A 109,026-nucleotide genomic window follows, 5' to 3' on the forward strand; every position below is an offset into this window, starting at 1 on the left:
CAAAGTGAGGCAAAACAAGTGAACTTGTATGGATAAATTAATACTTTTATATAAAATGACCTGCAAAGTTTAGTGAAATGAATTGAAAATCTCATTTCTCATCTCAGTTTCAATGTCATCAGAGTGATGTGGTTCATGCTGTTCAGTGAAGCCAGGACTGCACAGATTTATACACTGGGGAGGCAAAACAACCTCTCCATAAACGAAAGGCACAATGCGGGAGGGCCAGCTCCTCAGGTCAAGACTCTGCTGTCCACTTACATCTGAAGGAGGACAACAATGTTAACATCTTAGCCAGAGAATCCATCCATGTCAAATTGGAATGACCATCTTTGAACAGAGGAGGTGGCCGACAACATCACTTAACACACATCTTCTCCCCAGACAGCTTATCAGCCATTCACACCTGGGCTCAATTAGCCTTAGAAACCCACATGCAGGCTGACACGGAAACTCAGTGCAAACATGTAACCTCAACCACTCTGTAAGGACACAAAGCCTGCAACTCCCTTCCAGTTACTGAGAACTAAAGGAGTCTCTTGGATGAGAGCGAAACTTCTTCAAGGAACTTAAAAAACGTCCAGATGCCTATGATAGAGCACCTAGATATACCATGACCTGGATGACTGCGAACCTTCATCATTCATTGTTTCAATACAAATTTCCATGAGAGTCAAAATCAGAGTCCTTCAAAGAAAACGCCCATTTTGAATGAATGTAAAGAGTGAAAGAAATGATGGAGAAATGCATAAACAAATTTATGTCCAAATAACTTTTATGGGATGAGATAATAAAAAAAGATCCAATAAAGTTTTAATGCTCTCTAGAAACAGAGAAAAGATTTGTTTTGATGTGATATTAATAGAAAAGTGCCATTCTCAGAATTTAAAGAGAACAACAAATTTATATTGGCATTCAATTCACATTGTCACTCAACAAAACTCATCGTGTGACTCCTTGAGGTGCAGGGAATGTGTTACCTGCATTCATTTCCTCATAGCACATTTGAAAGCCTGTTTTTAAGCTACAACAAGGAACTTTTGTTTTTTTGTTGATTCTGGCTGCCCCTGTGAACAAACATCTATTCTTGGCTTCACCCTCAGCATTCATTGAAAAGGGAAGTCTGTCAGTCTGAAATTTATAACTTAACCCTGTAATGGTCATGTGGTGATGGTCAAATTAACAAGACAGAGGCTGGAGCACTGTACAGATTCAGCTAATTGGGTAGTGCAAACATGACAATCCTGAGACCTTTCTGTGAGGTTGTCAAATCTGTGTCCTAATGTGTTTACTTATATCTGTTATTATTCACCTGTGTCTTTTGTTTTCTCTAGGTTATATGGTCTTTGTATGTAACAATTGCTTGCATTGTGTATTTCCTACTCTGCATACTAAAAACTCCAAACTGCATACCAAAACTCACTTATGAAATAACGTCAGTGGCAGCACATTGATTAAAACTGGACTCAAATTCTGACAGAAGAAGAAGTTATGAACACATATGGTCAATTTTGACTTAAATTCATTAACTTATTTAAACTTATATCTATGTCCAAAAGATCTGATTAGTGTGAATTACACTTTATATAATAACTATCGTTAATTAATGGAAAATTTGTAGTTAATTAGATTTAGTTCTGTATTTTATGGATTTTAGGATATGATCCCATTGTCGGCTCTGCTCACCTTCTACAACTCTAATTTAGCCTATTGTCTCTTCTATTTGTGATTTAACAGATAATTTAAATGATTTATTTTGCCTGAGTAAAAATAGTAAAAGGATATTGGACACATTGTTGATGAACGTGATTGGACCTGTAAAAACCAAAGCTACTGCAAATTAACTAATAGTTATTAATGCGATGTCTCATCTGTCCTGTGGGGGGCAGTATCACACTGAGAAGTGCTGAAACGCTTCGAAGAAGAAGACACGGAAACCAATGGAATCGACCCTCATTGCATTGGTTTGTTGTGTCAGTCAGCTCCCCTGAAAACTGTTTTTTTTTTTTAAATCGCGAATATTGACGTGTATGTGCGACACGAGTAGTGTAAAATGTCTAGCCGGGCTCTGCGAAGGCTCAAGGGGAAGCGGCGGGGTCAGGAGGCCTTGGACTGCGGGGATTTAACTTTGGGTGACAGCCCGGTGGAGGAGGAGCAGGCTGCGGCTGAAGAGGAGCAGCTGGACACGGCTAATGTTTCTCCCCAGACTACAGGGAAAGGCAGCGGCCGAAAGGCAAAGAAAAACAAGGCTCAGAAAAACTTCAGCAACATTTATGAGTTGGTAAGGTGACGGTGTGACTCCCCAACTTTCGTGTCACGTTTAAAAAAAAGTCGTCAATGTTTCCTCCTCGGTACTGTTAGCTCCCTGTGGGTGAACCTTGCTCACACAGGCTAACCTGGTGACGTTAGCTCATTTCTCTGTTTATTAAACTAAACATCATACTGCAGGTTACAGTTAGCTAGACAACAACGTGTCTAGCTGTCAACGTGTCAATATGTATAAAGTCAAGTTGATTGTGGATTTGTTCAGCCCTCGTCCTTGAAGATGTCAAACACTAGTAACACTTGAAATATAAAGGCGTGTTGAATCATCTAATGTTAAAAAATAAATGAACGTAAATGTACAGTTATAATAAGAAACTTTACCAGTTATTTTCAACAGCCATTGAATTAGATTTACATTGTGTTCTGAAACAAATGATCACTAAATCAAGACAATCAAGACATCACCCATTTTATGTCAAGTTGATATATACTTTCCATCAACTTTATTTGTAAATGAAGATAAGATACATAAATAATCATAAATCCTAATATTAGAAGTTATAGTTGTGCCAGATTGCCAGCAGCATCTTAGACTGTATTATAATTAACAGTAACCTCATTTGATGTAGAGGCTGTTTATGTCAACCAGTTAAAATAAATATTTATTCAGACTTCAGATTTATAACAACCTTAAATATGAACTCTTGTCATCTTTAACACACACCTGTTCTCCATGAGTAGTAATTGGAATTCAATTATTTTAACCATGGTGACATTATCTCAGGAAAAGGTGTTGTTGTTTTAATGTTGGACAGTTTTTTTCTTAAGTCACGCTTAGTACTGCTTTACCTGACAAGCTTTCATGACAATTTCAAATTGTTACTAGATATGTGATGCAGACAACGATGCACCTGATGAAGAGGCTGAGAAGCCAGATGAAAATAAAACAAGTGGCGTGGAGAAGACTGATAACAGGGACAAAGAGAAATCAGATCAGAAGCAAGAGGAAGCCTCTAAAAAGGTAAATATAAAGCAATATGAGAAGACTGTCTTTCTCCTATCCTCCTTTATTTGACTTTATTATTCCCCTGATCTACATATTTGCAATAATTTAATTGTCATCTCTTTTTTATTTAACAGTCTTTGTCAGGAGGAGACAGAGTTAAAAAGAAGAAGAAAAAGAAGAAGTCTAAAGCGACATCAGAAGATGGACAGGTACAGTAAATGTGTAGAGAATTGGTTCAATATCCGCTCTGGTAAGACAGTTGTGAAACTATAGTATGATAAACACTAAACCATGATATGGTCTAATAATTAACAGTCACTATATTAAAGATTGATATTTTGTTTACATTTGTAACATATGATAAATGTCATTGAGCTGATAACAACATAGTCTTTCAAGTTTTCATAATAGCCACAAACTGCACACGCAACATATAAAAAAAGAAAATTCTTAATTCGCTGTTTTTGAATGACCTACAGGAGGCTTTACCAGATGATAACATTGATTTATTGCTCGAGAACCTGAAGCAGTCCAATGGTCTGAGTTTGCAAAATGAGGATTGTGGAGGCTCCGACAGAAGAGCGGTGTTGCATGTGGAGCACAGGTGAAGAGACCGACATCTCTCATGCAGCCAGATAGACTCACAGCACAAGTCCTTATTTGTTTAGTGTTTTACCTCACAGAGTCGAGGTGGGATATGATGGAAATATTCATATTTTTACATGCAACTGACTCTCTGCTTTCTAACGTACTGTATTATTTCTTATAAACACAGTTGTACATTAATATGTAGTAATGTAGTAAGTAGTAATGTAGAAATAGCTCTTGACCTGGACAATGGCTGACCATAGAGAGTGAGTGGTTTTCTTTACTTATATACATTCTTGTGATTCCTAATTCCCACCATGTGGTGGCACCTTGCTCACATAAGAAAACTATTCAGAGGGTGTTTATCTCAGGGGATGCACTGCAGTGGTCAAACAATCACTTAAACTTACTGAAACATAAAAGGGGAACATTTTAATGTGTGTCATACTTAACCTTGCCATCCACATGTTTACTTTTTGTTCAGCATGGTTACTAGTCAATTAAAGTACGAAAATAACAGAAAAATTATGCTTGATATATGTTTATTTATTTATTTATTTTGCATTTGTGTTGTAAGTCTAAAGCAGACATAGGGTTAGGGTTAGGGATCAAACAGCCCGTGTGTTTCCCTCTGAAAGTATTTCCTCAGCTCCCCCACGCTGTCCTGTAACCAGTGAAAGAGCTGAATGTTATTTTTTGTGTCGATCCATTAGGAATCTCAACCCAGAGACGGAGCTGAAAAGGTACTTTGGGGCTCGAGCTGTGCAAGGAGATCAAAGGTAAAAGGAAAAGGAAGACATTTGTGACATTTCTTGGTTTTAATGGGCCCATGTCCTCTGTGTGGATGTTTTTTATTCTTGTTCTCACTGTTTTTGTTTTCTGATGACAGACCTCGTCAGAGAAACCGACACTTTCACCGTAGCACCTGGATGACCAGTCCTAAAGACAGCTGGCCTCGCTTTAGCCGCCCAGGTAGGATTTTCCTCACAGTCATCTGAATTGTGCTTGTGCACAGTGGTGGAAAGTGACTAAGAACTTTTACTCAAGTATTGTAAAATAAAGTACAAATTCAAAGTACTTTACTTGAATATTTCCATTAAATGCAGCTTTGTACTTCCACATATCGACAGAGATTTTTTAAATTTTGTTTTTATGAGCTCATGAAAAGCTAAGTTATAGGGATATTAGAGACAGAGATTCTCACAAGACAGGTCTACAGTACACTCACTGTTTTTTTATGTCTACCCCTGATACTGATGAGACTTATCCTAATTGGTGTCAGCAAATAAAAACAAAATATGACCATCAATAACTGCATCGCAATTAAACGATAAACTGCGATTAAACTGCTGCCCCTAAAGTCATCTAGGCTCACTGTTTCTGCTGGTAACATTTATTCATGTGAGATTCACACCAGTCTGTGGTGAGGGTGGCTGATGAAACCGTAACATAACATAACACGGTAACATTGCATAAACAGTGACTTTTTAAAACACAACCTTTAAGTAGTTGTTATGCTTATCTAGCCACATTACAGAAGACTTTACATAATAACTTGACTTATTATAATATGAAGCACTTTTCAGTTAAGAACAGCCCTTTTTCTAAAACTATGCTGGTACTCCGCCCCACACCGGGAGAGTCTTACTTCCCACAGCAAACCTGTTGTCACCTATACAGGTTAACAGACTAATAGGTTACTGGTAGGTTATTATTTTTATTATTATTCGTTCATTGATGTAAAAGCAGCCTTTCACAGTTGGAGCTGGTTAAGATGGAGCTCATTTTTATCTATTTTAATAGGGATACTAGTGCAACTAATGAATGTTTTCTTTAGTGATTCATCTTCATTCAATTGTTTGGTGTTTGAAAATCCTAACCATAGTGAGAAATGCCCTCACAATAACCAAGAGTTCACTGCACTGCCCATTTTAGTGCAAACCTCAATGTATTTAAGAAAAGATTTGAATTACTAAAGTTAGGAAAATCAGTAAATCCTTTCCGTTCAGTTTACCAGCTACTGGCAGAAAGACTAAGAAGTTAATTTTGAACCCTGGTTATGATTCACTGCTGTCCATTGAATTACCCAACAGTATAGGTAGCACAACCATAAACATGTGGAGCAGTAAATGTAATGTACAGAATATTGCACCATTACTGTTATTACCAAAACATCAGATACAATAGTAAAACAGTTAATGGATTTTTTTTTTGGCAGAACAAGTACTTTTAAAACTGAATTTAGTTAATTAAATACATTTTTATTATCAATTTTATTTTTACAGCCCATAATCACAATCACATTGTGTCTGTGGGCTCTCCTGCCTAGAGTCGAGCCTCTCTCCAAGCAAATGGCAGCAATTTAAGTCTCTGTATGGTCTGTTTTTTGGTTATGTAATACAAACTTCAGAAAGCACCTTGTTGTCCAAGGCACAAGCAACGATCTCAGGGGCAACGTTTAGTCTTATATTTAGGCACCATGAAATCGCCTTAAAGTTGCATTTGTTATATGGATGTCATCAGAAAGACTGGCTGATTGTGTTCATACTGAAAGTCACCATTGAAGTATTTGGTAATTTTTCCATTCATACCATGTTAGATGAGAACTTTTTCAACACATGCAAGTGTAGCTATTGAAATGATGAACCCAGCTTTTTTGAGAAGCGAGTGTGATGTAATTTATCAGACTTCTGTGTGTGTCACATTTTTCAGTATGATATAGGTGCATCCTATCTTGTATTCCTGTTTATTTAGATATACTTATGTGAATGATATAGATTCTCACCTTGTGTCAGCCTTTTGTGTAGTTGTCTATAAATCTTATGTGTTCTTGTTTTTAACTCTGCTTGACATCTCCACAGGAATCTCAATGACCTTGCTGCAGTCAAAGGATGGCATTCAGTTCTTCACCTTTGAGCACAATCGGGACTATCAACAAGTACAGTTCAAGTTCTTGGATGCTGTCGAGTCCATGGATCCCAACAACATTGTGGTAAAAAAATGTGCCGTGCATTTTGTTGTCAGTCAGTTTTAAGATGATGTAGTGACATTTTAAGTCAGGTTGGACGATACAACAGAGTTTAAAAACATAATTCGTAATGTTAATATTCAAATTCATTTTTTTATTTTATTGCAGATAGATATAAGGCTACACTAATATTGTTATGATTATGAATTTGTAATAACTCGGGTTTCGTATTGTCCAAATGTCAATATTTATAGAAAAAGACAGATGAAATTATTACATTAATCAGTAGGACAGCCCTAAAATCGTGTATCCTCGGTATTGATGCTGATTCATGAAATCAGTCATCTGGGTGGCAAGAATGTTTACAATATATTGCCCAGACAATGTTATCCATTCTAGCCTATTCTTCCCTTGAATAATGTAAATTAAAGATAATCAACAACTGCAATTAAAATGTCCTCGTTCAAAGCAAAGGAAGTGTAATTACACTTTAAGAGAGAAGTCAGAGTGTGTTCAGGATTAAACAATAGAAAAAACATCCACTCACTGAGTTCAATGTTCTGTTGCCACCACGGTGTGAAGTTAGATGTTGAACGTTTGTTGTTATTTTATACTCTCAGGAACACAAATCAGTCCATGTTTGGATTATGTTATGAAGCAGTGTTTTTTTACTAAATGGCTGTGAGGCTGCATTTCTATTTGTTTTTGACCTTGGGGTCACATTCCAATCAGACTTCTTCCAAAGAAATACATTTTCTCAGTCCTGACTTCAAGTCTTTGTCCATCTTCTCTTCAGGCCCTGCTACAGCTGAACCCGTACCACATCGATTCCTTGCTGCAGCTCTCTGATGTCTGCCGCATACAGGAGGATCAGGAGATGGCCAGGGACCTCATAGGTGAGGAACAGCGTTTTCTTCCATGAATTAAATAAATTATAAACCAAAGAAACGACTACACATGTGTGAATTATAAGCAGTGTTTTAAGAATCATACAAGGATTCAGTATGTTTGACAAGAATTAGTTCAATATCAGAGCAACTGGTTAATGTAGCTTATGTTGTGTAATGTCCGTAATGTTGTTTTCTTCTCATAATCTTAAGCTAAAAAAAAGTCATAAACCTAAAAGTTAATTGTTTGCGAGTTTTTCCTATCTCAAAAAAGACCTCTTCATACCCAAGCTCCCTCTGTTCCAGTGTTGTTCCTTTATAGACATCAGATTTTGCACAGTTCCTCTTCAGACATTATTGAGCCTTTTATGTCCGATCTGGCTTTCTTCATGGCTAAGTGGTCCATTCACATACTGTTCATTTAATCTTTATTCATCACTTAATTTGCTTCCAGCAGGGGTATGGCTTTGATCTCTTTTGTTGAGCACATGAAAAGTAATTTGCTTTGGCCTTACAAGTTGGCCTTGTTAGTATGTGAGCAATACTGCGTTAGGAACCAAATTCATTCATTCATTTATTCACTTCCTGGAGTGACCTGGAAGAGGGCGGACCATACAAGATGATTAGCAGTAACATCAGAGTGAAGACAAATTAAATCTTACAGAAGTGCAGATATACGGAGATAGCAAAACAAGGGAGAGCAATGATCCAGTGTAACCCAGGATATGATGATCCATAGGCGTCAATGTGTGAGGCAGCGGGAGCCAGTAGAGGGAGATGTTCCAAGGGACCCGTGGTCCATTAGAAGGAAGCCTGAACGGAATGAGAGGAGGAGGAGAAGGAGCAGAAAGCTATAGAGATCACAGTGAGAGAGTGACACAGTTTGCAGCTCAAGGGGACAAAAAACAAAAGTTAAGTTTGTTGTTAAGTTAGAGATATGTAACGTTTATCAGAATGAACAGATCGTGTCTCGTTGGCAGGACAATGTGAATTCTAATATTACAGGTGAGACACCGACCCACTGAAGAAGCTAGCAGTCGAAGTGAAGGACTAATGAAAGGTTTAGTCAAAGAAATGCGTTTTCAGTTTAGATTTAAAGGCTTCAGTCAGCTGACTTCTCTTTAAACCTGGGGAAGGGCTGGTCATGAGGACACATTGATTTTTATTTTGGGTTGATTATACACTAATGGAAATAATTATGTTTATATATCCTTTTTAATGATTATGTCTATTTCTGCAATTGACAGTTGCTGAACTTACGAAGTTTACACTACAGGGGCCGGATTCATAAAGTGTCCTAGTACAAAGAGGGATGTAATTCTAAGAAAATTATGACAACGTTGATCCTTCTTAAGAAGTCTTCCTTAAGGTTAAGACTGGCTCCTAGAAAAGATCAAAGTTATTCACAAGAGCCTTGAGTTTTTCTTAAACGGAGGAGAACATTTGGACATTATAAAGATGAAAGAGAAATATTGTCCAAACACTGAATGACAGTGAGACCACAAAACGCTACAGTTTCAATCTTGCAGGGATAACATGCGTTTTTGTTTCATCTCGTAACAGTTAAGTTCACATCTGCCACCCACCACAGCAAGGCTCCAGCAGCAGAAATTAAAAGTGATCACAACCCTGAGATATTTATTAACTCTAAAAATAGCTATAAAACAGCCTGTACTTCCCATTAATAAAGTGACCTCGTGAACAGTTACCCGTTATTTCCCAGCTCCCTCTTCTTTCATAAAACTGCTTGCTGGTGCGCTCCCCCTAGAATAGTTTTACACTTGTTATCAAATAGATTAAGTAGACCTCTTAAAATCATCTGCATGGTAAATTCATGTAGGCAAACTATAGGCTGCTCTGAAAGTAGGCTTGTGTTAAAGCTTCTTTGGAGTATGTCTTAAGTTATTCAACAGAGCTATTAAATACATAAAGTACTGTTTATTATTAGACCATGTCAATAGAGAAATTCTATGATTAGGCGTATCAATTTCACTGTCTATTTGAAATCAAGATTGCATTTAGTTTCTTTTTGTGATCAACCAATCACTGCTTTTGGAGTGAAAGAGAGAAAGGTTTCTGTTCTTTCCTTGCTCAGATTTGCTCCAAGACGTTTCCTAAATCACATTTCCATCAACAATTTCTTGCTAGATTTTTTTAAGGCTCAGTTAGGAGCTCTCTCCGACAGAATATTGTAAAAACGAGCTTAAGATTTTATCTCCTCCAATCCCCACCAATGTTTTTTGGAGATCACCAACAAAAAAAGAAAACACAGGTCAGAGGCAGATCGCTGCACGCATCAGTGAACGATGGTCAGTATGTGTGATCTGCTCAACCAAAAAGGAGCTCAGGGGCAGCTGGTCAGCATGTAGCCAACGACAGCTGGATATCTAGCAGGGTGGATCCCTGGGGAGGCAAGAAGAAGCTTCGCTCAGTGAGAGATAACATCCGTCTCCTTTCTCCCTCTCTCCTCTGCTACCATCCACAGTAGCTCTCTGAACTAGTCCTATTGTGCATCTACGTATATTGAGTGGGCACGATTGTAACTTTGAGTTTCTTCTGTTAGAGTACATACACACAAACTGTTTAGTATTTGTCAACCGGTCCTCACAAGACAGCAGTTTCACTGCAAAACAAACCTTGCTTCCTGTATATCCTCTTAATCAATACTTGTGCGACCTTGTAATGTGTGACCCCCTGTCGCTGATCAGTCAGGTACAACAAACAATTGCAAAACTCCTAACTGCGAGGCAGAAAGTTGTTTACGTGCTCGGTGTCAGTTTGCTTTTGTCAGTGTTAATGCAACAAAACAGGCATTGTTAAAAAAGTCCAAGACCAAAGTCCATGCTCCATGCAAAGCACAATACTTGGTTTATTATCACACCCCCCTCTTCAACCTCGAGGGATAATTTAACAAAGCCCATTTGTCTTATCCCCCAGCTGATTGAATAAGATGCCATTAGTTGAACTTGAACATAAGACAGTATTTTTTCAGTTTTGGTCTTTTTTTATACGAAACACTGCTTGGGACGTGATTATCTCTGAGATTAACATTAATTGACACAACCCAGCAACTGCAACGTTGTACAGCTGTGCTTTGTGCAGCTCTCTGTTCATTGTTTAACACCCAGTTTTCTTGCTTCCTCAGTGAAACTGTTTGTTTCTTCTTTTTTTTGTTCCAGAGAGGGCCCTATACAGCTTTGAGTGCGCGTTTCACCCTTTATTCAGTCTGACCTCAGGTACCTGCAGACTTGATTATCTGAGACCAGAAAACAGGTTGGTTATTCTTTATTGCATTTGTTAGACACTTTTTTGAGGACTTGGAAGTTCAATGATTCAATAATCTCTGTTTACAGGGCATTTTATCTGGCTCTTTATAAGCACATGATGTTTCTGGAGAAGAGAGGATGCCCACGGACTGCTTTGGAGTACTGCAAACTGATTCTAAGGTATATGTGGAAAAGCTTGTGCCATAGAGTTCAAGGGAAACAGTCAAATGTATAAAGAGAGAGATGTATGGAGACACACGCTCCTCCAATTCAAGATTAACCAATAAACATAACTTTTACATAAAGTTACAGCCTTTACATCTCCAGTCTCTTTATGATGAATTTATCTAATCTCTTCCCATTATTCTTGACCATCACTCTATCTCAGAGAGAAGGAATGTGGCAGTTTAGATGCTGTCTTGTGTTTGACATCACACTGAAAAGTATTGTTGGGCTTCTGAGAGAAACAAACAGAACTATTATCTCTCTGTAAAAAATAGCCACCGGTCAGCAGACTTGGAAATAATCTTCACAGAATTTTATCTCAACTATCAGGTTAGTGTTCTGCCAGTTTTAATCCTGACCAGGCACATGGGGAAGTTTGAAAATGTGCTTTTTATTCGTGGAATGACACGGTTATATAACCTGTATGGTGTTGTGGCAAATCAATTGACTTAACCCCCCAAATTATTTATTAAAGGGACAACAATTGAACACATGTTTATTATAAATTACTCCAAATTCCTATTATATGCTGTATTATCGACAATGTCATTTTGATCTGTATATCAGTGACATACAGTCTTATGTAATATGTTTGACCAAGATCTTACATATGATAGAATAATTTGATTATAATAAAATCAGTCAGTGTCATTATTCAGACCTTATTGCATAACTTAAAACCTCCCGTATCATGTTGGTATTTACATAATGCACACTAAAAGGACTGTTCCCACGCACTGCGGCCATCAGTTGTCCATATCTTCCAATATGATGGACGATGCTTATCTGTGATTTTCCATCAAACTCTGGAAAATCTATCTGTCCAGCCAGCAGTGATTAATCAGTGTTGGCTCGCAGTGCCAACATGATTGACAACAAAATCTTTTAAAAAAAAAACAGCACTCTTTTAACTCTGTCAATCCAACATTTAAGAGACAGAAAACAATCGTGATATTTGTTTTTGGTATTATCATAAGGCTCAGATAATTTTTTTTTTTTGCCTTTTGAAGTAAACCAGAAAAAAATACTTATTTCATTTATCTTATTGTCATAAGTATTTTTTATAACAAACTTGTCTGTTCTGAGCAAAGCCACTGCATGGTTACTTAATTTTGCCGTCTGCTCAAGTTCTTCAATTTCAATTTCTTCAAACAGCGGAAATGTGGTGCTTTTGATTGTATCTGGTTTGTTTGTTTGGTCTGGCTTTTTGGTTAAGTGCTTGTTGTGATCATTTGCTTCCTGTCTTTTTTACAAATCTTCTGCCAGCTTGGACCCAGACTCCGACCCACTTTGCATGCTCCTGCTCATCGATTTACTGATGCTGCGTTCCAGAGAATACCAGTCTCTCCTCCAGTTGTACCAGGACTGGGAGGTAAAGTGTGCCATCATGTGCAGATGTGTTCAGATGTGTGCCTACATCATGCTTGCCCACCTTGAGACCTAAAAAACAGGGAGTTGTCTGTGTTTGTCAGCCTCTCAGGGGGGATTGATTCGGTGGGACCCCAGTGATTGACAGAAAAAAAGATTTTACAGGCCCTTTCATTGAAAACTTAATGTAAGAAATGAGAATTCTTCTCTCTAGAGTGTCTGAAATTTGAAAGATATTCTTTCTCCTCTCCATTTATCCATTTCACTCAAGGACGAGGATGAGGCACAACGGAACAGCACACAGCATGCTCTACTGTGCCAGAAACAGATATGATAATTAGAAGGGGAAAGTGTGTAAAGGAGTGTGTAATTTTGCCATAAAGTGGGGGAAGTATAGTAGATTTGGGCCCCAGGAGGAAACTGGAGTCTCCAAGGAAAATCGTGAGGTTTTGCTAGAATGAACAGCGTCAGCTTTTCACACTGATACAGAAACCCTATTTGTTTTGTGTTCAGGAGCACAGAAACCTGTCCCAGCTGCCAAACTTTGCGTTCTCCACTGCACTTTGCCATTTCCACCTCAGCCAGCAGGAAGATCTGCATCCCGAAGATACTGACAAACAAAGACGCAAAGCTGACCAGATGCTGCAGGATGCTCTCATAATGTTCCCTGGAGGTTAATGAACCACTACCAGTATATGAATATTTAGACATTATTGCCTCTTATTCACTGCTTTACACCTAAAACGTTGTAAATGTGTATGTTCATCTTATTGTGTTTCTGTGAATATATTTTCTGCAGTGTTGATGCCTCTGCTGGACCTGTGTACTGTGCAGCCAGATGCAACAGTCACCTCACATGCTTTCTTTGGCCCAAAGAGTCAGATAGGGTAATGTTGACTCCCTTTGTTATCTGAAGTGTTACAAACGGAGGAATTAATACCATGAAAACTCCATGACATCAATATTGCATGGTACACTTCATCATCCAGTGTTGTATAACCATCAACATCACAAAGGAGCAACGTTTTCGCTGCAACATTTTTCACAGCCTTTATTTTTATCCTCACTTCGCTCCTACCCTTACTTAAAGAACTCAACCTACCTTCTGTCTCCAGACAGCCACCAGCCCTGACTGAACTGACTGCGCTGTATGTGGGAAGGACCTGCAACCTGTGGAGGGAAGCAGCAGTAATGCTGTGGTTGGAGGAGTCCGTGAAAGAGGTGCTGCGTCGAGTCGATGCAGAAGACCCTTTTGTTGAGGACTGCCAAAACAAGTAAGATTTCAATAAGCTGCTCGGCTGCCTGCATCTCTGTGCAATAGGTGCGTCATAGATTAGCATTTAACCCTCCCTACTGTGTTTCAGGAGAAAGCAGAGGTACCAGAGTGCACCAAGGAACATCCATCGCCACGTCCTCTTATCCGAGATCAAGGAAGCCGTTGCAAGTCTGCCTCTGGTGAGAAACAATCAGGAACCACGCTATCATTCACTGAACTTACACTGTCCTCAATTCAGCAGTAGACACAGGAGGTGGGATGAGCATCAGTAGGATCAAATATTGACTTGTGAGTTCCAGATATCTTCACAAGACAGGGGAGTTAAATTGATTTATAATCACACTACAAAATAAATGTGACCTCTCATGCCCTGAGGTCCTAATCTGATATTGTCTTAATACAGTGTATTTGAGTATAATAAGTCATATTTTGCTTTAGTTTAGATCAAACTGTCAAATCCAGTAGAGCGTGACCGATATACAGTTTTTGGGTCTGAGGATGACACTGATTTTAGGGAGTGGAATAAATGTTCAATAAATGAACAAATGACAATGGAAGAGTTGTTTTTCACCGGCATAGTTGCTTTTTCACATGCACAACCCTGCCGCTATATACTGTAACATACTCTGCTGTGCTTTGCCTCACATATGTCACTTACCCCCCCCCCCCCCCCAAAAAAAAAACAAAAAAACAAAACACAAAATCAATATTGAGTCATAGACCTTCGAAGAATCATATAATCTGTGCCCTACAGAGGATCCACACAAAGCCTCCAGTGCGGGTCTTGCATGTAATTCATTTGCTGTCTTTTAACTCATGCACGTCTAAGGAAGTGACTCTAATACAGCCATTTGTTTAATACCTTCAGGACGTGACTAGTCAGCCTATGATGGGTTTTGACCCTCTGCCTCCACTGGACTCAGTCATGTCGTATACCAGACCTGAGAGGTAATGGACAACTGTGCACATTAAATTCCACTGTACAATCAAAAGAGGATGCAAATATTGTTGTTTACGAGCACAAGACATTATATCATTCAATTTCACGCTCAAGTGAGATTTCTCTGTGTGTTTGTGTCTGCAAACAGGCAGCATGTTGGTGCCACCAATGAGAGTACATTGTCGCTGTTTTTTCGGTCTTTGCTTCCAAACTTCAACCTTCAGGTGAGTTGCACGGATCAGGCAAGATAGGTCTGGTAGGAAATGGATATGGATACTGAATTGATTGGAATTTGGGGCAAAAAAAAGAGTTGTTACCTAATTATATGTAGAGACACAGTACTATTGTCTCTGTAATTAAAAATAAAAAAATGGGCAGATACTAGTAGAGAACTTCCTAGGACTCTAGCAAAGACCCATTTTGTGGATGGGAAATCATATGATGAATAGCTCTGAGTCCCACATGCAAACTGATTGGCTCCAGAGAAAATCATGAATCATCTTTCTGTGAGATGTCCCAACTCGTCTGTTTTTATTTAGCTTCCTGGCCAGAATCATTGAAAGAGCTCAAAGTAAACTGTGTTTAAGGGTTGGTTTTCTGTTTAACGATCAGTAAGATGATTTACAGATACACCCATTTAGTCGCCGGACCCTCCAGTGCTGGAGGAAACTGAGCTGGTAAAAAAGATCTGAACATCCATTCTAGCAAGATGGAACACTTCCTCCAAAGACTCATGGTTACCCTGAGGATATGAAAACTGCACAATATGAAAGAAAGCATATGACATTGTTAACAGCCTGTCCACCGTTTCCCAGTGTGTCACTGAAGGACAAAACAAAAACAATATTCATGAAGTTGTTTGTGGCTTTTGCTTTGCATTCTCTTTCCTTATAATCGCATTTGATGCTTATGTTTATGTATTTTTATGTAGTATAAAGCCAAGTGAGTTTATTCTGTTTACTTTGAAAAGGAAGGTTGAAAAGGAAAAAATCATGAAAGCTTGCTGGAGAGAAAAAAGATATTACAGTTTCATTCATTTAACACCTGCACAGAAAATTTGACCCACTTGATCAAGAATTTAATGGATATTCTTTCTTAAGATGGATAGAAAAGTAATCCTTTAAATAACATACATATGATTGACTTTAACTATCCACGTTTGTGTGGGGGGTTCAGAAAGCAAGCTGAGAGTTAACTGCCTCTAAAAATCGATTCAAGTTGTGGATGGCATTTCATGTAATACATTTTCAACTCATCCTTAGTTTACATTGTCCTCAGCAACAAATGAGTGTTTGCTCTTTCCGCTCAGTTACTCCACGATGTTTGTGTACCTCTTGTTCCCTGAGAGTGGACTTTAGTTTTGCTGAGATTGTGTGAAAGATGACTCTTTAAAGAAAAACCATATGGTGACAACACAAAGAGGGGGACTGTGAGATGTATGACACAACAATAACAATATATTATATTATATATTATATATGTTATAATATTATATTATTATATATAAAAATATATTATGATGTATTATTTGCTGTGTATAATAGAAATGATCTTGGTGTAATGTACCGTAGTCAACTGAAGAATCTTTTACGTCATCGGCAGGTGACTTTCTGTAACCCATTTCTGCTGGGTTTAACCATCATGCTGATGAAAACTCAGGTGAAGTTATGTAATCCACAAAACGTTAAAAACGTTAAAAAGAATTTTTACATCGTCGATGCATGGATTTATTTCCAACTCAGTTTGGGGTCTCAGGGCTTTGGGAGACTTAGATTAAGCAGGACAAATTGTATAGAGCCGTTTTATTTATTTATTTATTTATTTATTTATTTACATTTAGAAAATAAGTCCCTATCTACTTCAGTTGTTTTGGAGAATGCTACAGCGGTCTTGTAGTGGTGCCCCAAATATATTTAGTCGGCATGGTGTGAAGACGATAATGACTGAATCGTCATATTTGGTTGAACGTATCCTTTCCCTTTTCACTGGTTAATGTGCAATCAAGGTTAAACAAGAAGGCGATGTTAATCATTTTATGATGGTTGAGGTGCTTAGCCTGGAACAGTGTGCACCCAGGTGATTGTAAATGTTATGCAAAGACTATATTTGGATATTTCTTAGTTTTTATATACAGATAATTTAATGTTGAAGTTACAAAGTTTAGTGATCTTATTGATGGTCCATATTTAGTCCATTGTGAAAAAGAATCCAACTGCCTCCACCGAAAGATACAAACATCAGGCACACCCATACGTTAAACATCTTGTGGGTCATACATGCTTTATGTTGCCAGACAGGCCTGAGGCATGTTTCCATCAGGACAGTTCCATCTCTTCTGATCACGTTATCCATTTATGGAGAGGAAGAGATGAAATTTAGATAAAACAAATGTAGTTAAGACAAAGTAATATACAGTATATTCAGAACTGAAAACAGAATAATATTATGTTTACATAACATGTGCATAGAATACCCTGGTTGAGGATGCATTGTGTTAAAAAGAATAAAGGTAGTTTTTTGTTGATTATCTGCATTTCTGTAGCCATTAAAAAGGGATTGTTTATGATAATTATCAAAATAGGCGTCAGGGCTTCAGTGAGGCAAATAGAATCCAGCAAATTAAAAATAATCCAAAATAGAATGGAATGAAATACCAAACAATGAGAGCATGTAGAGAAAATGAGAGAAAAACAATAGATATGAAACACATAGCAAATGTTGGAAATTAAACTTTGTATCAACGTCAATTAAAAACTGTTTCTCAAATCTTTTGTTAAGCGCTTGAAGGATTAAAAATTCTGCAAGCCTTTATAAAGCAAACAGTAGGACACATTCTTCTGGTCTGACAGCTTCGAGCCATCCAGTTCTTCCAGTGAGATGACACCGTTGAACTCTGAGTAACCATAGGCTGAAAACATCAGTTCATCAGTAGACTGACAGAAAGTGATATGATTTCCTGACCACTCTTGTCTTGTTAAGGGGGACCTGAGGCAGGAGGACGACATGGAAGTGGCTCGAGCTGGTCAGGAGCTGAACCAGGAAGTGAATCGCCTAATGGTGGCGATGAGGGACATGCTGGCAAACATCAGGTTTCAAGAGCCGCCGAGAGACGACAACCCGTACAGAGACGAGGAGGAATGGGACTGAGAGAGGAGGGAGACAGAGTGTGAGGATGAAGAGGAATTAATAGACAATAATAAACTCAATGAAGTGTAATGACAACAAGTAAAATGATAATATTTAATGTTGTTTATAATTAAAAAAGACATGGCCCGGGACAAATGAATAGTATTTGTTTGATTGTCACAATTTCAGTGGACTAAAGTAAAAGGAGGCAACGTAGTTACGGCTCTCCTCGGCTTTAGTGGCATTGATCAAAAACACAGTTTCCAGACATTTGTCAACGTGGGACATGCATATCTGCAACATGTCTAGTATGTTAGTGCTGCAAAATGAATCATTTTTGTAAAAAAAAAACAAAAAAAACACACAGTACATTCACATATACTAGGTGTTACTCTTTGTTCTTCATCTTCTGGCTTCTGAGAGTTTTTCATGCCCACAAACAATGGACCGCTTTATGAAACAAGAAAAATATGTAACCAGTTTTTTTTTTTTGTATTGACTGGAAGTTCTTTATCGCTAATTCAAAAATTGAGGTTGAGCAGTTTAATACAGGATGTAACAGAAACAGAACATTTTATTCTCATCGACAAAAGCGCTTATCATGAAAGATCGAGGTGAAAACAGAAGGCTCTTTTATCGTCTTTTAAACACTCTGCTTTCTTCGACATGTTTAACCAGATCAGCCTGTTTTGTTCGTCAAATCAACTTTATTTAGATGAAACATATCCGGGACCTGCTGCTGAAACGCACTCGCCCAACCAGAAATTATGTTGAGAACCCAAAGAAGCATTTCTGAGGCAATGTTGTCACCACAATCATCTTGTACAGAGTTTATTCTGATTAAAGCAAAAAGAAAATCAAGTGAAAACATCAATTAAAATAAAAATATATGACTTTTCTGATTTTTTGAAAAATAAAGCAAGGGTGCGACTACTTTGGTCACACATGCATAACTAAACATTCTCATTGGTCTTACCGGTGTGCCTGATTTCAGCAGGTGAGGTTAAGAAAGTTTTTTTTTTTTTTTTTTTAAAACACATTTTCTTTGGGAATCTGCAGTCATATAATCTAATTCAGTTTCCTTGGGTTTTTAGGGTTTTTTTTTTTTATTCTTGTGTAAATCTTATAACTGCTGGGTCGTTAACCAACTATCATGTTTCAGTTTGAGTTGGCTTGCTAATATTTCATCATTTGGCTAAGTCCACCCAACCACATTGCCCAGGTAACTGGGCTGAATGTTTCCCATCAGTCATCTACCATCCGTGAAGTCACAGTGTGTTCAGTGCTCAGTTATGGCAGATAGTTCGTAGGTTTTGCCTGAATTGAGTTGAGTTCCTTTGCGCTCTCACTCAGACCTGCATGACCTCACTCTGTGATGCTGATTCACTGCACTGCAAAGCATCAAAGAAATATTCATCACTTACGTAAATTATTTTTCAAGTTTCTCATGTTTTTTCTCTCTTGTGTTACTATACTTAGATGCTGAGATGTCTCAGCCAGACAGTCTGCACAGCCCTTCTGTGGTTTTTATCTGGCAGAAGAAAGAATTTGTCCCATGATGTGCTTATTTTGTCTTCCTGTCAAATCTCTTCTTTTTTTTTTCATTTTTACATGAATCTATTTTCAGTCTCTTTTTCTTTTATAGTCAAGATTAGCTCACCGGATTCCCATTAAATGTAATTAAACAAAATCAAATTAGAAACGTTCGACCCGAAGGCTTTTTGGTCACATTTGGTTAAACTGTGAAGACACTGAACAAATCGCCCTCTATACATACAGTAACAAACTCCGTAAGCGGTATGCTAACACAGTGTGACACAGTGTGACTGCCGGATAGTCCAATGATGTCATTGTTCCCTAGTTCACCTGGAGCAATGAGGCTTGCTGGAGCTTTTCATGTGATCCAGTAAAGACAGGCTTTCATATGAGAGCTTTATGAGGGAGCACTGTGTGAGAGTCGGAGGCTGCCTCATTCAACCCCACAGTTATACAGATATTCATTATTGTGTAATGAATGAATACGACAGTAACCTCACTTTTACCCCGAATAACTTAATCCCTCGGCGTGGGTGGTAGCCTTGGCTGGAAGAATCATGATTTCAGGGCTGTCTTTCGGTCCCATTTTAGCAAGGGTCAAGGCTCAAAACGCCTTAAGGTAATTTCTTACCCTAAAATTTGGCACAAACATCCACTACGACTCAAGAAGGAAGTGGTTAGATCTCAGCTGCCGAATGTCAAATGGCAAGGTCTCTGTGATCTTACAAAAAAAAATAAACTCCACAATTCATGTTGTAATTATGTCACAATTTTACACAAATGTCTAAAAGGATACAATTATGAAGTGATGACATTTTATATCCAAAAGGACAAAGGTCAGCCTCACCGTGACTTCATAATATTAAGCAAAAAATGTTTGAGGAATAGCAACTTGACTGGCATCTGGAGCCATACAGGCACCTATGTTGAGTATACATTGAAATGAAAAAGAGTAAAACAGCAAATCTTCAAATCTGAGGCCAGAGAGTGTTTGGCATGTATTTCAAGATAATGATATAATACCTTAAAGTTAATTGAGCAGCAAACTATCTGTAGATTAATCGTCAGTAAACCAAGTGGGTGGGCAGTGCGAGATGACAGGAATGAGCCTGGTTTGAGGAGCAGAACAGCTGTGTTGATTACATGCCCTGTAACTTGTGATCTATGGCTGACATGCTGACATTTCTGATGATGTAGCATGCTTTGAACATTGAAGGAAAAACAAACTGAGTGAACTACACACAATGTTTTTTCTAAAGTGTCATTAATTTCATAGGACAATACTTACGTTGTTTTATAAGGCATCGCTTGGACTGTAACTCATGGTAGGATGTCTGTGGGTTGTCCAGTAGATCAGTGTGGGATATTATCTCACACTGTTTACCCAAACAACTTGTATTTCTTCAAATTTCCAGGGTCCGCTTTGAGTTGGTCAGAGGTCACTGTTTTGGTGTGTACCTCGAGAATTAATGTGCTAATTTTGACAACATTTCCCCCAAAGTCTAACAGGATAATATTTACATTTTAGGGCATTTATCAAATGATTTTGTCCAAAGCAACTTACAGTAATTCATACATCCATGCACTGATGGCCATGCAAGGTGCTGACACGTATGTTAGTTTGGGGTTCAGTATCTTGCCCAAGGGCACTTTGACATGCAGACCAGGGGAATTAAAACCAGCGACCTTCCAATAACAAGACGCTGGCTCTACCCCACGCACCCCTGAGCCACAGTGATGACTTTTTATAACCAAAAGATCAGCGAAGGTCAGCCTCACTGTGACACTCTACAAAAACACTTTTCCATCCATTCTTTAACGCCTTCACTTGGGAGAGGAAGGGAGACTGTAAACAAATTTCACATTTCACAAAAGCGTCTGCTAAATGCCCTTAATGTAAATGGAACACATACAAGGAACTGGACTGTTTTCTCAATTAGCTTACACACCAGTAGACACAGAGCAGTAGCACACTCCTGCTTTTGCTGATATTGGGCTTCAGATTGTTGTTGCTGCAGCATGTGATGACGCTCTTCATCAATCCTCTGTTCTCTGTAAAAATAGTCTCAGAGAGAAGACAACATGTTTCTCACTGGAAATGATTCACCGTAACTTCCATTTTGCCAAGACGTAGCAATCTTTACGTCTTGGCATAAAAGTCTTGGCCCTCCAAGCAGCCTTATTATTACTACACATAGGTGTATTTTCCATGTGAGTCAATAACAACACATATGTCCCACATTTTTGATGTTTCGTGTATTATTAACTTGCTTTCTTCAGCTGAGACCTTCAGGAACAACAGCAGAGTTGAACCCAGTGACTTCTCAGCTGTGTCCTTAAGAAGTCGGGGTCAAGAACCAAAGGAGTGAAATTCAATTCTGGTCTGACACTAAAGGATGGCTTCTTTATTTGTTTGTTTGTTTGTATTCAAACGAGATGGAAGCTGAGCGCACCCGCGCCTTCTTATTATGTTTATGTCATTATCTTGAGATCATGAGTTAATTACTCTTGAGATCTCAAACCTGGTTGACTTGTGATAACTGGTTAGTTGATCTTATTTGGAGAAACCAAAATGCCCCTTTCTCAAGATAACAAGATCATGTAATATAAGAAAGCAACAAGCTTCGTAGGAGTGGAACATGATATACACACGCTGTCAGCTTGTTATGAACTTTTGAACCTTGACGCAAGCGAGGAGAGCTGACGCAACAATAAGGCTACAGGGCCCTTACTGTACATACAATAGAAATACAATTAAAATAGAAATGTTCGTGATCTCAAACTCAAAGTCGTGTTTTAAGCTTTAAAATCTGTTAGCTGATGTTAAAATGCAGCAACCACCTAGCAAACATTACTGTTTGATTACATCCTGTGTTTCACTTCCAGATTAAGACAATCCACATGATGTGCGTTGATATTCCTAAATTAATTTACACCTTTCCCAATTGTACTCATTAAACCAGTATTATATCAAACAGCAACCTTTGCTAGAATGCGGTGGAATGCTAACATCAGCCGCTGTTTTACCAAAAATGTGGTCTGATGTGCCCCCTGATGAAACTATCCATTGTCTTTATAGTTGCTAATCAATCAGGTCAGGGTAAAATGACAACGATTTGTCAGATTGCCTGTGTTTGTATGACTCGTGCCCTAGAACACAGCAGTACACCCTTTAAGCTTCACGCCCTGAGTGTGATGTGTGAGGAAAAATGGCCACCGTGGGAATGATCTATTGGTGCTCCCTGATCGGACATTTTATCTTAAATCATTCGCCGCAGTTGGCAAGACACCATCTACACATGCAGGCACTGCACTCATGATCTCTGTTAATGCTATAATTGTGTTGTGAAAAAATTCCAAGCGTCGCCGTCCTCGGCTTCCATGGACACGCCCTGGTGCACAGTGAAAACGATTGTTTCTCCTGTTCAGACTGGCCACTGAGAGGCCATTTCACTATAAGGAGCAAACATGCACAGCCCTCGATCTCTGCAAAAATGTAAAGCCAGAGTTGATATGAGCCTTCGACAGAAAGAGCTTGACAACTCTTCCAAAGTTTCTGCTGCTAAAACAGATAGACGGACCTCTGTGCTGAAAGCTGCATGACTTTGAAAGAAAGATGCTTGATGAATTGAGATTTAACTTTTTCAGACTGTTGAAGCTTCACATAAGCTTCAGGCAGTAACAGGAGTAAGGAGCTAAATGTAATTTTTGAACGTGAATGGGACATTTTTTAGTCATGGTGAGGGCTGGAATCAGATTCGATCATTTGGAGTCAGTAAGGTCAAAAAGATGTCAACAGTTCTTTTTTATAACAACCTTTCTTTGTTTGTTCAGCTCCAGATCCATACATTTACTGGGTTTGTACAAGGTCTATGTAGGCGTGTGAAGAATAAAATGGAATAGAATAGAATAGAAAAGCTTTATTGTCTGTGCCAATAGTGACAGAAATTCTCCATTGACAAGCCTCAACTATGCACACGGTTCACATTTTAAGCACATTCAAAACATTTATTTCTTGTATGTGTGACATACATATTTGTACGTATGTGCTGGCTCATGTATGGAGTTATCAACATGTGTATATGTGGATAATGTGAATTTGTCTACATTAACTTATACCTGTAATACACTAACTGATTGTATATGTGTTGCTCTGTTTGTCTTATGTTTTTTTTTTTTTTTTTATTTCTCTGTTTGTTTTATGTTTTTTATTTTGCTTTTTATTTCTCTGTTTGTTTTATGTTTTTTTTTGTTTGCGTTGTTTTGTTTATTTGTTTTTTCTCTCTCTGTCTTATGTTTTTTTATTTTGTTTGCGTTTTTTGTTTGTTTGTTTTGTTTCTCTGTCTTGTGTTCTGTTTTTTTTTTAATTTTGTTTTTGTTTGTCTTGTGTTGTTCTTTTTGTTGCTTCTTCCTTTTCTTCGTTCCTAAAATATACTGTTTTGAGTTTCTGCGGATGTCCTTCGACTTGAGGTAATAATAATAATAATAAAGGCTGGATTTTGTGTCCCATCACTTACATTAAAATGTCTTTACGGCCTCTCTCTGCAGACGGCATGAGCAGGGTTAACGTTTATATAAAAATAACAAAGTGCCTCACATAAAATGAATAAAAACCAGCAGATATGAAACACCAGTGACAGAGCAACTAATAACCTTTTCTAACTGACAGATGTGCACATGACCATCCTCTCCTTGGAGGGGGCCGCAACCCAGCTGACGTCTGTGCGGGAGGAGGAGCAGCCTGAAGTCCTCCACAATCCGGCATCACTTTGAGAAATGTTCCAGCAAGTCAGTCTCCCCAACTGTCTTTGTCGGCACTCTGCTCACTGTCATCATGTTAGTAAGATCCGACACGGGGAGGTCTGCAGCTCGAGAGCCGCGTGACAATGGAAAACCATGAGGTGTATATCCTGAAGGACGTTTCATGGATCTCCATGCGGGACGAGTCGCATCCATAGGACAGAAGAGGCGAGGAGACGCGCCAACTCACCGGACTGCCGCGGCGCGTCAGCGCGACTGCTCCAAGTTTAACCTCTGAGCTATAAAGTGATAACAGTTCATGGAGGTGTTGTCAGATATCGAACAGTCTTTGGATGCGTTGATGGGTTGAATGACTGAGCATCTTCTCATGCGACTCGCTTGATTTTCATTGGGTCGTTTTTTGTTTTTTTGTTGTTTTTTTGTTTGGTTTGTTTTTATTTTTTCTTTTCATCGTCAGTCATCCATCTCATAAAATAAATAAGACATGGCGCTGAGCAACACGTCCCTGTCCAACCCCTCCGTCCTCCACGTGGACTTCACCTTGAATGACTTCATGGACGAGAACGAGACGAACCTCACCACCGGAGAGCAGAACTCGCTGGGCTGCGTGCAGATCCGCGTCCCCCAGGAGCTCTTCCTGACCCTGGGGCTCATCAGCCTGGTGGAGAACATCCTGGTGGTCCTCGCCATCATCAAGAACCGCAACCTGCACTCGCCCATGTACTACTTCATCTGCTGCCTGGCCGTCTCCGACATCCTGGTCAGCGTCAGCAACGTGGTGGAGACCATATTCATGCTCCTCAACGACCACGGCCTGATGGACGTGCACCCCGGCATGCTGCGCTTCCTGGACAACGTCATCGACGTGATGATCTGCAGCTCCGTGGTGTCCTCGCTCTCCTTTCTGTGCACCATCGCCGCGGATCGCTACATCACCATCTTTTACGCGCTGCGCTACCACAGCATCATGACCACGCAGCGCGCCGTCACCATCATCGTGGTGGTGTGGCTGGCCAGCATCACCTCCAGCATCCTCTTCATCGTGTACCACACCGACAACGCCGTCATCGTGTGCCTCGTGACCTTCTTCTGCACCACCCTGGTGTTCAACGCCGTGCTCTACCTGCACATGTTCCTCCTGGCGCACGTGCACTCCCGGCGCATCATGGCTTTCCACAAGGCCAGGCGCCAGTCCACGAGCATGAAGGGCGCGATCACCCTCACCATCCTGCTCGGAGTGTTCATTTTATGCTGGGGCCCCTTCTTCCTCCACCTCATCCTCATCCTCACCTGCCCCGCCAGCCCCTTCTGCAACTGCTTCTTCAGAAACTTTAACCTTTTCCTCATCCTCATCATCTGCAACTCGCTCATCGACCCGCTCATCTACGCCTACCGGAGCCAGGAGCTGCGTAAAACCCTGCAGGAGCTGGTGCTGTGCTGCTGGTGCTTCGGGGTGTGACACCAGGGGTCTCCAACAGCGTCAGCTCCCGAAGGGTGACAGACTGAACTGGCAGATGATGACAATGCCCGACACTGCACGGGAGAAAGACTGTAACCCTGGAAAGTAATAATAATAACTATGATAATAATAATAATTGTGTGCATCTCATTGTGGATTTTATAATCATGTGCAAGCATCAGGTTAACTGCGGGACATTTGGACGTTTAATCCGGTACTGACTCATTCGATTGTAAACTCACACATAAGAGAGTTTGCAGGTCGCTGGACTAAACTGAAATAACTGAGTAGCATTTTATTTTGTATTAAATCAGTTTCAAATCTTTAAAAAAAAAAAAAGAAGAAAAAGGAAAAAAAAAACATGGAAAAAAAGCCATTTCCTGTGCAGATCAGTTGTGTTTCTTGTATATAAAGTGCCTTTTTCGTGTTGTTGATCCTTCTCATCTCTGCTTTTAAAAGCTGCATTTGAAGAAAACAAGGAGAACGAACTCAGACTCTGCCCTGGAGATACGTTTTATAAAATGATATAACCAAACTCATGACTCACGACAAAAACAAGCCTTGGCATTCAATGCGTAAAGGATATTTTCACGTGTTGGAGATGAGAAAATGAGTGTTTTTCACGGCCTTTCCCTTCTCGTCTGAACCCAGTCCACCTCACACTGTTACTGAAATAATTCCCATTTGGGCAGAGAAGCACCACCTAAGACAATAACTCTGGCTTATACCTTTTTCTTCTTCTTTTAAAATGCAGCAGTTAATGTGATAATTCAATGAATCGAAATCTGAAGAGAAGAATGTGGTAAAGGAAGGATAAAAAACAAACAAACAAACAAACAAACAAAACACTCATGTCTGTTGCGTGTGAAGTACTCCACCGAGACTAAATGTCCGGATGTCTGAGGAGGAGAGGAAAGGGGTGAGCTTAATCACATGAACGCTTGGTGGCAGGCCCGACGCCAGAGGCATGATGGGATTTATCACAGAAAGCAAGTCCAAATTTTATTTCTGTGTATTTCCCAGAAATGCGCCTGCGGGTTTGTTGAAATGCGTCCTGATTAACTTATGTAGGTCAAATGAGCGAGACATTGGCCTGATGGCCTGTGGGGAATGTCATTTAAAGTGTAAGCATTTAAGATCACTAAGCCTGATGCTTGTTGTCTATAGGGCCCAGACCTGAGCGTCACTGACGAGCAAAAACACAGACAAACTTTTCCAACTATGTCCTCAAATGTTCTCTCAGATCCAACTCACGGCTTCTGTCATCTTATTTATTGACGTGCCCTGTGATATATCATATTCTTTATTGATCCTAAGGATTTGTTGTTAATGGACCCACATTTTAGACTCTGAAACTGAAATTCAGGCATATAACCTGTCTTTAATTTCAGATCTCCATCCTCAGTGCTTCCTCGCAGCAGTTTCCAAATTAAGCATGGGGGAAGACACAGATCCCATCGTGAGCAGGAATCAAGTGGCCTAACTTTATTGGTTAGTCGATGTCGACCCTGTCATGTGAAATGTGCGTGCTGAGGATGAAGACTGCTGTACACAATAACTTGAAGACTGCCAGCCAGAGGATTTGCTGCTGAGAAATGAAACTGTACTTAAACAGGGTCCCTACTCTTATTACTCATCATTTTCTGTGTCCTCTTTTGATTGTCAATTATTTCTTTATTCCCTTCTTTTTGTAGTATTTGTAATGGTAATTACCCTCTTTATCCTTTTTTGCCGTTGGAGTTGTTAGAGAGGATTGTTAATGTACAGTGTACATGTTGTAAATCTTACTATTAAAGGTCATTACACTGTTGCACTATGGACTTCGTTACACCCCCTGAGCTAAAGCTGGTTCAACACAGGCTGTAAATACAGTCGGCCTAAAAAGAACTGCAGCATGCCTCCCATGTTTACCTGAATCTGTGTTAAGCAGGACCACGTTGAGCATTTATTCACTAGAAAGAATATATGTTAAGTGTAGTTGCTCTGTAGTAACTCTGCAATATGTGCAGAAGATGCTGTAAGAGGACAGAGGACATAAACTAAATAACAGTCTTCAACTTTAACATCGACGTGCAGTACTAACAGTTTTTTTTTTTTCTCGCTTTTTTAAAAAAAAGTGTGAAAGTCAAAATGTGCTCTCGGCAGAGACAGAGGGCTCATTGATATGTAACACAACGGAGCTGTTTCTGAAATGCTCAGTTTTTGAAACCCATGATCAAGTTCAGTTAGGATGCTGCACTGTAAGTAAAAACAATCATTGAAGGGGGAAGGGGGATTTCCAACAGGCCCAAAATTAAAACTGCATCCTGCACTGAGGGGAGGAATTGATCTTAATTGTTTAAAATAATATTTAAAGATCTATGTTTATTATAGTTCAACCACATGAGCATGATTTTTTTTTAAAAAGAATAATAAATAAATATATAAATAAATAAAATGTGATCTGACTGTTTTAAGGAATGTAACCCAGAGAGAGCAAGAGAGCAAAGATTAGATAAATGTGTCACAAATGTGAATGTTCCCCAGTAGATTTTTTTGTTTTTGTTGTTTTAAATTGTTTAATAGCTTAAATTTATACCTTATATTTAAAACTGTTTTTGGCCTGACTCTTGTTGTTTCAAAGGACCATGAAGAACATTTAAAAATGAAACAACCAAAAAAATAATAAAAATAAAAATTAATCATAAATTAGTGTGATCATTTGTTGATCTGTGTCTTAAACTAATTTGTCACTTTGATTTCACGATGGCAGTTGCTGCAGGGAGTTTGTCCCTTGGCTTTGTGTTGTTTGTTTAAAGTCTGAAGGGTGAAAAATATTCTATTCATGCTTTTGGCTGACAGTGTGCAAGGATGACTTTATTCCTCATGAATCTTACTTGTCTCTTACTTCTTATGTTCACATGTCACTGACAAATCATTTTATTCATATTTATTATTAATCGTCTTATCATTGCATTGCACAATGATAAGACGATTCACGATTCACGGCCAGAGTCAGTGAGACAGGCGGAGCAGACTGATGCAGTTAGTAAATACTGCTTTCTTTCTCTGCATCTAGGGGACGGAGAAGGGAAATGGCAGTTCTGTAAAACATGTTTTAAAAAAGGAAAAGATGATATCGGTGAACTTGAGAGCTGAGCTGTGCTGATTTGTTTAACACCACAAAGGACCGAACCAGACAAATGAATGATAACATAGGTACCCAGAGAGAACCAGCAGGCAGGAGGAGAACATGCAAACTCTGCACAGACAAGCTCTGCTCTAGGCAGGTCCCAAACCCAGGAATCGGCATTTTAAATACTGCATTTATATTTCATATTTCATTAAAATATTTAATCTAAAAAGTCAGAGTTGGTTCTCCACGCTGGAAATGAAGTAGAACAATTAGCCCGTTGGCTAACACACATGATGTCCTCGATGAATATCAGGAATAGGCAGAAATGTCTTGTGCTTGACTTTCCATTATTGTCAAGGATGTAAATACCCCAAGGATGACCCAAGTGTGACTGCATTAAGTCTGGGAAGCAGGATGTTTACAGTTATGACTTCTTCCTTCATTAAGCTGCACAAAGCGGCTCTGTTTACTGTTTAGCTGAGAAAAATCTCCACAGCTGCCATCGTGACAACAAACACACAGTCAAGCCCTAATTAGGTGGAACACTGTTAATTAAGTTCTGACTGATGAAGACTGTCAGCTGCTAATTAGCATATCTACATATTTAACTTAAAGGTCCTCATCAAATACTGATGGTTTCCCAACTCATCAAGAATTACCGTTCTCAGTATCTGAGTATTTGACAAGTTGGCAGTAAGACTCAAAAATAAAATTTTCTTACAGATGGGACCTTTGATATGAAGTCCTCCAGGTATCTGACAATGACAGTTGAGTAGAGAGTAGGCTACAATGTATTCATTTAAGGATTCTTCTCACACTGAAGTAACTCCATAACTCTTGGGCAAGATAGTGAACCCCAATCTGCTCCTGATGTGCTGGTCGGCCCCTTGCATGGCAGCCACCTCCATCACTGCATGTATGAATAAATTACTGCTAGTCGACAAGTGTCTGCTAAATGCCCCAAATGTAAATGTAAGAGTGACCCTGCCATGTCAATTACTCATGAAGCAATATATGATTTTGAATATATACATACATCCTTGGATATATGGAAATACAGGTTTAAAACACACATGAAATAGTAAACCCCCTGTGTGCCCATGTATGAAAAACCCATACTAAACTCCCCATATGCACATATATGACAAAATGTTTATATGGTATTGTATGCTGCAGCCATACATGTTGACACTACATATGTAAAATACCCATATTAAAATGTGTATGTACATTTATCAAAAGATTTTATTTAAGGAAAGAGTGCCTCCCCTCCATCACTGTGAAGGTGATATCTTCTCATCTCGGAGGAAGTTATGGTCCCACATTTCATCAATCATACGGGATACTTATTTTCAATGTAAAAGCCCCCCAAAATACATCCATATAAGATAATAACCTTTAATATGAACTATTTGGATAAGAGACATCGATGTTACCTATTTCGTATTTAAGTTTTTGGTTTAGTACAGAAAACTAACCCGATGATTCATAATTATCTCATATTAATTAAGCAACAGCTACTGACATACAGTCTTATTTTGAAAATACGTACCGGAACTTACCCATTTAAAACACTGAAAACTTGACGCTGTTTGCCTGGTGATGTAGCTGATGACAGGGACAAAACAACACGGGGAAAACTGTACGTTCTACGGCAAGCGTCGACCAAAATATATATTTTACAATTGTCGGTTCCTTGTTGATAAATAGGGTCAACAACGGGGTAAGCGTCAGACCAGACCGAACAGTTAAATTAGCAAACATTAGCATCAAACCGACGCTTGGTTTCTTTCGAAGCTAGTTAGCTAGCTAACGTTAGCTGACTGTTGACATTTGAGTGTTGATGTTGTTGAGCCCTGTTTGTGCTGTTAGCATATTACCTGTGACCAGTATTATTCAATACCCTACATGTCAAGTTGTATTGCTCGAGACATAATGGAGGTTATCGATGTGTAGAGGAGGACAGTAAACACCAGCTGTGATTGGTTGTAATTGGTGAGGCGAGGCTTCAATTTGTGTTTACAAAGTCTCTCAGGGTTTGCACAGTTTTCTCTGTTGATGGTAAAACATGTAGGATAACAGTTTGAAAAACAGTTGACCAAATGTCTGTATTTGAACCATTATTTAGAGGTGATTTCCTGTCAACCAGCGTCGCAGACTGCCCAGTGACAGCGTTGTTTCTCTGCACATTGATTTTTAATAGGATTTTTATAGGATGGCTGTGGTTTCAGTTTCAGGTCATTTTGATATGGAACATCCTCACAACACTTGCATGATTCAAACCACACGATTCCAGTTTAATTGAGCTTCTTGGTTAAAACATCACATGAAAGTTGAAGGTGAGGTATTGCTTTTGTTGATGTTACCTGTTCTCATGCAGTCTGTGGACCAGTTATTTAAAGTCTTGATATGGCAGTATATAGTTACATTTATTAGCATTTGTAACAAAAGGAGGAGCAGATGTGTCACTGTCAAAATCCTACTACTCAGTCTTTAAAAGCAGTTATAATGTCTTATGTGGTTCTGGAGTAGCTTTGTTACATCTGAGAAAACAACCCTGAAGATCACAGCTGGAGTCATAACAGAAAGTCTGTATTACAGCTAGACTGAAAGAGTTCTTTACTGGATAGCAGCAGCACAGTTAAATTGTGATCTTAATGCAACCACACTGCTTAATAAGCAATAACTATGGAGACACATTAGCTACCTCACTTCCATTAAAAGGCAGCCAGGAGCCTCCGTCCTGCGTAATTCTAAACACAAGAGCAGAGAAGTGTGACTGTAATGTATTCCTTCTTCCCTCAGATGTAGCCGATGAAATGGAGTATGATGAGAGACTCGCACATTTCCGACAAACCCGCCTCAATCCCTTTGATCGCGGAGAGGGAGAAGATGGTCCCCAGGGAGGCAAGACGCCACCACAGCATGGTACAGTTCTCTCACTTTAAGTTCATCTTCACACCTGTGGCTAAGTTAAAGGGGAAAAAAAGTTGCCTGTAAATTAGTTTTCTGGTGCACTTTTACGAATACGAATAAACCAAGCGGTGTAAATTTGAAATCATACGGCTGCAGCTGGACCTATTATGTCAAACACTACATATCACTATAGAGGACCATTAAAAATACATGGAGTAGGACTGGAACACAACATAATTCTGTTAAACACTCTTTGTCTTTTCTTTGTGTCAGAATCCCAGAAACTAAATGCTGATGCGTAAAATTGTGAGGATTGTTAAAACATTTTTGGAAGAATTAATAGCTTTCGGCTATTGAAAATCTTGATTTTGGCTGTCAGTCAAGTTTACTTTGTCAGACATTAATGTATATTGTTACACTCTGAAAAGATGTCTTGTTTCGTAGACTGTGGAAAAAGCCAGTAAATCTGTGATTTTATAGAAACAACACATTTTAAATACTCAGCTGTCCTTGAGTTGTTCACTGTAGGTATGTGGAGTAAAGAAAAACAATGTTTTACTGATCTATAGGTGAAAGTGGGTGTAGTAATATGACTAATATATCGATATTCTTGACATTTCCCTTACTAAACAGATAGGTGCAGCAATGTGAGGTAGTTTCTGCTTTTCTAAATGTCACGTATTTGCAGATATACATTTTGTGCCCTTACAGTAATACAGAAAGGCGATCAGGTGCTTAGATCATGTTGCCAGGGCTCATTTGCTATATGGTGGAGTGAGTCTCTCCTGCAACTGATGATTACAAATAAATAAACTGTTTTCATCTAGTCTCGAATGGATCCTAATACTTGAATAGCACTGGACTGTTGTCAGTAGACTTATAGAAAAGGAAGTTAAACACTGAGACTGAACCAGAGGAAATAAAAGCATAAGTGTAAGCAGTACTGTAGTAACACTTCCTGTATTTTAGGAGTTGGGAATCAAAGACATTGTTATTAGAGCACAGTGATTTTGAAATGCAAGCCTGACACACTGTAAGCTGAGCTGCTTCATTGTCCTCTCTCTGTGTGGCACTGAGAAGCTGAATTCACCCGAAATGTTTTGCTCTGACGTGTATGCAGGTAATAACCACATTTGTCTGCACTTTTTCAGAAAGATAGAGAGTGGTTTGTTAAAATGTAGTGATCTGGGTAGTATTTTGCTAGATTTTCTGAACTGTATAATTTATCAAATTTAAAATGTCAGTCAACATGCCTAATAAATCCAGTATACACTGTTGATAATTAGTGTCAGTGTATTTTAAGTGTTAATTTCGTGCAGGTGTTATTTGACATACAGACTTGGGTTTGCCACATACTTCATATTGCATTGATGTTTTTTTCCCCTTTTTTCTCTTTTTCCCCTTTTAATGATTATATATAGATAAGCAACACCTAATTAATGTACTAAATGTTCTGTACTCTTCTGTGATTCCCAGTTATTCCCAGTTGTGTTATCTTGCTGTATACTCGAGTCTATATGAAGCCTCTTTTCCCACATTCTGTTTTAAGTTAGACTCATCAGTACATTTTTATCAAATGTAAATAGGACATCCACGTATCCTGTCCAGCACCAATCGGCAGCTAGACACATGCTTTAGTTTGCAAACAGGTTCGCCAGAACAAGTAACCAAAATATAAAATCTGTTTAGGCAGCTCCAAGCAGCTACTGTGGTCACACACATCAGAAAGCACAAGCCCACCCCTTTTTTAATAGTACCTCTATGCATCTTCTTAAAACATTGCTGTGTCTCCGTGCCAGTAAAATGTTTTATCATATACTGATATTATGGAAGCATTACCCCTTGATCTTATGGATATTTTGGAATATTTGCAGATAAACTCAAACAAAAAATACAATTTCACTTACTGTACTATCTAAGTTAAGTCAAGTGTTAAAGACATGTAAATAATGAGGATAAGAATAATTTCACATGTAATAGACCAATGCACATAGCACACATACCACACTAATGTAATCTAATGTACAGTACCACATATTAAACTTGTTTATACATAAATAGTTGATAGTAGCACCAGTAGTTGTTGAAGAATGTTGTTTTAATTGATTTAGAAGCATACCATGAGTGAATCTTGGACTATGAATGACCTGATAAAAAAAAAAAGAAGAAAATGTTTTTAAAAAGAATCATACCATATGTGAATGCCTACGTTACAGATTGATTGTAAACATGTAAATGCAAAAATGATCGGCACTTCATAGTTCATTCAGCTCGGTGATCTGTTTTGTCAGCTGACTTGGTTACACATTACCAGAAGTGCTAAAAAAATGTACCTGTGATTCCTTCAGTTGTCTGTTATGAGTTTTGTCCTTTTGTCCACTTCTTGAGTGGTGAGTCAGAGTGTAGAGATTGTCCTGAGTGGCCAGCGTCATGTGTGTGAAATTAGCATGCATGCCTGAGCGCACTTAGCAGACCATAGTGTGTATGCTTACAAGAAGAACGGTGCCTTATGCCAAGTGGTCTTCTTTTTAGAAACAAGGCCTGAGCTGTTCTCTGGGACCAGAACCCACAGTTCAGATCGGACCATGGATCTTGGTCTAGCTGAGGACCACTTCTCCAGGCCTGTGGTAAGTAAAGCTTACCACTCCAGATGAAACAGTTTCATATCATAAAACTGACAGAGCCTGCATGCAGAACTTCCTATTCTATTTACTGCCTTTGAGACATGCCTTTGCTCTTGTTCACCCTTTACAGGGTTCGTTTGTGGCGTCCGACATTGAGCAGCTGAAACTTGCCATAGAGGAGTGTAAGAAGCTGATCCTGGAGCTGCCAGAGCACTCGGAGAGACAAAAGGACACAGTGGTGAAACTTATCCACCTTCGCCTCAAACTGCAGGAGCTTAAGGTTGGAACTGAGGAGTTAATAGAGAAGTACATGAAATGATAGTTGAGTTGTTGGTGCTGGCGCAGTGGCACAATCAGTAAAACCAATCCTAAATTGACTGATTTGACTTGTATGTTTTCAGTTTTGTGTAATGTATTATGAGAGGCATGCCTTTTTACTGGATTACTAGAGGGCTGTTTCTGAAAGTAATGCTGCATTCATGTGCATTTGGAAAATCTAGAGCTCAGGGGTTTGGATAACCTGGTCAGGCCAAGCGGTTTGGGGAGGGAAATGGACTTTATATTGTAGTTAATCAGAGAGGGTATGAAGAATGTCATAAGAAATTCTGCTTGGCCTGCCTTTTGTGACAGCACCTTTTTTTAAAAAAAAAAAAAAGGAAAAAAAAGGGTTTCTTCAACATTCATTGCATCACTTTTGACCTTTTAGCTTTTTTCCTGTATGGGATAAATGAGAGCAGGCATTGTAGACTGTCTTAGAGAATGATAAGTTGATCAACAAGTTTGTGGAGATAAGCAAGTGCAAAAGTTCCTCATGTTTCTAATAGCTCAGTTTCTCTCTCCCGATAGCAAATTTAACTCACTTTCTGGTGAAGAGAATGTTAGTAATTTCTGGTGGTGTTTTGGAGCTGTGTTTTATATGTTTATTTCTGAGATTTATTTCTACCAGCCAATATCTACCGAAGTTTGCATGCTAACCAGCTAGCCCTGATCTGTACTATCTCCTGGGAACTCTTTGTACTGCCGGAGGGCCCTGTAGTTTCAACAGGGAAAGAAGGATAATGTTTTCCTCACTCAATAGAAAAGTAGAACCATCCAGCCCCCCCCCCCCCCCCTTGTGTGGGCAAACTCTCTCAGCTAATAAGGCCACTTAGCTACATGGCAAACTGAGCTACTTGCTCACGGCAAGTAGTTGGTTCACCCAAAGAAAGCTACAGTAAAGAGAACCACGTTCAGTGAAGTAAGTCGTTCATTTAATATACACATTGTATAATGCTTGCAATTTGTCCCCTTAAAGGACCCTGAGGAGGATGAGCCTAATCTGAGAGTCCTGCTAGAGCATCGCTTTTCCAAGGAAAAGAGCAAGAGTGTGAAACAGACCTGTGACAAGTGTAGCACCATCATCTGGGGCCTCATCCAGACTTGGTATACCTGCACAGGTGAGAAAACTAGACAGTTAATCTTTCTGATATAACACTGTGGATATATTTGAGTAGCGACATTGTAAATCATCATATTGTGCATGGAATAAGATGTTTTCAGGGCACATAGATTTTCAAAATTGAGACCTAAACAAGATCAACTCTATATGAATTTCCTTTTTTAATTTACATTTGTGTACAGTCTCACTGTCTGTACACTGTCTTAAGATGTCTTTCTATCTGAGCCAAAGATTTAATTTTAATTTGAACTGTCATTTTTATCAGATTAGTAGTTAGAACAATAATTCTAAGACTTTGATTCAATTTTATAATTTGTTTGATGAAATATTTTTAGATTTTAATTTTATGTTCTCATGCATCTTGTTTTTTTTTTTTTTCATACTCGGTGTTAGCATCTTTCTACAGCTCTCCAAATAACAGCCATTAACCAGTCATACCAAACCCACTGGGTGTAACAGTAGTGCAATTGCACCAAAAAAATGTCATGCCCTGTGATTATCTCTTTTCTTGTTTCAGGCTGCTATTATCGTTGTCACAGTAAGTGTATGAACATGATCACCAAGCCTTGTGTCAGGTCAAAGGTCAGCCACCAGTCCGAGTATGAGCTCAGCATCTGCCCTGAGATAGGACTAGACCGGCAAGACTACCGCTGTGCAGAATGTCGTACGCCTATTTCACTGAGTGAGTACATATTTACCATGTTGGTATATTTTTGACCACTTGAAATCAGTAAACAAAGGATTTCAAATAAGATCACCAGCGATAAGATTTCTATATTATAGAAGCTTGGTAGAGGAAAGAAGGTGTTTTGTAGTCTCGTGGTACTACAGTGGATATTTATATATTGCCAGATAGCAGCTAAACAACTGGCAACTCTGCTAAATGTCCTTAATGTAAATGTAAATGTGAACAACTGACTTATATCATGCTGGCGTTGCTACCAAGCTATGCTGTTGGCTTATTAATATAAAGACATAACATTACCACAGAAAGGTGAAAACTTTAACTTTCTCAACACAATTACTATTACTAAGCAAACAAATCTGTTTTAAATGAATCTAAGTAACATCCTGCCTTTTTGTTTCATAGTTTGGCTATACTCTGGCACATTTGTCTTGTAGGGGGCGTGCCAAGTGAAGCCAGACAGTGTGACTACACAGGCCAGTATTACTGCAGCACATGCCACTGGAACGACACGGCTATCGTCCCAGCTCGTGTCATCCACAACTGGGAGTTTGAACCACGCAAGGTATCCCCACGACCACAACAAAATACGCTCAGCATGTAAAAGTATCCCCTCCCGATTTTTATGTTTATCTATTAGACCTCTTGTCAAATTATACCCCTTTACAAACAGTAGATGAGTGTATGATTTGAACTTGATGTGGCTCTCATATTTGTTTGCCCATATTGTTCTTTTATAAGTGTCACTGCTGAACATCAGAACTGTATTATTGTGTGCTATTAGAATTATGTTACATAAGCATAAAAAAAACTGGAACTCCAAAAACATTTACATATCGAAGTCAATTTACTAGTCATGAGGAGTGCTGCACAGACTGTGGAAGCGTCTTAACTATGTTACTACAGAGGTGCTTTTTCAAGTGAAGTCAGTTGTGGTATAAACATCAGAAACATTAAATAACAAAAAAGGCCTGTTTATGAAAGCCAGTCAGCATCTGACTCACTATCAAGTTCAACTGAAGTCAGGACAAGGTTGTGATTCTAAGTCACATGATGTGCATCAACCTATTCTGGCTATCCCTGACTGCAGCTTTAACTAGGGTTTCAACATTCTACAAATCCACAGTTTGACTTGACCCGAGTGTAAGGTCCTGTTTCGATTCACTTTTCAATTATTATTATTGTCAGCACTAGTGGCTACACTATTTTTAGACTTGCATCTTTATTTCTTAAGATCAACAGACTATTGGTTTCATGCCCTGACAACTGTCATTAACATTTTCAAAATCTTCTATTTAGAGATAGGGGTAGATTACAGCATCAGCTTGACTTATTCTTTATGACTTTTTTTGCAGTTTAGAGTTGGGTAAGTCAAATAAATTCACCAAAAATAAAAAGTTTCAGATTTCCACCCAGAATACCGCCCTACAGTGGTTCAGAAATAAAAAAAACAAAAAGAAACAAAAGGGTTTCCCAGCACTACATTTTAATTTGGTTGAAAATAAAAGCTCATTTTGAACGAATTTCGATTTTAACATAAGAAATCATGACAGCCCTCGGTTTAACCCACCTCACTGTGTTGGTTTGAAAACAACATGAGTGTATTCATGTGCAGTCTGTGTTTTGACAGCGTGTATCATTTTCAGGTTTGTCGCTCCTCGATGCGTTACTTGGCCCTAATGATACCACGACCTGTGCTGAAGCTCAAAGAAATCAACCCGCTGCTATTTAACTTTGTGGAGGAACTGGTCGAGATCAGGGTGGGTAGCTTCATCTGTTTTTAGAGGCACTCTTATGGATCAAGGTTCTCATATTTAGCTTGGAATCACTACAAAAACAATGAGTTGTTTGATCACACAATGCCTCCTGTGCTTTCTTGCTAAGTTTTGGATGGAGTAGCAGTACTCCAGCATGAGCATTTAAACTGAAAATCAGTCTGTGTGCATTGAGTGAGACCAACAGTGATGTGTGTGTTTGTGTTTGTGTGTTTTTGCTCTACAGAAACTCCGTCAAGATATTCTGTTGATGAAACCCTATTTTATTACGTGCAAGGAGGCCATGGAGGCTCGGCTATTACTACAGGTCAGTATCAGTATCATTATATGTACACAGACATTGTGACCAATGAGTTACATGTTACAACAGCACCACCATGTGGTGTAATTGGAGAACCTGCGCCGCATCGGGACAGGTGCCTGATGTGAAATGGAGATGCTGTATGTGGTATTAGTCTAGAAACACACATACTGTAAACCTGACTTTACTATCTGTGGTAGCCTAAATATGCAAAGTAACCATTAACTGAAAAGTGCAAGATTTTCTGCCAAAATTTAGTGGAGTATAATTAGAAACTGGCATAACATGGAATTATTCGAACAAAGTAAAAGTACATCAGAGTTAGAGTACATGATTAAATGTACTTAGTTAGAATAGAACAGAATAGTTTGAGTCTAAATCATAGTTTTTAATGGCAAGTATCATAATAATGCATATATTTTCCCTTCGCAAGTTTGTGTATGGTTTATGGTTCAATAACACATTTTCATAACACTTTTTCTCTTGTACTTGTCTTCTGCAGCTACAAGACCGGCAGCACTTTGTGGAAAACGATGACATGTATTCACTACAGGATTTGATTGACATCTCCAGCGGCAGACTCAGCTGTTCGCTCACAGAGATCCACACCACATTTGCTAAGCACATCAAACTAGACTGTGAGGTGAGCTCACACATAAAGCAGAAATAACCATATTAATGACTTCTCTTGATTTGTGAGCTTGTTGCAGTCTTGTCATGAGGCCATAGGCACTTAATGGCAACTTTGTTACTTGCTAAAGGAGTACAAGGCGTATAACCTCTGTGAAACCCTGACTTTCTGACTCATTTTGTATGTGTTTGTGTGTGTATGTAGCGTTGTCAGGCCAAAGGATTCGTGTGTGAGCTGTGTAAGGAAGGAGACATCCTTTTCCCTTTCGACAGTCACACCTCAGTGTGTCACGAGTGCTCTGCTGTCTTCCACAGGTTAGTCACCTCTGATCAGTCAGACAGAAACATGTTTGTGATTGTGAGGAGTCTAAAATGTAGTTGTGAAAACATCTGTGGAGAAAAACACAGCCTGCAGTAATGGATACAAAATAAAACACCAGCACTGAAGTGGTGTTTTTTCCCCCAATGAGCAGAGCTTTTAGTAGTCCATAGACATCAAGTTATTGGGCTGTTCTGGTGTAAGATTGTCAGTCAACATGCCCTCACACCACATAAAGAGAAGTAAGACATTCATTACTACATTTGTTCAACTTACTCTAAGTAGCAAAAAAGTTCAATTGCACAAACTGAACGATTCCTTTAAACTGAAAAACATGTTACCCAAACAAGACACCATTAATATGATGCATTTTTAACAAGAAATGTCTGTGTTTGTTTTGTGTCTCATTAGAGATTGTTACTATGACAACTCCACCACATGTCCGAGATGTGCCCGAATGACCGAGCGCAAGCAGGATGACGACGTGAAAGATGCATAACTCTGGAGAGGACCAACTGATGTTACTGGATGTTGCACTTGCGCCTCATGTTGTGCTCTACACTATCAACAGAGTCTGACTGAAGACTACAGTAGCTTTTTCGTCTTTGTCCTTGGTTTGTTGTGTGCATACGTTTATACTGTAGTGTCTTAATCTTCCTGTGCACTACATTATGAAGCAGGGTACTTCAAACCCCATCTGGAAATTAATATATATATATATTTTTTATCCAACTTTTTAATCTATACTGAAATTGGATGTACTGAACACTGTGTATGTATGTTTGTGTGAGTGACTGGCATTAGTGTGTATGTGTCTGCTTGTATAAATGTACAAAATAAATGCCCTATAGAAAAATGCCACATTATCAGTAGGTGATAATGCATGCTTTACAAGCCTCAACTTAATTAACCTAAACTGCCAACTATGCTGAATACTAAAATTAAAGGTTGCCATATATGCTTACATTATTTTTTGGGGAATTTTAGGGATCATAACTTCAGCCTCCAAAGACCAAATGACAACATTTATATTAACCAGAGATTTGCCTTTTAGCTTCATAATGTATGTGTCGATTTTAAAAACAGTAAATGCTCTTGAAAGTTAAATGCGTGACCTTGCACTGAGCATCAGTTCATTAGGGTAATTACTGAGTATAATACATAGAAATCAGTTAGTTTACAATAATAATTGAATCAAATCTGTTAGACTTTGCGATCCTAACATCACTGGGACTATTTTCCCTTCATGTATTCCATCATCTGTTCCAGCACTGACACATGCACTCACCTATACTGTCCTTACAGTAGTCTGTACGGGTTCATGTTGCATGCATAATATCCCTACAGTTATAAGCTGTTGAATCAGTTAACATTTCATAAGAACTTAAAAAGCTATGTCCAGATAAGAGGCTGTGTAGTAAATCTTCAAGACCATAATTTAAAATATACATACATATATTGACAAAAGGTACATAATCAAAGCATGCATAACCAGTACAACGAAAAAGGCACGTGGAAGTTAACTGTGCTGTCCTGTTTATTCAAAACTGTGAGCTCATTGTAGACTTTTTTGATCTGTGTTTAATCTGATTCAGTCTAGTGCAGTCAGTGTGTAGCAAACAGATGTGATTACTCATGAACATCGTGTGCCTAAGATTGTCAAGTTGCATACAGCTGTTTTCCAAACGTCTTAATGCACTCGCCATCATGTAATGTATGTATAGCACACTGTGTCCAGGGATGACAAAGTGACACCTTTGGTAATGTGTAAATGTCGACCTCAAGTATTTGTTTTAAAATAATGAGTTTTGGCTGTGTTATCTTTCAGCATGATACTGTATGATTTTTTGTTATTTCAAACTAATAGACATACATGGTGTTGGTAAAAGCACCAAAAAACATGTTGGAGTAGTGCATGAATAAAGTCATGAAATGCATTAAAGCTGGAGCTCTGTGTCAAGTTCATCTTTCACCTGTTTAGAGATGAGTTGGTTTGGTTTGCAACAGTAGTCATCACAACCAGTACACACAATTGTAAAATAATACAATAAATAGTGACAGAACATGCAACACACAGCAAGCCATCTTATCTTATCTCTCTGATTCTGATATATGAGGCAGTGGACCAAATCATTTCAGCTTTTCTTTAACAAAAAATATTAGTAAATTATCAGAATTGTTGCCAATTAATTTTCTGAATTAGTGTAGTGAATAACTGACTGATCATTGCACCAATTATTTTATTTTTTCCCTAGCGGATGTATAAAATGGCAGAAAATGCAAACACTCCAGCAAAGAACAAGTACTTCATGTACTGACTTTGCAAGAGTTGAAGTGAGGCAGCACGGTGCATCAGTCACGCCTACTACACGTGGGAAATCAAATGCAAGTATACAGGAGGGGGCGTGGAGGACGTGGATATCTTCCAATCATTATGCAAGACTGTGCAAAGAACACAATGTCCCATGATATACCTGAATATTTTAAGCCAAGTGAGAGAAACAAAACGCTATGTAGTTTGGTGCACTGAATATACAGCTTTAAGTTGATCGCACCGGTGCGAGACAAAGAACTGAATCCAAGCCAAAAATGCTCCACGTCTGAAATCTCACCCTGCTCTTTTGTAACCGAAATCTCGCGAGATGACGTGTAGCCGTTGGCTCAGGCTGTCCCCTCACAGGAGAGACTGTTTGCTCGGCACTTCTTGATGGCTCGGAGACCAGCCGAGTGAAGCCCAGAGAGCAGCTAAGGTGATGGCGCTGCTGTCTGTGAGTGTCGGACCCTTCTGGACCCGGGTCCGGTCGGTTCGGACGTGGAGCCGAGACTTCTCCACGATTTCTGCTACTTTTCGCAACAACGGTCCACTCGCTTCGGTAGGGAGGCGTTGTTGTTTTTTTGCTCTAACGTTGGTTGTTATTATGCAAAGCTCTGCTTGGCTTCTCTCTCATAACACGAACGAAAAGTTGGTGTTTTGCAACAGCCACTTGCATGCGTGTTGGATAACGGTGTGTGGCGAGCCCGGGGTCACTGTGTTTTAGGTCTGTCGTGGGAAAGAACACAGTGTCCCTGAATGCAGCCCCACAAAAACATGTAAACAAACTGCAGCTCTGTTTGTGTTTCACTCCTCTGTTGTTTGTGCTCTCACGAGATGTCCGTGTGATAATGTTCGGATTGTAAGCGGGTTTCCTCTGTTTCATAATGTTATGTTTGCAGGGGTCGCGTCTCTGTTATTCATTCATTCGGTTCCATTTCTTTTTGTTAATGTAAAAAACAAAGCATGCAAATAAGCTGTTGACTAGCGTTAAATTAAGTTGAATTATTATTATTTTTAATTTCCCTCAAGATAATATGCAGCAGAATCTGCCATTCTGCTGACTAGAAACCTGCACTGATCACTGTGTTCAAACCAGACTGAAAATGTATCTGAGATACAGCTGGAATACTTTCCTTTGGGGTATGACATTTATATTTTAATGTCTTCCTTAAATTCAACTATATTTCCTGAACATACAGTTCTTGCAGGTATTTTTTCCTCTCCATGTGTGTTGAATAGAGCCCAGTCCACATTCTGGCAGCTGATAGTGTGTCAATGATGATGTATTGGGTTTCTGTGCATATGGGCAGAGACTGCAAATCAGAAAATTGCAGAAATGTGTGCTTTATTACCAGCATATGCTTATGTGACTCAAAGTTTTCCCAATTAAAGTTTAATTTAAATCTATTGCATTTTTTCATAGTTGATGACCTTTTGATTTACTGATGGTGGCTTATTTGATCATGCTGTTTATTGTTTATTGTTGTAAGGACTGTCCACCTGTGGAATCCATACTCTGTTGCATTCATACTAGTCAGCTCAGGTAGCCGTGCAGCAAGCAGTCTTGACTGAGAGCTAAAGTCCCAAAGGAATTTTTTGGTGTACACGGCTTGCACAGGAGCCGGGAGGGGCCGGGTTCAGCTGCTGAGCATGCTGTACGTGCTTTGCAACTCAACACATAGACGTCATGATATCAAAACTGTTATCCATTCACATTCTTTACACCTTAAACCTTTCTTCACTTAGACATAACTTTATATGGAAAAAATGATAAAAAAGGAATGTATCTGTGTAAAAAATGTATTGTTTATATATTGTCAAGTTTTTATTAGTGTAAAGGTGCAATATGTAATATCAGGCATCTCTTATATTCATACTAAAACAAATAGACAGCATATCACCAGAGTAACTGCTGACTTTAGCTAGTTAGATCAGTTAGCCATGCAGCTAGCTTTTGTAGATACCTCTGCAACAATACACTGTATAGAACTGTTCATTCTTCACATTCTGATAGAAATTGTTGCTAATTTTTTCATGTTTACAATGAAAATTCTTACACATAGCACCTTTAAGTATCAATAACGACACAAAGTGCCTAAAAAAAATCCTTTTGCAGTTGTATGGAAGAAACCCGTATTTCAGCGTTTGTACCCTTTAAAAGTTACTTAATCAGTTTTTAATAAGCACAAGTAACAGATACGTTCGTAAACACCATGTGAGTTTTCTAGCAACTGTCCAATGTCAAGTATAAGTGTGTTATCTGTGCCAGTGTTGCAATGACTTAATGGAATTAGGTTAATTGGGACATTGTCCAGTTTGCCAGGGGTCATAATGAGATTTCAGTAATCCTGCAAATAATGTTGTGATGGCTTGTTGGGACACAAACATGCTGCTGGACAGATTTCTTATATCAACATGGAGGCTGGCCTCTGTGGCTGAATCCTAACAGCTGCAGATACCATTGGACTGCACATATCATGTTCCATTCTATAGTGTCTGTCTGCTATTTCACCTAAAACATTATAGGATATTGCATTACAGCGTTTCGTCTGTTTCCTCGGGTCTTTTAACTATGAATAAATTCTTCATACTCTGTCTTTATTTCAGAAGCTGTCCCTGGTGCAAAGGCGATGTGGAGGATTATATCAACACAGTGTCCCAATCGCTCGCTTCCTCAGCTCAAACAAACCACCAAAAGGTAACGCTCCTCCTACTGCTGTTAAACTATGTCATGTAGCCAAAGGAGCACATGGATTGACCTACATCTTTTCAGGATGACTAAGTTTCTTTTTTTGCTATGCGTGTTTGCTGTTGAATTGGGTTTTTAGGTTTCGAAAAGTTTTTCCCAAAGAGTGAAGAAAGCACCGGTGTCAACAAATCAGCTGAAGGTGGGAACATTTTCAAGCACTATTTTTACACCCTCTATTCTCACTTCATCTGCAGTGTGTGACTGATGTTTTTGATATTGCTGTTTTAGATGAAAACACCAAAGAACAAGGATCTCATGTGACAGAAGATCAGGCCATGAATGATGACGGTGACGAAAGACAAAGAGGGGGGAAAAAAGAAGAGTCGCACTGGTGGACGCGCTTTCAGGTGTAAATCTTGGCCCAGACAGATAACTGTATCTCATTAAACTGCACTACACGCTTAGACTGACAACGTGGCATAATTCACTTACATGCTGGCATTTGATATCTCTGAAAGTTAAATCTAAACCCGATTTAATTAGATTAGATAAGATAGACTTTATTTATCGCACAACAGGGAAATTAAATGTACAAGAAAATAAAAAAAGTCAGACAAATATGCATAAAGTTAAATTAATAAATGAATAGAAAAAATAGTTATTTACAACAACCAAAGTGAGTGGAAAGTGATTGTTCTGGGATTAATGTTGCACTCCATCTTTTAAAACATTCCTTTACATCCAACAGGAGGATTTTCCCTGGGACGAAAGAGTTGTTCGAAACGTTGTGATCGGCGCAGCAGGCATGACCTCGGCTTTTTTGTACTTTTACTTCCGTGAGACGGGGGTCCAGATCTCCTGGAAGGACTTTGTGCATCTCTACTTGAACAGGGGCTTGGTAAGAGGCAGAGTGTGTTTTACTCTTGGTGTGATGTGGGTGTATTTTGTCTGCATGTGAACAGATTGGTGTTTGTGCTCTCTACGCAGGTGGATCACCTGGAGGTCGTCAATAAACAATATGTCAAAGTAATTCCTGCTCATGGAGTGAACTCAGATGTGGTTAGTGGCATGAAAATGCAGTTCCGTCCTCTTGTTTTTATTATGCTGAGATCGCATAAACATGACAGAAGACTTAATTTAAAAATTTTGAGGAGGAATAATATATCTTCTTTGTGTCATTTTCTTTAATATGATAGGCAGTCATGCTTTGAGATTTGAGTAACATAAACATTTATACTATGCTGCATGTTTTTGTGTGTCTCAAGAGCTTTTTGTGGTTCAACATCGGCAGTGTTGACTCATTCGAGCATAACCTGGAGATGGCCCAGCAGGACATGGGTCTGGACTCCACACAGCGAATACCTGTATTCTACACCAGTGAAAGCGACGGGTGAGAAATTAATCGGAGGACCAAATCAAATTGAAGTGATTTTTATGTGCACTGGATGTGTTCATGTTGATTCTCATCTCTCTCCCCACAGGACACTCCTTTTCACAATCCTCCCAACCTTACTGCTGGTTGGATTTTTACTTTTTGCCACACGGCAGGGACCAATGGGCGGAGGTCGTGGAGGTAGGGGGCGAGGAAACCCCTTTAGCATGAGTGAAACCAAAGCCAAGATAGTAAGAGGCAACATCGGTGTGCGATTCAGGGACGTTGCAGGCTGTGAGGAGGCCAAAGTGGAGATTTTGGAGTTTGTCAACTTCTTGAAGAATCCGCGGCAGTACCAGGACCTGGGAGCCAAGATCCCACAGGTGTGCCATATTTTATGCATCATAGATGTTGTGTTTAAGTTTTAAAGTGTTAAACTCCTCCACATTGTGAAGTGATCACTAAGACAGTTAAATGTATCCTTGAGTAACATCTTTGTTTTTCAGGGTGCAGTGTTATCTGGTCCTCCTGGAACTGGCAAGACGTTGCTTGCAAAGGCCACAGCCGGAGAGGCCAATGTCCCCTTCATCACTGTCAACGGCTCAGAGTTCCAGGAAATGTTTGTTGGCGTGGGTGCAGCAAGGGTCAGTACTCAGCTTAACGACACTTCCCAGGAGTCTGGGAGCTGAGTGATTCATCACGTGCTTCGTGCTCATCTCTCAACACAACCATCATTTGGGTTGTTCTCTCGAAGATGCATATGTTGATGAAAATCTAGCTTTGCTTTGCCCTCTGTGCCTGAACGATAAACACTGCAATTAAGCTAAATTGTGATTGTTGTTTGCTGTGTCCTGTATCAGATAAGGGATACGTTTGCCACTGCTCGAAAAAATGCCCCGTGCATCCTTTTCATCGATGAGATTGATGCCGTGGGCAGGAAGAGAGGCAGAGGGAACTTTGGCAGCCAGAGCGAGCAGGAAAACACCCTCAATCAGCTGCTTGTAGAAATGGACGGTACGCGTTTATGTCATCACTTTCACTGTGCGAGTCTTCCTCTCAGTCCAGGTGCGACATTTCAAACGGTCTTTGTGTGCTGTTTGTATGTTTCCATTGCAGGATTCAACAGTAGCACTAACGTGGTGGTTTTGGCCGGCACCAATCGAGCTGATATCCTGGATCCAGCTCTGATGAGGCCCGGACGCTTCGACAGACACATATACATAGGTGAGGTGTAGCTTTTGTCTGAGGTCCACCAATTCAGGACATTCATCTTTTCATGCACACTCTACCTACATCATAGTTTGTCAGTTTCAATGATTTCTTTCTCTCTTAAGTTTTATTTCCCTTTATAAGTTGTTGATAAAGGGAATGTTTCCTTGGCTGTTGATGCATTTGTGCGTTACCATGCAACAAATTAAATTCAATGGCACCTCTGTGCATGCTGACCCAGATCTAACATTGTTAGTGTTTTTTGCTCCAGATGAGGTGCAATGCTTAATCTTATTGACGCTCAGATCTTGTACTTACTTACAAAATTAGCTCAGAGCCTATTAGGTTAGTTAGTCCTTTATTTGTGTCTGGCCTGTTCACTTGTTATGTCATTAAAAGCGTGTGTTGCATACTGTGCACTTTCATCTTTGTGGCTAAAATGGTTAATCTTTTTTGCCTGCTAAGATCTAATTTGCTTTGCGCCAGCAATGCTGGACAATAGTGGGCATGGCAGAATTCTCTCTGACAAAGAAAACTGGGTCAAAACGAGAGAGCTGGCTTTCAATAAAAGAAGGATTAGATAACTGGAGGCCAACATAAGGGATGGGACCCACCACTCCTCGTTTTTTCTCTGTTCCCCGTCCTTTAGTATTTCTGTTGTTACATGCAAACTGTTTTGGTCGGACAAAAAACAGTCACATTGCTCATTAATGTTTGATCAGTATTTAATTACAGCACTTGTTACATCCTTCATGTTTCTAAGCAAAGAAGCAAAGAAAGTGTGAGTTTAGCCCACATGAATAATGCTTTATATAAAAATCAGCTGTCGTTTTAAAAGTAGAGTGTAGACTGAAGACAGTTATTTTATAAGCGCTAATGCTACTGTACCTGTAAATTTATGGCATTACATTGTTGTCACAAGATTTGTCTATTTATATGTTCTATCTAACTGCCCAATTTGATGCACAGGATTTGATGCACACCTCAAGAAATTTAATTTCTAATTTGTCTTTCTGTTGCCGACATCCCTGAATTCTGCTTGTATGTGGCTGTGGTTTGAATTTAAGTAGCTTAAAGTGTAAAAACAACCATGGAGTCTGGAGCTATGTGTTGGTTCAGAGTCTGAAACACACTTCGAAAGGTTAGATCTATTATCTTGTGACACTGGCCTCAGTTTGAGTTAAATAATCATGTGATGACGATACTTCTGCAGCAACAGAGCATTTTAATCTTGTTTTTTTCCAGTGCTAATCATTCTTTTGTTTTTCTACAGGCCCGCCGGATATTAAAGGCAGGGCGTCCATCTTTAAGGTGCATTTAAGACCTCTGAAGTTGGACTCCTGTATAGAAGTAGAGGCTTTAGCCAGAAAGCTGGCTGCACTAACTCCAGGTTTTACTGGTAAGAATTAGTACTGTTGATCTAAACAGATCACACAGTTATGTCCTCTTTGGTTTCTTTGTCCCACCACAGTCTTGATGAGGTTGTTGTGTTTCTCTGTGTCTCAGGGGCTGATATCGCTAATGTGTGTAACGAAGCAGCTCTGATAGCTGCGCGTCACCTCGACCAACATATCAGCACTAAGCACTTTGAGCAGGCAGTTGAGAGAGTTATTGGAGGTGAGTTAACAACCACGTGCATGCACTTGATATTATAATAATACTCATAGCACAACTTATGGATATGTTTCTTCTTATTACCTGTGGCGCTGTTTATCTGTTGTGATTGTTAGTGTGTTTTGGAGATATCAGCCTAAAAACTATGTATTTCTTATTTTGAATGGTTCCTTTAAAGAGGTTAGATTTGCTTTTCATTTCTGTAGCATAAAGTTTTGATCAATTATATTCTATTAATGTACATTATATCCTAACTTCCATGTAGGGAAGAGACCTGATCCTCTCAGCTGTTTATAGTGTATGCTTAAAGGATGATACGTTGCTCCATTACACAAAAAAAACACAGAGTGCTGAAGATCATCCTCTTTGCTTTCAGGTCTGGAGAAGAAGACTCAGGTATTGCAGCTTCCAGAGAAGACTACTGTAGCGTATCATGAGGCCGGACATGCCGTGGTGGGCTGGTTCCTAGAACATGCAGACCCCCTACTTAAGGCAATCCAACCATTTTTCTTACCTCTGTCTATCTGAATTCCTCTGCAGCCCTCACACACCATGTATTTGTTTTCCCCTTCAGAAGTCACATTAACATGTATTGAAATGATATTGATAAATGTATTGATTTTAATGCGCTCCCTCAGGTGTCGATTATTCCCAGAGGGAAAGGTTTGGGTTATGCTCAGTATCTGCCTAAGGAACAGCATCTATTCACCCAGGAGCAGCTGTTTGACAGAATGTGCATGATGCTCGGAGGTCGAGTGGCTGAGCAAGTTTTCTTTCAACGAATCACCACTGGGGCGCAGGACGACCTCAGGAAAGTCACACAGTCGGCTTATGCACAGGTAATCATGACAAATAGAAGGCGCCTACAGGGTTCGTTCAAGGTCTTGAAAGTTTGGAACATGCTTGATTATTAACTGTTATATTTTCAAGGTTAAGAATTGCTTGAAATTGAATATAAGTTACATTTTCAACTTGTGCTTAGCTTGTGTTTTATCACTAATGATAAACCATAAACCTTTCAATATTTAAAATGGAATATTTATGACATTTACATATCTGTTTGTTGTCTCCTGGGTTTTAAGTCTGTAAGAATTTAAATAGTTAACAAATTAACAATATACTTGCAGATTGCTGTGGGTGTAAAGGAATTCTGTAAATCTTAAAAATGTTTGCTGTTGCATTTATACTTACATTTTGGAAGAGATAGTCAAGGCTTACAGTTTTCAGGCAAAAGCTTGTATGTTATACTCAAAAAGCTGTACGATCGCAGCACTTGGAGGAGGCATACGAAGCATTCAGTTTGAAGTGGAGCAACACTGTGTAATTTGACTCACAGCTCTCAATTTTCTTCATATTTCAGGTTGTACAGTTTGGAATGAATGAGGCGGTGGGTCAGATGTCCTTTGACCTCCCTCAGCAGGGTGTCGTAGTGACAGAGAAGCCCTACAGTGAACCCACTGCCCAGCTTATAGACCAAGAGGTGCGCCTGCTAATAGATGCAGCCTTCCAGCGAACACTTCTGCTCATCAATGAAAAGAAAGAAATAGTGGAGAAGGTGAGAAGCATATTGATGATCCAGCTGATGGTTCAATTGTGGTTTACCTAAAGGTCCAGTGTGAAGGATTTAGAAGGATCTAATGTCAGAAATGGATTATACTAATTGTATTGATGCTGTCATTAGTGTATAATCACCTGAAACTAAGAATCATTGTGTTTGTGTTACCTAAGAACGAGTCATTCACATCTACAGAGGGAGCACGTCCTCTTTCAAGGAGTCTGCCATGTTTCTATAGTAGCCCAGACTGGACAAACCAAACTCTGGCTCTAGAGAGGGCCATTTGCGAGTGGTGTTCAGTTGTTTGCAATCTGCTACTTTAGCTCCTAGAGACCTTGAAATCCTACACATTTGACCTTTTTAAATAAGCATGTTTAACAACTGGTTGGAAGGATTATGAGGAAGATGGCTAAACCTAAACCACCTTGAGCATAATACTGTAAGCATAACAATGTTAAAACTGTTGCTTCACAACCCGTTTTGTGGTTTGAGTGTTGAATCTGTGTGATCAGTAATACCACTCGCATAATTATTGATGTCATGAGTGATTAAAAGGCTTGTTGTTTACTGTTCTTGGTCACGTGTCACAGGTGGCTAAACGTCTGCTGGAAAAAGAGATTCTAGACAAGGCCGACATGGTGGAGCTGCTTGGAACTCGTCCCTTCCGCGAGAAGTCTTCATACGAGGACTTTGTCGAAGGTCTGGGGGATTCTGAGGAGGATACCTCTCTGCCCAAAGGCCTAAAGGACTGGAACAAGAACAAAGGGGATGAACAGCACTTGCAGGGCAGGCAAAAGAAGTCAGCCGTTTATCTGTAGGCGGACTCGCAGCCTCGACGCAAATATTCCTCTGGATTAAGGTGAATATTTCTCAAGTGCAGCAACATCTGGTTCAGACGGTGGAAAATACAAATCCACAGACGGCTGCAAAGAGTATGAGGATGTGTTGCACAGGTCTTGAACGGCCAGATTATCTGGGTCTTTTTCCTATTGTAGGTTTTTTTTTTTTTAATATTCGAGCAGGAATTCCAAACAATGACTCATCGTTTTAGCGTTCTGGCAATTGAAAGTCAGTACGTTATAAGGCTTCTGTGAAGAGTCTGAGGCTTATGTTCACTGGAGGTGCCTTCTACACCCTTCCTCCAACACTCTGATGAAGTCCTGCATAATAATCCTAAACCATAGTCTGGAAACGTATTGAGCTCAAGTTACAAAAAATACAGAATACAGAAAAAACCTCTTGTGACATGTACGTTAGCTGTGGTATGTATTGGTCAGTTACACATTGTGCTGGTAGTACCATTTGATGGTGTCATATGATTTGGATTTTATTCAGAGGAGGTTCATTGCCCTTAAAAAGATGCTTCCTCTTTAGGCTGTGGTCAAGATGTCCAGAAATCTATGAGCCTAATAAGAATTTCTCTGCAGTCTCAACCACCAGAAAAATATTTAAAGTTACTTCCTTGAGTCAGAAACTAACTTTCTTCTCTTGTTCCTCAAATTTCAAAGGTGCTCTGACTGTACTTTCTTCACACCATACAATGAAGGCATTCAGGGACATTGTGTCTCGACCTCAGTACATTTCCACATTTCCACCCTGTTCTAGTCCTCCAGCAGACATCAATGTTCATCAACCTGTTTTTTGCTAATATAATCAGTAAAGGCAGCTGTTACAACTCAGTGTTTGTACATTTTGTAACTTTCTGACTGTTATCACAATTATTAATGGATCACATGTACTGTAGGATGTTTTCTCCTCCTCGGTGTCCCGAACTAATGAGTCAGCACCGGTGTAGACGTCCATCGTCTCAGGTGGAAAGTTACTGTAGAACTGGGAACAAACGGAGCTGAGAAGGACTCAAATATAAGCTAACAGACACCACACACTGCTGAGATGTTTGCTCTAAAACAGATTTTTAACTCTTCGCTCACACACACACACACACACTACCTCACAGCCTCTGTATTCATAACTGCCTCTCAGATTGACACGATCCTCCATACAACTCTGATTGCAATACTCACACTGACTACAGACTGGTTTTGTTATTAATGAACTGACTCCCAGATGCTCTCTGTGCTTTGCAGTTCCTTTTGATAACACAAATGAATAAGGGCTCTATGGTAATTGAAAATGAATAGGCTCTTTACTGCGGATGGATTAGGTCCTTCTTCCGCCAACATCAAATAATGCCTTCATGTAAATGTGGCTTATGTGTGAATGTATTCTGTGACTGGGAGCCAGGCAGGTTAAACTAGATAACTGGTTAATGTAGCAATCTCATCTCATATATTTGAGAACCACTCCAGCAAGGGTTGATTAGACACTGTCATTATAACTTTGATGGTGTCTTAATGGTTAAGCCAGAGGCTCCTGAACTAAGTAAACATGTTTAATATAAAGATTTACTTGAAATAACACCTCGCAGTGTGAGTGGTGTGGGCCCTTGTTGAGACTGTTAAGACCATTGTGACACTGAAATTGTCCATTATTGGAATCCAGATGACACGAAATATTGTAATCGATGAGCCGCTGGTCGTTTAGCGAGATGTTGTGTGTTTCGTGCCTGCTTGACAATGCGCTATTCTTTGTGTTTGCTTGATGAATATTTCTTGTCAGTGAGGATTATTGATTTTACACTGAGATGTTAAGATGAGTGAAAAGAATAATGGAAAATCTAAAAATGTGAGGTCTTTGAGCCTTACACCAATATTAAATCATTTTTATACCCCAGTGGCTTGTCTTTTTATTTTCGAGTCTTTTCATCAGCCCAGATTACATTGTTTCTGTCTTTCTCTTTTTAACAGCACATCTTTAATTCCAGTATCAGTGACTGCCTTGCATGTAAACACATTTCCATAATCTCATGCAAAGTTTATTTTTGCATATTAATTATGGGCAATTGATTTTGATGATTAATAATTTGACTGCATTATGCATTAGTATTTGGCCTGAGATCGAGGCAATTATTATGTCCAGTAATAAAAAAAATGTCATCTATTCTAATTTCCAGCACTGCTTACAACCAGAGAGGGGCTTCACTAAATTAACTCTTAAATGCCAAACTAGCTGCTGGGCATAAATTATGCAAATGTGTGGCCTGATGATGTGGCGTAATGTCACCAAGTCACAAAATTTAAGACGATACTGCTGACGAGCAGATTTTGACCTCTTACATGCACGAGAAGAACCTTTATAAATACAGTGAGGGCAAGAAGAAAAAAAGGTCTCCTTTAAATTATCTGCCCTTCCCACACCATACATAGTTTTCCTGACATTTAGCGAATAAATGACGCAACAAAACATACTTTTTTCAAGACTTTTATTGTTCCTCTATTATCCCAGTGTCACTTTTGATCCATCGTGTCACAGCATTCAGAATTATTGGCACTCCTGGTATAGACAAGCCAAACGTGAGATAAATAAATCAAGTAATTAGCTATAACCTTTGCGTACAAAGATGTGAAATATTGCATCATAAGTTAGATTTACCCTTCAAAAGGTGACTACAAAATCGTTGGCACTTTGTTGTATTTTTGGCATTCATGCAAAGCTTTTGTGAAGTCCACTTGACTCTGGTGCAATGCTACCTTGATTTTCTAACTGCTTCAAGTATTCTCCAGCTTTGAAGTACCAACTCCAGTCGCCTGAGGAGCAGCAACTCCGGCAGCCATCATTTATAAAAAATGATATTTGGAAAACAATTGTCTGAACAAATTGTGAAGAAGAAGTATCTGGGTATGGAAAAGTGTCTTGCATATAGCTCGCTACTTGGTCTGTTTATCTTTTATGTCATCGTCACCAAATGCCAATAATTCTGGGGGGCACCGTAAATACAATTCAGTGAGGCAAGTGCAAACTTTCATTTCAAATTTAAAATTATAATAACAACACATTCGTCATGAAAATGTAGAGGGTGTGATGGATATGAAGAGTGTGGCTTCACTCACATCCACTTCCACTGATCAACCTGCCTTAATTGCAGGCAACAAATACAACAACAACAAAAAAAACAAACCCTGTCACATTTTCAAGCCAAAAAAACAGCCTCAGCGTGGCATTTATGTGTCAAATCCTGGTATTTCAATGTGAATCCCAGAGTCTGAACTTCAAACTGAAGGTCTGGCCACATGCTGTGGACACAGTGTAAAACAAATCTCGCTGTCCAGGCCGTCCCCACCCTGAGAGGCTGTAAGGATGGAGTTGCTGTTATATTTCTGCTGATGTCATACCCTGTCTGTCACTCAAAAACAAAGCTTAAAAATCATCTGGCAGCACAGGGTGCTCATTAAGAACCCCTCGCATGAAAGACACAATGACTGTGTGTGTTTGTGTGTGAGAAAGAAACAGAGGAAAGGAAGAGAGAAAGGAGAGAGTGTGTATATTGCACATCTCAGCATCGTATGTCAGAGCACAGAGCACGTTGTCCAGAGTTCAACCTGAACTGTTCAGCACCATGAGACGTTACGTGAGTGCACAGTGGCAGATGAGGGGGCCTCTCGGTCCGCGATGTGCTCACACTCTGGCTGCGTCTGTCTGCCTCTGGGCTTTCTCTCTCTCTCTGCAGTCTGGCCGTTTCGCACCAGATATCACGGCTGCTTCGGTCTCTCCAGTTTCATTAAGGGCTCCGGGGTGTCCGAGTCACTGTGATGCTTTCTCTCGCGCGGGGGCTCGACTCTGCTGCAGCGCGTCCACGAGGGGGAGCGCATGTAGCCACCCCTGGGCAGCATGGGCTGGTGGGAACCTGTGGACCAAACAAAGATGTCACTCACAAGAATCTAAATCTTGGAATGACGCATACAGAGACAGACATCGGGAAATCATCTGCACACCTGTCATGTTTCACACGCCTCGACCCTGAAAATACAGCTGTCTTAAAGGTGATTATGTAGATTTTGGGACAAAATTTTCATCAGAAGAGCCTCTGTTTGTTTTCATGACTGAGTAAACAACATATACAAACTGACCTTAAAGGACAACATCTTTTCATACTGTTTTACTTATATGTGGCGGACCCTGCCCCCTTTCCAGCTTCAAACAGTGTTCTGGGGACCTTTTTTCCCCCAGGGAACAGCTTGTTTGTTCAACCATGGAAGTTTGTGTTATTGCCTCATTGATACTGTGAAGATTAAAATTCTGAATTTGAATTTCTTCTCCAAAACTACTAGAGGACCCCTTTCACACAGATTATTAGACAATAACTTTCTGTGCATAAAAGATTTTTTTTTGCCCAGTAACTTCATTTAAAGCTCAGTGAGATGCACTTTAAAATGTTTTTGTGGTGGTAAACATGTCACAAATTAAATCTCCTCCCTGCAGTCCTTTATCTCAGGATATTCACATCTTGTGCAGACTTATATATCATTATATCCCAGCAGGGTCTCAGAAAGGTCTGCTGAGCCATAATGACTATAAAATGTCATGTGACTCCTTCAAGGATTATCAAACAACGCATGAACTGCCATTTTTACACAGACTCACTCTGTTTGAGTTTTAATGTGCATTATTATCTTATTAATATTGTAAATATGACATTTCTGAGTTTCTTTATTTCTTCTCCAAAACTAAGTGGCGCGCAGTTAAAGGAAAATTTCACCCACAAATGAAAACTCAGCCATTATCTTCTCCTCCTCATGCCGATGGAAAGTTGGCTGAAGTATTAGAGTCAACTAAACATTTCTGGAACTTCACAGCAAAACAGAGTAGCAGCATGCTCCCCAAACAACTTCAGCAGACTGGGACTTCTTTTAAAACTGAAAAATAAAAACAGCTGCAAAAAAACAAAACACCTGACTTTCCACCAGCATGGGGGTGAGCAGACAGTGCCTTAATTTCTGGGTGAACTTATCCTTCAGTGTTTATTAATGGGCATACAAATCTCTGCACCTGCTTAAAGTGTACCTCCAGAGGCAGAGTTTAATTTCAACAGAGGCCTTGCAGGATAGAGCTAATGTTTGCCTGCATTATCACACACACATACATGCCATTTGTAGACATACAACAGATTAAAATGACTGGGATCACACTGAGATTATCCACAGGAGTATCTCTCTCACATAAAATCTGCTTACTCTTTGTATAAACTAGTAAATATACAAAACCTAGAAAACCCATAAAAACAACAACTCAGCCATCTTACACCAACAGTACATTTTAGCTCTATTTGTAATATTAACCATGCAAACACTTCTCTTCAGTTCCACTTTGGACCACTCGGTGGCGATGTCCAGCCTGCCAGATTGACAGCCACTGAGGGAGTGACTGATAGCTCGCTCTGCCTTCCACTGCCCTTGTATCAGTCTATTGTAAGTGAAGGTTATACTCAGTACCTGGCTTATACTGTATATCTCCTTAAAGCCACATCCATATCCTCACACATTAGAGACTGAGAGACAATGAGAGGGAGACGAAAAAGGGGGAGGCGGCGGAGACATACTGATCTCAGGAGATTGATGGCGTCTCCACTGGATTTTGATGAGAAGGACAACACCGGCTGCAGCAGGCATCGTGAACACCTGCTGACGACTGTGTGCTGTGTTCACCAAGTTATATAAAAATGTGTCTCTGCTATGCACATGTTAATGTGTGTTTGTGCATGAGATGTTTTCCCATTCCTCGTGTGCATTCTTCAGATTTCTGTTGACCTGTCTCTGCCCCGACACCCAATTAAAAGAGTGAAAGGAAAATAATTAAAAACACACACAGTGAGGAGCGTTTGCACACCTGAGAGGTAAAGCAATTACACACCTCCCCGCAACATACAATGATTCTCCCGTTCCTTCCTCTCTCTGAATCACTCTCTTGCTGTCACAGAGCCCCCTAAGCTATGGAGTGCTGTGCTGTACTCCTTCTGTGCTGCTGGCGAGCAGCCACTACATTCTTCAGTCAGCATGTTGCTGCGCTTAATGTCTCTGAAACACGACTCTCCTACAGAAAACCTGTGACGGCACAGCGAAAAAACAACACCAGAATTGTGTTTATATGTGGGACAATGGCCTCCTCTTTCAACCCGACAACACACTTTTCGTGATCTCTGCACAGCTTCATCAGTGTTTGTGAACTGTGGCAAGTATTCAAATGATAAAAAGATTATAGTCTGTAATGTCTTTAATAGAGCCTGACCGATACTTGATTCTTTGGGCCGATGCCACTACCGATATCAAGTGAGTAAAACATGCTGCTATATCTCTGATATCAGCCAACAGATATATCAGTCGGGTTCCAGTCTTTAAGAGCCTAAAGCTAGCCCAGGGGCAGTGAGCTGAACCGGAGCCTGACCTTTTACGTACAAAGGAGCTTCTACAGTGGGTCTATAAAATGTGGTCTTGTGCTTATACAGGACAAGACCACAAAAATAACATATTATTTACACTCGTGATTCTTATGGATATTAGAAATTCCTGGTGTAATCAGACCATGCGCTCATTATTTTTCTTAATTTACCTATACTGTGGTTACCACTCGTTTATTTCCTTTCATTTCACTGGCCAATGATGTTTTTGTTTGTTTTTTTGTTATTATCTTATTCATATGTGTACACTGGAGTCATTTGATCTGACGGCTAGGATGTGAAAATGCTAACAAAAGAAACAACTTAAAAAAACAACTCTACTAAATGTTACTACTAAATATTACATCTACTAAATGTTTTTCTAAACTACAGAAAAAGGCATCACACTACAAAACTCAAAAATCTGCACAAGTACACGTGATGTCAAAATATCACATTATGCTGAGCCTCATATAAGACACAGTCACATAAAACATATGGTATTTCACTTAGATAAAAGCCTCTTGTTTTCTTATTGTTATATTTTTTGTTTGTTTGTTTTACTTTACAAGCAAGAAAAAAAACTTCTTCATCTTTATTTTTGCTTCTTTTTTGAAGTGAACCACCACTAAATGGTCCAAGACAGAAGGATGCAGCTGCACCGCCTCTCTACGGGCTTCAGCATCACAACATGCTTTACTTCTGGCTGCATCCCAAATGGTGGCATCACTGCAGGTACCCGTGACAGCACACTGGATAAACAGCTCTAAGGGCCAAACTCTCATCACTGATTAGGGTGTGGCCTGCTGTATTTTTGGCTTGTGTCTTCGTGGTCTCAGTGAGATATTTCCATCTTCCAAAACTGTCAGAGATGTCAGCTCTCATGAGAGTCTCGCTGAGCAGTCACAACACATCAGCAGAGGATTTGAAGGTGATAGTGCTGAGTAGTAAACAAGCCATGATCGAAGGACGCATTTTTGTTTCTGCTCCCTATGTTCTGCATGACTCCATCGCTTCTCATGTCTGCTAAAGAAATCTTTGGGCCATAACCACAACTCACTCACTTAAACATAAAAAAAACAAAAAACAACACAGAATAGTCTACAATGTCCCTGTCACTGCTCCAGCCACAAAGAATAGGAGGCCAAAGCTCCGCCTGTGGTAGTTTTTGGGGGATGCGAGTAAACTTTATGGTTCATCAGGCTCATTTCAGTGAGAAACAAAGAGCAAACCCACCAGACAAAGTCAGGCTTTTGTTCTGTGCCTCTGGAGCTGCTCTGGCAAGAGACGCCTAATGAAACTCTAATTGCTGTACGCTCTCAGCTCTCTGGATTCTCTGAACTGATCATTCAGTTTCATGACGTATAAACGTAGCTAAAGAGCAATATGGAAATGGTCGGAGGGAACGCGCTGAGGAGAGACAGAAGGGTGAAAAAAAAACCAAACAAGACACAAGCATCTATAAATAATGTGCTAGTGTAGTTGCTCAGATTATGATAACTGTTTAAATGGCTCTGAAGGCCAGCTTGTTTCCAGCAGGGAACAGTGAATTATTCAGGAACCCACATTTAGCATGAACTCGCTCACCCATCCTCTCCTCTCCTCCTCTCTCCTCATCTCTCCTCCTCTCCCCTCTGTACTTCATTTAACGTCTCCCTCAACTCCTTCATGCCCACCACATACGCTCAGAGTCTTATGCTCAAACAGCACAGGGGAGCGTGATACTACCACGTCTGTGATGCAAAGTTTGACAGAAACTAATCAAAATCAAGTCCTCGCCACCCTCAATTCACTGATGACTTTACGTGCTAATACACCTACCCTATCGTAATCATGCTGCCTTTGTCACAGCTCAGTTTGCGACAGGTTGCTGTTATAGTTTTGAGCAGGGGGCGTTCAAGACCTGCCAAAAATCATCTCGCATGGAATTACAAGGCAGAGTGATGAAGGAGGTTTGAGAGAATCCAGATGAAAACAGAACAGCTGGTCCTCACAGCTGAGATTTATGCAATAAGTCGCGGTTTGGATAAATCCTTTCTCTCACACACACCGCTGTCGTCGTCCGCATGCCACAGCATCTGCACGCAACAATGGAATATCTTTGTGTGCGAAATGCATCATTTCACTGTTTCAAATGATTTAAAATGTTTTGTTTTGTTTTGTTTTTATGAGTGATCGACTATAAAAAATGCGACTGGGAATGACAAACGACGTGATGAGGCAACAACCAGTAAATAAAGCTTTAGCATCCTGTTCTCTCTCCTGCACAACATATCAGATGTTGCTAGCTGATGACATTTGGGTTTAACATATTTTGGAGAGTCACTGTTTTTGGGCAAGACAGCCTCTCTTTCCAGTCGTTAATGTTTCTGCGAACCACAGACGGGCTACGTCCGTGGTTGACATTTGTAGCAATTGGTCACACCATGTTCACATATGCTTAACTCACATCAGGAGGTAGAGGTAGAGGTAAACCTAACCAGAGTTTAAGAAAGACATACGAATTTCAACCAAAACAAACACAGTAACGTTGCAACATGAAGAAATGTTATGCTAACATTTATTTCAAATTGGGTTGAACTCTTGGTTTTGGTGTGAAAGCTAAATTTTGGTGCAATGCCCTACCTGCTCTGTAACACATGACGCTAAAAAAAAAAACAAAACAAAAAAAAAACGCTTGTTTTGTAATACCAGAACAGTGTCTGTAGAAACAGCCGCGATTCTTGTCTTTTGTGCAAAAGCAAAAGACTCTCTTGCGCTCGCTCTACAGTATCTGTCTGCAGACTCTCTTCAGCAGTCTTCTCGGCTGCTTCCGTCTGGGTTGGTTATCCTTCCTCTCTGCGAGCCACATCTGAGGCAGACAGAGAGACGGGGAACAAAGGATGAAGGTAAGCCAAGAGACAGAAGGTGAAGGAGAGACTGAGACAAAAACAGCTCACAGGTAGAGGAAGCGGGGGATTTTTGGCAACAAGGCACAAAATGATACGCCTTGTGTCAAAAGGTTAAAGACTTTGAACACGGAGGAAACGTTTGCAGCGTCTTCCTCTATTTTTACTCATGACCTGCGCAGGTAAAAATACAAAAATGAATGGCAGACTTGCATTAATTATCAATAAAAACAGATGACGCATCTGAATATGTCATTGTGAGTGTGCAAACATTCGATCATGGTTGGGATGTTGTTTTGCTCACAGGTCTGAGGCCGGGTAAATCTAATTATTTAGCATCATGATGGTGATATTCAGCCGTACACCTCCCGACAGCAGGACTTGATCTTGATTAGTGGAAAGCAGAGCCGCGGATGTGAGGCGGATGTGGACGGGAGGCCTCTTGGCTGCTCCATCTCCTGCACCTGGCCGCTGACAGGCAGCTGTGGCCTGTGACTAACAAGAGGCGGAGGAAACTTGTTTGGCGGTGTTTGGAGAGGGCAGCTGAACAGAGTGGACAAGCTACAACTGTTGAGTCTGCTCGGCTGCAGGGAACATAGGTTTAAAGTTTTAAAGGAGGTAAATACATTAAGTCATTTACAAGTACAACTCGCTGACTTGTTCGAGGCTTTTACAAACAACATTTACAAACTTTGCATTTGGAAAGAACTGTGAAACTTTTTTGAGCTATCATATTCAAAATGAACTGAGGTTATTAAAATATATAATAACAATCCTCTCTTGACTTTATGGAGTTAAAAAGCAGATTCAGCTCATTGTTTCTCTGCCAGACCCACAACTTCACTGTTTTGGTCCACTCTTACAGTCTCATTCATCCTTTAACTTGTCTGTGAAGTACTAAATGGTCTCTGGCCTACAGTACATACATCTCTGATTAACATGTGCATTATGAAGCATCCAGACCCCTCACGTCCTCTTGGAAAAGTTAACTCTGTGTCCACGGGGTCAAAACCAAGCAAGGTGAAGCAGCTTTTAGTTTCTTTGCTCTCCAACTGTGGAACAAGCTTCCAGAGTACCTGAGCTCTGCTAAAACAGCTCATTTGTGTCTGAGCGGTGCTGTATGAAGAAAAACTTCATGCCTTGCCATTTCTGTGACAGCAGGCAGCTGTTTTCAGTGAAAAAGCTCCAGACACCAGAAACTAGTGACTAGCAGTTGAACATGGAGTAGAGGGAGCATTTAGCAGCTACAGAACCACAGACCATAAACACAGCTTAAACAGAATGAATACTGGGGTGAAAAAACAACAACTAATGACTGCTAATGTCACTCTGTAATGGCTGGATGGATTGATAGGCATAAGTTTGCCATATCAACTTTAGAGATGATGCTATGTCACGGCCCTGTTATTGCAATTATTGTTATTAAGTAAATCTGTCACTGTGATCAAGTGCAGCTCAGTAGGTACAATTATTCCATAATTACCATTACAGGGAACCCACAAACCTGTCTTACACTGCAGTCCTACCACCTGTAATGAGCCTAAGAATCTTCTCACTGCAAATGATAAACGGAGATACTTTTTAAGTAAAGCATTTGACATTCAGTTCTCCACACTCAGCGATGCACAGGCTCTGAAGGCTAAGAAACAAAGACATTTCTTCTTTTCCCGCGCCTGCGCCTCTGCACCAAGAGCTGTTTAACATCTTTAATTCAAATAATTGGCTGTGGAGCTGCAGACAGCAGCTCATAGCACAGATGGCCCACCATGACCATAACTCACACTTAACAAGCTGTGCCATGATATGGAATATTACTAATAAACAGAAAAGAGAAGTGAGGGAGAGAATAATGACGCTGAAGCATGAGATACTGCAATAAGACAATTAAGGAGTGAGCGATCGCAGCGTGAAGAAGGAATATTGGGGAAAATCTGATTGATAAAGTTTTGAGATGGCTAGAGTGAGAATGTCGGACTATAAATCTGTTTTGTGTTTCAGTGGAGTCCAACAATACAGAATTACACATGGTCAGCCTCCACTATGAGCGTCTTGTTCAGTGATGAGTAACAACCGGTTACATCCATGTTTGATGACAGTATCACAACTGAAGTCTGACATTTGCATTGAGAAAAAAATATGATGTCTTCGACTTTTTGAAAAGCACAGTCCATGAACAGGATATACTACTTTTTGTGAGGCGGTGTCTAAACTGTGTCAGTGGCCCCTTTGTATCTCGTGCTGGCATGAAATCCAGTGTGCATGCTGAGAGGCTGCAGGAGAGTCGGAGTCACCGTCCGCATGCAGGATGAGGCTCACAGGTCATGAATAAAACATGGGAGAAGATTTTGTGCTTCCTTCTGCAGCCTCTATCCTGTACCTGCTGCTGTGAGACACAAGCAGGGTGACACCCCCCCCCCACAATATACATAGGTGCATAAAACCCTGCACATACCATATTTGATTATTTGGGTCTTATATGACATAATAACCCTTCCTTTAATGATTGCTTTCCAGAGGGATCAGATTCCACAGTGATAGAATCTAAATAGAGTTGTTCAAGGTGAGAATCAAGCAGAGTGGGACAACGTTAAAATGGCCGTTTATGCGCGTGACACTGTGAAAAATGTTTTTGATAAATCCTTGAAGGAGTCACGTGACATTTTAAAGTCATTATGGCTCAGCAGGCCTTTCTAAGACCCTGCTGGGATATAATGATATAAAAACTCTGCACAAGATGTGAATATCCTGAGATAAAGGACGGCAGGGAGGAGATTTAATTTGGGAAATGCTTCCCTCAACAATAAAATTTGAAAGTGCATCTCACTGAACTATTTTTAAATGAAGCTGCTGGGCATAAGGGCTCTTGCATGCACAAAAAGTTATTTCTTATAATTTGTGAGAAAGGGGCACTTTCTAGTTTTGGGGGGAAAATTCATGATCAGAATTTTAATCTTCACATTATCAATAAGGCAGTAACACAAAGTCAGAAATATCAAATTTTACCAGAACTGAATAAACAAGAAAAAAGGTCCCCAGAACACTGTTTGAAGCTAGAAAGGTGGCAGGGTCCGCCACATATAAACAAAGTCAAACAGTATAAGACTTTACTACATTTGTTTATCCAGTTTATTCAGTCATGAAAGCAAAGGAAAAAAAAAATCAATCTTTCTCACCTGAATAAAATTTCTTCTCCAAAATGACATAGCGCTTCTTTAAATCTAATTAAACCTTAATTAAAACCCCACCTGTGGGGTGCAATGGTAATCAAAACATGATAAAGTGCACTCAAGGGCGTCCTTCCAGTGGACAACATAAATATGCCATGACTTTCTGCACACTGGTGCTGCCTTGCATACAGCTGGTGCCCTTTGTATTTATTCTTTTACCCCTGCCCTTCAAACATCCTTACACTGCCACTGCCACACCCTCTTTTGGTCGCATAGCCTGAACTTCCTGCCTCAGTCAAAATGTAGTGAGAACATACAGTGAGAATCAAAATTCCACACAATGTTTTTGTGCACAAACCTTAAGTGAATCTATTACATTATAAATGCTATTAAAAATGTCACCCTCACGTTTATTCTTGTCAGTCTTATTTACTGTAAAAACATGTGCATTTGCATTTTAAGCATGCCTTACCTGCTGGGGACTCGTTGTGGTTCTCCTCATCAGAGTCAGCGAAAACTTCAGCCAGCTCCTGGTCCGACATGTCAGTCAGCTCAGTCAGATCCAGGAGGTCAAAGTGCACCTCCAAAGAAGAAACACTACTCAGTGGTTCTAGGAGGCAGAGACAGAAAACAGGGTTTAAAAATACAGAGATGAAAAGGATCCACTCGTTTTGGGCCGACGGTGCAGAAGAAGAGCGAGCCTTTTAAGAGCAGTCGAGGAAATGGAACTGATTGTGAACACTGAACTCCTCAGCACATCATGTAGAGTGTGGCGCTCTGGAATCTCTATTGTGCTTATAATCAGATCAATAGCTGGCTCTCGCAGCACTGTTGCAAAATCGATTTCAACAGAGAACATTTTTACTCCTTTACCCACTTTTATAGGTACATCTGTTCTGTACTCTCTACTTAAGAAATGTTTCCTGCACAGAAGATTTCTTGAGTCGGCCTCTGAGCTCACCACTGCAGTCTGAAACAAAAGTTAAGGTCAGTGGAGATGAAAATAGCGAGTTCCTTAACGCACTGTGATCTCCATCTTTCTCCTGGGTGTGTTGCACCTGTTCGTTTCAGCACAAGCCTTCTTCAGCAGGCTGGAGTCAACACTGCTGCACACCGCGGGGTGATATTCACATGTGGTGTGTGCATCGACGTGCCGGGCTCAGCATTCCAATCAGGCTGCCTTCCGGTGCTAAAGATTCAATGTAATGTATGTAAACTAAATTTACTCGAAGACTACATATGTAAAGCCTGGCAGGGGTCGAAGAACATCTGCTTGACTCAGCGTCACCAGGGCTGGCAACCAATTCTGCGCAACAGAGCTGAACTAATCTGCCATGATAGCGACAAAGATGTTTGAAGACGGCACTGAGGCAGACGGAGGCGTGTTTGTATTTCCGTATGAATTAATGTGGTACTGCCTGCCAGGAAACGTCAAGTCTGAATGAAACACTTCGCTGGATGTTTGTGGGCGTGACTTTGTGGAGAAAACGAGGGGTTACACGACAGGTTGAAAGCTGTTATTACCCCATGTCGTCTTCCTGCTGTTCGTCAGCCTGTTTAAGACAATGCCTCAGAGTCCACTCTCCTGCCGCTCTTTGTCTGCTGCTACATTCAATTCCCTGCATCCTCCTCCTGATAGAGCACGTATTGATTAAAAGAAGACTGATCATCGTGCTGAAGGAGTGGCTGTCATGTTTCAAACAAATTAAAAACACTCAACACCTTAAAATGCCGGGAGACCCTCAGAATAACAAACACGGGAGCAGTGACTACAATAGAATACGAATGTGAAACAAGCAATCCAAAATGTTCAAGCCCGTACAGTTTGACATCCCGATGAGCCATCTCCAGCTGATGAGAATCAAAACACAAAGACCCGCACCAGCTGTCCTCTATTTCACCCCAAACCATCTGCTCCTCTCAAAATATCTTGCTGTCTTGCTCAGGACTAAAGACTGGGTCACATGGAGGCCAAGACCCCGGTAGACACATGACATGCATGAATATCTACAAAGCCAGTGAGCATGCTGCACATGAAATTATGTGTAAAAAAGGCGAAAAAAGAGAGAAATGGTGATGAAAAGATGAAGGAATGCTAACAAAAGGTAGCTCATCGTTTTAACCCTTTTAAACTGTAAACAATTTGTAAGATAGTTGATTGTGGCGCTTCATTTCCAGGTCATCACACATTGATGCTTTCTGCACCTACAAGACAAAAAAAAAGTAACCCATATCTGCAAATGTCATCTCAGATTTGACCTCCCAATAAAACGCAACACAGTGATGACCTGTGGGATCCCTCAGGGCTTCGTTGCAGTCCCCATTTGTTCCACTACATCAGTTATTCCCAAACTACTTCTTCTTCAGAAGCCAAAAAATCAAGGAGATGCAAGTAAGGATCCAAGTCCACAGTGAAAAAAGGATGCTGAAGCACAATAGCATCAGGAATAGCATTAGCACTGTTTCTACATGTAACAAGTTTGAAATACTCACATATTTCCTGCTATCCCACGTTAAAAACCAACCACGCTTTGATGTTGGATTTCTGAGGATGTATTTCCAGCACGTCAATATAAAAATCCTATTTGGTTCTTCTTAAGCTCCAGAAATCTTGTCCTGTCTGTACTCCAGCATAAAGCAGTAAGCAGCCTGCAGTAAAGATGATTTCTTTTAACTGAGATCAAAGACAGTTTGACTCATCTATCCGAGTTTTGGTCACAGTCAGTCACCCAAAAATCCAGCAGTTAACAGTCGCCAAAGAGACGACATGTGCACACAGTTTAACCTCTCCCTGCTAGTCACGAGCTCACAGGTTCCCACTTACATGTAGACTATCTTTAGATTTTATTGATCACACTAAAGGCTAAGCTTGTTCTGCCTTCCGGATAAATGAAGTAATAAACATCCAACGTCCCCACTGTAGAAAGAGCTATCTGAAGCTGGACCTCAAATTACTCCCGTATAATAAAAGACTAAATTATCCCTCTGAAGACTCTCGAGCTACACAGCACTTCATTAGGCAGTTAAGATAACCAGTTTCCATTACAAAACCAATAACCACTGCACCATGTATGATTACACAGCAGCAGTAGAAAGGCTCGGCGGTCAACAGACGGATACATTTCACATCAAAAGCTTTTATCTCCTAAGTCTGCAAGTCTGATAGCGGTTGGTTATACTCACGGGAGAAACGCTGTGATACACAATTATTGATTGGCACGAATCATACAAACCAAGTTTTGAAAAAAATTCGTTTCACGTTTTTCATCACTTCAGATTCGTTCTTGGCTGTGTTTGTGAATATATTCTACGTTTCCCTCGGGCTGTGAGGTGCCTGCTCACAGCTATCTGTCTTTTTTGACCCCCTTTTTTCAGGATGACTGAAGAAACTGGAGGCTCGGAGACGGGGAGGTTGGAAATTGCGCAGGAGGAGATGAAGGGAAAAAAGGGAGAGGCAGAATGATGAGCAGCGATGAGGGAGAGATGATGCTTTGCATGAAGGTAAATGTGAAAACAAGAAGAGAGGGAGGGGATGGGAGAAGAATTAGATGAAAAGGAAAGAAGGCATTTTGTTAAACCAGCAGCACTATTTGCTGCCAATATTTGCAATTGGCTACAAGGTTATTCCCTTTCTGCTGCGCTTGTTTTTTAAACCACCTCTCCCCCCCGTCTCTTTTTTTTTCCTCTCCCACACCCTATTCTCCTTGAATAATTGATCAGTGCGTTTTCTCTCCCAGGCAGACACACTGAAACAACTGCCTCCATCTCAAAAGCCAATCAGGGGAGCTCTGAGATGCCAGTGGGGAGGACTGACAATAGAGAACTCACGCTGAGACAAAAAAAAAGGACTTTGAGTCTGGAGCAGACCACCAGCTCTTCTTACAGCAAGCAAACAGTCTTCAGCTCCTTTTTGGCATATCTTTATTTTTTCAGCATGACCACAATGTCACACTTTATATTCATGCCTTTGTAGTTAATGTCTGTGAAATAAAGCTCCTTCTGTTTACTAAAGCGTAATATGTTTTCCTTTTGAATCAGAATATCACAGTGAGAAAAATAAATGTTTGCATGTTATTAATATCGAAAGGTGTTTTGCTTTTATCTTTTCCCTTTTTCCCCTCTTCACTCTCTGGGTAAGGTGCAGATAGGATGGGCTGAAGGAACAAAGACTAGGGAGGAAGAGTGAGAGGGAGGAGTTCACATTTGGGAGAGGGGATGAGGGAGCTGAGAGGGGACGCACGCCCTGCAAGTTGTATCTGTGTAATCTCCGTCCCTCGCTACTGGCTCCGAGGTCATCAGTCCAGCACGAGCAGCTTGTAATGATGACCAGAAAAAAAAGTATTTTCCATAAACAATGTGCTCTGTTGTGTTTCTTTCCTCACTGTGACTGAGCAAACAGGCACTTTGTGCAACATGCGAGATAAACAAAGTCCATCAAAAGTGAAAGTGAAAGATCACTTGTCTGATGAAGGAAAATTAGCTGATAATGTAGCACAGTCGCTAGGATAAAAACAAGGGAAACGTTGACTTCTGCAGGTGTCATACGCTACCTAACATATTGATATTTCTCAAAGACGTGTCCCATCATGTTCACATGACATGTTTATCACCTGACTTACATATCTAGAGGTGAGGGGGATGGTGGTGGAGTTACAGACAGTGACAGCAGTGTGCCAACAATGTGTATTTTTAAGGAGACCCAAGGACAGTTTCCAGCCCTGTTTAGGTGACCATAACACATATTTTAAGCTAAATTCTAAAGTATTGTTCCAACTGTAACAATTTTTCTTTTACACCTAACAAGAGTAAGCACAGGATCTCTATCAAGATTAAATCTGAATTAAACCTAAACCTTCAACATTTTTGTGGTTGGTTTTAATTTAAGATAAGCAAGAACTTTTGCATCAAAATAAAGAGAAACAACTAAAATCAGGATAAAACACGTTTTCTTACATCTGCACAACAAGATGTGTAAGCCAGGGTATCTCTGCAGCATTACTTCATCATAACGCTGTTTTGTCCCACATTTTACATTATTCACAATTATCAGCTTCTGCGATTTTGATAACATTGTGATTAAGGCTGTACTCTGTAACTTGAATTCCACATTTCTCTCTTCGCCTCCCAGTTTCTGCTATCACAGATCAACAAAAACAGATAAAAAAAAATGTGTTGCACTCTCAGCCTTACTGCACAGCAGTCACCATAAATTTTTAATCTTCCATTCCTGTACATCCACCCAATCACAATAACAAAAAGGCAATTTATCCGCACTGCAGTCTTACATGTGTTTGAATGTATTTGTACATCTACCTGCTTTGCATGTTGTCATTTTTCATTAACAGACAACCTGCCTTTTCCTGGATGATTAAGATGTCTGTCCTTTTTTTCCCAGGTAGGATGTTTGCTCCACGCCTAAAAATAAATGTTGCAGATGACTCAGGAAAAACTGTGGTCCCTTCGTTTTGGAGATAAAACTGCCGCACTGGGCACAAATTTGTTTTTCACTCAAGATGAGGTTGGCCTTGTGGTGCTGTGGACAAAAAAAACCTCAATGAATTCTCACGAAAAAATTAAAAAAGTAGGGACAGTTTTAAATCCAAACTCTCAGTGACTCGGGTGAGAATCAATGCACTGAAATAAGAGGGATGATCAATTTTGTATACACGTTTTTTCAGGAAAAGAGATGTTCCTTTTCTTTCCCTCTGCATGTAGCCAGATAGCTGACCTGCTAGGTGACACGGATAGTTAGTGGGTCACATTAAATCGCACAGACACATACATTAGTCCGAGTTAGTGAAGCAGATAAAGGTTGCCTTGTCACCGTGTAGCCTCAGCAGCCCTCTGTGGATCTGTGCCCTGGGCTTAGAGTCTGACACGTACAGGGAAGCCTGTGTATGGGTCTGATGCACAATGAGTCCTTTCAGCTGAGGGCTAAGCTGCAGTGGTTTTTGAGAACGTGGGACCAGAATAACTGAAATCATTCAGCGGGTTCAAAGATCAGAGACGATCAATCTCGACTCAGCTGTACGAGGATGTCGTCCAGAGTTTTCTGTGTGAAACGTGTGCAAGTGCCTCACAAAGTGTTGCTTTATTTTAAACGTACTACTTTTAGGATCGATCCAGCACTGTCACTGATAAGACCTTCGTTAACAGAAGCAGGATTTCTTCTCCCGTCCTTACTTAGCATCCCTCATCCCCTTCTCCACTGGAGACGCTCGCTAATGATCAGTCATCCCGCTGAAGGCATTTTTCACCCGGAATTAGCTCGTAACACCACCTTACTGCCAATGAATATTCATCATCACCGTTTCACATCCTTAATATTACCCCTCTTCTCAGCCCTCTGCTCGGGTACTCACGTCTCTTCTCCGTGATGTGCAGCAGACTAGCGGTGTGCCCGGACAGGCCGCCCTCCTCCTCCTCCTCCCCCGCTGGGTGGTGGAACAACTCCTTGGATAGGTCACCTGAGCTGGAGGGCTTCAGAAGCTTCTGGATGTCTTTATTGGGCTCTATCAGCGCAGAAACAGAGCGAGAGGGTGCGATAAGTGGATATGCTGATCAAAGGTTGTTTTTGGATCTTTAATAAAAGATCCAATTAACTTACTGGAGCTCTCATTTCTAACTCAGAACAAGAAAATGTAGTTACATCTATGAAGGCACAGCTTGTCAATGGTGGACTCAATCGCACTCTCCCTGATAAAACGCCCTCTAACGTGCCCTTCTAGTTCATGACAAATGCATCACAATTATGCCCCTTTTTGTTTTTTTCGGCCCTGCTCCTCAAACATCCCCATTCTGTCTTTGCATCTTGGGGTGATGAAGAGGAAGAAATCACTTACGGGAGCCCATTTACTGAAAGAACTGAATGTTTGCTCCGGTGTCTGTCTGCCATGTTCAGTTAATATCCTCCCTGCAGAACCATGTTACGTTTCAGCACTTAATTACCAGATCTAAACCCTGACATGAATCCTCAAGTAAGTGCTTCAGCTGTCTGTTGTAATGTTAATGTCTCAATTTAACAACCAGTTTTTCCTTTTCTTTCCCTCTGATACATTCTTTATGACAGTCCACACTCTACCTTTTGTCAGTTCTGTATCAGTATATCTGTCTCTATGTCTGCATGTGTGTGGACAGTGTTGATTGATTCATAAACGTGTGATTCCTTGCAAAGAGATCGTTTTTCTCGGCTGTGGGAAGACGTCTAATTCAACAGTTGTTACATTTTTGCCACTTCAGTGTTTCAGTAAAGATTCTGAGTGCCTCTCAAACATCCATTCAAAATAGAAAAACAAGTTTGCAAGGGCTATTAACAAAGTCTGAAAATAGACTGTACTCAAAATAGCATCTCTTCAAATTCTGGAGTACGCACACACTGGTCACCTGTTTGTCACCTCTGACAACACAGTGGGGAACGTGATGATGAGTCTGAGTGAGACCAGGACAGGACCGAAAATTATAACAAGAAAATGAAACCACCTTTCCTAAATGTACGAGGGATTTGATTACAGGCGATTCTGTTGCGACATATCTTGGACATTTTGGATGAAATCTTACAACAGATTTATTCGCACTGAACCAGTTCTACATCAAAACATAACATAACGTGTTATGTTAGCCTCTCATCTACGAGAAGTGTGGGTAGCACCATTTCTGCAAAAAGCGACACCAGTATGGCTTTTTATATGATGACATGCAGAGTTGATGGAAAGCAGTGTGGGAGTGCATCAGCGTCCTGATGGGCCTGAGCAGATGGCTCCTTCTGCCATTCCTTCTCCCTGTGTGTTGCAGTCGAATTTCTAATTTGCGATGAAAAGTGCGTTACACCCGAGGACAAGCCCGAAAATGAGGGACTCTGATTCCCCCGCCCTCCCTGAGAGGCCCAGTGCTCATTGCTCTGCTATTGATTGACTTCCCCAGCAGCGAGGAGCCCACACAAACTGTGGGCTATAGCATTACCTCTGCTGTTATAATGACACGTTTGTTCAATATTTGGACTATCCACTGGCAGCTTTGGTTTCCATTTCCATCACCTTTTCTTCAGCAAACACTTGTTGAAAAAAGTCACGCTGGATTACTGTTTCCTGACCTCTCTAGCATTGCTTCGAGGCAGTTTATTACACATCCGAGCTCTAATTTTATCCATTAAATCAGCTTTCTCTCCCAGGGAAATGTCATCCCAAAGAGCTGCTGGAGCTGCATTGATTAAAACACATATTAAATGCGTCTGTAATGAACTCTTGGAGGAAATGTGAAATACACGTGGCATCACTTCATGTCGCAGAAAAGAAAACGTCTCCAGTTTTAGACACAAGGCACAAGAAGATGAGTCCAGTCTATCAGTCGGAATGTTAATCAGCGACAGAAGAAAAAGTGCCCTCAATAAGGTCACAGTATTATCAGCGTGTAAAGGACGACATGTCTACACAGATGGTCTGATCTAACCACCACCTGCCGGCCAGGCTGTGAAGAAAACCAAAGTAAATAACTGGAATATAACTCAGCTATCAGAAAATGTGGCATATCAGGCGGCTGCTGGTGATGTCTGGAGCCGCCAGCCGTGACTGTCTGTGAATCAGCTAACCTGAGACAGACAGGCAGACAGATGGAGAGAGAAGCGGAGAGGGAGGATGTGATGTACACCGGCCAAAAGTTGACTCAAACTTGGTGTCTCGGTTCAATAAATCAATCAACTTGTTTGTAGCGGGGGCGGGAGGGATTAACACCCCAACATCCTTTTTTCGTCAGGTCATTTGTCTCCTGTATTTCACAGTCATGCTTATTTGTTACACGATATGTGCTGTACTTAGTACTTCTATGCACATTTCTCTGAAAATAGATGACCGAATATGCCGTGCACTCCACAATGAATTTCCTCCTAACAGTTTAAACTGCTCTTGGTGCATTTTCTAGCCATATTAATTCTAATCCCCACAAGCTGGTAATGTTTTATCTGCCACTAATTCCTTAATTCAGAGTGGCAGTTAGTTCAGAAGAACGAGGGCGATGACGCCTTCTCGCTGAAGCGTTGTTCGATTTGAGTGCAATCAATAAGAAGGCTATTTATTTCTGAGTGCTGGTCCTGTGTTGGGTTTGTTGGTTCAGAGCAGCCACCATTCAAATAAACACTGCTGTCAGGAGGTCACGCTTTGTGATACATCACAACAGTGATGTTCACTCTAACTCAATCTAATCATAATGAACAAATAACATCCCAATTTGTCATGGGCCGTCAGCATGAACAGGTAGTGCTCACATACACTATGTGAACAAAGCCATGGCAGGAGAAAAAAGTATACTATTATTGTGGGTAGCTGCTGAATTTGCATCCTGTAATGGCTGCAGAGACGTTGTTTAAGCCCGAGGGAGTAATAAAGCAACATTTTAATAGTGGCAGAAGGCACACTGTAGGTTCAGAGGCAGCTAATGTGATAGACAAGACAAAAAAAACCTACCTCTCTGCACATGATGAGATGCATATCTTTTCACTCATCAGAGGTATTGTTCTGACCTGTCTTGCACGGTCATGATCAAATGAAGATCAACAATCACCCCTCTGAATTTGCAGTTGTTGCAGTGCATTAGTGGTTTTGTGCAGCGCTGCCACACAGCGCTCACTTCTTTGGAAGGCTTTTACACAAAGGCCATATGCATCCACTATTGTCCTGCAATTTGTCCAGCTTTTGTGCGGCTGACCTACAGTGTGTGGATATAAAAAGACCTGCCCTGCTGGGGCAATGGATTCAACACAAAGCTTAATTGTGGGAATGAAGCCTCAACAACTGGATCCTCTGTGAATAAAATGATCAAAGACAGACGTACTGGTCCCTTTCAGTGACTTGACTAGACTAGATTCTTTTCCCGATTCATAAAGTGTCAGGACAGTAATGGACACCTGGGACATTCTGTTTTAAAAGGAAGACACTTGCTATTCAGAACACAACTCGTTCAAAAGACAAAGACACTCGAGTGGTGTGACAAAAGCTGATGCACAGAGAAAAACAGAAAAAATGTCTGTTACCTGGGCTCCCTGCCCCTCCCTGTGCCTCCATGCAGCTCAGCCGAGAGTGTCCTGCTGTTCACCACACCAGCATCGCAGACGAACAGGGAGGGAAGAAGGAAGAGGCGATGGGAGAGAGTGTGTGTGTGTCTGTGTGCATATGAGAGAGAGAGAGAGAGAGAGAGAGAGAGAGAGAGAGAGAGAGAGAGAGAGAGAGAGAGGGGCGAGACCTCAGCTCTGCAAAGACTCTGCTGCTCCTCCTCCCTTTCTTTCTATGTATCCTCCCCTGCTCTAGATTTCCCAAACAGGTGATTTCTCCTCTGGCACGGTCCGCCTGCCCTGCTCTGCCATCAGAGGTGTGTGAGTCCCTGCACTGCCTCACAGGAGGAGTCCGCCACAGAGAAGGAGGTCTGGGAACAGCGACATCAATGCAAATATCTGAGCCACTTAGTCTGGTGAACGCGGCGTTGTGAGCCTCGGCTTGGTATGCACAGAATACACAGAGAGAGAGAGAGAAAGAGAGAGAGAGAGAGATCCAGGCTGAAAGAGGGAGAGAGAGACAGAGAGAGAGAGAGAGAGAAAGGGAGAGAAGGGGAGGGAGGGTTGAGCTGGCAGCCAGCCCAGACTGACTGAGAGAGAGAATGGGGTGGACCACTGGAGGGTTTGTGTGCCTGTGTGTGAATGAGTGATTATGTAGCATAGAAATGTGTGGATATGCTTAAACTTAAACAAGATGATGGGTCAGTTGATGTAAAATCAGATGATATAAAGAATTATCTGGCAGTCAAACATATCTTAAGGACTTAAGGAATTCAATTCTGAAGAGTCATGACACATAGTAGAAATGCCTGTTATGGAATTCCTCGTCTGTGGTCTGTCATGCAAAAAAGCAAGAAAGGGTGCTCCTCTCTGTTGAGGGGAATCTGTTGGTGGAGCTCGCCCTCTAGTGGTCCGGTCTCCCTCCTGCAGGTAATCGAGGGATGGTGTTGTGCCACTGACCCACTGGAAGCCTCCATCTATACCTCCATCAACAGGTTGGACTCACATCCTCCATCTGCTTCTGTGGTTACAACCTATAACAAGACAACCCATTGGCATTGTTGGCAGTGTACGTTTCTACCCTTTTTTTGTTGCAATTTTACATTTCTTTAGGCAAAATTTTCAATGTAATCTTGTTACAACGTTACAATCTGGTTAAGTTTAGACGCGAACACCTCTTGGTTAGTGTGAGGAAAAGATCCTGTTTTGGCTAATCATACCTTTTTTGGTTGTCACATGGCAGGTTAAAAATATCCAGTGGATGCCTGGAAATTGTCCTGAGGTCTCCTTGAAAATATCCAGTGGGTCCAAACTTACAAATGTTGAATTCAGTCTATGAACTGTGGTCACTGGATTGGCAGCCCGATCGCCTGTAATGAAAAAATTACATTATTCACTGGGCCTTGAATAAACAATATTACAGAGTATCTAGGACCTACAATAAGACAACTATTTGTTTTTTAAACCTCTGCAGATCATAAATATTATATATAAATAGCATAAAACAGATCCGGGATAATCCAACACTTTCAATTTGGCTTTGCTTTTATCAAAGAACCTCAAAACCAGCAGGATGGATGGCTTAAGCTCTGCGTTGCTGTAAACAGATCTGCGTGATCAGCAATAAACAACGTAGGAGGCTTTGAGAATGTGACTTTTATGAGATAATTTGGAGAACACAGGAGCTGAACTTGTTTACTGCATCGTTGGCTCGACCACCATAATTTGTTTATACTCCCTTGTACAGAAGTGGCATGTGAAAGAACTTTCCATAATAACAACTGTTTTTGCGGCATGCCTTGACAAGTACTGTCATAAAGTTTGGCATAAATATCTGTGGTGCCCAGAGAATGAACCTGCTGACCCTGGTGACTTTCTACAGCCACCAGTTTACTGATTTGCAGTTGCGAAAGGGGCCGTATCTTTGTTCCCAGGGTCCTTAGTTTGTTGGCTCATACTACACATTAACCGATCTATTGTGTTCAGGTTAAATAATCCTAACGCTAGAGCTAGGGAACATAAGACCTAATGACTGAAATGTTGGCACTGGTATGCTTAAATAAGGTGTTCATGTGTCCATATGTCACATTAGGATTTTGTGCAGGATATAGCAATACTCCATTTCCTTTTAGTAAAGTCACACAACACAAAAAGCAATGCCTGTCCCTCGCACACTGTCCTGTACATTATAGAAATGAACTGTGGACCTCCACTAGTCCTTCTCCACAGAAGACAGCTGGACACGTTACAACAAATGATCAGGTGTAAATAATCAGATTAATGACTCCTAATTCCATTTAGATGCTTTAGTTTCAGAGTATTTACTCTTATTGTGCATGACTGAAAATGTAATTTTCTTGTCATGCACCTAAATTTAAGAACTGGAATTTTTTCAAGTGTTTTCCAAATAACAGTCACATTGTTAGTGCTAGATTTTATGGCATTAATAAGTTAAATTCACCTTTTATCCAGTTACAGAAAGATGTGACAGTTATGTATTAAAGTGTTATTGTTACAAAAATCCAGAATCCAAAGTTCAGAAGTGTAATTATTCTCCCCTCGTGTGTTCCCTTCTGATAGCTCCTTGTATAGAAGAGTGCTCACCGGCAGAGGAGGACCCTCCTCCTCCTCCTCAACACCATGAGAAAACTGTCAAACAGTACTTGCTCTCCAAACCTTCTGTCCTCACTGGGATATTTCAGAACATCTGCAACTACTTCAAAACTGCCACAAACACAACCATCCGCTAGAATTTCACTGCAAAGTCCTGACCAGTGCAGTTTGCGAGAACCATGACTCACGCGCCATGAGGTCTCATACGCAGAGGTTTCATGTGGTGAGTTCAGGGAGGTAAAGTAAACTGTGAAGAGACTGCTTTCTCTCATGGGACTTTGGAAATGTGGATTACAGCTTGTACACACATCATGCTGTAGATACTGATCACTGATACCTGTGGACCGCCTGAACAATGCAGGTGAAGATGGAGGCGACGGAGGTCTACGATGGTATTGTTCCAGTTTACCTGAGATGCATTCAAAAGTAAGGAACGGTGGGGGATGTATTTTTAAGATGAGACACACATCTTGTTGACCCTGATGAATGAACTAAATATGTGAATATAAAATAGAAGCAAAGAAAAAAAAACAAGTACTGGTATGACATATTTCAACAGAGGCTCCATGTGGCTGTCGTGTCCTTTATTGGCTTTACAACATCTTCGACCATTGTGCTCCACCTCCCTCCTTCAGTTTCATCTGTCTAACTGACACCTTTAAACAACACGACCACACAAGTGAAGTACTGAAAACATCTGGCGAGGGACTTTTTAAACTGAGGTTTCTAAATGCAATAAATTTTTAATATGCGTTTTCTACTCGAGGTTGTGATATACCTAAATACTGAATTATTTATAATGGTTACGAGTGCAGCTGTAGTGAGGATAAAAACCTGAAGACTGACTCAAAACTTCTTTGCTTTGACCATAAATTGTTGTTTTTTTATGACCAAAAAAAGACTTTACAGTCACTGCCCTCAGAAATGCCCCTGGCACAGCTGTGGTTTAAGATACAGGCACAAATACATATTCAGTATTTGTTTTTTGAACATTAAAACACGTGAACGTTTAGACACCCTTACATGAATATATGAAACTAAAAAAGAGGGATAAAATGGGACAATTATAGTGTAATTCAAGAGAGCCAGCTGCCACGCAATACCCACGCCGAACCACACCATAATCCTGCTGGTTTGTACTCCACAACAGATGCTAAAATTGGTCCCTTTCTCTGCAGGGACACTGCCCCATCCTCTTCTTACAGCTATAATCGTCTTCGTTCTGGACTCCTGTAAATCCATCTGCTTCCAGAATGCTTCGTCCCACCCTGTCTTCGACCCTGTCATCCCCTGTAATCCCATCACTTGCTGCTTGGGCGGCCTGAATTGAACGCAAAAACCTGGCAAATAATACAGGATTCTTAAGTCTAAGACAACAGCACAATACTAGCTGTGGCTGTTTTATCTGTTTCAAAAGCCTGACATTAAGTTGGCTTCATCTTTGTGAAATAAAAACATGTGCTTGTGTTTTAATATACACAGTAGTGTTTGCAATTTGTGTGTGTGTGTGTGTGAAGTTGGTAAATTTATCATATCCGGTCAAAAGGAGTTTAAAAAACAAATTCAGATAAAATGTCTTTAGATCACAGGTAAATGTCTATCTTATTTAATAAAACTACTGGAAAAACTAGATTAATCTTTCATACATTACCTTACATGGATTTTATGTTGTATTTTCCAAGTGGAACTAAGTATTGCTTCTTTTCCTTTTAGCGCGGTAGGTCCAAAAAGCAATAAATTACATGTTTTAATGTGTTAACACAACAGGATGGACTAATTTACATGTTTTTTTAATGTTCTACATAATGTTACTCATATTAAATTAGATAAGGTTTGCCTTTAATGTTGCCATGTCTGTCTTACACTTGAAAGGTGCTAAACAAACAGGCTAAACTTGCAGCTAGCCTTTATATTAGAAGAGGGAGGAAGAGAAAAGTAAAAAAAAATAAAATAAATAAAGATAAATACTCACGTAACGTTTAGGTATTAAAAATTAACTCTGACGCAGTGTTTTGTTTCACATTTCACCTCACCGTGTTTTTTTCCCAGGCAGACCTTTTACGGTGTGACGCTTCCGGTTTCACGTTTGGTAAAGTTTGACCTCCCTGAGCCTCCGTAGCAATGATAAACACTGACAGGCAGCTGTTCCCTCAGTATTATGTTACAGAGCGCACTTGTAAGGTTTGACATCGTGTAACGTAGAAGAGAATTGTTGAAGAGACTCATTTCTGTTAACATATAATATAATGGAGCCTGTTATATTAATAAAACCTGGTAGGTTGAATGTTCGTGACGCGTTGTTGTTAAAAAAAAAAAAAAAAACGACTGTCGATGCTACTGTGCAGACATGTTTGGCTAATGTTGCTCCAGTGTAGCTTCACTGTGAATTTTTCTCACAGCCCTGTTTTTTTTGGGTATTTTTTCTCTCTCTGTCTCTCTTCTGTTTTCTCTCCAGGAGCGTCGAAGTGGGACATCCGTGAGAAAGTTTGGGACTACATCGAGGATAAGAATCTGGCAAACTTCCCGCGGCCCGTTCACAACAGAATCCCCAATTTCAAGGCAGGTTTTTATTAAAGCACATTCGACTGAAGGCTCAAGACCAACACATGTGGTACTGCAGCTATAGGTGGCTGTGAGCTGAATGAAATGCACTGCTGGTCGTTTAAGTGTTAACTTAAATATGCAGGGGAGACGTCTTTAAGAAGGCTGTGACAAGGACTCTAATCAGCTGTAGGTTTTTTTTATTCTGAGTGGTTTGATTCATTCATGGTGGTCTCCTCACTGTGAACACCTGTTGGCTGTCTGTTGCAGGGAGGCCACGTGTGCACAGAGCAGTAAAGTAGTGAAGGTTTATATTAGATATATGTGTACAAACAGGTATATTTTAATAGGACATGATAGAGAGAGGTAAAGAAAAGTGATAGGTTATGAAATGACATTAAAACTTTAATCGGGGGAAGTATACTACATTTTGAAATCAGCAAAGACAGGAGATCCACTTTCATATTCTGCTTTTCCATTAAGCAAAATGTGATTTGTTCTTTGTAAACAGAGCTCATTTTAAAAATTCAAGCAAGTATGAATTCAAGAAGCGTAAACTTTTTCTATTTTTAGTCAATTATTCTGTCAATCATTCTCCGGCATAATCGATTAGTTGGTTGGTTGGGGGGAAAAAATGTCAGAGAATGGTGGAAAATGTCTCTCAGTGTTTATCAAAGCCAAAGAAGATGTCCTTGAATGTCTTGTTGTGTCCATAACCCAAAGATATTCAGTTCACTGTCACAGAGGATAAAAGAAACCAGAAAATATTCAGAGAACTATGAGTTAATATCTGTAAAAATGTGCTGGAATCGACTAAATGATTATTAAAGTAGTTTGTGACAATTAATTGATTTATTTGTTTTTAAATCTCCATTAGCTGTGTTGTGTTTGGAAGGTTATCAAGTGTTTAAGCGTTAACTGTGTAGGTAAAATCACTGCAACAGTCATGACATCTGGGTATCAGCAGCTCTTGACTGATGTTCTTGAATTCTGAATGATTAATGGTTATCCTGTCCTATGCATATCTGCATCTCTTCCACTGTTTACTAACTGTCCAGGGTGCAAATCAAGCATGCGACAAGCTCGTGGACCTGCAGGAGTTCAAGTCCAGCCAGACAGTCAAAGTAAACCCAGACAGACCCCAGCAGCAGGCACGCTTTGTCACCCTGGAAGTAAGTGGAAAAATACAAGACAAAACCAACTATCATCTGCCCTTTTGTCCTCCTCTTCTCCCACCCAGGGTGCTTTCACAGCCTGTGCCAAAGTGTCTGAGCTGCAGGTGTTCACCCACACAGCGGAGGTGAAGGTGGATCCTGATAAGCCTCTGGAGGGGGCCCGGCTGGCAGTGCTGCAGGTAGCACTGCACCATGGAGAAAAACGAAACGCTGTGCTTCTGGCTGCATTACAGACATTTATTTACTTTGTCTTGTCTGTCTTGTAACCATGTCAGTTTGACCTACACTTTGGGGGTTAAATCAGGAATCTTGTTAGTAATTCAGAAGGATTGAAAAAGCAGCACTTAAAATTGTCATTTCAGGACACATCACAGCTTTGCATCTGCTGAATGTGGATTGTCATAATATTGCTATTTTCATCATTGCTCACTGAATTTATTCCATATGAAAATTTGTTGGCTAATTTTTGCTAATTTCTTTTTTTTTTTTTTTCCCTCAGTCAGGGAAAACTTTATTGGTCCCGACTCCTCGTCTTCGCACCGGTCTCTTCAATAAGATTACTCCTCCACAGGGGGCCAACAAAGAACAGCTACGCATATGCTGCTCCTCTCAGGTTTGAACGAGATGATTTTACACCTTTTCATTAACATTTTCAACAAGAATAAACCCTCAAATACTGAACCTCTTCCTGTCTTCATTTCCTCCTTTCCCTTCTGAACCTCTTCTCCAGGGTGTGAAAGACTTCAGTGTGCCTGTTGGCCTGGATGCGAAGGTGAAGGTGGACCTGGTGGTGGTTGGGTCTGTGGCAGTGTCAGAGAAAGGTAACTGTTAGTTGGCAGCTTCACCATCAACTAACAACCTCACCATAATGATTAAATACTGGGATACCTGAATATAATGCAAATTTGCCCCACTAAATAGACAGTTAATTATCGTAAAGATGCATCTAATCATTTACATATTTATATAGAAAGATTGGAGATTAAATAGGCACTAAGATGTTTTGTCGAGTTAAATTTGAATTTTAATATTTTCAATATATGTAATATACAATATGTAATAATACAAACTCAAAAAACATGTATCTTTTCCATAACTGAATAAACAAGCTGTTCTCAGAAGAAAATAAGATCTCCAGAACACTGTTTGAAGCTAGAATGGTGGCAGGGTCTGCCACGTATAGTATATGATGTGTTATTACATTTAATCTTTATACACGCTTGCATATCAGCACTATTGTAAGGAATACTTACACAAATTATTTCTTTTATGCTCTTTGATAATGAAATATCGCCAAGATGACAGAAAAGTTGCATCAGGCTATAACAGCCCTAAGATAAAACTGTATCATCATATAAAATGACATAAAAGAGGCTGGTCTTCCTAACATTGCCTCGTACTAACAGGTAATTGCTTCAACAATAGTTTATCAATAAAAAAAAAAAAATGTTTATAAGAATGGCTTTCCTAACACCATTAGATGATAACACGGACCAAAATGGAAAAAAATGTTTGAATCTCATTATAAACAAGCTCGCTCACAAAACGTGGCGTTAAAGTCGACTCGTCCAGCTGATCTGATGAGTTTAAGTCTAAAGCTTGTTGGTTACAGCTCATGAAAGTATCGTGGATATCAGTCGAGTTCCGTCACAAGTGTACCTGCCAGGGGACAATTACTTGATTTAAAATGAATAAATAAATAAATGGCATCTCCCCTCATCCATCCTCAAATATCCTGCTACAGTTTCAGACACATGTAGTGCTGTAACAGTAATGTGTTACTTTGCAACACGTTACCCCCAACGCTTGACCTCCCCCTTAAAAAAACAGCAATTAAAGCAACATGTGTGTCCTGTGTTGTTCCTGATTTAGAGAACTTGAAAATGATTTACTTAAGTTTCAGGACTTAGGACTGGTAAGACTCTATGATTCTTGTGTATTGTACGATGTAATGAACACCAGTGTCTCACAAAATGTGACTGTTTGTGATCAGATACTGACTCTCACTAAACCAGTTCTTTGAAGATAAGAAATTAAATCCTGTAAGGGTGGTTGATTACATTACATTATTGTGGAATATGACAAGAGAGCGAGGGGATATGTCATGTAACAAAAGTCGTATTAAATGTTGCGTTGTGATCACTGCATGTGTTCGTGGCACCAGAATACCCTGTCAGGAAGATCTGAAGAATAACAGAGATGAGAATGGGGGCAGATGTGCTTAATCAGATCCATTTTCGCTCTTTGCGGGTTCTGCCGTGTTCCGCCCTCCCTGTAGATTGTCCCGTCACTCACAATGCATTTTGAACCTCATTCTCGAAATGCCTGAGATAAGTGATGCGGCGCTGCGGCGAAACAGACATGTTTACTGTAACGCATGCATTTCTAAATGGCTCTAAGTGTACAGCGCCACATGGTTCTCATAAAGCGTTTGTTGCACAGGGGTTCATCCGTGTTCCCATCAGTCTACATTTTAAAGGTTATTTTTTTATGAATGGAAAACATTACTACAGCTGCCCTCAACATGTGTGTCAGTGTGTAATCATTTAGTGCTGTTTTTAGATAGGAATCCTCTGTTTCAGGAGTATTTTTAAAAACGCTGAATGTGATGCAGATGCTGGCTATTTCTGGGATCTTTCGTACATTCCAAGGGCAGAAAAATGCCACATCAAAGATGAAGTGTAATTCTCTGTATCACATGATGTCTTATTGAGAAAGGTTTTTCTGGCTCCCGTCTTCCCCTGCAGGCTTTCGGATTGGAAAAGGAGAGGGCTTTGCTGACATGGAGTACGGCATGATGGCCTCAATGGGAGCTGTGAATGAGTCTACTGTGGTGGTTTCTATTGTCCATGACTGCCAGGTTAGTTTACACTGTCTGTCATCATCTTATAATCAGAGAATGTGTCATGGAACTTGATTAACAAAGGTGAAATTATTGTTAAATTAAAGCTTTCTGTATTTTCACTTCATTTTATCAAGTAAAAACCTGATGAACGCCACAGCATAAAATGTTACTCGTCAAATTGTGCTTGTTTTCTCCACAGTGGTGGGATAAAATTGAAGTTTTTCAAAACATTTTTTCCAATCCCCAGTTTGCTTTGTAGTCTTTAATATATCCAAAATAAGTCACATGTAAAACGTGATTTAAATACATATTTTACCTCTCAAAATTGTCACAAAAAAGTTTGTATTGATCAAACACATAATTGAAGACATAATGATGTTTCGGTGCTGATTGGCGTCTTTGTGCTTTCAGGTGTTGGACATTCCGGAGGAGTTGATGGACAGTCATGACCTGACTGTGGATTACATCCTCACACCCACCAGAGTCATTAAAACAAACTGCCCGCTGCCAAAACCGCGGGGAATCATCTGGAGTAAGGTACATTAAAGAAGCTGTTTTTAATCCTGTATTCATTACATAGCATGTCTGATGACCACATTTTAGGGATTATACTGCAAAAATATATTTGTATATTAACTCACATGAAGCACATTAACTTAGATGATGTTGTTTGTTTAACACGCGGTACACAAACCTTGTTTTTATTTACCATCTGTTAAGAATGGGTTGCATTTTATTCCCCTGATATTATGCACATTTTCCCCGTGGCATTGAGAATGGTATAAAACTATAGATGTTTTTGAAGGTATTGTATCAAAGTTTCCTGACAACTCTCCTTCACTTCAAATAAGCATTTTTCCAAACATAATGTGATGTTTAAACCTGTTATTTATCCAGTTGTTGAGATGAAAAGCGATTTAAAAAAATAGGATCATCTTTACAGAATCAGAAATTTGTTAATTTCAAGTGCTAGAGTGATAGAAGCCAGTTGTACCGAGATGTTGATGAAGGTTCTCAGTCATCCAGGTCACAGTAGTTCTACAAGTGCTGTATCGCAGGCAACTAGACGTGTTTTCAGTTTCTTGAAGACCTTTCATTTCTCATCCCAGAGGCTCCTTCAGCTCTAACTAACTGGCCTCAAGTTATTTGGCTTCTCTGCTCAGCGACGCTGCCCTCTAGTGGACATTCAACAACCCGACACCTCAGCAGAGGACTCATTCAGTCTACCCCTGAATGCAGTTAATTTATATCTTATAACAAATGTGAGTGTCATTCTTGTTTTCACTCATCTTACTTTTGCTTAATGCTTTTGATCAGTAATTCTAATACAACATAAGTTAGTTTTTTAGTTTTTTTTCTTGATACAGTTCATACAGTGCATATACAGTGTAAACTTCAAAGGCACATAACAACCAGCTGTAGATGCAAAAGACTGAAAAACACTGAAAAGGAAAAAATACAGTAAGCAACAGCTGAATTTTAATACGAGTCTGGATGTTAAACTGCTTCTGATTTACTGACTCTGGCAGAGAAGAGATTCCTGTGTTTCTCCACCTGATAATCTGTCTTTAATAAGACAAGATGGGGACATTATTCTTACTATGTGGAGAATTTTTGTGTAACCTCTGGGTTCCTCAAGACACACTTGTAAGTAAACAGGACCCAGTGACCTCACTGGCAGGAAGGCCATGTCTGATCATCAAAGGCTCCTCTGCCCAGCCAGCCTGGCTCTGCAGGGGCAGGGGAACGACGGGTCAAACAGGCCAGTGTAAAAACAATAGCCCCGTATATCCTTTACAGGACTGCTCAGCATCAAAGGCTGCCAAGACACTTAGAGGTCCAACAAATCAAGAGAACAGACTTTATTTTTAACTGCTGGGGAAGTGAAATGTCCTGCCTCTATAACAAAAAATATTACAGCAGTATGGGCTGTGAGCAGGATGGAATAATACCAATTAATTTGTCAGCTTTCACTTTGTTATTAAATCAACTCATCCTCAGGTATATGGAGCATTGGCTCAGCGCAATGTGACCCCCCCATTTTTTTTCAGTCTTACTGAGCCTGTCCCGTTTTGTGTCTTCAGCTGGACACTGAAAAGCTGGAGAGGATCCCCATCCTGAAGAAGCTGCGTGCTCTGGAGGAGCAGGCTGGAAAGGATGTGACACTGGGGGCAGCGCCTGTTGCAGCACAGCAGAGCGGTTTGGAGATGGGTCAACCCAGAGGGCCAGCCAGACGGAGGCCACAGCAAAACACACGGCAGGATCCTGAGGGAGAATCCAAACAGGAGAAGAGAGTAGAGTCAGAACAGAAGACCAGACAGCGCCCGGCTAGAGTGAGGAAAGAAAGCAGGGGAGATGGTGCGGGAGGTAAAGAGGGAGAGGTCGGCGAGAGAGGAAGGGGAAGAAGAGGAGGAAACATGAAGGAAAAAGGCGCGGAGGAGGGTGGAGGTGAGGTCACGTCACAACGTAAGCTCCCTCTGACTGTGACCACAGTTTACCTGGGGGGTATCCCGGCCGGGCTGCGTGTCAGCGAGCTGAAAACTGCCCTCAGAGAGAGGGAGGCCGGCCCGCTCAGGCTCACCTGGCAGGGAGCTCAACACAGGGCCTTCCTGGACTACAGCGACCCTCAGGCTGCAGCGCAGGCCCTGGAGGCCCTGCAGGGTCTCAGTCTGAATGGTCACAGTCTGCAGGCTGAGCTGGCCAAGAGCCAACGGGGAGGCAGGAGGTCCGGACAGACCAACAGGAGACCGAGACCGGCGACAGCTCCCAAAACCAGAGCGGCACCAGATGCTAAGAGGGACGGCGACAAAGTGACTGAGCAGTAACAGCGGCAGGCAGTACGCTTAATGCCTAAACAAGAGTTTAGTTTGTTTTTTTCCTGCATTTATTGCAAGTTCACCTCCGTTACATGAACCTTAAACATTGAAGGTGACTGCTAAAGCTAATAAGCTGAACACACTACGAATAAAACACACAACGCTAAAGCATTTGACTAGAAAAGTGACTTGTACATATCAATTCACAATACTTAACCACTTATATGTGCCTTTTTATTCACACACTCCTCGTGGTGTGTGTGACCATAGATCCTTCATTTCCTGAAGGTATTTTTTTGAATAGATAGATGAATAGATAGTTAGATGGAGGTTGTTGCTACAAGTGTTGAGTGGATTTCTTTCAGTATTACCTCCCCCGAGAAGGTCGGGTTTTCAGACCTCTTTGTCTTCTTGTATCAGAAACATTTAAGGCCATGAGCCGAAGAAGAACCGGTTAGTGTTTTTTTTTTGTTGCAGATGTAGCGCCACCATGTGGTCATTTAATCAACTCATACAATCCTGATGAGTCCTGAGCCATGAAGTCCAAAAGGAACACTTTTAGCAAGGCCTTGCTTTAACTATAGTGTATCCATACAGGCCAATGTTGTGCCACCATGTTGATTTCTGTTCTTGTTAGGTTTTCGCCCGTTCTTGGCTTTATTGACGCGGCAGTTGAAGAGTGTCAAGAAACGGGAAGAGAGAGAGAGAGAGACAGAGAGGGGACGGTATTTAGCAAAGGGACGCAGGTCGTATTCGAACTCGCCCCAGAGACGAGGGCACAGCCTCTCTATGTGAGGCATACGCACCACCAGCTGAGCTATAAAAGCGCGGCGTGTTGAATTTTCTTCGCACAACATTTCACTTCCATCAAAATCTGGAACCTGTCAGTGACCCTTAAAACATTTGTATTGTTTTTTTCTTTTTGTAATTTATTGCCAAATTTTGAGCCTGTTGTGCAAATTTTATAAGACGTGTGACACAGTGTGACACAGCATGATTCATTTAAACAGTCATAACTTGGTGATGTGATTCGGATTTGACTCGGCTGAGACTTATTTTTCTAAATATCAGCGTGAAAGTCTATCAATGTATTTTGACGATGAAGACGTGGTTCTAGATGAGGTTCATAGACGTCTAAACAACACATTTAGAGACTTGTTTGGCCTCGTTTGAGCTGCGTTTTGACTACTTGCTTTGGTTTTTCTCTGAATATTTTACGACTTTATATATTTAAACAGTCACATGTGTTGTTGTTTTTGTTTATTGATTAAAAAAAAACCCTCCAACGTATTTGTTGTATTCTGTTTGTTTGATGCATATTTTGTCTCTACTAAGGCAGGTGACTTCACTTCACCACTTTTTTTGGGTCCAGTGTTTTTTTGTTTATCATTTTGATAGAATTAGTGGGTGGCTATGGGTTTTATTCCCACCTTTTAGACCGCTGATTTAACAAACGTTTTGAGGGATGTTACGTTGTCATGTCACAGCAATTGAGAAAGTACACTGATTTCAGTTTGATTAACAGAAGTGCAAACTTTTTGTAAAATCCAGGCTGGCTGTCTAATTGCGATTTGGCCCTGCTGCCCCTGATACCATCCTGCCGGTATTTAAACTTAACCAGAAAATCTCAGACCAACTGATTAGATTTTGACAGAACTTTGTGCACCAATGGATCTCACACAAATGCAAAGAAAACAAAGCTTTAAAATCTTTACTGGATTATGCGACCAGTTGCTGTTTTCTTGAAGGCTAACGTTTCCATTTAGGATTAAAGTTCCCCCAGGTCTTGAAGTTTTGAAAATCTGTCTGCAACCGTAGTGGTTGTTTTTCCAAACATGTCAACAAACTGAATACTAGAAAAGTGACCAGCAAAGTAAACCCACATCACGCCCGCCTGTAATGTTCCCACTGCCCCGACGATCACCTGGTCCCTGATCAGTCTGCAGCACCAGATAAGTGTCCTGTTTTCGCTGAACTGTTGATTGTATTTAGACACAAGCAACACGGCGTGTCTGTCCGCACAGAGCAGGCCTCTGACTTTTTATGGAGCTGTCATCCGGGCCTGGCGAGGGGAACAGCTGTGGAGCCCCATCTCTCTCCCCTCGGCCCCACCAGGGATCTGAAGCGTCAGCAGATGTCATCGGTCTGTTAATGTGCCGTTCCTTTGCTGCTGCTGCTGCTGCTGCTGCTGCTGCTGCTGCTGCTGAGCCGTCTTACCCCCGCGCTCCGTGGCATGCTCGTTTTACTGGGGTTCAGTCGGTGGTCATGTTGTGAGATTTCAGAGAGCATTTAAAACGCAGCGTGTTTACAAGCAGAGGTACAACTGTATGTGTGAGCGTACACCTCGACAGCATTACTTACAGAATAGAGTGAGTGAGGCGACGTCTTGGATTACAATTCGGCTGCTTTATCCGACTTCCAGGAGGTGTGCAGGACAGAATTAGGATGGCCATAAAAATAGATCTCTGTCCGCCATGTTTTTTTTTTTTTGTTTTTTTTTTTACATGACTGTTCTTAGATTCAGCACCACAGAGTTCTCTGAGACTGAACGTTAAGCGATTTCATACATTAAGAGGCCGATGAAACTGACAATTTGGACTTTTGCAACTCTTATAATGAGCAAATCATTCAGGAGAACTAGCTCATTTGCCTTTTGTAATGTGACCAGTGGCTGTAGCATTATCATGGCCCAATCAGACATTCACTTATTATTTGTGCAAGTTTCATCGCATCTCATTCCTGTGCCTCTGGATTTTGCAGGTGGACTTTTCTGCAATATTTAAAATGTAAAGTGTTTTCAGGTTAAGCCTAACTTTCACCCATGCAGCATCCCTTCATTTTTTTAAATTTATTTATTTAATTTTTTTTACGTCAAATCAGTTCAACCCTTTATTTTCCTTTTTTAAATAATTTAATTTGAGATATTTATTTTCTTAAACCTCTTTATCTGTGTATATTTGCTAAAAGTATACGCATCTTGGACCCCTAAACTGCACGGCAGGCAAAATGCACTTCATGAAAAAAAATAAAATAAAATAAAAAAATGCACAAACGTAAATGTAGCAGTGCTGCAGGTTTTTCCACCACAGGCGGGTGAGATCTCTGCGCCTGTTTTTTTCTTCCTGACCTTAATTTGAGGCGTACACCCTTGTTTCACACTGCATGGCTGAACTTTTAAAACCATTTATTTGCAATCTACAATCAATTATTAATCTAACAGGTGTGTTAATTTAATGTTACACTACAATAACAGGCAGGAGCCGCTCCTGTCAGACAAAAACAGGCAACCATGAAGTGCATTATGACAAGACACCATTTATTCTAGAGTTTAGACATTATTTGAAAATTGTGCTTTAATTTTTTTGGGCTTCCATATCACCAAATATTCAGTAGGTTAAACCCCACATGAAGTCAGGTTGTCCTCCTTTTTTGATTGATTAATTAATTAACTGCAAGCTTTCATATTTATGAAATAATCCTGTTGAATGATTTTAACTGTTGTGACGTTTTTAAAAAAATCGTTTTTACTCCTTGATCACTCTTTTGTTGCCAATTTTGGGATGATTGCGTAATAATGCTCACCCACTCGTGTCCCCCCTAAAACAGTCCCCATGAATTATGGATGTGTCATGAAAAAAATCGAAATATGTCTCGTTCTTTGGTGGATTTGAGCTCAAACAGCCCAACAGATATATATTTTTTTTATTTCTTACAAATGATTTGTTGTAATATAGCCTAAAGACCAGCCCCTCATCGACGGACTGCGAAAATTCTTCCTAACAAAATATAAGTATACAGTGCTGAAAGTAATGTTCTACATACATCTAACACAAAACGACGTAACAGTGCTTACAAATATATCCTCAATTCTTTCATTTTTAAAACAAATAACAAGCGTTCTGACAAATATTGCCAATAAAGCGTATACCTCCTTGGCCAATTCGCCTGAAATTTTAAAATATGTAGGCCTACAGAATAAATAAAAAAAAAGTTGCGCTTATAGGCTATTCAAAAAAGTGCCTTCATCATTTTTTTTGTTTGTTTTTTTGTTGATTTTTTTTGTTACACAGTATATATGGACACGTGTATGCGATGTCCATTGTTGTTCATTTCGAAAATTCAAGGCTGGTATGAAAGTCCAAGAGAAAAACAAAAACATAAAACAAAAACATAAAACAAAGAGCATCAGTCTAATTCGTCACAGAAAATAAAGGTAACAACTTCAGACGGAGAAAAAATTGGACGTGTGCATTCATTTTTTTCTTTCTTTCTTTTTTTTTTTTTTACATTAGAAGAAGAAGAAGAAGAAGAAGAAGAAGAAGAAGAAGAAGAAGAAGAAGAAGAAGAAGAAGAAGTGGTAGTCATCCGCTCTGCAGGACTAAGTACCAAACAGCAGCAGGGTTTCATACAGCCAGTCTTTAACCCCGCTGGTCGATGTAGACGCATGAACAAAACAACAACAAAAACGTTTGTATTATTATATATTATTATTACGTGGTTGCTTTTGTGACGGGCCTTGTCTCCGCGTCTTTTGCCGCGTGGTGTGGAAGAAGAAAAAAAAACAGTACAGAAAAAAGTAGTCCGGGCTACTTGAAGCGGTGAGCTGTCTCCAGGGGGGCCGGGGCAGGCCTCGCTCAGTGGTTATTTTACTCGTTTTCTTCGCTTCACTCTGCCTGCCTGCCTGCCTGCCTGCCCGGCTCCATGGCTGTCACACCGGGCCCTCTGGGTTCTGCACAGTGTCCGTGAAGGCATCACATGACGCAGGGCTTGATGTCCTGGTAGGCGACCTGTTGGTGGTGGTAGTAGGAGCTGCTGCTCGGCGAGTGCATCGCCGAGGACGTCATGGCGTTGAAGGAGAACACGAACTCCTTTCGGTCGCACATGCTCGGGGACTGGGAATGGTACCGAGGAATACCTGCGAGGAAAAGGTGAAAAAAATATATGTATTGGTTAAAACCAACAGGGAAGTCTAGTGACACAAGAAAAGGGGTTGACCTCAAAAAACAACCAAAACATTTGATAATAATGAAATGATCACAATTACTTTTACTGGTAATTAATTGTCAGTAATCCATGACGTTTCCTCTGCAGCAGCCGGTCCTGACTCAGACTTTTGTGGATCCAATAATATACAATATAATAATAATAATAATGATGATAATAATAATAATAATAATAATAATAATAATAATAATAATAATAATGTAAGAACTGTATACAGCTATGTTAAATTAAAATGAGAATTTAAATGACTCCACACATCTTCCTCCAAGACAATTTATTTCTCGAAAATCCATGGAGATAATTTTTTTTTCTTTTTTCTTGTTTTTTTTTCTCTCAATTTAATTTGCAGAGGCCAGATAAGACCTCCACTCTGTTTTTTTTTTTTTTTTTTACTCCTGGTAGACCCCGCAGTCCGTTTAGCAAGCACGATTAAGATTGTCAAAAGGCGGAGGCGGGCTTGCAGGGCTAATTGACAGTGGCCCTCTTGCACGCCAGTCCCGCAGGACTCCGGGCCTCGGGGCAAGGCAGGCTGGTCCTGACCGCCGCTTGTTTTTCTTGCCCGGAGATTGGCACGGCTCTAAACTGTCCCGGCAGACCCTCCCTGCCCTTTGTGACTCTCTCTCTCTCTCTTCTTCTTCTTTTTATTTTCTTTTTACCACTTCCAGAAACTGAAAATTAATTAATTAATTGGAAGCAGGACAGACATGGAGCTTAATTTTCGTGGGAGAAATGTGCGTTTTATTCATAGTTGCATCATTTTGCTTTAGAGCGTTTGAGCTGATTTCTTCTTCTGCGTTTTGTCGACAGGAAATTAGAGATAGAAATATTCACACCAGGTTGTGTCACGCTCCTTATTTTTGTTTCCTTCAGGCCCACATTTGGCGTTAGACCATACAAATATTCGAAAGAAAATATAATTTGGACCTTCTAGTAATTACATGGTGTGGTGTTTGTATTTGTGCATGTCCCCGCATCGTAAATGTTCTTGTTCCCTTTATAAAAGTCTTCTGCAGTTGTGAATTCGACGGGATCGTGTTGAGCTTACCTTGTAAGTCTGTGGTGCTGTGCCCGTTCTGGTGCAGGTACGACTGGTCTAGTGAATGCGTGGGCAGGCTCGGCTGCAGCGGGTTCGCCCCTGGATTGCAGGGAGACAGCGGCTGCTGCTTGATGTAGGAGGCCCCGTTATTGAGCGAGGCCGAGGGGGCCGGGGCCCACGCCGAGGCTGAGCTCGAGTAGACGGGGTGAGGCTCCATGACTCCCCCGCTGGTGAGCAGAGGGGAGGCGGAATTGTCGTGGTGGGCATAATCGCTCCCGGTGGACCCCGTACAACTTCCCATGTAGGAATGTCCACTGTTGGTCGACAAGTGTGACATGGTGTGCCCGGACAGACCCATCCCCTCCATGTTACCTGCCAAGTGTCCGTTCATCATCCCTATCCCGCTGTCCAGGGACAGGCTGTTGGGCGGGCAGGACAGGCCCCCGCCGCTCCCCTGGAAGTTGTAGGACTCGGGGATGTGGTTGAATCCCAGGCCGTTCATCATGCTGTACATGGGCTTCAGCGCCTGGCACTTGCGCCTGAAGCCCCTGGGTCTCCTTCTGAAGGAGCCCTCCTCGAACATAAACTCACTAGCCGGGTCGATAGTCCAGTAGTGGCCCTTCCCTGGCCGGCCGAGGCCCTTGGGCAGCTTTATGAAGCACTCGTTCAGGGACAAGTTGTGACGCACGGAGTTCTTCCATCCCTGGTACGAGCCCCTGAAAAACGGGAAGCGGCTCTGTAGGAACTGGTATATTTCACTGAGCGTCAGGCGCTTGGTTGGAGAGCTCTGGATAGCCATGACTATTAACGCGATGTATGAATACGGGGGCTTCTCGGGTCTGCGGATCCCTGCGTTTGTCTTTTTGGTTTTCGTAGTGGAGGAGGCGGTTTCCATCACCGCCGTCTGTCCGTGCGGCTTCTCCGGAGCAGACATCGGGCTGCTCTGAGCAGGAGTCTGCGCTGGGGGCTGCTGGACCTCTGCCGTCATTGGTGGGACTGAGTTTTCGAGATGGCACACGAAAATGGTTGATTTCCACCTTCCCAACACTACGAAGTTGGACACAAATTCGCTGACATAAAGGGCCAAAAGAAAAAAAAAAAAAAAAAAAAAAGGAGAGAGAGAGAAGTGGGTAAACTTAACGCGCGAACCAAAGGCGAGACTTCTCTTTTCCAAACTTCTTCCGTCTGGTTCCGTCCTGCAGCAGTCTGAAGCCGAACCGCCTCGTAGGCTACGCAGCGTCCGAAATATGGGATAAGGAGCAGAACAGGAGCCGCTTTCCACTTCAGTTGGTGTGTTGTCGTGCGTCCGAGGAGCTCACTTTTTACTTATCTGTTGCCATCAGCGCATTGGAAGCTGGATGTCTTGGCCATCCGAACGTTGGGACCCGCCCAGTTCCCTCCTACTCCAGTGGTGGGCTGTGAGCTTGCACATCTGTATGCGTTCACTTTTCAGAGAAATGTTTTTTCCCCCCTTTTCCTTACATTGAAATAGGGAATATATCTCTTATATGGCCTGTTTAAACCTATAATACTAGTTTATGACGGAGAGCAGAACGACGTGGCTTCAGATGGCTTATGATACATTACACAATGATCAAATATCCTGGCTGCGGCCTTTAGTTACACATTACTTTGTTATTTAATATGACCTTACTTCATTTTCAAGCTTATCTTAAACACAGTATATTATAATATAAACTGCCATTTTTTCCACAAACGTGCTGCGCAAACTGCATCTCCTCCATTTTTTTTTCAGGCCACATGTTTGATGCACCGGCACGGCCAGCAGGTCACGTCTTATGAAACTTATTGAATATTAAAAAACAAAAAAACAAAAACTTTTTTTTTTTTTTTTTTGTAGTTCACAAAAAGCATTTAGCAGAGAGCGTGCCCCTCATATTCACCACCACCCTCCCGATTTCTGTACAAGATAGACAGGAACATGGGCAGGATGTTTATACAGCAGAATGTAAACATTTTCCCTGGACTTCTTTAAATAAAAAATCAAGCAAAAGCCCCGTTGAGATCAGCTAATACTCAATCTGATGCGATATGCCCGTCTGTTCGCAGCGGCCCATGTAAGATGTTGGGACGTTTTTTGCACATGAATATTGTTTGTGTAATGCAGTCATAATATTTACGCAGGGGACGCAGGAGGAGTGAGGTGGAAGCTCTGCCGAGCTGTGAGCGCAGAAACTCGGACGGGGACTCGAGGATCGACTCCTGCGGGGAAAAGTTTTGCCATCGAGTGGTTCAGAAATGAAGGTAAGGTGGATTTCACACTTCATCAGACAGAAAATGAGAATTTAGTGACAGAGTGGGAAAAAAAAACCCCACAGACGTGTTCGGTTTGTTTTATATCTTATAGAACAATCCGAAAAATAAAGCTCTGCTGAAAGTTGTTATTCTTTAATTGCTTGAACTGAGTTGTATTTTACCCAGGAGAGGATGCGCATCTGTTTGTTTATCTGTTTGTGTTTTCCAAAGTCGAAACGCTTATTCTGTCCCTCGTTTTTACTGCCTTTTATACAGCTGCGAGCGAGAGCTACTGAAAGACGATCACTCCATAACCTAAAACTGTTGACAGTGGGCTGCTTATTGTTCCCTGGAGATCTCGATTGCCTCAGCCTGCAACCTTTTGCCTCTCCGTGAGCCTGTCGTGCTTCTGCTCTCTGTCGGCGTTGCTGTTTCTAGTGCGTGCTCACGATGACTTTTTAGTTTTGACACAATGGAAAATAACAGCGGAGAAAATAGTGAATGAAGGTTTTTTCCCCCCCCCCCTTTTCTTTTCTTCCTTTTTTTCAAACAATGTTTTCCCTGTGCGTAAAACCAGACGATGTTTGGAGACTTTCTGTGCGTAAAGGTCACCAGTAGCTCCTATAATATTTTTTCTCCTGTAGAATATCGTGACAGAGTGTTCATGAGTTCAATTTGAGGAAACATTTAGATTAAATTCCGATATAAAACATGGAGTGGTGTATTGATATTTACCGGAACTGCCCAGTCCCGCTACTTCTTCTCTCTCTCTCTCTCTCTCTCTCTCTCTCTCTCTCTCTCTCTCTCTCTCTCTCTCTCTCTCTCTCTCTCTCTTCGAGGCGGTTTGCCGCAGGGAAAGCGAGAAAACAATTCATTGTCAAATTCTCTTTGTCAGCCCGAGGGTGACAGACGTGCCACTGTTAGTTTTTGCTGTTGCAGAGGAGATTTAAACCCGCGGATAAATGAATGCAAGTATTGTTTTAACCGGTGCCTGCTCGGCCACTCGCCTGGAGTGAGGGCCACACATTTATCAGCGCAGCGGACCACCCAGCGCGCACCAGGGGCAGGCGCGCGCCCGTGCTCTCCTCTGCCCACTGCATTTAATTACCGCTGATGACTTCATTCCATTAGGGCGCTTTTTTTTTTCTCCCCACACACTCATGCGCCCCATGTCATGTTATTCTTTCTTTGTTATATGTCGGCCTACGTATATATTTCTTACTCGCACGTGCGTTCAAAGCCGGAGTCCGTGGTGGTTGCGTGTTTACGCACGCCATCAGTGTTGGCTGGTGATGCGCTACTCCCCGCTGCATTCTCCCTCCGCCAAAATCAGTTATTTTTATTACCTAAGATAAGCTTTTATTGGCATGTAATATTCAATACTGAGAATGAAGTGATCAACCGAAAATAACGAGTATCTTAACTGCACCATGATGTACTCGCATCATCAAAAGTCTCATATTTAAAACCACTAAATTCATAATTTTTGAATATTTCACTCGCTCGGAAGAAATATCTGCCATAACAGCGTCGGTGGCACGTTGTGTTCGTCATTACCGAGGCTCGAGTCCCGAGGTCAGAGCTCCCCGGTTGCTGCGTCGCAGAGACGAAGTCATGCACTTTTCCATGACGTCCCATCATGAAATATTTGACAGCGCTGCATCCTCAGGAATGCTCGGCCACTTAGGTGGAGGTACACCGCAGAGTGCACAGTCCTGACAGGCTTTCCGGACTGTTTTACCGTTATTTAGTGCGCTCGAACCCATTTTGGAGCCATTCTAAAAATCGCGTCGTTGCACAAACGCGCACGTAAATGTTTTGTTGTTGGTTACACTTTTCCTCCAGTCGACTCAAACTCTCGCACGGTGCCACACTACACCGAGAGGCCCACAGCAGATCATTTAGGCCCCTTTCTTGTACAACGTAAACAAGATTCTCAGACTGAGTATTTCATTATTTACAGGACATGCAGTTTAGCATCGCAGCGCCTTTTCATCCCCGCAGAATTAACTCCTGATAGTTTATTGTGTTCGAGGCTACGTTGCCCTACATTATAACAACAAGCAAGTCAGGACACGGTTAACTTTAAAAAATAATTGCTTATTCATACCAATTAGGCGACTACACCCGGCGGATTACAGGTCCAGCAGCTGCAGCAGCGGTGCGCAGTGTGACGTGATTTGGCCTCACGGACACACATTTAATTGTTGAAGGGAAGAGGCCTGATCCAAGGTGGCTCCGAAAATGTCTTAGTGTAAGCGTGGATTTCATTTTCTCGACAAACAATCGTCTTTGAGGAACAAGCCAGTGTGTGTTCCTTGGCGGCGAAGGAGGGCCGCGGAGGGTCACCGAGAGGCCGCGCGCACTTTGTTTGGAGGACGCGGCGACAGAGTGATCGATCAAGTGGCCCTGAGTTCATCCGCCTTGAACTTGAATCGGGTTTTTGAAACAAAACTCACAGAAAGTCGGTCAAAGAGCGAAACAGCTTCTCCCCGAAAATTAAATGTTTACAGCAGGCGTGTGATGTCCTTTGTTGAAAATAAAGTTTGCTGTGGACTGAGATAATCTGGAGAGAAAACAAGTGTTTATTGTGTATTAATGTATTTATATAATCACAATACGAAGGTAAAAATCTGAGACTCGTGAACATGGCTGGTTTCAGAAATTCCAAATGTCAGAGGGCCTCGTGGAGTTTGATGTGAGTCTGATTTTCTTGAGCAGCCTCATGACACACAGATATCTTGGATAGTGTTTGTTTTGTTCTCTCGTGTCACGCAGGAGGAGACGTGTGAAGGACAGGCATTCAAATAATATGAGCTTGACGCACAAATGCAAGTGACAGGCTGACAGCTTCGTGCAGAAAAAAAAAAAAAACAGAAGATGAAACAAAAAGTGCGTTTTAGAAAATAAACCTGCTGCTGGTTCACTTCAACTTTACGTTGATGCGACTCGAGTCACCACACAAGTCATGTTTATATATTATTATACTCTTGTTTTTATTCATATTAATCGTGTAGATAATTTTTTTTTGTAATTAAACTATTAATATTGTACAAAATGATTTTAAGTCTACTGTCTTCAAGCTCATGATTTTAAGATGCATCCTAATCGGCCCTCTGGCTCTTTGTCTCTGCAGCGTCGCCTTCGCTTCGCTCAGCATTGTCGCTTTAATTGAAAACAGTGTAATGTCGAGGTGGGTACCCCCTCATCACTTTCCCTGCGCTGTAGGTGGCCGTGTATATTTTCGTTTAAGTGGTGTTTATGTGAACGAGAGAAAAGGACGGGATTGCTAGCAGACCGCTGATTGCGCGTGTTGGGTCTCTCCATGGATCTGAAGTGTATTTGATGGGCACCACCCTCTCCAGTAATCAGCTGCAGCGCAAGTGCGCCCGATGACTTTTTAATTTTACTTGGCGAGATAGCTGCTCTGCGCCCTGCTGTTGTGTGTGAAGGGCTCTCCAAGGACCGATCCAAGCGCCTTTACGCACGACACTGATTCCAAACCAGCTTATGTGCGAGCATCACTGGCCCTGTTCTGACTGCGTTAGAGTTAAAGCGATAAAAAAAACCGAAATATTAGGTGAAATATTCAGCCGTGTTGCAGATGTTACAGTCATAATCGGATATTTCATTGCATTTTATTTGTTAAAGAGTGTCACGCGTGAATCTAATCCTGTTTTTGTAATCTGAAATGTAGATCAAGTTTAATAACGGTCTTTATAATACAGGGCGGCTGATAACAACGTGCCAGGAGGTTAGCTAAGAATTAAATGTCTATATATATATATATATATATATATATATATATATATATATATATATATATATATATATATATATATATATGTATGTTTTACTTTTTACACACTTCTTAATTTAGCAAACGTGTCATCATGTCCATTCTCTAATCATCCTTTACGCAACGCTGTAAATGGATTTATTTATGCAATTATGACATTTCATTGTTTGTGGCTGAGACTCCGGTGGTTATTTCTCATTGGTCGGTAGAATGAACGCGTCACGTCTGGCACGCAGATAAACGCCCACCTGTCTGCACACCTGCAGCAACACACACGCGTTTATAAATCACAGACTCGAGCTGTTGCTGCCAATTGAGTGTCTGGATGAAGTAAAAATTAAATTGCACGTTACACTTAAATATCACGTGGTTTAGATTAAATATCGGATTCTATATATAGCGAGCAGTAATTTATCGTAATCTGAGACGTCATCAAAAATACCATTGTGATCTCACCTTTACGTAATCCGCTCCTTTGACGTGTGTGTCTCGGATAATGGAGCATTCGACGCGAAGGATTTGTGTATTTTTTTGTGTTTAAAAACAGCCCACAGTGAGCTCATCGGGACAAAACACATGAGTCACGGGTACAAGGACGTTGTTGTGAGAACTCCAGCCTCTTCAACAAATATCTCCACATGCCTTCCCCGCAGCAGTAACTGGTGAGCCGTCCTGTCAAATCAAAGATAACCCACTCACATCGTCAGGCTGACATTTACTCGTGTTCACTGTTCCTCCACGCGTTGGGAGGAGAGTCTCTATTTGACAGCATCATGTTGACAAGACAATAAAAAAAGGAAAGAATAAATGCATATGTAAAATTCGTCCTGGTTTATTCTGTGATGTTAGGCAGCACCACATAATTTGACATGAAGGACAGCAGTGGGGAGGTTTTGGCAGGTTCGGAGGTTTTTACAAATTCCAAACTGTCCAAATGTGGTTAGCACCAGAAGAGGAAATGTTCCAGATTTTTAAATACCTGCTCATAGTGGATTGGTAATTCAGCAAGTGTTGTCCCTGTATAATCCAAAATATAAGCATAATTTACTCACGTTCATGTCTGAGCATAAAGAAAGAAAAGTGATTGTGGGTATTTGTATTGTTTTTGTAAGTTTAGGCCACAGATTAAAAATTGTTTAACAATATTGCTGAATATTTAACCAGTTTTACAAAGAAATGTTTTTTATATTCAAGGATATTTGTTTTTTGTTTTTTTGGTTTGTTGAAACAAATTCTAACATATTCATAAAAAAATACAACATATGGGATAGACTAATACAAGTCCAACATATTTCCATTATTGTCCCTTTTGTTAGCTCATTGAGGCTAATTAAAATTGCACTCAGACATTAAAGATTAATATTTGAAAGGGAAAGAAAATATAATTTGTCTTCTCTGAAACATGCACATCTCCCTCGGTTCGACTGTTGTGTTTGTGTGTGGTCTTCAAATTTGTTTAGCGAACGATCGTGTATGAAGGGAAAGAAAATTATGTTTTAATTTCTTTTAGAGTGAATATTTAAACTGGGACACTCTTAGGTCGCTGCATAATTGCGTTTGGGAACAATACTTAACGTCATTTATTTTTTTATACAAGGCAGTTGTTTTTAGACATTCCACTATGTGAAGGGTTCATCGTTTGGGTAAAATATATTCCTGCTACGAAACATAAAATGCAAGTCTCTTTGTAAAACAATCCAAGGCCCACTGTTGGATTTGTGTGCATTTTAAATTCCAGTATTTTACATCGCAACATGTATTTAAAATTATCGGGGTCAGTTAAGAGCACTGTGTGCCCAGGATTGTTTTTGAAGGAGACTTGCATTTTATTTAATTCTTTTAATCATGATTATATTTCACCTATACAATGAACCTCTCACAAGAGGGAATAATCAGAGTACACCTGAAGTTTCCAAAGACCACCTGCATGTGATCACCAGAGAGAGTCAGCCCTTCAGCTCTGTTGCCCTCATGCAGTTCATTTTTGACTTCCACGGTGACATTTTAATCAAATAAACCCTGTTTAAAAAAAACAAAACATTTCTTAAATAGTTATTATATTAAATATAACACTGTAGATAAAGGTCCTTGTAATTATAAAATAGGCAATTAGATTAGATTAAGAGACAAGAGCGTTTACTGTCATTATTATACAATGTACAAGGAAAGTAAAAGGGCTTCATATTAAAGTGCACAAGAAATATATTGTAGGTGTATGTATAAATATATTGCACTGTTAGATGAGTTATAAGCTTTTGTATGAAGCAGTAGCAGTGGAGAGTGAGCGAGTTGGGCCCTTATTAACATACAAATGTTAATAAGCATCTTACATAATATGCTTATTAACATTATTTTGCGTAAAAATACTACATCAATTCTAATTCAGGAAAATCACTTGCATTTATTGTGAGATTATAAGACATGTTTTTGCACTTATATGAAAGTTGTTAACGTCTCACAAACCCATAGTTATATTCCTTATGATCTATTACTTAACGCTTATCACAAGGACCTTAATATAAAGTGTAACTTGTGTTATTTTTATTTTCAATGCCTGCTGAGTTAAAGCAGTATTAAAAACATATCGTGCTCTGCCATCCCGTCTCTAACTCCCAGCAATCGTCCAGTGAAAACATAAAATTTTCCTCCAGACGCCTCGCCACTCCTCTCTGCTCTGCTGCGGCTTCTCGAGGAGGCTTTCGGTCCCACACAGTGAGTGGGAGCCTGTTTGCTGCCCCACCCTGCAGCCCTGCACACCTCCCACAGCCGGTCCATCATGGTCTGTCTGATGCAGGGAGAGACATCAATAATAAGAGCTCAAGCAGAAACCACAGTGGGCATCACAAAAGACGGGGGGTTGGGGGGCGGCAGATGCAGGCCACAACTGGCTCTGCTGCAGGTTAGCTCCTTTGATACTCGCTCTGATGGCAAGTTTGATGGGTGCACACGGGGTGACATGGGTTTATACGTACGTGTTTACATGTGCGTTTACATAATGTGTACGGTGTTTATGCGCAGCCCACCAACTCTTTTTTTCTCGACTCTGAAGGGGGATTTTCCTGTGGCAAGCAGCTTCGGAAAAAGCAATTAAGAATTCCCAAACAGCGCACCACAATGGGAGATATCATTTGTGCAATGTGTGTTCCATGTCTCTCGCAGTTTTTGTCTGGAATGGGGCTGGCTATTTTTAATCTGCGCACAACTGAACCCACCTACAGAAAAACCACAAATTGAATGAAGGGGAGGGGGGTGAGTGGGCATGGTAATTGCCTATTGTGGAGCTCAAACTCCTCTGTTCTGCCATAAACAGCTTTGGTAGTTCACAACTTGATACCCAGCGCTCCTGCCAGTTTGAAATTATAGCATATCCTCATTGTCTGTGGGAACCCAGAGCCAGGCAGTGGTTGGAATCAGTCAGGAATGCTTTGGGATGGTAACTGGATTCGGTTGTAATGCCTAGCTCTCCGCAGCGGAACACTAGGGTGGGAAAAAGGCCGAGAGCATTTCCTGAGTGGAGGGGGGTCCCAGCGAAGCATCACACGCATGGGCATCATGTGACAGCGATCCTGCCAGGTTTTAGCCCATGATCCCCATAAAGAGAGGAGTACGGCAGTGGGGGGGGGGGGAGAGTGTGCAGCGGGCAGTGCCAGGGAGAGAAAACGAGAGGACAGGAAGAGGCTGAAGTGAGGACGAGAGAGGCATGAATCATGAAGTCGTTATAATGCAGCATGCGATGGAAGGGCAAGTGGAGAATAGCACGAAGCAAAATCAGCCGTCTTTGTCTGTTTATTTAGCAAAATGTGCGTTTGCTCCTGGAGTAGATGTGCATCCATGGGAAGTCCTTAGAAATCACCAAATTTTTTTCTGTCGTCTCTGGTCTGCATATGTGTATGTTTAAATGTAGCTCCTCACAAATATATGAATAACACAGCCGGGAGCACAAACGATCCATGTGCCATCAATGATCTTGATCACGACCCCGCAGAGGAAACTGATGAAGCCCACTGGATGGGAGGCAGAATCTTTTCTAGTGTCTCCAACCAAATCCTGTTGCCCGAGACTCAACCCTCCTCTGTAAAACCCAGAGCTGGATGAGAATCTTCAAGACAATGTTGGAAAACGAAATCTAAAAATAAATAAATAAATTTTTAAATAATTGTATAAAAACAGGTAAATTGAGTTGAAATATTGAGTTGTATTTAACCAATAAACTTTTGGGTTAAAATGCAGAAATTAAACAGGATATTTTACCAACTGGAAAATACAAGTCCTAGTTACATTGGGATACATGTCTTTTTTAAGTGAGACCGTTCATATATAATGAGTGAAAACTAAGATGGCACAGTCGTCTATGATTTTTCTTTCGAGGAAAAAGAAATAGAGAAATTTAGCTCTCTTGACCTTTCATTTACCACCAAGCTTCATTATTATATCTTGAGGTTAAAATAACACCATGTCTGAGTGTCAAACTCAAGACTCTGTACACCTGTGTTCCTGCTATGTAGCTTATTTATTTCATTGCTGGCAAACCTGCGTCATGAGAAGTTATGCTGCCAGCAGTTCCTGCTCGCACTAAACAGAAAACACAAAGAGCTGTGCAAAAAAATCTGTATCTGATGATCATGAGTCAAGATTAGACGAGATCAGGAGCACCTATTTATGTGTGAGTCAGTCGGATTTAAGGGTGTTTACGGACAGTGGGTTGGTATGGTTGTGGAGTTGTGTGTGTGTGTGTGTGTGATGTCTGCGTGTTTTAATTCGACTGAGTTATGGCTGTGAGAGGGAAGGATTGTGATGGTTGCGGCGAATCGTGTCAGTCGGGTGACAGGAAGAGTAAACAAAGTGTAACTGCAGCAATTAGCAGGCTGTTTGTGTCCGTTCACATCTCATCATCTGCTCCTGTTCGCGATCCCTCGGGTGAAAGTGTGCCTAATAAAGCTTGATGCTGATTACGCTCGATTATCCGTAAACCGCAATTTAATTGTCTTTTCAGCAGAGCAATCCAGCAAATATGGGAATGAAGGAGACAGTTTCTATGTTTGAAATTTGAGATGCAGGAGGAACCTCTCCTCCATCCACCTGTCGGCCTTCGTCTGTTTTTCTGTACACGCATCATGTGTACAGGCAGATTGATACATTGTTAATTCTGTTTTTTTTTTTTTTTTGTTTTAAAAAATGGCTGTCAATGGCTGATTCTGTTATTGTATCTGCACATATGAGAATGTTGCTGACTAAATATTTGTGCGTGCTGGCAGCCAGACGTTGCTCCGCTTCAGCTTCTGTAAATGCTTCGATGATCCTGGGAGGAATCTTTAGCCTGCAGTTGTCGGAGGGCTTTTTTATTTCCACCTGCTACCGGCCTCTTTTCCGTCGGTCTGCTCTGTAACAATGGCACGGGGAAAGGCTGCAGAGTGCAAAGTGATTGATGTTGCACTGTATTTGGCCCTTCTTCAGATAGGGGCCTGAGAGGAAGTGGCTATCCCTCCCTTCCAGCCCCCACTACCCTGCAATAACGGCGGGCACGGGAGGGCAAAGTGCTGATCAGGACTTTCTTAAACACAAAGTGCCAGTCTGCACAGAGCCCACGCTGGCAGGCTCTTATAAACACAGTTTCACGACTTATAAATCAAATTCCCACTAGAAGAAACGGAATGAAGTTCATTTGTGCCACACAATTAAACCCAGCTCCGACCCCTCCATCTTGTCTCCAGCCAATCTCTCTCTTTTTCTTGTGGTAAAACAAAGAAAAGAGATACAGGCTCATCACGACTGCATTCTTTCCATTTTGCTGAACCGTGCCAGAGAAGGTAATCTATCACCCAAATCACCCGTCTGTGTCTCTCTCTATTTCTAACCGTGTTTCTCTTTTCTCCTTCCTCCAGGCCCGAGTGGGCAGGCGTGCGGCTTTGGCCACAGGAAGCCGTGAATTCTGCGGAGAATGGAAGATGTCTTATGGGGAGACATACTGCCCCCCCACCCCCCCCCCACCCCACCCCACCCCGCCCACTCGCCACCCGAACATGACACCTGACCCCTTCGTGTGTTTACATCAGACCGTGGAAGTGAGAAATAGTGATGAGTCACTCCGGCTGTGTGTTTACACTCCAGAGTCACGCAAGGAAGGAAATCAGCCACGGTCTGCTAAAAGTGGCGAGGTGAGAGAGAATAGCTGCAGTCCCCCAGAGCTGCAGTGATTTAGCTCCGAGAGCCAGAACTTGTTTCACGTCATCGCTGCTGCAAAGACCTCCGACCAACAGAGAACGGCAACATTAGTGGCACGGCAGAGTGTTGTCGGGGAAAAGGCAACCGAGGGGTCAGAACGAGAGGTAAAAATTGATGCAACAAGCAGGAACAATTATTAAGAGAGATTGTGTAAATTCAGTTATTGAAAGTTTTGTCAGACACATTGTTGATCTCATCCAGAGGCAGGTAAAACCCACATGGCACGGTCATTACATGGACATTTTCACCCTCACTTATAACACGTTTTTCTTCAACTTAGGAAAAAAAAAACCTTTTCACTCTGTAATACATCTTGAAAAGTTCTCACAATCAATTTTTCTCAAAGCCACAATGAGAGCATCTTATTGTTGAATTTAATTAAAAAGATAAAAATCAACAAAATAGGATTTTAAACCCAGAATCCAAAAATGTTGTGAGGCTGTGCAGAACACAAATAAAACTGATATTGACATTTACTCATTTATAAACAGATATTACCAAGATAATATATTTAATATGTTTTACCTCATTAACTTCATTGATTTTTGTAATATCTGCTCTGAACTTGATACCACTGGGACATTCCACAGGTAAACATGTTTATTTGGAACAGGTGATAGAATTATGATTGGGTATCAATAGAATTATGATTGGGTATCAATAGAATTATGATTGGGAATCAATAGAATTATGATTGGGTATCAAAGGGATGTCCTAAGCAAACAAGGGTGGGGCGAGGTTCACCACTCTGCGAAACACACGACTGTCCAAAGGATATTTACCATGTGGGTTTGGGAACAGTTCATAAAACTGTTGCCTGTGAAAACAGTCCATTTGCAGATTATTGTATTGTGTTTTATTTATTCACATCATACACAGAGAGTCCCAACTCTTTTGGTGGTTGCACTGAGCAGTGATGTCAGATTGAATGGAGATCAACAAAAATTATCCAAGTTTCAGATTTTTGTTTTGTTTTAAATGATCATTAATACGCTTTATTGATATAACAATATAAAAGGCTTGGAAAACAAAATGTCTAGTTATGAGTCCCTGCAAAGGAAAATAAAATAAATATATAATTGAAGTGCCACACTTCACACCAACCTTAGGAACTATTATGCAGCACTTTGTTGTATCTTTCTTCATACTTACTTTCTGTCATTTTGTATAAAGTTGCACTAAGGTTAGAAAAAAGTTGATTTTAATACAAGTGCATGTTTAATTGTGTTGTAATCATTTATATTTATTTAAGTGACAGGCAGATTTTATGAAATCAAGTCAGAAAGTGTCACCTCTAATGGCTCCAGTGATATTTGTGAACAGAATTTCATAAAAATAGCAAATACATTAAAGTTTATACAAATCCAACACTCCTATGACATTTTAATGACTTAGACTAAAACAGGCAAGAATAACAGGTTTCTGTACACTTTATGCCCTTTAATGAGAATTAAATTCATTAATTCACTGTATTGTATTTTAAAATGTGTTGGAGTGTATAAATGATCTCACACGCGTTGCACTGGGTTGCTCTGGACGACTCTGCGTCCGCTGCGCTCTGAGGTGTGTTTACTGTGGCGAGGGCCAGTGTTTCAAACACACTGTCACCGCCGTCCTCCACACTGAGCGACTTTGGATTTCAGATTGCGCAACTGTTGTTTTCCAGAGATGGCTGTAGTTACTGCAGCGGTGCTGTGTAAATAAAAGTGACACTCTATTTCTTTCCATCACTACACCGGTGCGAGTAACTTCATTGCTGACTGTAGCGAGTATCCAGTTACACGCCCCCATACACACCGCCACAATGAGAGAGTCAGTGGCTCTTATTTTGGCTGATCTCTCCTGAATTGTAAGTCCTGTCAGAGGCTTTGATTGATAGTTGTGTTTATCACCATATTATTAAGTAATCAGGCTCCACCACAGCTGGGCCCGAAGCTCCTTAATTCCAGCTAAAGCACACGGCTTCATGCTAATTAAAGGTTTGGCCGGAGTGTTTATTTTTGTGAATTTTTTAAAATATAGTTGTCTGTGTTTTTACGAGAGTGCGCTGATTGTTGCATTTGCATCCTCTCTGGGACATTTAGCATCAACCTTTAGTGTTGCGTTCTCATCAGGAAGATCATGATTATTCATGATGACAGTGGGGGGAAACTCGTGCTGAATAAACTGCGTGTGGAGTGGAAAAATTTGAGCTTTTTTTTTGTAATGCTGTTTCACATTACTGTAAAAACTGCAAAATGACAAATAAGGTGCACGCTCTTCAGTGATCCTCATACATAACACGAGAGGGTCAATCAGTCTACGTTCTGTACATCGGCAGAGGTTTCCTCTCGCTCCGTTAATAGAGCCCGCGGCAGGCTGCGTTTGTGTATTCCTGAGGTAAACACAGTCATGGCAAAGTGGACATGCTGCTGAGTGTGTCCTGACTGGAGACAGAGAGCACCGTGGCACTGTATGACTGAGACACTGGCAGCTCTCTAGAGCTTGGGTTAATGTGATGAATGGCCATTTGGTAATGGGCCATGTATTAGGGCGAAATAGCTCTTTTAAAAGCCCGAGCCGGAGCCGTTGCTATGGACAATTTGATTCAGGAATCAATCAGGTGGCAGATGTTTCATGTTGGATTAGTCAACTCAGTCTCGGTCTCTCTCTCAGCCAAATGAAGGAGGAACTGCTTGAGTGACTGCGCGCAGTCAAAAACACATCAGTGATGGCATGTTGTTTAAAAAAAAGGACTTGTAGGAGCTGTGTACATACACTGATTGACCCTCAAAGTGAAAAATGTAATCATATATTTTGTTTTAGTTTTTCTTTGGAGCACTGTATCGGCTCAGCAGACTGTTGAGATCAGCTCAGTGTCAGAGAGTGAGGACGGTATGTACTTATCAATAGTTAGACTTCCAGTAATACAAATACCTACATTTGTTCACCGTGTACATTCAGAAGTTTCTATCATAATGTGGAAAGTTTTTCACATCCCATGCAAATATTTAGAGGTTTGGAGGTAATGATGTAATCATGAGGGTGGTTCGTGCAATAATTGTTCCAATATTACTATAAATGCTGCATTCCTTTCTTTAATATGTGATACATACCCTCTGTATATTTTACCTATTAAATTATTTTGACCTTATTGATTATGTATTTTGTGTTGTTGTGTCAATTTGTCCTACAGCTACAAACTTCTTCTTCTTCTTCTTCTTTTTTTTAAATTTTTTTTAACAAGACGTGAATATTGGACTTAGTATTTGTTTTACATTTTCACTTGACACAAGTTGTTCATGTTTCTTCTCATCTCGTTTGAGCCCCTTTTTGTCCAGCGGTCCGTATGCTTTATTTGTTTGTCTTGTTTCTTGTTTCCCAATCTACCAAGTTTGTTCCAATCTGTAGGAAATCAGTATGTGAAAAGACACAAATACACAAAACTAAAAAAATGGCATGCTTCTGCTTTTAAATCTGTCAGGGGCATCTTCTCTGATTGAACGCGAGGATGATGCTAAGCAAACCAACTGAAAATACACATGAGGAGCCAGAACGAGTCTCATTCTTAACAAATCCCTTTACGTGTGAAACCACTTTGTTAGAGTCGTATTCAGCCTCAAAGTCTTTTCCAAATTCAAGTAAAGAACCACTTAAGGAGCTTGTAATAAATTGTCTGTTTTTCTGCGATGGCGTCGAGACTCATATGATAAACACAGCGAGGATAAATCAGCAATATTGAATCTGTTGGTGGTCCCGTTGTTTACTTCGGCGTTATGTGATTTCTCCAACAACCAAAGGGTTGTGGATCACTGCTCGCACTGTCTGCATGTCTAAATAAGCGGCCGCCACTACTCGACGGACGTTAATCAATAATGAACTGCGGCTGATCTATGGTGGTCTTAAATGCTGGAGCCCAGTTATCTCTCTGTGACCTGGGATCTCTGCCTGGCGTGGATTCACGCTGGTTCATCAGTTTTTTTCTTTTTTCAGAAGAGGTCATGTGAACCAGAGGAGCTCGAGCCTGCAAAAACTGAAAGAAAAAAAATCCATCCGAGCTGATCAGTGTGTTTACCATGCTGTCCCCTATAGCAGGATCCGGACATTTTATTGGTTTCCATGAAAGGAAAAAAGACTGAATCAAGGCAAAATGCAGCAGCGTCCATATTATTCATCTCACATGGTCCAAGTTCAAGCTTAATGACAATGTCACTGAAAATTGACACTCAGCTCTGATTTTTCTAAAACAAACAAACAAACAAACAAACAAAAAACAAACAAACAACAAACAAAAAGACACTTTTGTGACCTCAAAATTCCTCTGCCTGAAAGTTACAGGAGCGTTAAACTGATTATAGCTCTTTTATGTCCTTATTAACAATAATTCTGTGAATGTAAAATAGTCAAAAACAAGTGATTAAGTTGAAATGCAATGTATCGATCTATAAGATCTTCACATGTTGTAGCATTGCTGCCCTGTGAGAACCAGTATCCCTTAAGGTCGGCTTTTTGTGAGCTCAGAAAAAACAACCCTGTGTTTCAGCTCTGTGACAACTTATTCTTCAGCTAATCCAACAGGTTGTTTATTTGCATTCAAGATTTAATATTAGACATTTCTGCATTAAAATGTCTGAAAATAGGACCAAATCTTTGTTAAATATTTATGATGTTATGTGCTTATCCTAAACATTTTGTACATGATATGAGGATTAACGCTATTACTGAGGGCCACTACGTAGTTTTGGAGAAGAAATTCAAACTCTGAATTTTAATGTTTACAATATTAATGAATACATGATACAAACTCAGAAATATTTATTCTTAAACTAACTGAATAAACCAGCTGTTCTCAGAGGAAAACAAGATCCCCAGAACACAGTTTGAAGCTAGAAAGGTGGCAGGGTCCGCCACATATAGACCAAGCAAAACAGTATGAAATTGCGTTGTCCTTTAAGGTCAGTTTGTTTATTCAGTTTATTCAGCCATGATAATGAAACACGTTTGTTTAGGCATAAAAAAACAATCAAGATGAAGATATTTCTATTCTGATTAATTCATAGTGCATTTTGGTTTTCAGCAGCAAGGATTGTTGTTTGCGGTGAATCATAAGTATCGGTGAATCATAAGTATCTGCCTTGTAGATGCAGCC

At 40.6% G+C, this 109,026-nt stretch overlaps 7 protein-coding genes and 2 long non-coding RNA genes across 15 annotated transcripts; 7 read left to right on the forward strand and 2 right to left on the reverse strand.

Moving 5' to 3' along the window:
• Positions 1-1,924: 1,924 nt before the first annotated feature.
• Positions 1,925-18,868, forward strand: tcf25 (transcription factor 25 (basic helix-loop-helix)). The gene is made up of 18 exons (XM_037095500.1): positions 1,925-2,281; positions 3,152-3,286; positions 3,406-3,480; positions 3,751-3,875; positions 4,573-4,638; positions 4,749-4,831; positions 6,721-6,851; positions 7,624-7,723; positions 10,894-10,987; positions 11,068-11,160; positions 12,472-12,577; positions 13,087-13,246; positions 13,373-13,460; positions 13,689-13,847; positions 13,938-14,028; positions 14,718-14,797; positions 14,938-15,013; positions 17,769-18,868. Exons 1-18 carry the CDS (start codon positions 2,054-2,056, stop codon positions 17,934-17,936), a joined length of 2,058 nt encoding a protein of 685 aa, XP_036951395.1. The 5' UTR covers positions 1,925-2,053; the 3' UTR covers positions 17,937-18,868.
• Positions 18,869-23,759: 4,891 nt separating this feature from the next.
• Positions 23,760-26,259, forward strand: mc1r (melanocortin 1 receptor). Its single transcript, XM_037095501.1, has one exon. The coding sequence runs from the start codon at positions 24,697-24,699 to the stop codon at positions 25,669-25,671; it is 975 nt and encodes a 324-aa protein (XP_036951396.1). The 5' UTR covers positions 23,760-24,696; the 3' UTR covers positions 25,672-26,259.
• A 4,078-nt stretch (positions 26,260-30,337) lies between these two features.
• Positions 30,338-41,422, forward strand: def8 (differentially expressed in FDCP 8 homolog). Of its 3 annotated transcripts, none has more exons than XM_037096322.1 (12): positions 30,338-30,428; positions 31,592-31,714; positions 34,235-34,329; positions 34,457-34,606; positions 35,621-35,762; positions 36,282-36,446; positions 36,887-37,014; positions 38,096-38,209; positions 38,451-38,531; positions 39,028-39,168; positions 39,361-39,470; positions 39,886-41,422. In XM_037096322.1, exons 1-12 carry the CDS (start codon positions 30,398-30,400, stop codon positions 39,971-39,973), a joined length of 1,368 nt encoding a protein of 455 aa, XP_036952217.1. In that variant the 5' UTR covers positions 30,338-30,397; the 3' UTR covers positions 39,974-41,422. The 3 variants fall into 3 exon arrangements, with proteins under 3 accessions (XP_036952217.1, XP_036952219.1, XP_036952218.1); XM_037096324.1 differs by having other exon boundaries at positions 30,373-30,509; positions 39,886-39,973; XM_037096323.1 differs by lacking the exon at positions 30,338-30,428 and adding an exon at positions 31,107-31,125 and having other exon boundaries at positions 39,886-39,973.
• A 678-nt stretch (positions 41,423-42,100) lies between these two features.
• On the forward strand, positions 42,101-52,960 carry LOC119017798 (AFG3-like protein 1). Of its 3 annotated transcripts, XM_037094837.1 has the most exons (18): positions 42,101-42,347; positions 44,396-44,486; positions 44,617-44,676; positions 44,766-44,884; positions 45,226-45,375; positions 45,465-45,536; positions 45,743-45,867; positions 45,959-46,232; positions 46,356-46,493; positions 46,710-46,863; positions 46,966-47,073; positions 48,332-48,457; positions 48,565-48,675; positions 49,049-49,164; positions 49,311-49,511; positions 50,033-50,227; positions 50,818-51,086; positions 51,736-52,960. In XM_037094837.1, exons 1-17 carry the CDS (start codon positions 42,228-42,230, stop codon positions 51,043-51,045), a joined length of 2,388 nt encoding a protein of 795 aa, XP_036950732.1. In that variant the 5' UTR covers positions 42,101-42,227; the 3' UTR covers positions 51,046-51,086; positions 51,736-52,960. The 3 variants fall into 3 exon arrangements, with proteins under 3 accessions (XP_036950732.1, XP_036950730.1, XP_036950733.1); XM_037094835.1 differs by having other exon boundaries at positions 50,818-52,960; XM_037094838.1 differs by having other exon boundaries at positions 44,399-44,486; positions 50,818-52,960.
• A 572-nt stretch (positions 52,961-53,532) lies between these two features.
• On the reverse strand, positions 53,533-78,276 carry dbndd1 (dysbindin domain containing 1). Its single transcript, XM_037094842.1, has 7 exons — positions 78,177-78,276; positions 74,812-74,961; positions 74,552-74,625; positions 73,574-73,962; positions 69,915-70,064; positions 64,025-64,162; positions 53,533-54,971 (listed from the first exon to the last, which is right to left on the reverse strand). The coding sequence occupies exons 4-7, from the start codon at positions 73,602-73,604 to the stop codon at positions 54,817-54,819; spliced, it is 474 nt and encodes a 157-aa protein (XP_036950737.1). The 5' UTR covers positions 73,605-73,962; positions 74,552-74,625; positions 74,812-74,961; positions 78,177-78,276; the 3' UTR covers positions 53,533-54,816.
• LOC119017801 lies at positions 76,204-77,675 on the forward strand. The gene is made up of 3 exons (XR_005074557.1): positions 76,204-76,427; positions 76,525-76,630; positions 77,383-77,675. It is a non-coding gene; the product is annotated as an uncharacterized LOC119017801 (long non-coding RNA).
• A 37-nt stretch (positions 78,277-78,313) lies between the features above and the next one.
• Positions 78,314-86,871, forward strand: mthfsd (methenyltetrahydrofolate synthetase domain containing). Of its 3 annotated transcripts, XM_037094839.1 has the most exons (9): positions 78,314-78,478; positions 78,660-78,763; positions 79,804-79,869; positions 79,986-80,099; positions 80,420-80,533; positions 80,651-80,741; positions 82,668-82,780; positions 83,177-83,302; positions 84,850-86,871. In XM_037094839.1, the coding sequence occupies exons 1-9, from the start codon at positions 78,451-78,453 to the stop codon at positions 85,588-85,590; spliced, it is 1,497 nt and encodes a 498-aa protein (XP_036950734.1). In that variant the 5' UTR covers positions 78,314-78,450; the 3' UTR covers positions 85,591-86,871. The 3 variants fall into 3 exon arrangements, with proteins under 3 accessions (XP_036950734.1, XP_036950736.1, XP_036950735.1); XM_037094841.1 differs by lacking the exon at positions 79,804-79,869; XM_037094840.1 differs by lacking the exon at positions 79,986-80,099 and having other exon boundaries at positions 78,315-78,478; positions 79,804-79,917.
• Positions 86,872-89,888: 3,017 nt separating this feature from the next.
• On the reverse strand, positions 89,889-93,040 carry foxf1 (forkhead box F1). The gene is made up of 2 exons (XM_037096083.1): positions 91,631-93,040; positions 89,889-90,496 (listed from the first exon to the last, which is right to left on the reverse strand). Exons 1-2 carry the CDS (start codon positions 92,607-92,609, stop codon positions 90,333-90,335), a joined length of 1,143 nt encoding a protein of 380 aa, XP_036951978.1. The 5' UTR covers positions 92,610-93,040; the 3' UTR covers positions 89,889-90,332.
• Positions 90,371-106,633, forward strand: LOC119018429. Its single transcript, XR_005074756.1, has 3 exons — positions 90,371-90,509; positions 93,767-93,886; positions 103,559-106,633. It is a non-coding gene; the product is annotated as an uncharacterized LOC119018429 (long non-coding RNA).
• Positions 106,634-109,026: the final 2,393 nt, after the last annotated feature.

Source organism: Acanthopagrus latus, chromosome 4, assembly GCF_904848185.1.
Source record: "Acanthopagrus latus isolate v.2019 chromosome 4, fAcaLat1.1, whole genome shotgun sequence".
Classification (NCBI taxonomy): Eukaryota; Metazoa; Chordata; class Actinopteri; order Spariformes; family Sparidae; genus Acanthopagrus; species Acanthopagrus latus.

Bases quoted from the DNA above. Each gene is read 5' to 3' on its own strand.
- tcf25 (XM_037095500.1), top strand. From the start codon at position 2,054: ATGTCTAGCCGGGCTCTGCGAAGGCTCAAGGGGAAGCGGCGGGGTCAG. The intron at 7,724-10,893 runs GTGAGGAACAGC...TTTTTGTTCCAG, and splicing joins GATGGCCAGGGACCTCATAG to AGAGGGCCCTATACAGCTTT. The intron at 11,161-12,471 runs GTATATGTGGAA...ATCTTCTGCCAG, and splicing joins TACTGCAAACTGATTCTAAG to CTTGGACCCAGACTCCGACC.
- mc1r (XM_037095501.1), top strand. From the start codon at position 24,697: ATGGCGCTGAGCAACACGTCCCTGTCCAACCCCTCCGTCCTCCACGTG.
- def8 (XM_037096322.1), top strand. From the start codon at position 30,398: ATGACAGGGACAAAACAACACGGGGAAAACT. The intron at 31,715-34,234 runs GTACAGTTCTCT...TCTTCTTTTTAG, and splicing joins CAAGACGCCACCACAGCATG to AAACAAGGCCTGAGCTGTTC. The intron at 34,330-34,456 runs GTAAGTAAAGCT...CACCCTTTACAG, and splicing joins ACCACTTCTCCAGGCCTGTG to GGTTCGTTTGTGGCGTCCGA.
- LOC119017798 (XM_037094835.1), top strand. From the start codon at position 42,228: ATGGCGCTGCTGTCTGTGAGTGTCGGACCCTTCTGGACCCGGGTCCGG. The intron at 45,868-45,958 runs GTGAGAAATTAA...CTCTCCCCACAG, and splicing joins TACACCAGTGAAAGCGACGG to GACACTCCTTTTCACAATCC. The intron at 50,228-50,817 runs GTGAGAAGCATA...CACGTGTCACAG, and splicing joins AGAAAGAAATAGTGGAGAAG to GTGGCTAAACGTCTGCTGGA.
- dbndd1 (XM_037094842.1), bottom strand. From the start codon at position 73,604: ATGGAGGCACAGGGAGGGGCAGGGAGCCCAG. The intron at 70,065-73,573 runs GTAACAGACATT...CTGCGCTGATAG, and splicing joins GGGAGGGGCAGGGAGCCCAG to AGCCCAATAAAGACATCCAG. The intron at 64,163-69,914 runs GTGAGTACCCGA...TCTGCCTCCTAG, and splicing joins GCACATCACGGAGAAGAGAC to AACCACTGAGTAGTGTTTCT.
- mthfsd (XM_037094839.1), top strand. From the start codon at position 78,451: ATGGAGCCTGTTATATTAATAAAACCTG. The intron at 79,870-79,985 runs GTAAACCCAGAC...TCTCCCACCCAG, and splicing joins AGTCCAGCCAGACAGTCAAA to GGTGCTTTCACAGCCTGTGC. The intron at 80,742-82,667 runs GTAACTGTTAGT...CTTCCCCTGCAG, and splicing joins TGTGGCAGTGTCAGAGAAAG to GCTTTCGGATTGGAAAAGGA.
- foxf1 (XM_037096083.1), bottom strand. From the start codon at position 92,609: ATGACGGCAGAGGTCCAGCAGCCCCCAGCGCAGACTCCTGCTCAGAGC. The intron at 90,497-91,630 runs GTAAGCTCAACA...TTTTCCTCGCAG, and splicing joins CAGCACCACAGACTTACAAG to GTATTCCTCGGTACCATTCC.